The following is a 144,179-nucleotide window of genomic DNA, read 5'->3' on the forward strand; positions in this document are numbered from 1 at the left end:
ATATTCTGATTGTCAATATATTTAATGTATTAATTAGGAAGTTTTTAGTTGCCACCAGCAGAAACCAAGCCAAAAATAGCTGGGGTATAAAATGAATGATTCTATAATAAAAGAAAGAATGATTCTGCTCATATGACTGGGAAAAATACCAAAGTGGCACACAGACATGAAAGACTCACTCAGAATGATTTGGTCATGGGGCCCGGAGCCATGGACATGAAGCCTAGCTGTGTGGTGTCTCTCATCTGTGCTAGGATCTGACTTGATGTATTGCTATGGACTGAACATTTGTGTCCTCCCCGCTCGCAATTCATATGCTAAAGCTCTGTCCCCTAGGGTGACTGTATTTGGAGGTGTGATCATTAAGGAAGTAATTAAGGTTAAATGAGGTCACAAGAGTGGAACCTTGATCCATAGGATTAGTGTCCTTATAAGAAGAGACACCAGAGAGTTTCTTTCTTACAAGGAGATCAGGTAAGATCTCAGAGAGACAACAGTTGCCTATAAGCCAAAGAGGCCTCAGAATTAAATCTACCTTGCTGGCACCTTGATCTTGGACTTGCCAGCCACCAGAACTATGAGAAATAAATCCCTGTTGTTTAAGCAATCTAGCCTCTGGTATTTTTTTGTAGCAGCCCAAGCACACCAATATATATGTTTTGGCTCCTTTTCCTGTTCTGTAGATAACCTTCCTCGATTGTGGCCAGGAGAGATGGTCACTGGAGCTCCAGGCTACAATGGTCCCATTTAATAACTTAGATGGAAACAGTTCATTATCTTCAGATTGTTTATACACTCAGGATCATGCTAATATCACACGCCCATATCCCACACCAATCACTGATGGCGTAAGGGAAGAAATGGAGGGTAGAGTATGATTGGTCATGCCTGTTACTAGAAAAAAGAAGGTAAGAAAAGTTCCAGAGTGAACCAAGAAGAGGTAAAATCAGTAATGACAGCGCAGCACACCTAGGGAGAAACACCATTTTGTGCCATTACAGAGGGGACCCCAGAACCTGGTATAGTGACTGGTAATTCTAATGACTGCCTTTCAAGTCGATTGACTGAAAGAAGCCACAAGATGAACTCTTCATGTTGTGTTTCACTGTGCAACCTCTTCAAAGGGTAATATTTAATCACTTCTCAAATTTGTGTTTGAGCGAGTCTTGGTGGGATTATGTGTAAGAACAGGATTTTGACTTTCTAACATGCTGAGCTGGAAAGAATTATGGAGGTGACTCAGCGTGGACACAATGGGGGCAAACTTGTTGAGCTTGCTCAAGAAAAGTTCCCTCCTCTGCCCTAAGGCGCGGTGCATATCCCATGATACTAGTTATGCTAAGAATCTCCTTTCAGAATGGTCCTGCTCTCCTGGGGAGGGATGAGCAGGCCCTCTCTGATAGGAGAATGAGAGGAGAAAAACCTGAAAGCCTTTTATGTCCAAACAGAGTAAAACCCAAATGGAGCAATGCCCAAATTCCAAAATTGTCCTTGCTACACTGAAATAGGATTATAAACACCGAATGAAAGCATTTAATTGACAAATACTGTATGAGTAACTTCTTTGTGTACCATGCCATTTATGTTTAGAAAAAGATGTTAGCTAATATTTTTATAATTGTTATTGAATGGAGAAACTGATTACATGCAGCTCTCTGTTGATTTGCCTAAGCACCCATAACCCAAGGATGCTAGTAGCGTTGCTGGAAAGAACTTGGAACAGTCTTGGCAGTGACTTTTAGCAGTAGCTAGGTCTTCCAAATTCCCTCTCTCTTTTTTTTTTTTTTTTAAAAAAAAAAAAAAAAAAAACTTAAGAAAGAGGCTGTAGTTGGAATGCAGTATCTAGAATCAAATAATCGGTGGTGGGTTTTTGTATTCTAGCATATTAGTGGTGTGATTTTGGTAAATTCATCTGGTCTCTGAATCTCAGCTTTCCTATCTGTAAGCCAGGAGCAATAAGAAGTTCTGTGTCTACTGGCTAGGGTTATTTTGAACGGGGACTTGAAGTCAATACTTCTGATTAAGAAAATGAATGAGAACTTCAAAGCTTTTCTCCTCCCCCTTCACTTTTCCCTTCTTGTCCTCTTTTCTCTTTCATTATGGAGTCAAGGAAGACGAATTGTACAAAAAGTGTCTCTAGGACATCTTAGCCATTAGAATTGGCACATGGTTTGCACTATGTGATAACAGAACAGTGATATTTTCACGGTTTCCAGTGCACGTGACTTTCACCTGTATGGAGTAAAAGGCAACCTACGATATTTATTTTTCTAAGGTAAATATTATTAGTTCTTTTGAGACAACATGTTTTGAGTTTGAGACTCTGTATTGTGGGTTTTATAATTTGAGACTGTCATTTTCATTGTTTAATTGATAACATAAAGGGCATCATTATGAAAGAGTCAAATCCTATGATTACAAGTTATACTAAAGGTAAGAGAGCTTCAATTCTGATTGAGGGACAGTGGCCATGACTTGGATAGGCCCTGCAGTGACCGTCACTGTTCGCACTGTGGTGCCACAACAGTAGAGTGTTCATATAATGTATCAGGAACTGTCCAAGGCAAATCAGGACACAGTTAATCATTTTTATGATCTTCTTCAGACTTCACATCTATGGAATTGGATACAAACCTCTTTCTCTTGAGTTTTAAGAATCTGTAAATTTTAAAGTTTCAAGTTCCTCAAGAAAAATTACATTGTAAGACCAGTCTAATTAGGTATTAACTCTTCTTCCTCCAATATATGAGGTTTTACAAATTCTTCTGATGGTGTTCTTTTGATTCGTTAGAGCATCTTTTCATTTCATAGATTCAATATGTTCTCTTATCTCTTTAAGGACACTGATGATGGTTTTTAAACTTTATTTTTCCCTGCAAAGTCTACCTTCCTCTATGTTATTTTTGTTTATTTATTTTAACCTTTTTTTTCCATTTTAAAGATTATTTTTGATCCCCGGTAATTCTTGGCTGCTTGCTCACGATGATGCTAAAAAGTAAATTAGAGGCTCCAAGCAGGTGGGGAATGGAACTTAACTGACTCTGAGCATCACACAAGTGGTTATCTGGTGGATTGTTTGCTGTGGACCCCCTGATGTCATTTTCTTTAGGTCTTTCCTCTGGGTAGGTCATGTTCCCAAAGAATTATCTCCTAATCCCCTGTCTATTAGATAAGGGTCTGGCTGCCAATTTTCCCGGGGATTGATACTGGGAAGGAGGCAGAGGGGCTCAGTGTTACATCATATCGTAAATAATTTACAAACATCTAGTACAGTACCTGGGTCCTTAACCATACTGACCTCAACCCCAGTCCAGAAACTTTTCATTGTACAAGGTCAACAAGCATGGGGACCTTTGCCAGGTCAGTAAAAAGCAGTTACCCATTGATATGGAGAGGAAGTGGAGGATCTAGAATCTAAATGATTATCAAAAAGGTTTCACACAGTCCTTTTCCTTATAGCCTTCCAGACTCCCAGCCTTCAGTTCCAGAAGTAGGTGGTGCTACTTGTTCCTTAGATTTTTAAGGGTTGGGCAGTATAATTTGGATTTTGGAAAGGAGCAAAATTGAATGTATCTTCAATCTGCCATCTTAACCCAGAACACTGTATCATGTGATTTAATTCTTGCTTTTATTTCTTTGGTCATATTAAACAGTCAATATAATGTATAGTTGACAATTCCAATATTTAGCCTTTTGGATATGCTTTTGTTGATTGTTGTTTCTGTTTACTCTTATTGATGGCACCTTTTTAACTGTGTGAGTTTTTCAGACTTCATTGTGAGTTCATGTTACTTGGAATCTTGAAGCTGGTTTGATAGGCACTTCTTCCAGGGACCTAGGGGTATTCCCACCTTGGGTCCACTTTAAGCTCTCAATTTCTGATTCTTTTGGATACCTAACAAGTGTGAGGCCTGGCCCATTGTGCATGTGGCCCTTTGGAGATATAGTTTCCTAAAGGGGGCCCTAGTTCACTTCTATACCTAGGAATAGGCCTCAGGTTTCGCCTTCTGCTCCAAAAATGTGAAGTTTCTAGAAACAAAGCTGTCACTCTTGAGACTAGTATCTGGCATCAGGACTAAGCTCACCCTTGAGATTGATAGATTGATCTGCAGGGCTTGGTTATCTTGTTTAGATGCCTGCTCTTGCTTTATCTCTGGCCTCAGAGGATTACCCCTACGTTCATACATGCTTACTTCAGCACGTAAGAGTTTGTAAGAACTGAGGCTGGGTATGGTGACTCACGCGTGTAATCTCAACACTTTGGGAGGCCAAAGTGGGAGGATCCTTTGAGTCCAGGAGTTCCAGACCAGTGTGGGCAACATATGGAGATACTGTCTCTGCAAAAGACAAAAAATTAGCCCGGGGTAATAGCACATGCCTATAGTGCCAGCTACTTGGTAGGCTGAGGTGGGAGCATCGCTTGAACCTGGGAGGTTAAGACTGCAGGAAGCTCTGATCGTGGCACTGCACTCCAGCCTTGGTGGCAGAGTGATATCCTGTCTCAAAAAAATAAAATAAAAAAAAAGAATTGAGTACCTGTTTTCTTTCTGCTCTTCTACATTGTCAAGTGAATTAAACAGAGAAAGTTGACTTTGCCTGATGGCTCTGCCCACTGCTCCCAAGGCTTCCATGTTTGAAGTCTTCTACATAGTCAAATGAATTAAACAGAGAAAGTTGACTTTGCCTGATGACTCTGCCCACTGCTACCAAGGCTTCCAGGTTTGAGGTCAACTATGGGCAATTTGCCAAGAAAACCTCCCCATACCCATCCACAGCCACTGCACCCTGCTGCAGACTCCACATTTCTCTCCTGCTTAGAAACCTTCTGGAGCTCTCCCTTACTCTTCATTGCTCCCTATTCTCCATCCTGGCTGCTCTCTTAACAGGTCTTACCTTTGCTCTTTTGTTCTTGCATTGCCCTCTGCTTAGAACACTATCACTTGCCTCATACCCAAAGCCCTTGGTCCCAACCCCTCCTTATCATTCCCTCTTCAATCTTGTTCATGAGGGGTCCTGTACTTGGCATGTCTTTACTTAACCTTCCGCATATGGCTAGTCTTCACTTTACCTGCCCCATATAATAACCTCAGCTGTATTTCATGGCTTGATTGTAAAACCACCTTCTCCTTGCAGCAAACCTTGATCTTCCCTACCAAAAGCAGTCTCTCTCTCCCCTGACACATGCTTTAAATTCCACTAACCACTTTGTACCACTTCTCAGTGATTATTTTTGCATATATCTCTTCAACTTCCACCTGCTAGAGGTAAAAAAAAAAAATTGTACAAGGGAGATCGACAAGAGTGTATTTTCTCTAAAATACTTAGAGGAATTAGTTATGTTGAGATTCATAAATATTTAATTTATATAAAACATGTGTTTCCTGTTTAATGTTTTCTTTAGCGTTTTAAAGTGTTTTTGGTGTGTGGTTTTCAGGATATCTCACAAGAAACAGGCAACTCAATATCCATTTTATATTGTTTCAATTCCTTTGAAACTTTAAAAATATATGATATGTGTGTGCATATATATACACACACTATATGTAGATATACACATATATGTATATGTGTGTACATAATACACAGAAACAATAACATTTATTTTTAAAATGTATACATAGTAAAATGTGCAAATCTCAATGTAAAGCTTTCTGAATTTTATAATGTGGATATATCCATCTAACCACCACTTAGATGAAGATGAAATTTTTTTGTCACTTCAGAACATTCCTATGTGCTTTTTCCTATCAATAGTCTCTTCCCTCCCTTCCCAAGGTAATGACTTACATTGAATATAGCAGGATTTAAAAAAAAAAATCTAAAAAAAAAAATATCTAGTTTCAGCATCACTTTCTATGAATTGGTGAGTTTATTCTGTTTACTTTTATTGCAAATACTGATAGAATTTTGATGTATTGTACCATTCTATTTTGTGTTCTCTATTTAAAATGCGTTTGCTTTATTTTAAAAAATTTTCCCCCCTTAGGTTGTATTAATCAAATTTAGATTATTTGCTATTTGGGAGTTATATGTAGCATTTCATTCTTTTGATGAAAAAATTCTTCTATTCATACTTGACTTAATGAAACTTAAAATTCATCAGTGTGTCTATTTTTCCTTTGAAAACTATAGGACCTTAGAATAATTTAATTCCAATATTTTCCCTGCATTATTTGATACTATTTATATCGAGTTTTACTTTATTTAAAAAGGCACTTCCTAGGTTCTCAAAAAACTAAAAATAAAACTACCATAAGACCAAGCAGTCCCACTGGTGGACAATCCAAAAGAAAGAAAATCAGTATTTCCAAGAGATATTTGTACTCTCATGTTTATAGTAGCACAACTCACAATAGGCAAGATGCAGAATCAACCTAAGTGCCTGTCAATGGATGCAGAGATAAGAAAATGTGGAATAGGGGGCGGAGCAAGATGGCCGAATAGGAACAGCTCTAGTCTCCAACTCCCAGCGCGAGCGACACAGAAGACCGGTGATTTCTGCATTTTCAACTGAGGTACTGGGTTCATCTCACTAGGGAGTGCCGGACAATCGGTGCTGGTCAGCTGCTGCAGCCCGACCAGCAAGAGCTGAAGCAGGGCGAGGCATCGCCTCACCTGGGAAGCACAAGGGGAAAGGGAATCTCTTTTCCTAGCCAGGGGAACTGAGACACACAACACCTGGAAAATCGGGTAACTCCCACCCCAATACTGCGCTTTAAGCAAACAGGCACACCTGGAGATAATATCCCACACCTGGCCGGGAGGGTCCCACGCCCACGGAGCCTCCCTCATTGCTAGCACAGCAGTCTGCGATATCGCGGCAAGGCAGCAGGGAGGCTGGGGGAGGGGCGCCCGCCATTGCTGAGGCTTAAGTAGGTAAACAAAGCCGCTGGGAAGCTCGAACTGGGTGGAGCTCACAGCAGCTCAAGGAAACCTGCCTGTCTCTGTAGACTCCACCTCTGGGGACAGGGCACAGATAACAACAAAAGCAGCAGAAACCTCTGCAGACGCAAACGACTCTGTCTGACAGCTTTGAAGAGAGCAGTGGATCTCCCAACACGGAGGTTGAGATCTGAGAAGGGACAGACTGCCTGCTCAAGTGGGTCCCTGACCCCTGAGTAGCCTAACGGAGACATCCCCCACTAGGGGCAGTCTGACACCCCACACCTCACAGGGTGGAGTACACCCCTGAGAGGAAGCCTCCAAAGCAAGAATCAGACAGGTACACTCGCTGTTCAGCAATATTCTATCTTCTGCAGCCTCTGCTGCTGACACCCAGGCAAACAGGGTCTGGAGTGGACCTCAAGCAATCTCCAACAGACCTACAGCTGAGGGTCCTGACTGTTAGAAGGAAAACTATCAAACAGGAAGGACACCTACACCAAAACCCCATCAGTACGTCACCATCATCAAAGACCAGAGGCAGATAAAACCACAAAGATGGGGAAAAAGCAGGGCAGAAAAGCTGGAAATTCAAAAAATAAGAGCGCATCTCCCCCGGCAAAGGAGCGCAGCTCATCGCCAGCAACGGATCAAAGCTGGACGGAGAATGACTTTGACGAGATGAGAGAAGAAGGCTTCAGTCCATCAAATTTCTCAGAGCTAAAGGAGGAATTACGTACCCAGTGCAAAGAAACTAAAAATCTTGAAAAAAAAGTGGAAGAATTGATGGCTAGAGTAATTAATGCAGAGAAGGTCATAAACGAAATGAAAGAGATGAAAACCATGACACGAGAAATACGTGACAAATGCACAAGCTTCAGTAACCGACTCGATCAACTGGAAGAAAGAGTATCAGCGATTGAGGATCAAATGAATGAAATGAAGCGAGAAGAGAAACCAAAAGAAAAAAGAAAAAGAAATGAACAAAGCCTGCAAGAAGTATGAGATTATGTAAAAAGACCAAATCTACGTCTGATTGGGGTGCCTGAAAGTGAGGGGGAAAATGGAACCAAGTTGGAAAACACTCTTCAGGATATCATCCAGGAGAACTTCCCCAACCTAGTAGGGCAGGCCAACATTCAAATCCAGGAAATACAGAGAACGCCACAAAGATACTCCTCAAGAAGAGCAACTCCAAGACACATAATTGCCAGATTCACCAAAGTTGAAATGAAGGAAAAAATCTTAAGGGCAGCCAGAGAGAAAGGTCAGGTTACCCACAAAGGGAAGCCCATCAGACTAACAGCAGATCTCTCAGCAGAAACTCTACAAGCCAGAAGAGAGTGGGGGCCAATATTCAACATTCTTAAAGAAAAGAATTTCAAACTCAGAATTTCATATCCAGCCAAACTAAGTTTCATAAGTGAAGGAGAAATAAAATCCTTTACAGATAAGCAAATGCTTAGAGATTTTGTCACCACTAGGCCTGCCTTACAAGATACCCTGAAGGAAGCACTCAACATGGAAAGGAACAACCGGTACCAGCCATTACAAAAACATGCCAAAATGTAAAGACCATCGAAGCTAGGAAGAAACTGCATCAACTAACGAGCAAAACAACCAGTTAATATCATAATGGCAGGATCAAGTTCACACATAACAATCTTAACCTTAAATGTAAATGGACTAAATGCTCCAATTAAAAGACATAGACTGGCAAATGGATAAAGAGTCAAGACCCATCAGTCTGCTGTATTCAGGAGACCCATCTCACACGCAGAGACATACATAGGCTCAAAATAAAGGGATGGAGGAAGATTTACCAAGCAAATGGAGAACAAAAGAAAGCAGGGGTTGCAATACTAGTCTCTGATAAAATAGACTTTAGACCATCAAAGATCAAAAGAGACAAAGGCGGCCATTACATAATGGTAAAGGGATCAATTCAACAGGAAGAACTAACTATCCTAAATATATATGCACCCAATACAGGAGCACCCAGATTCATAAAGCAAGTCCTTAGAGACTTACAAAGAGACTTAGACTCCCATACAATAATAATGGGAGACTTCAACACTCCACTGTCAACATTAGACAGATCAACGAGACAGAAAGTTAACAAGGATATCCAGGAATTGAACTCATCTCTGCAGCAAGCAGACCTAATAGACATCTATAGAACTCTCCACCCCAAATCAACAGAATATACATTCTTCTCAGCACCACATCGCACTTATTCCAAAATTGACCACATAATTGGAAGTAAAGCACTCCTCAGCAAATGTACAAGAACAGAAATTATAACAAACTGTCTCTCAGACCACAGTGCAATCAAACTAGAACTCAGGACTAAGAAACTCAATCAAAACCACTCAACTACATGGAAACTGAACAACCTGCTCCTGAATGACTACTGGGTCCATAACGAAATGAAGGCAGAAATAAAGATGTTCTTTGAAACCAATGAGAACAAAGATACAACATACCAGAATCTCTGGGACACATTTAAAGCTGTGTGTAGAGGGAAATTTATAGCACTAAATGCCCACAAGAGAAAGCAGGAAAGATCTAAAATTGACACTCTAACATCACAATTAAAAGAACTAGAGAAGCAAGAGCAAACACATTCGAAAGCTAGCAGAAGGCAAGAAATAACTAAGATCAGAGCAGAACTGAAGGAGATAGAGACACAAAAAACCCTCCAAAAAATCAATGAATCCAGGAGTTGGTTTTTTGAAAAGATCAACAAAATTGACAGACCGCTAGCAAGACTAATAAAGAAGAAAAGAGAGAAGAATCAAATAGATGCAATAAAAAATAATAAAGGGGATATCACCACCGACCCCACAGAAATACAAACTACCATCAGAGAATACTATAAACACCTCTATGCAAATAAACTAGAAAATCTAGAAGAAATGGACAATTTCCTGGACGCTTACACTCTTCCAAGACTAAACCAGGAAGAAGTTGAATCCCTGAATAGACCAATAGCAGGCTCTGAAATTGAGGCAATAATTAATAGCCTACCAACCAAAAAAAGTCCAGGACCAGATGGATTCACAGCTGAATTCTACCAGAGGTACAAGGAGGAGCTGGTACCATTCCTTCTGAAACTATTCCAATCAATAGAAAAAGAGAGAATCCTCCCTAACTCATTTTATGAGGCCAACATCATCCTGATACCAAAGCCTGGCAGAGACACAACAAAAAAAGATAATTTTAGACCAATATCCCTGATGAACATCGATGCAAAAATCCTCAATAAAATACTGGCAAACCGGATTCAGCAGCACATCAAAAAGCTTATCCACCATGATCAAGTGGGCTTCATCCCTGGGATGCAAGGCTGGTTCAACATTCGCAAATCAATAAACATAATCCAGCATATAAACAGAACCAAAGACAAGACCCACATGATTATCTCAATAGATGCAGAAAAGGCTTTTGACAAAATTCAACAGCCCTTCATGCTAAAAACGCTCAATAAATTCGGTATTGATGGAACGTACCTCAAAATAATAAGAGCTATTTATGACAAACCCACAGCCAATATCATACTGAATGGGCAAAAACTGGAAAAATTCCCTTTGAAACCTGGCAAAAGACAGGGATGCCCTCTCTCACCACTCCTATTCAATATAGTGTTGGAAGTTCTGGCTAGGGCAATCAGGCAAGAGAAAGAAATCAAGGGTATTCAGTTAGGAAAAGAAGAAGTCAAATTGTCCCTGTTTGCAGATGACATGATTGTATATTTAGAAAACCCCATCGTCTCAGCCCAAAATCTCCTTAAGCTGATAAGCAACTTCAGCAAAGTCTCAGGATACAAAATTAATGTGCAAAAATCACAAGCATTCTTATACACCAGTAACAGACAAACAGAGAGCCAAATCAGGAATGAACTTCCATTCACAATTGCTTCAAAGAGAATAAAATACCTAGGAATCCAACTTACAAGGGACGTAAAGGACCTCTTCAAGGAGAACTACAAACCACTGCTCAGTGAAATAAAAGAGGACACAAACAAATGGAAGAACATACCATGCTCATGGATAGGAAGAATCAATATTGTGAAAATGGCCATACTGCCCAAAGTAATTTATAGATTCAATGCCATCCCCATCAAGCTACCAATGAGTTTCTTCACAGAATTGGAAAAAACTGCTTTAAAGTTCATATGGAACCAAAAAAGACCCCGCATCTCCAAGACAATCCTAAGTCAAAAGAACAAAGCTGGAAGCATCACACTACCTGACTTCAAACTATACTACAAGGCTACAGTAACCAAAACAGCATGGTACTGGTACCAAAACAGAGATATAGACCAATGGAACAGAACAGAGTCCTCAGAAATAATACCACACATCTACAGCCATCTGATCTTTGACAAACCTGAGAGAAACAAGAAATGGGGAAAGGATTCCCTATTTAATAAATGGTGCTGGGAAAATTGGCTAGCCATAAGTAGAAAGCTGAAACTGGATCCTTTCCTTACTCCTTATACGAAAATTAATTCAAGATGGATTAGAGACTTAAATGTTAGACCTAATACCATAAAAACCCTAGAGGAAAACCTAGGTAGTACCATTCAGGACATAGGCATGGGCAAAGACTTCTTATCTAAAACACCAAAAGCAATGGCAGCAAAAGCCAAAATTGACAAATGGGATCTAATTAAACTAAAAAGCTTCTGCACAGCAAAAGAAACTACCATCAGAGTGAACAGGCAACCTACAGAATGGGAGAAAATTTTTGCAATCTACTCATCTGACAAAGGGCTAATATCCAGAACCTACAAAGAACTCAAACAAATTTACAAGAAAAAAACAACCCCATCAAAAAGTGGGCAAAGGATATGAACAGACATTTCTCAAAAGAAGACATTCATACAGCCAACAGACGCATGAAAAAATGCTCAGCATCACTGGCCATCAGAGAAATGCAAATCAAAACCACAATGAGATACGATCTCACACCAGTTAGAATGGCAATCATTAAAAGGTCAGGAAACAACAGGTGCTGGAGAGGATGTGGAGAAATAGGAACACTTTTACACTGTTGGTGGGATTGTAAACTAGTTCAACCATTATGGAAAACAGTATGGCGATTTGTCAAGGATCTAGAACTAGATGTACCATATGACCCAGCCATCCCATTACTGGGGATATACCCAAAGGATTATAAATCATGCTGCTATAAAGACACATGCACACGTATGTTCATTGTGGCACTATTCACAATAGCAAAGACTTGGAATCAACCCAAATGTCCATCAGTGACAGACTGGATTAAGAAAATGTGGCACATATACACCATGGAATACTATGCAGCCATCAAAAAGGATGAGTTTGTGTCCTTTGTAGGGACACGGATGCAGCTGGAAACCATCATTCTTAGCAAACTATCACAAGAACAGAAAACCAAACACCGCATGTTCTCACTCATAGGTGGGAACTGAACAATGAGATCACTTGGACTCGGGAAGGGGGACATCACACACCGGGGCCTATTATGGGGAGGGGGAGGGGGGAGGGATTGCATAGGATTTATACCTAATGTAAATGACGAGTTGATGGGTGCAGCACAGCAACATGGCACAAGTATACATATGTAACAAACCTGCACGTTATGCACATGTACCCTAGAACTTAAAGTATAATAATAATAAAAAATAAAAATAAAAAAAAAAAGAAAATGTGGAATATATATACAATGGAATATTACTCAGCCATAAAAAGAATAAAATTCTGTCGTTTGCAGCAACATAGATGGAACTGGAGATTATTAAGTGAAATAAGTCAGGCACTGAAAGGCAAATATCACATGTTCTCAGTCATAAGTTGGGGCCAAAAAAGTAGATCTCATTGAGGTAGAGAGTAGAATGATGGTTAATAGAGTCTAAGAATGGAAGAGGGGTGAGGGAATCATGGGCAGTTGGTTGAGGAGTACAAAAATACAGTTAGATAGAAGGAATAAATTCTAATATTTGATAGTACAGTAGGAAAATTAGTTAATAGTAATTTATGGTATATTTTAAAATAGCAAGAAAAATTATAATGTTCCCAACACAAAGAAAATAATGAATATTTGAGGTGAAGTCACGTCCCAATTACCATGATTTGATTATTACACATTATATGTAGGTACCAAACTATCACATATATCCCAAAGATATGTATAACCATTTTATATCCATAAAAAAAGAAACTTGGCCAGGCGTGGTGGCTCACGCCTGTCATCCCAGCATTTTGCGAGGCCGAGGCGGGCGGATTACGAGGTCAGGAGATCGAGACCATCGTGGTTAACACGGTGAAACCCTGTCTCTATTAAAAATACAAAAAATTAGCCAGGTGTGGTGACGGGCGCCTATAGTCCCAGCTACTCAGGAGGCTGAGGCAGGAGAATGGCGTGAACCCTGGAGGCGGAGCTTGCAGTGAGCTGAGATCCGGCCACTGCACTCCAGCCTGGGTGACAGAGCAAGACTCCGTCTCAAAAAAAATAAAAATAAAAATAAAGGGAAACTCCTTGAACTAGTCAATATTATTACTAGTTAACCTAAATTCTTACTTTTTTCCTAACTTCTTTACCATTTCCTTGTTCATCATTGCTTCTCACATCCCACTCTAAATGTTTAGTTTCAGTTTTCTTCTTACTCATGTGCATCTTTTCATACTTCTCTCAGAAAACATCTATGGATATAAACTTTCCCATATATTTTGAATAAAAACGATTTTGTTTTACTTTATTCAAAGGAGAGTTTAGACTTCCAAATGGACAGTGGCTTGTTCTCAGGGCTGGACCAGTGAGAGGAGTATTTATTTTTAAAATCCTAATTTCACAGATGGAGCAGCTTTTCAAAACTAACAGCATTTCAAGGTGATTGTTTCCTGCTCTGGTTAAAATGCATTTAAAGCCATGCTTTTGTCTCTGTGGTGGCCTTAAACAAACAAACAAACATACTGGCTGTTAGCCTGAGGGCATACATGTTGTCCAGTAGCTCTGTGGGCCGCCATAAGTCTGCCTTACTGTTTTAGCTTTGAAGATAGCTTTTTTACATTGTGAGAAGTGTCTTGCCATGCCCTCATTAACTAGCCTCACCATTCCCTGTTGGTTTAGTCTCCTTTTTACTTCACCTGCCCAGCCCCTGAAGGCATTTTAGTTTATCATGAGCACCACTGGGTATGCCTTTCTACACTAGAAATACAGGCATTTGGTGATACGGGATTTGCTCATTCATTTCTGTATCTTTTTGCCACTTACTCTGTGTAAGTCACTATACAGATGTTAGGGATAAGGCAATGAATAAGGGAGACCCAAATCCCTAATTTTGTATAGTTTACATTCAAGTTGTATGGAACATACGATAAACAGATAAATACTTAAGATACATTGTGTTTCAGTCAGTGATGACTACTAAGGAAAACACTAAATCAGGAAGGTGGGATAGAAAGTGCTCGAAGGCGTGGTGGTTGCTATTGTAGTAAGTCATCAGGGGAGGGCCTTACTGACAGAGGAACATTGGAACAGAGACCTAAAGTGGGAAACGAACAAACCTTGCAAGAACTTGAGGGAGCACCCTCATGGCAGAGGCAACACTGAGTGCAAAGGCCCCAAGGCAAGAGCATGAATGCCAAAATATCTGAAATCAGCCCCAGAGTGAATGGCTGCACATGAGGTCAGAGAGGGGAGCCAATTCAGGCTGGAAGAAGCTACTACAAGGCAAAGTGGAAGAAGTATTGATGCTTCAACATAGGAAAATACACTCTCATGAATTATTTGATAATTCAAGGCAAAATTAAGTTTTGTTTGAATCGTCAATAAAACCAGAAAAATATAGTCTTAAAGGATAAAGATCACAGGTGTCTTTTTTTTTTTTTTTTTTGTGACGGAATCTCACTCTGTTGTCAGGCTGGAGTGCAGTGGCGTGATCTCAGCTCACTGCAACCTCCACCTCCTGGGTTCAAGCGGTTCTCCTGCCTCAGCCTCCCAAGTAGCTGGGACCACAGGTTCATACCACCATGCTCAGCTAATTTTTATATTTTTAGTAGAGATGGGGTTTCACCATGTTGGCCAGGATGGTCTTGATATCTTGACCTCATGATCTGCCTGCCTTGGCCTCCCAAAGTGCTGGGATTACAAGTGTGAGCCACCGTGCCTGGCCATATGTGTCTTTATTTAATCTGAACCACTCGATATTTAAAAAATTGAATAAAAAGGAACTTGAGAGAATTGGTCTTTCTGCATCTTATGAAGAGCAACTTGACTAAGTTTATTATAGAGCAGTTTGATTTCATGAGACTGTTGATATGTGGCCCTAAGTGTCTGTTATGTTTTCTTTCTTTCACTCAACAGGAGAGCCTATTTTCTTGGTGCCCTGGCAGCCAAGGTTTAATTAATTATTTTTACAATGTACATATAATAATATGATAATTGTTTTGTATATTATATTCTGTTATTGTCAGTTACAATATCAGAGCTCTTTCTATTATGTCCTTATAATAGTTGTTCTCTTTTCCATGTCAAACTCTTCTTGGGATTTGAATGTGAAGACCCAGGGAATCTCAGTGATAAGAATTTCTCCTCATTGTTATTATTGATGATGATATTGATAATGCTTTCTAATTATCTGTTATTTAACTGCTATGTAGTAGGTGCTTAACAGAGCATTAAATGCACATACACACAAACATGTATACATACTCCTTATTATCAGAATGAATGAGTAAGAGAATTGGTTTGAATTTACTCTATCATTAGTAAATCCCTGGACACACATAATGAAAATAAGAAGCAAAAATATGAACTAGTTTAAATAAACCATATGCAAGGTTGGTAAAATCAATAAAAAATGCTTGTTCATTTTTCGTATTTATCTGCTTGGAGAATTGAGGAATATTCACTCTTATTTGTGTATTTTTCAAGATCTTGTTTAGTGCCACTATTTTCTGAAGCTCATCTTAGAAAAGAGCCGGTCAGGACAATTCTGTTCCTTTAAAGTCTTCTCTACTACTGTTGCTGAGAAGAAATGTCAGTGCATCCAGTTGGTGCCCAGAAGAAAAAGAGCCTTTAGCAAAGTACAAGTATAATGGTGAAAGCATAAAGAGAACTATGAACTAATTTCAAAGAAACCATCTATTTCTGTCTGATTCAATTCAGTTAAAATTTATTGAACATCTGCTGTGGAGTAATTATAATTAAATATGGACTAATTCTCAAGTAGCTTAAAGCCTTGTTTATTAAACAAGAAATGATTCATGAAAAAGGAGCAATATAAAACAATATAAAGTCAGCTGATGACAATGAATGCAAGAGGTTCTAGGTGCCATCAGAAGGGAGAAGAAAGAGACCTTTATGGGTAGGAGTGCTTGGGGAAACTGAGGGAAGATGTGAACAGGACTCACTGGATGGATGGCATTTTGAAGGCAGAGGGGAAGGAAGGAGCAGTCCAACTGAGAGTAACGGTATAAAAAGGGCCACAGGTAGGAATGGGCATCATATATTCTGGCAACTTGAAGGAAACCAACTTGGTTGAAGTAAAGAGTTCATGTAATTGAAGAGGGTGAGGAGATGAAAGTAAGTTTGGCTAGGATACAATTTGAGGAGAGATTTGAATTGAATTGAGGAATTTTGATTTTTGTTAGAAAAAGAAAATATTTGAAAAGATTTCAGTGAAAATGGTAGAGTAAGAACTTCCAAAAATTCTCTCCTCCATACAAGCAATGAGAAACCTAGAAAAAATTGCTATATTCAGCTTTCAGAACTCTGGAAATCAACCAAAAGCTTACAGAAACCTAGAGAGCATTTATTCAAGACAGTTGGGTGAATCTCAGTAAGAACAGTGATCTTCATGGCATCTTAACTTCCCTTATTCCCATTCACCTCTTTTCAGCTCTATGGTAACATTGAAATATAGTATCCCACAATCAAGATTAAAACCAGCACCCTGGCAGTTACCAGAAGAGACAGAATGGGACTGGACTTCCTCCAAAGCCTCATTCCTGGGGAACTGTTATTATTTGACTTGTCTGGTGGGTCCCTGGACCTATTTTTATTTGTTGTAACTCATAGGTCATCCAGTGAAAAAAAATCTTTTTCCAAGGGCATTTATCAAAACTATTTAGAGGCAGTTGTTCAACTTTGAGACTGCCTGAGGTGGAGGTAACAGTTGGGGCAAACAATAGGCTAGAGAGTGAGATATTCATAGATGCTTTGAAATCCTCTGATATATTCTTGGAATCTATAAGGCCACATACAGATGTAGGCTGTGTGTATGCCAGGGGATCTACACATGATCAGTAAAGTCCCTAAATTCTGAGAAGTCCCTAAATTCTCACTTCTGGATGACCCTGAGGCTCTGTGTAGGCAGGAAGTGAAGGCTAAGGCAGAGTTATCAATTGTCTGGCTGTGTGAAGAAGTCACACGCCAACACAAAGAGTCTTTCAGCCAAGGCTGGAAGACTTATTGGTTACAGGTATATATATAAAAAAATTCTGTCCAGTAATTAGCTTACCAATAAGTTAGTTGATCAGATATGTCAGTGGCCACACATGACAAAAAATACAGACTTAACATAGTTCATGAAAAGTCACAAAACAGAAACAACAAAAAAATCAAACCACAGGGAGAGTGTTGAATCGGATATCCAGAACAACTACATTATATGATTTAACATATAAATTTTCAGAAAAAAATTTAGAGACAGGCAAATAAATAAGAAAGTATGGTCTGTACAAATGAAAAAAATAATCAACAAAAAGTGTCCTTGAGGAAGCCTAGATACTGGATTTATTTAATAAAGACTTTAAATTAGATACTTAAAATATGTTTAAAGAGCTAAAGGAAACTGTCTAAAAAACTAAAAAAGCATAAGAATAATGTTGTAATAAATAGAGAATAACAATAAAGAAATATAAATTATGTATAGAAAAACTAAATAGAAATTCTGGAGTTGAAAAGTCAAAATAACCGTATAAAATAATTCACAGGGTCTAAAAGCAAATTTGAGAGAAAATGGCTTCAAGATGACTGACCAGACTTGGTACTCACCTCTTCCACAGAGAGGAACGAAAATAGTAAGTAGATAATCACACTTTGAATAGATTATCTAAGAAAGGACACTGAAATTCAACAGAGAAGTGATGAGAAACCCTGAAAACAAAGGAGAGGGAAGTGAGGTAGCATGTTTGGCCAGGATTGGCTGCAAGTCTGTAGAAGCTTCCTAATGTGGGGAAAGGATGAATGATTGACCCCCAGAGGTCGACATTCCTGCCACAAACTTCTACAATCCTAGTCACAGGAGAGCTCCTGGGCCCTACAGGACCCGAAGACTAGCCTAGGGAACTGCCTGAAGACCACATGAAGGCGTTGGTCTAGAGAGAGAGCTCACACTGGGTTTCACAAATCCCTAGTCCTAAGAAGATGCAGCATGGTGCCATTTTGAGAGCCCAGCCCCACCTGACTGTCCTGCCCTTGGGCTCAACAGCTTCTATATCTCCACATTCCTGGATCCCCATTGCCCACAGCCACTGCTGTTGAGGGGAGTGAATGGGAGCTGTGGGCAGCAGCACACCCTGCCCTCCTCCCAGTGGAGAGGCAGCTGTGCATTTCCACATGCCCACAGGACAAATTCCACTGTCCGCAACTGCTGTTGCTCTTAGCTGCTGTGGGCTGAGGTGTAAGAGAAACTTGAGCCACTCAGTTACCTGCTTACAGGTGCTCCCACTAAAAGCAAGCTTGTCTTCCTCAGTGTCAGGCCTGCAGCGCAGCGGCTGCTGCCCCTACCTCAACATTCTGCCAGTGGCCTGGGGATCACCCCACTGCTCCTGCCATACAACTCTGGGGCGTCTGAGGGTAGGTTCACCTGACCTGCTCCACATTCCCAGTATCTGACTACATTGTCTGGGTGCCTGGGGATTGCCCAGCTGAGTCCACCAATGTTGGCACTTGAGCATTCCTCCCAGGGTCTGAGATCACCCTACTGATGCCACCACAGCTGGCATTCATGTGAATGCAACACATGTGAGTCCGGGGACTGGCCCACCCAGCCTGTTGCAGCCATCGCCAGCACCAGTGCAAACAGTTTTGGTCCCAGAGGATTGTCCTACTCCCACCATTGTTACTGCCATTGCTTATGCCACAGTTACTGCCCAGGGGATCGAGAGCTCAACTACCTCCCTGGCCCATTGCTGCCATTCCCAGCACCCAAGCAAGTCTCCTGGAGGCCCAAGAATCAGCCTACCTGGACCTGCTAACGCTGTTGCCAGTATACACTTCTGGAGGGCCCAAGGACAGGCACACTTAGTTCACAAGGAACACAATGATTCTCCAATATGAGATCCACATCAAAAAGAATTTTTAAAAATTACAGAAAAATAATTTAATTTGATACTAAAGAAGCTCAATGAGATAAGAGGATATCAAAAAGCAATACAAAGAAATTAGAAAAACAAATCAGGATATGAATGAAAAATTTTTCAAAGAAATAGGTATCACAAAAAGGAACCAAATGGAAAATCTGAAGAATTCATTGAATGAAATACAAAATACCTTCAAAAGCTTTAACAATAGAATATATCAGGCAGAAGAAAGACTCTCAAAACTTGAAGACAAGTCTTTTGAAATAACCCAGTCAGACAAAAATAAAAAGGAATAAAAAAGAATGAAAAAGCCTTATGACATATGGGGCACCATAAAGCAATCAAATATTCAAATTTTTGATGTCTTAGAAGGTAAAGAGAAAATGAAAGAGATAGAAAACCTATTTAACAGAATAGTAGATGAAGACTTCTCAAGTTCACCAAGAGATTTAGATATCTAGATTCAGGAGGCTCAAAGAAAACCACATAGATACAATTCAATGTCTTCTCCACAGCACATGACAGTCAAACTGTCAAAAGTCAAAGACAATGGAAAAACTGTAAAACCAGCAAGAGAAAGTCATCTAGTCACTTATAAAAACCTCCCACCAGACTAACAACAGATTTCTCAGCAGAAACCTTACAGACCAGAAGAGAATGGGATGATAGGTTCAAAGTGTGAAAGAAAAAGAGTGTCAGCTAAGGATACTATACCCAGCAAAGTTATACTTCTTAAATGAAGAAGAAATAAAGTCTTTTCAAGACAAGCAAAAGCTGAGGGAATTCATCACCAGTTGAACAATCCTACAAGAAATGCATAAGGGAGTCCTACACCCAGAAGTGAAAGAACAAAAACTACTATCATGAAAACACATCAAAATATGAGAACCACTGGTAGATCAAACACACAAACATGAAAGAGAAAAAGATAAAGGAGCAGAAAGAATACTTGAAGAAATATAATGGCCAAAACTTTCCAAATTTGATAAAAACCACTAATCTATAGATCCAAGAATATCAATGACATCATATAGGATAAACTAAAAAAGATCCACTTCTAGAAATAAAATAAACTGCTGATAGACAAAACAAACAGAAAATCTTGAAAGCAGCAAAGTAGAAGCTGCATTGCAAATGATGCCTAATAGATTAACAGCCAATTTCTCATCGGGATTCATGGAAGCCAGAGGCAGTGGGATGACATATTCAAAGTATTGAATGAAAACAACTGTCAATCAAGAATGTACGTCCAGCAAAACTAACTTTAAAGATGAAGGAAAAATTAAGGCTGTCAGATAAACAAAACCTGAAAGAATGTGCCACTAGTAAGTCTCTTGTGTAAGATATATAAAAGGAAGTCCTTCAGGCTAAAATTAAAGAATATTAGACAGTAACTTGGATCTGCATGAATAAATGGAAAGCATTGATGTATTGGAATATAAAAGACAGATAAATACATACTTTTATTTGTAACCTTTTTCTCCTATGTGATTTATGGAAAACTACATAGAGTAATAATTATAAATCTGCACTTTAAAAATATGTGCAATGTATAAAGATGCCATTTGTATGACAATAACACCACAAAAGATGATAGAGCTATAAAGAATCAAGTTTTTTGTATACTATTAAAACTAAGTTGATATTAATTTAAACTAGATTATTATAAATTCAGATGTTAATTGTAATCTCCAGTGGAACTACTAGGAAAGTAATTGAAAAAAAATGTGTCTCTTGTCACTTCTACTCAAAATTTGACTGGGGGTGTTAGCCAGGACAGTTGGGTAAGGAAATAAAAAATAAAAGACATTCAGATTGGAAAGAAAGAAGTAAAACTCTGTTTACATATGATGTGATTTTTTTTTTTTGTAGAGAATTCTAAGAAAGTCACAAAAATTTTAAAGGTATAAAAATGAGTTATAAGATTGCAGAATGAAGGATCAACATACAAAATTAATTGTATTTTTGTATATTCATAATGAATGTACAAAAGTCAGCTAATGAAAATGAATCATCCAATAAGCAAATAAAAGTTTTATTTAAAAAGCACAAAGGAATAAAGTATTTAGAAATAATTTTGACAAAAGAAGTGTGAGACTTGTATACTGAAAACTAAAAACATTACTGAAAGAAAGTTTTTGAAATCTTCAAATTAATGGAAAGGCGTCCTGTGTTCATAGATTGGAACACTTAATATGGTCATTGACACTAATCCAAAATGGACAAAGAGAATCTCTTTTAAAATTGCAGCATAATTTTTTTTTGAATTGACAAGTTGATTTTGACATCCATTTGGAAATTCAAGGGGCCTGAAGAGCCAAAACAAGCTTCAAAATGATTGGAGGACTCATACTACCAATTTTCAAAAGTTACTACAAAGCCTTGTATTTAAGACTGTATCATACTAGCATAATGATAGGCATGTAGATTAATAAAATTCAGCATCCAGAAATAAACCCATATATTTATGGACAATTGATTTTCTACAAGAATACCAAGACAATTTAGTTGGGGGAAAGAATAGTCTTTTCAGCATGATGCTGGGACAGTAGAGGTCCACATGTTAAAAAAATGAAGTTGGACCCCTAACTCATACCATGTATAAAAGTTAACTCAAAATAGATAAAAAGTTAAATGTAAGAGCTAAAACTATAAAACTTTTAGGATAATACATAACTGTAACTCATGACCTTTGATCATACAATTACCTTGGATCAAGCAATGGTTTCCTAGGTATGATACCTAAATTGAAGCAACCAATGAAGAATAATACATAAGATTTCATAAAAATTTAAAACGTATTTGCTTTAAACAGCATTATTAAGAGAGTGAAATGACAATCCACATAATGGGAGAAAATATTTGCAAATTATATACCTTGTAAAGATGTGGTATCAAGAATATTTAGAGAATTCTTACAACTAAATAATAGAAAGACAACCTAATAAAAAATGGGCAAAAGAATTGGGCATGGTGGCTTATGCCTGTAATCCCAGCACTTTGGGAGGTCAAGGTGGGAGGATTGCTTGAGGCCAGGAGTTCAAGACCAAGATAGAAAACGTAGTGAGACCCCACCTCTACAAAAAAATGTTTTAAAAATTTAGCCAGGCATAGTAGTGTGCACTGTAGTCCCAGTTACTTGGGAGGCTGAGGTGAGAGGATTGCTTGAGCCTGGGAGGCTGACAATGCAGAGAGCTGTGATCTCACCATCACACTTCCAGCCTGGGCAACAGAGCAAGACCCCATCTCTAAGAAAAGAAAAGGAAAAAAGGGGTCAAAAATTTTAATTAAATATTTCTTCTGCAAAAGGAAAATAGATCTTGAGGCTCCCAAATCACTAAGCTAAAGGGAAAAGTCAAGCTGGGAACTGCTTAGGACCAACCTGACTCCCATTCTATTCAGTCATCCCTCTGCTCACTGAGATAAATGCATATCTGATGGCCTTATTTGGAGAGGCTAATCAGAAACTCAAAAGAATGCAACCATTTGTCTTATCTACCTATGACTTGGAAGCCCCCTCCCCACTTTGAGTCTTCTCATCTTTGCTTCAAAGTGTCTCACCTTTCCAGACCAAATCAGTGTTCATCTTGCATATTTGATTGATGTCTCATGACTCCCTAGAATGTGTAAAACCAATCTGTGCTCTGAGCACCTTGGGCACATGTCAGGACCTCCTGAGGCTGTGTCATGGGTACACATCCTCAACCTTGGCAAAATAAACTTTCTAAATTAACTGAGACCTATCTCAGATTTTTGGAGTTCACGCTTCAAAGAAGATACACAAATGATCAATAATCATCGATAATGTTCAACATCATTAGGCAATAAGGAAGTACAAGTCAAAATCACAGTGAGACACTACTTTATACCCGGTAGGACGCCACAATACAAAAGATGGACAATGACAAGCATGGGCAAGCATGTGAAGAAGTTGGAACGCTCATACATTGCTGTTAAGAAAGTAAAATTGTGTAATTTGAAAAACAGTTTGACAGTTCCTCAAATAGTTAAAAATGGAGTTACCATGTTACCCAGCAAATCCACTCCTCATCAAATACTCATCAAAAATGAAAGTATCTGTTCACACGATAGCGGAATTATTCATAATAGCCGAAAAGTAAATACAACCCAAATCTCAAATGTCCATCAACTGACAAATGGGTAAACAAAATGTGATACACTATACTGTAAAATAATATTCAGTTATAAAAATGAAGAAAGTGCTTATTCATGGTATAGCACAGATGAACCCTGAAAATATTATGCTACATGATAGAAGCAAGGCAGAAAAGACCACATACTATAGGATTCCATTCATTTGAAATGTCCAAAAGGGGCAAATAATAGAGACAGAATGAAGATTAGTGGTTGTCCGGGCCTGGAGGAGAGGGTAATGGGAGTGACTATTAAATGGTATGGAGTTTTGGAGATCAAGTTTCAAGGTTTGGTGGGGACACACAAACCATAGTCACACCATTGCAAGTCAGGAGGACCTCAATTAGGAAAAGGTTATTGCATCTTGGCAAAAGAGCACTGCGTCAGGAGTCCACAGTATTTCAAGTTATTTTATGAGAATTTCTGTTCATAAGCATTTAGTACTTAACAGTGCTCAGCTATGGAATATGTCAAATACATTTTTATTGAAGTTGAAGCTAAAAGGCGCATGCTGTAATCTCTAGGTTTGGGTGTGTGGGTCACTTTGTATACTGCAACTCAGAGCATAAATTTCCTCTTCTATAAAATAGATTCTTTATGGTGAGAAGCAAATTACATCATGTATAAGAATATGATTTTTATAAAGCCTAATTTATGCAAGGTAGTGCCAGTAGTAAGCATAACAGTAACAAAAATAAAAGTAATAAAGGAGACTATGTATCCATAGCTCCAGTACAAGTGGATTGGCTTATAATTGAAACAAAGCCTATGGTTTTTACCAATCACAATTTTGCCGAGTTGACTTTAAATATATCATAATGTATATATGTTATGTTACATAATATATATTTTAAAAAATAGATTGGATATTATAAATATATTGGCTATTATCCAACGTATGTTACATATTGGCTATTATGTAATTTCCTATATATATGTTTATATATCATATACTTATATGTATTTATAAATGTGTGTCCATGCATACACACACACACATATGTATATATGACATAAAAGTAAGATAACAAGCATCTTGCTTCAATTTGGGTCAGGGTCTTATCTTACCCAATACTACTTAAAAAATGCTTACATTTTGAATGTGTTTCTGATTTTTACGTGAAAAATATAAAAAGCCCCTCTAAGAATAGAAAGCCAGTTCAGGAATGAAACTTCCTGTCTTGCTTAGAGGGCTGTGTTTTCCTATGCAAATGTAGCAAAGCCCAGAAATTAGCAATGACTGCTAAATTAACACACTTGAAGAGCTTGGCTGGTTCTAATAGGCAGTCAAATGGTCTTGTTACATTGTAATGGTGCCAAGCTAATTGAAGTGATTACTGTTGCTCATGAGCAGCCTTTTTGAAGTAGAAGTCTTTTAAATTATCCATAGACGTTAAATGTCAGACACTATTGTGTAATTATACTTTGTAAATGCTGAATGTCATAAGGCATCACAGGTAATTGAGGTTTACAGAGAAGAGCTTTTTCTAAACCTAATTGGGCATCAACTCTTTGTCACTTTTTCTAAATCTAATTGGGCATCAACTTTTTGTACCAGGGGACACTCCAGTGCCTCACAGGCTCCCTTTATTCCCCACCTTCTCCCTGCTAGACTTACTCCTGGGGCCCCACATGTCATGACGGTTCCAAATCATTGAGCTTAAAAACTTCTCTGTCTGTACCATCCTTTGGAATCTTCTGGGACTGTTACACTGGTTTGGGATATCACAAGCTGAAACTCTCTGGAAACCTGATGTGGCTAAGTGATGGCAGAATGGGGCCATCGGAATGGAATATCAAGTCCTTTAAAATCTTAGAGTGATCCCAGAGTATTCTGCACATTCTGGGATTTGCATCTTTGTGCTGTTGTTGTTGTGTGTGTGTGATTTTGAAAAGTATCTGTTCCTGATATTAAAGGTTGAGGTTTTCATGGCCCTAAAGTAGCCATCTGTGGTTTGTTTCATTGTTTTTATTTCTTAAGTCATATTAGAATATACATCTGGCTTCCAATTTGAAAAGAATTCTAGGCCAGGCACAGTGGCTTACGCCTGTAATCCCAGCACTTTTGGAGGCCAAGGCAGGCATATCACAAAGTCAGGAGTTTGAGATCAGCCTGGCCAATATGGTGAAATTCTGTCTCTACTAAAAATACAAAAACTAGTGGGGTGTGGTGGCGGATGCCTGTAGTCCCAGCTACTCGGGAGGCTGAGGCAAGAGAATCGCCTGAACCCGGGAGACAGAGGTTGCAGTGAGCCCAGATGGAGCCATTGCACTCTAGCCTGGGTGACAGAGCAAGACTCTGTCTCAAAAAAAAAAAAAAAAAAAAAATTAATAATAATTCTAAAAAGAATTTCTTTTTTGCTTTTATGACACTAATGCTAATCATAAACCATACTTCAGAACTTTCAGATGCCGTACCTATGTGAGCCATGCACTGAGAGGGACCAAACAGCCAGACTGAACTTTTAATACAGACATCAAGATGTGTTGGGCTGTGAATCCTCCAGCTTGGCTTGCTGGGAAGACAGACTCGATTTCTGACATTGTGGCTTGCAGGAAATATACAAAAAGGCATTCTTATGACATAATTCTTAATACATGTATTCAATCGGTCACCAAATTTTATTAAACTGTTGTTATCTCACTGTGATTTCATGACAGGGCCCTCATTGTGTGCTTTCAGCAGGTAGCAATTTAGGGAAGTCCTAGCTTATTTGTAAAGCTATCTTCATCTGTGGTTTTTTCTTAAAGCATTCATTATTCTCTATGATAAATTGAGTTCTGATTAAAATGTTTCTTCACACACAAGGAGACTATGGGAGAAATGTCAGTGCATGTAGAAAAAAATATGTGGATGTTTTCAACACTGTGAAAAAGGAGCTGGGTAGTGTTTCTAAGTATATTCCAGCAAGACTGCTGATTTCCAGAGATGGATGCAGAGGTGTTCACATAGATAGTCTTAATGGCCAGGCCCTATTAGAGCCTTCAAAGATGTGTTCTCATTCCTTGATTATGGTTTTTTTTTTAAATTGTGATATGGAAAAGGCAAATTAAATGAGTACTTTTTACATATTACAAGTAGTATACAGATAGTTGTCAGAACACTAAGCAGCAAGTGTAGTTTGTCTAGCGTCACTTTTGAAGGTGGCTTTTATGGTGTGCCTGTCAGAAAATAATAAGGTTTAAGGATATTATTAAAGTTGTTAAAAGTTTAAAGCAGTAATATGCAAGATGCCACATAAAATGTTGAATTAGACATGGTTTTTGCACTGTGAGCTCATGTATTTCCTCTCATTTTGCTTCCCTCCTGAACAAATTATACTCTTCTTGATAAAATTTTTACCCCTGTGGCTTAGAAATCTTGCCTTTCTTATCAATTCATGTCGCCATTGCCCCAGGTATAACAGAGTATCTTAAATTCATGGGGAGAGTATCATTCTTATTGATGTGATATCGATGGCTAAGATATATAGGACTAAATCTGAAGAATTATTCAGTTCCTGATACTTCTCTAGGAATCCTCAAAAATAGCAACAAAGTTGGGCTCTCTTTTCTGCAAATACTTTGAATGACAGCTCTGCCGAACTCTGGCCATCCAGCAAAGCAACACATCAGAAAGTGACGACCAATGGTTGGTCCTCAGGCTCCAAGGGCAGGTTTAGCCTTCTTAAGGTCAGGTTATTGCTGGCTTTATGGATTGTCCATCAATGCTGCTCATCACTTATTTCCAGCCCTTTGTCTTCAGGCAGAAAGTGGGCTGTGTTTCCTTGTGGTTGAGTTAGGGCCACGTGACTAATTTTGGCCAAGGAGTTATGAGTAGAAATATTATGTACCATTTTCATATTGGAGCATTTAGTTGCCAATGTGAGACCTCTTTAGAGCCTTGCTCTGCTTATGTGACTGGCAATATTCAGGATGATTATTGTTCTATCAGCAAGAGAGAAGAGACCTCGATCAGAGCCCCCAGCTGACTTTGAGGATATGTCAGATAAATAAGAGATAACATTTGTTATTATTGGGCTTCTTATGGCAACATAACTTAGCCTATCTGATCAATACACTATAGCTAGACGAGTCAGTCCCTTAGGGCCTATATCAGTGGTTACAGATGTCAGTGCACATGACACCCAAGATGAGTGACTGAGGCAGGCAGGACATAAGAAAAAAAAGGCTGACTTGCTTTGTTTGCATGTCAAACATACAAGCATATTCCTTGCCTTTACAAAGGCATATATTCTAATATTTTTTTAAATTAGCAGCCTTTTTGGTGTATCTTTTGATTTCTCTCCTTTGATAAAACAATAGTCCCAGCAGCTGTTTTCCTACTAGATGTAAAACAGCAGTCAAGCATGATGATGAATGACTATTGACACTCACTTTTAGTGTTGGGGACACCCTAGGAAGGGTGATGACTACGGCAAATTGGACTACACAAGTCCTGCCTAAAGGAGGCAGCTGGTTTTACTTAGCCCGGGGTCATTTCTGACCTACAAGAATGTGAACAGAGGATTCCCAGGTTTTATGATTTTCTAGGAGAAGTTTGTAGTTAAGATTTTATGTGAAATGTTCTAATATTGAAATAATGGTCAATTTTTAAAATCATTCTGAGGACAAATAAAATATGTCATAAAACTGGCAGTTTATAGACTTTGGCCAAGTGCCCTGCACCCTGTGATTCCCAAGTTAATATCCAAGTGCCCCATAGCCGGTGATATCCATGCTAATAATAATAACAATAAAACTTCAAGTAAAGAGATTACTTTTTTTTTTTTTTTTGGGATAGAGTCTTACTCTGTCACCAGGCTGGAGTGCAGTGGCACGATCTCAGCTCACTGCAACCTCCATTTCCTGGGTTCAAGCAATTCTCCTAATTCAGCCTCCCAAGTAGCTGGGACTACAGGCACACGCTGCCACGCCCAGCTAATTTTTGTATTTGTAGTAGAGACAGGGTTTCACCATGTTGGCCAGGATGGTCTCGATCTCTTGACCTCATGATCCACCTGCCTCGGCCTCCCAAAGTGCTGGGATTACAGGTGTGAGTCACTGTGTGGCCAAGAGGTTACATCTTACAAGTAGGACAAACATATGTCAGTTGGCAACATAATAATAACAGAATAATCACAAGCTACCAGCAAATATCTGTTGATTACCCACTACCTGTTCAACACCTTGATAGCTGCCATAGGAGTACTGAAAAAATACAGAGAATGGGCCCTGACTTTGTGAACTCATGATCTAGTTGGGCAAAATAATCAAAAGAAACAATAACAACATAAGAAACAAATGAAAAGAAACAATAACAATATAAGAAACAAATGAAAAGAAACAAAAATACTATATGAAATAAAATATAAAAATTAAAAGAAAGAATATAAATAAAAAAGAAACAAAAGCGTGTTGGTCAGGGTTCTCTAGAGAAATAGAGCCAATCAGATGGAGATATATATGGATATCTATCCAATAGGATAGATAGATATAGATTGAATAAGCTGTTTGTATGGAGGCTGAGAAGTCCCGTGATCTGCTGTTTGCAAGCTCAGCAAATGCAGGAACGTTGGTGGTGTAGTTTGGGGCCTCAGAGCCGGAGAGCCAATGGTGTAGATTCCAGTGCAGGTCTAAGGGCCTGAGAACTGGGAGCACCAATGGCAGGAGAAGATCAATGTCCCAGCTCAACATCAGAGAGTAAATTCAAACTTCTTTACCTTTTTGTTTTATTCAGGCCTTCTACGAATTACATGAGGCCCACATACACAAGGGAAGGCCATCTGGTCTACTCAGCCCACTGATTCAAATGCTGATCTCTTCCAGAAATACCCTCACAGGTGTATCCAGAAACAATGTTTGGCCAGCGATCTGGGTGTCCCATGGTCCGGTTGATAGGGTTCAGATTGTGTCCCTGCCTAAATCTCACATCAAATGATAATTCCCAAGGTTGGCGGTGGGGCCTGTTGGGAGGTAGGAGGCGATTGGATCATGGGGGTGGTTTCTAATCATTTAGCACCATTCCCCTAGTGCTGATCTCATGATAGAGTTCTCCTGAGATCGGGTTGTTTAAAAGTGTGTAGCACCTTCCCCTCAACCACCCCTTCCTCCTGCTCTGGCCATGTGAAGATGCCTGCTCCACTTTGTCTTCTGCCATGAATAAAAGCTCCCTGAGGCCTCCCCAGCCATGCCTCCTGTATAGCCTGTGGAACCATGAGGCAGTTGAACTGCTTTTCTTTATAATTTACCCAGTCTCGGGTATTTATTTATAGAAATGCAAAAATGAACTAATACACCAGTCAAGATGACACATAAAATTAACCATTACAGCAACTATGTTAGAATAAATAGCTGATGGTCAAGCTGTGCACTAAGGACAGAAGTGTAATTAGAGGGCAAAAGAGGAAGAAGAGTGAAAGCACAACAGTCACATAGGCTTGAGGAAGAGGTGGGAATTGAGCAGAAAGTTGAGGAATTGATGAAATAACTTGTTGGGTAGAGAAGAGAGGATATTTCATGTGAAGATGACAATGTGTGAGGGGAACAGAACATGGAGGGCTGCTTGACTAAAGTAGAGGGTGCCAGGGAGGTAGGAAGAGAGTGACGGGAGAGAGTTTAGTGCAAGGTACTGTATTAAGAAGGACTGGCTGGGTGCGGTGGCTCACCTCTATAATCCCAGCACTTTGGGAGGCCAAGGTGGGAGGATCACTTGAGGTCAGGAGTTCGAGACCAGCCTGGCCAACATGGTGAAACCCTGTCTCTACTAAAAATACAAAAATTAGCCAGGAATGGTGGCAGGCACTGTAATCCCAGCTACTCAGGAGGGTGAGGCAGGAGAATTGCTTGAACCTGGGAGGCAGAGGTTGCAGTGAGCTGAGAGTGCACCACGGCAGTCCAGCCAGACAGAGCCTTGCTCTGTCACACACACGCGCATGCGCACGCGCGTGCGCACACACACAAAAGCAAATAAAAAATAAAAGGAAGGACCTATAAAATCAGGTGGGGTACTGACTGTCAATGCCAGTTAGAAGCAGAGGCTCATTACTGCAACCTGGAGATTAAGAGGAGACTAGAGACCAGAGCAGAGGCCAGCTGTGTACCTAATTAGCACTAGCCATGTGGCCTGGGAAAAGTTCATTAACATTATTTTCACCAATTTTTATATATGTAAGATGAACTGCATCAGTGTTGGATTTACTTATAAGGCTTATTAAAAATGCAGATGTGGGGCAGGCGCTGTGGCTCACGCCTGTAATCCCAGAACTTTGGGAGGCTGAGGTGGGTGGATCACGAGGTCAGGAGATTGAGACCATCCTGGCTAACAGGTGAAACCCTGTCTCTACTAAAAATACAAAAAATTAGCCAGGCATGGCGGGGGCGCTTGTAGTCCCAGCTACTTGGGAGGCTGAGGCAGGAGAATGGCATGAACCCGGGAGGTGGAGCTTGCAGTGAGCCAAGATTGGGCCACTGCACTCTAGCCTGGGTGACAGAGCGAGAATCTGTCTCAAAAAAAAAAAAAAAAAAAAAAAAAAAAAAAATTGCACCTCCTGGGGCACTCAGCACCCCAACTTCCTGAGAATGGGGATTCTGAGTGAGCTCTACAGAGGATTTTTTTAAAATTTAATTTTAGATTCAGGGGGTACATGCACGAGTTTGTTACTTGGATATGTTGTGTGATGCTGAGGTTTAGGTTTCTACTAAACCCGTCATCCAAATAGTAAACGTACCCAGTAGTCAGTTTTTCAGTCTGCAGGGGATTCTGATGCATGCTTATGTTGGAAACACTGAGCTGAGAGATTATGGATTGGTGAGATAGGGAGTCCCAGAGCTCATCAAGCTGATGAGTAAGATAAATGAGGGCCGGGGGGGATTTGTCCCATATTAACAGGCAGGTTGGATTAGAGGAAGAAACAACCAATCTGATTGCTGACATGCCCCCTCCCCAATCCAAGCCAGTGTTAGAGAAAAAATTATTCATGACACTTGTTAAAGATGATAAGAATGGCTTTATTCCCAGGGGAGGAGAACCTGGCGATAGGTACAGGGACCACTGCAATGGAGTCTTGCAGTGGGGGAGAGAGATGGGACTGAACTCCAACTCTAACAAAGAAAAGTGGGGATTTATAATCAAGAGGCAGAGTGGGTGGCAGTGGATGGAAAATTACTAAGAGGAAAAACATCAAAGATAAAGTGTTTCTGGCTCAGGTGTCTTGCTAGGTTTATTACTGAAGGCAGCGTAATAGCATATCCAGGGTGGTCAGACACCAAAGCCCCGGGGGGATTTTCCCTAAACTGACTGATCAGAATTCTTGCTCAAACTGGATCCTGCAAGGATGGGGAGGGAAGCCCAGTGTCAGACCTCGTCAAGCAAAGGATTCAGAGGAAGCTGACTGAAGTTTTGGTCAAGGAGAGAATCCTTGTCACTGGAGTAACCTATTTGTTGTCTCCTTAACATGGCTCACCTGAAGATCTTAATTTGGGGACACCCCAAGAGGGCATTTTTACCTATTCATGAGGCATATCACATATTTATTGTCTGTACGAAGGAGGTGGTAATTTGGCTTTAAGGTCTTATTGTCATCTTTACTTATCTGACATGTTTTCTTGGTTTCTGGTCTTCAGTGTCTCGGTTGTGGTAAATATGGAGACAAAAAAAAATCAAGCCATAATTGGTAGATGATTAACCATATCCCAGATTTAGAACTAAATTCTGAGTTGATTCTCTCTCATTCTTCTTCCACTATACCCCGCCTTTCAGCATTCATCGTCTTAGAGGCAACTGTGTTTGTGTCCTTGACTGGGACATGTTCCAACATGTTGTCAGAGAGATATTTCAGTCTCACTTGCCTAAAGAAGTCCCATGCATGACTGCTAAAATATCAAGAATCAAAATTACATCTGATGGCTGCACAATCCCTAAAGGGCAGAAAGAAAGACTTTGCCTAAGGCAGAATGCACTAATCTGTTGTATTAGCAAGTTGCCAGAGGAGTCCAAATCAGTGTTTACTTTTGTCGAAGCAGGAATAAGGTAAAACACACACGAGAAGTTTCTAGTGTGGAGAAATTAGTGCTAAATTAAGATGCAAGCTACATAGCCTGAGGTTGGAAAACAATTTAGGGAAATGAAGAAATTGGTAAATATTATTTGTTACATTGATAAATAGGATTTGGCAGCCATTCCAAGTTTGCGTTTAATTTGTGGCCAAAACCGCCTTTTGATTTGACAAAGTAATTTTATGTATGCTGTTGTAGATTGAATGTTTGTGTCTCCCTAGAATTCATACGTTGAAACCTAATTCTCAATGTTATGGTATTAGGGGGTGGGGCCTTTGGGAGGCAATTAAGTCATGAGGGCAGGTGGAGCTGCCATGAACAGGATTAGTAACTTTGTAAGGTCCTGGGGAGATCAACAGTTCTCCCCTTCTACTATGTGAAGACACAGCTAGAAGGTGCTATCTATAAACTGGTAGTGGGCCCTCAAGAATCTGCTGGCACTTTGACCTTGGACTTTCCAGCCCCTAGAACTGAGAAATACATTTCTACTTTTATAAGCCACCCAGTTTATGGTATTTGTTAAAGTAACCCAAATGGACTAAGACATGAGCTAATGGACATAGTTTCCAAAGCGGGCAGCTGGTGGTGCACATTGGTGGAACATTGAGGAATATCATGGTGCAGTGATGTAGTGGTCCCTCAGGAAGCTAATTTCTATTTTTAGACATGTGGGCCTAAAAATATGATAGGAGTTCTGAAATATCCAGGAATTCAAAATTCTTATGATGAGCTATTTTTTTCATGATCTTTCCCTATGCCTGTATGTCAAATCATGCTAAGAGTGAGGAAAGAATGATGATAAATGTATCATTGCAAATTGAGTGAAGCCAACATTTTTAAACAACATTTTTTTTTTAAGACCTGCTTTGTGTGAGGCAAAGTGCTTGGTTTTCTGGGAGAAACAGAAAAAGGTTAAGTTGAGGTTGAGAAATATATCCAACTAACAAGAAAAAAAAAAGATGAGGTTTGAGCCCTCAAAAAACTTGCATTTTGGTCTTTCAAATCACTTTTTTAAATCTAGACATGCATGAGTTAATTTTTAGAATCCTGGGTTAAGGAACTCATGGGTAAAATAATGAGAGGGTGACAACGTGGGCTGGGCATGTAGTAAGGAGAGGCCTGGCCATTCTCAGGGGTGTTGTTCTCATTCCAGGTCCATGCCTGACACATCGTCCCTTATGAGAAATCCAGCCAGAGCTAATCTCTCTGAGTTTGTTTCTTCATCACAAAATATGTGGAATAGACAATATGGTCTTTCAGGTTCCTTCCTGTTCTAGAATATATGTAGCCTAAGGGCTTGGAGGGTCCTCACAGGAGCATTGAATGTGAGAGCTGCAAAGAGCCAGACCAATCTATCCCTTTTACAGAATATGTATCTTATTGTGTTAGGCCTTTTTATGTCCCCATAAAGCAGGGGTGTTCAATCTTTTGACTTCCTTGGGCCTCACTGGAAGAAGAAGAATTGTCTCGGGCCACACATCAAATATACTAATACTAATGATAACTGATGAGCCATAAAAATTTCACAAAAAAACTCATAATGTTTTAAGAAAGTTTACAAATTTGAGTTGGGACTCATTCAAAGCTGTCCTGGGCCACATGAGGCCCATGGGCTATGGGTTGGCCAAGCTTGCCATAAAGGAATACCTGAGGCTGGGTAATTTATAAAGAAAAGAGGTTTAATTGGCTCACAGTTCTGCAGGCTGTACAAGCATGGTGCCAACATCTGCTCCACTTCTGGAGAAGGCCTGAGGAAGCTTCCAATCATGGTGGAGGACAGTGAGGAACCAGCATCTCACATGGCGAGAGGAAGCAAGAGAGAGAAGGGGGAGATCCCAGACTCTCTTTTTTCTTGGAATCTGTAGATTATATTGAATCAGACTCTTTTAAACATCCAGCTCTTCTGAGGACTAACCCAGTGACTACTCACTTATCACCAAGGGGATGGTGCTAAGCCATTCATGAGGGATCTGCCCCCATGAGCCAATCACCTCCCACCAGGCTCTGCCTCCAACACTGGGAATCACATTTCCACATGAGATTAGGAGGAAACAAACATCAAACCATGTCACCTACATTTAAGTGAGATGTTGACACACTTGGAAAGATTTTAACCAATGGCAAAATTCTGACTTAAGAAGGTCTGAATATTTTTATAACAACAACAATAACAATAACAGTAACAACAGCAGCTAATATTTATTCAGATATTATTTGCTAGGCTCAGCCTACACTAATTGGCTCTATTGATCTCCAGAATGACCCTATAAAGTAGATGTTCACATTATCCTTTTTCAAAAAAGACAACTAAGGCATAGAGAGGTTAAAATGTGTCCATGTTTACTCAGTGAGTAACTGGCACATCCAGCATTCAAACCAGATAGCCTGACCTCAGAGCCCACATCCTGTTAGGTTCCACCCTCACATGCATCTCTACATTCTCCTATCCAATCATAGGCAAAATAATTTTCTCATTCCCATTAAAACATCTGTTGTTTTTATTTCTTCTTTCACTATTTCTTAGCTTTTCCCAGTTTCTCTTTATTCCTGCTAATATATAGCATGTGGAATGGGAACCTTGGAGGTTAATACCCCATAATCCCCTCTCTCTCTTTCTCAAATTCTCTCTCTGGAATCATAATAATGTCACAAGGATGTTACACAATAAGACGTGGTTTTGAATAGGAAAGCAGCTATGCAAATTATGCAATGTATCTCACAGTTCAACTAAAATAATACTTTCCATCACATTATAAACCAAAACAGAGAAAACCTAGCAGCCCTAAATCAAGGGAAGACTATCTAGTATAATGCTCTGGGTGAGTGACAATGAATTGAAATTAAAGGATTTGTAGAAAGAGATCAAGTAAAGGTCAAAAGACTCAATAAAGTATTTCTCAAGTAAAAAAAAAAATCCCAATTTATAATTCCCATTATTCATTATCCAATAATTTCTACTTTTAGTTAGACTTCCTCGGTATTTCTTATAATATTTTTTATTATTCAAATATTTGAAGAAGATTAGGATTCCAGCATCCATTAGTCACTTAGTGTAACCTAAAAATGATGCAAAACTCAGTCTTCCTTAAAGTAAAATTTCAGAATAGGCATGAACCCATATGTTGATTAGAGGATGGAGCTGTTATTGGGTCAAACTCCAATTACATTGAGAGTTCCATTTAGTTATAGTAGTCCCCGTTCTCTGCAGTTTTGTTTTTGTTGCTTTCAGTTACCTGAGGTCAACCTTGATCTGAAGGTATTAAATGGAAAATTTCAGAAATAAACAATTCGTAAGTTTTAAACACTACATCACAATACCTATGTCATTCACCTCACTTCATGTTATGATGTAGGCATTTTATCACTTCGCATCATCATAGGAAAAGCTGTGAGTACAGTACTATAAGATATTTAGAGAGAAAGAAAGAGAGAGAGAGACCACATTCACATAACTTTTATTACAGTACATTGTTATAATTATTCTATTTTATTACTAGTTGTTAACTTCTTACTGTGCCTAATTTATAAATTAAGCTTCATCATATCACATAAGCATATCACATGTATATGTAAGTAAAAACATAACATAGAATATATGGGGTTCAGTATTATTTGAGGTTTCAGACATCTCTTTGGGATCTTGGAACATATGCCCCATGGATAAAGGGAGACTACTGTATCAGGAAACTGGACAAGGATCATGGACCATGTATAATGGCCCCCAGAAGTAATATTGATAAATGTTTTTCAGAATGCATCCTAAATGTCTTGGTGTGCTTTAATTACTAAAAGACATAGGCAAAAATGTTGAGAAGTTCTCATAAACTTGACTTAATGGGCAAACTAATAGATATATCTAGTTTCATCTAGAACTGGGTGCCTTCGTTCAATGTTTTTGTGGATAAGCACTGCACTGATGAAAACTTACTTCAATAAATATATATTGAAAACCCACTGTGTGCTCAGCTAGGAGCTGTGGAAGGAATAAAAATAGCATATGACAAAAGTTTCCTGATTTCAGAGGGCTTATTGTCTTTCAACTCTTCATTCTCTGAAGAACAGAAAACAGTACAATTGAACTTAGGGCAAATGTATTATTTGTACAGGACCAGGACAGTATTTTAAGTTTTGCAAAGGACTTTTACATCTACTATCACCTTTGATTCTTTTAATAACCGCATGAGGTGGTTAATATTATTATTTTATGAAGGCAGAAATGGAGCATCTGAAATGCTGAGTGATAGTTAAGGCCACTCAGCCAGAAGCTCCCATCTTCTGCCTCCCAATTAACATTTCCTACCCTGGCATGCTCCCATTCTGGTCACAGATTCCTCTGGTTGAGGTGGGTGAAGCCAGTACTACATTGTCACCAATGTTTGGTTGGAGCTTATGTCTGGTACCACATACTCCGTGAATAGCATGGCTGTTGGTTGTGGTGTGGGTTTATGATCTCGGAGACCTCTCTTGAAGGATATATGAGAAATGCAGCCAAGTTTCATTCTTAAAAAACTGTGGCCTAATTATGTTGAAAGTCCCTGCTGAAATTATATTGAAAGTACCTTTTGTGCTGAATGTTATCCCTGCCAAATTAATACATTGAAGTCCTAAGTCCCAGTTCCCCCAGAATGTTAAGGGTCTTTAAAGGGTAATTAGGTTAAAATTAGGTCGCTGGGGGGATCATAATCCAATCTGACTGATGTCCTTATAAGAAGAGGAGGTTAGGACACAGACACATCAGAAGAAAAATGATGTGAAGACACAGGGAGAGGGTGACCATCTACAAGCCAAGGAAAGAGGCCGATATGGTTTGGCTGTGTCCCCACCCAAATCTCATCTTGAACTGTAGCTCCCGCAATCCCTAAGTGTTGTAGGAGGGACCTGGTGGGAGGTAATTGAATCACGAGGGCAGGTTTTTCTGTGCTGTTCTCATGATAGTGAATAAGTCTCATGAGAACTGATGGTTTGATAAAGGGCAGTTCCCCTGCACACACACTCTTGTCTGCCACCACGTAAGATGTGCCTTTGCTCCTTCTTCACCTTCTGCCATGATTGTGGGGCTTCCCCAGCCATGTGGAACTGTGAGTCCATGAAATCTCTTTCCTTTATAAATTACTCAGTTGCTTGTATGTCCTTATAGCAGGGTGAGGACAGGCTAATATAGAGGCCTCAGAAGAAACAACCCTGTCAACACCTTGACCTTGGACTTCCAGCCTCCAGAACTATGAGAAAATACATTTCTGTTGCTTTCACCATGTACTTTATGATGGCAGCCTTAAGGCACTAATACAGTATCAGAAGTATTTTAGATGGATTATTCTTAATATTTACCATGGGTATCACTGCGAGTTTTGTCATTAAATGGAACTGAGCTTAGGTAGCTTGAATAGGGGGCTTTACTAAAACACCTACTTACAGAGATGTGGGCAGAGACAAAGAAACCAGAGGCTGGCCACTGAGGAAGCTGTTCCTATGCCTGGGAGTGAAGGGGAAAGGGGACGAAATAGGTTTCCAGAGCCCACTGAGAACAGGAGCTGTGGCAAGGGGCCATCTGGTGGGAGCTGTAGTTAGGGAAAGAGAGGGCTGCTGTTCCAGAAGGGTTGCAGAAGCGGGGAGGGAGTGGTGAAGAAATGTTCTAGCATCTCTCAACTCTTGCCATCCAATCTCTTGGTGGAGATTTCCACTGGCCCAGTCCAACAGGAAGCCAGAAAGGAGGGGAGCATGTGTGATGGCATCTGCTTCCAAAGATACTGAGAAGGACTGAGTAGGGTGAAAAATAGATAGGAGTAGAAATAGAGAATAACCTCGCAAAAGAAAATCAGCATTATCTCTGTTCAACAGACTGGAGAAACATGGGGGCTAGAGTTAATAATTTATCCAAGGTCAGCAGCAAAGCTAGTACCAAACTGAAAATTACACTGCATCTCTCCTTTGGGGTGACTTGTGATTTTCCTGTATTTTAAAAAATGATTATGAGGGAAGGCTTTCCATGAAAAGAAACATTTTATTTTTAGGAGCTGAAAGAGAAATCAGCTCTTCCAAATATCTCAATTTCAGCTTGAGGAAACTGAGGCACAGAGAGGTAAAGCAGCTTCCCCGTGGCTTCCCAGCAGGTCCACGGGAAAACTGAGCTCGAATCTCGAGCGCCCACCCACTTGGTCAGTCCATTTTTCACTAAACTTCCAGTCCAACATTCCAGACGGGATGTTGAGGCATAGTAGAATGTTTCAAATACAATGGCATATTTTAAAACTTTGATTGAGAAAGTTCTCTAGGAATGTATTGAGAAAGCAAAGGAAGAAAAGCGAGAACCAAGATTTGTTATATTTTTAGACATGAATAAAGATAGAAAGGCTGTGTGATTCAGAAGCAGGCACACGGCCTGCTTTTCATTCAGCCGTGGTCAGTTTGCAGCTAATCCAGAAGGCATCTCCAGGATGACCCCGGAGGTAAACCACAGCCACCGAGGCCAAGTCCCCTGGCAACTGTGCAGCTCCACTCTGCACCCTTGGTTTATCCTTCCTGTTTCCTCACTTATCAAATATTTATTGTCAACAACGGGCAGTTCTGTTTGCACACAGTGTGATGGGGTAATGAGATAGTTAGGTTTCCTCCCGTTATTGATGGGGAGTGCTGATGGCATGAATAATTTCCTCTTTTTATAAATGGGAATTTAATTATTGATGCCTTGTTTAGGCAGTGACAAAGGTGTTGCCAACAAACACTGCAGTTGGAGGCCTTGGCAGGCATGAAGCTGCCAGGCTGCAGTCTAAGGTTGGTGGAGGTCTTGAAATAAACTTGTTTTTAATTGTTTAGAAGAGACAGCAAGTGTCTTTAGCATATATATATAGGCACAGTATATATACATGTACATACATAGATGTGTGGGGGTGTGTGTGTGTGTGTATAAAACCTCTAAAACTGAATCCTAACAAGATGCAAGCTAATCAAACCAGTGAGAAACTAGTTCTTTCATACTTGCATAGGACATTAATTGAATTATTAGCATTGCTGGTGGAATGTTTATTCATACAGCAAGGGTTGTTTTGGACTGACAACTTACTTTAGCTCTTAAGTAAAGACAAAAAGAATAAAAGGTCTCTAACTTAGTATTTTAATTTTTATGACTTCCTTCAGAGTCCCTGTAACCCACCCCCACCTTCCCAATGTCAAAAGAAAATAAAAGCAAAACATTACAACAACATATTTCTCAAGGAAGTTTTCAGTACTACTTTTTTTTTCTTGAAAACCCAATTAATGTCTGTATCTTATACTTTTCAGCTTCTTGGGGAAACTGAGTGAGGAGTCAGAGCTCGTGTCTCTCCCCATGGTGGCATGAAACGTAAGGTGGATTTCACAGGACTCAAGTTGAGTCAGGGAATCTTTAGGAGGGAGAAAAAGTCCTGGGCCTCTGAAGGTAAGAATGTCGTACAATAGGCGTCTCAGACAGAATGCATGCGTGAATCGCTTGGGGATTTTGTTAGAGTAAAAGTTGTGATTCTGCACATCTGGGGTGGGGCCTGAGAGTCTGCATTTCTGACAAACCCCCAGGTCAGGGTGGCACTGCTGGTCCGTGAACCATACTTTGAGTGGAAAGGATTATTGGTCCAGACAGCAAATCCCAGAGATACTGAATTTTTAAGGTAGATAAACAGTAGTGATGTTTTTATAATTTTGTTAATTCTTTACAATTTTTCTTTAATCAGGATGAGAAAAATTTTTGCCAACTTGGCTTTTTGCTGCATAAACTTCATTAAAAATTTTTGTTTCCCAAATTCTCTGATGACACTGGATCTAGATTTAAAGTGGCTGAGACAGTTGGCCTCGGGATAATTTTTTCCAATACTTTTAAGATTGGAAACAACCTTAAAAAGTGTAGTCAGGACTCTCAATTGTAGGCAAGGATGTTAAGTACTCAGCCTACTCCTGGTATTAGGTTAGCATACCCTTCCCAGCTTGAATCTTTGCCTCTTCATTTGAAGCCTCTTCCTTTCTCCTTTCAACTCTTCAGCCAACCTTTTAACTGTCAGAAGTGCAGGACAAAAACATTTTTTTTTCTCCAAGCGATGGTCCATTTTATCTTTATTAGCATTGTCCATTTTTCAGAATAGACCCTGTTCATTTTCCCCAAATTTGTTTCCTCTTCCTCTAGTGTTAAGTATATCCCTTTAAATAGCTAAGTGCTTTTTTTCTGTAAGGCATCTGGGTCAATTATTGAGGGTAAATGAGAAGAAACAAAGAAAAGTTAGGAGGGAAAAAAAAATCAATATTGGATCATCCTGGCGGTAACAAGATAGAAAATTGCTGGAGAGTGAACTGTGCATGGTGTATGTATATAGATGTAGGTAAATGACAAAGAAATTATACAGAGACATGAGCACCACCCACCCCACTGAATCATTCCTCACACCAGTGCACAGCGCAGGAAGGTGACAAGCCTCTTGGAATAAGTCAGCTGTTCCTCCTGGAGGCTCCCCCCAAAACAGAGCAGACCAAAACAAAATGTAAGGATGCTTTGGAGGAGCTCTAATAGGGATCTCATTCTCATTTCCCCTCTGATAGAGTGACGCAGGCCTGCACTGCCAAAGGACCAGCGGAGGTGACCTCCCTCCGCGGCCACTGACAGCCTGAGGCCTTCCTGAAGGATCACAGGGACCGAAAGGTGAATGATCTTCCCCATCAAGTGCTGAAAGATCAATAATCATTATTATTATTTTTTTTTTGAAAAAAAGGGGAAGAGAGGGGATAGGTATGTGAAAAGAGGGAGAAAGAGAGCTCAGACCAATTATTTTTCTACAAAATACTTTATGTGACAACAGCAGCAGCTCCCAAAGGGCAGTGTGTAACAACAGAGCCTAATTAGAATGATTTCAGTGTAATCATTAACTCGCATCTAACACCTACGAGAGTATTTCTGTTTAAACTAAAACATGACCTGCATGGTGGAGAGGCCTTGTAAACTGTCTCTGAAATAAAATATGTGACAGGAAAGGTCAGAGCAGCTCTCATTTGAATTTCAAGTAGGGAGCCGGCACCGCGGTGGCCAGTGCAGTGAGCCTGGCGACGCCACTTTCTAGGCCTTCCTGCCAGCAGTAGCAGTTGGAGAAATCCTCTAGGACTAATTACTAGGATTGCAAAACAAGGATTTTTCTTCTCCTGCCTCTGTCCACTTTCCCTTCCTCTCTCCCAACCAGGGTGGAAAAGCAAGGGTCTCTAATGATGTTTGGGGAAAGAGGTGATTTCCTGTGTTGTTGCTATGAGACTGAAGGTCACTGCTGAGTGGCCCCCTCTGCCTGATCCAGTCACCTGCTGGCTGGCCCCTGGGCCAGACCAAGCCTAGTCTGGCCTTCCTAGCACGTCCTCCTGCCAGCCAAGCAGGGGAGGCCTTGCTAATAAACTCTCTTCCCAGCAAGAGTGATGCTAAGGCATTGCCTTCCGCTGGGCTGCGTAAAAGCAGCTATCAAATCAGCAAGATGCAACTTGATTTGCAGGTCTCCAGTGAAATTTAAGAACGCGAACTGTAAAACGTTCAGGGAAAAGGAAGCATGAAAACATTTTTAAGGAAAGCATTTAAAAAGTCAGAGACAGACATAATAATAAAAAAAAGTTGGCAGGGAAGGTTTTATTTATTCATTTTGAAACATTGCAAAGAGCTCTGTTAGCAGCATTTATCTGCCTCTTTTTTTTTTTTTTTAAGGCAGCCCCAAAAGCAAGTGAGTTGAATTCATTTCCTTTTTCCTTCTGTGACTTTTTAAAGCATTATATACACTAAGATCTTTTTTGCACTTCTGGGAATTTATAAAGCTATAACATTTAGTACATAAGCCTGACTTGGCTAAACCTGCTTCATTTCTCTTCTCCCCCTCTCAGCCCTTCCCTTTCCCTTCCTCCTCAGCCTTTAATGCAGAGCCTTTCTTTGTCATGCATACTAATTTGTCCTTTCCCTCAGTCCCTTTGTAATGTTAAAAAAAATTTTTTTTTTCAAATCTTTTCACTCTTTTCCTTTAATTCAAACAACCAAAAAGAATGAGAAAATTAAAAATGTACTTGACAACAGTAGAATAAAACAGCCTTGACAAAACCACGGACACAAGAAATAGAGGCAGCTGTTCTTGTTACCTTTCGACACTGTTCCAGTCAGTGAGGTAACTGGAGTCGGTACAGTTAAAGAAAACGTATTCACTGGACACTTGTTAAAGATGGTGAGATGCATTTTCTTCAAGCCTGTGGCAGTGCAGGGGAGACTACTGCAATCGAGAGTGACTGAGCTCAACTCGGAGCACAGCAAAGATAGCTGGGGCTTTAGAAACAGAGTGAAGGGCTCAGTCTATGGAAAATTACTAAGAGGAGCTGCCACGGGTAGGGGGATTTTTGCCAAGCTGACTTAGAAGAATTGCTAAACACGGGCAGAGGTGGAGGCTTAGTCCGGAGGGCTCAGAGGAACCTAGCAAGTTTGGTAACAGAGGGAGTCTTTGTCAGTACTTACTTCTTGGTGTCTCCCACTAAGTTGTTCAGCCAGCGTGTTCTCCTGCTACCAACTTTGACACAATAGTGGACAAAATTATATGGAACTGGACTTACTTGCACTGTAGACTCCTGTTGAGATTCCTAAACAAATCTAATTCCTGTAAGAAGCAGATTTATGCTGCTGCTGATAACCACAAAGAAAAGTGATTCCAAGACATCTGTTTAACTCTAAGTTTTACAACCTCAACTGACTTCGATTTCTATCCCCATAGCACAAGAATGATCCTCTGCCTTTGCAGTTGGAAAATAAAGTTCAAATGCTGACTTTGCAAACATCTGTGATATTCTGTGTGATTAACCTATTAGCTTAGCAGACTTTGAGAGGGTCCAAGTTGGAAAATACTGTTTTAAAATTTTTCTCCCCGCTGAGTGTGGTGGCTCATGAGTGTAATCCCAGCACTTTGGGAGGCTGAGGTGGGCAGATCCCTTGAGGTCAGGAGTTCAAGACGAGCCTGGCCAACATGGTGAAACCCCGTCTCTACTAAAAATACAAAAATTAGCCAGGCATGGTGGCAAGCGCCTGTAATCCCAGCTACTTGGGAGGCTGATACAGGAGAATCACTTGAGCCCAGGAGGTAGAGGTTTCAATGAGCGGAGATTGTGCCACTGCACTCCAGGCTGGGCAACAGAGTGAGACTCTGTCTCAAAAAAAATATGTTTTTCTTACAATACCACCTTCATTCAAGCTATGATGAACCCCACTTTCCTACCCTAGGATCCCAAAACTTTTCAGTTGTTGACAACTGTTCAGTAATCAATTTACGTTGATAATTAAAGCTCATTTTTAGCCATTAAAATTTTTTAGTTCAGTCCATTCTAACACTTGAAGCTCACTTATAACTGGAAGCTTTCTTCTTCCTCCCCATCCTTTCTCCCCATCCCTACCAGCCTTGGCTCAGCACAGCCCTGTAGTGAGGAGGAAGGCATTTGTATTAGTCTGTTCTCACACTCTATAAAGAAATACCTGAGACTGGGTAATTTATAAAGCAAAGAGGTTTAATTGACTCACAGTTCCACTTGGCTGGGGAGGCCTCAGGAAACTTACAATCATGACAGTAGGGGAAGCAGGCACATCTTACATGGTGGCAGGTGAGAGAGAGAGCATGCGTAGTGGGAAGAGCCCCTTATAAAACCATCAGATCTTATGAAAACTCACTCACTATCACTAGAACAGCATGGGGAAAACTGCTCCCGTGATCCAGTCACTTCTCACCAGGTCCCTCCCTCGACATGAGGGGATTACAATTTGAGATGAGATTTAGGTGGGGAAACAGAGACAAACCATATCAGCATGGTTTCCTATATTCTCTACATTCTTTGTTTTTTATACCTCCCTATATTCTGGGCCCTCTAGAGTTGGGGCAGGGGGAGCAAAGTGCAGACAAAAAGAGGCAAAAGTCTCTAGCTAGCTGGTGCTATTTGCAGTTTTCCTTTGCCACCATGGGCAACTCTCAGGCCCTCCACGCCATCCGTCGGTCCTTCAGAGGTACCCCACAGGGACTCCTGTGGTATACAAAATCCTCATGCTGTTCTGCTGTTCTCTTAAATCCCTCCTCAAGTCTTGCCTGTGGTGGGCTACCCCACAGCCTCTTAGTGCTGAGGTCTTCTTGCCCTGGCAGGAAGCTCTTTTGAGTTCCACAAGGACAAATAAGACCAAGTCCCCTTCTCAGTCTGTACTGGGCCCAAGAGAGGCCACATATCCTGGCCATGCCATGTGCTAGGAGGACAAGCTGGAACTTGTCCTCTACTACTTCATTCAGAAGTGTATGAATTTCTGGGCTCGAGGCAGCAACAACACTGTGGTTTGGTAAGCCCACATACTCTAAGGAAGAAATATCTAGCCTTTCCTAACATTCTTGAAATGCATCCTATTCATGTGTGTGACTGCACCAGGGCAGACTGATGAGTTTCTTTGACTTGACAAGCCTCCAACCAAGGACTAGAAACTCAGTTCCCTCATCCTGTAGAAATCCCAGTTGGGTGGATGACTCTTGCACCTGTTCTCCTTCTAAATAAGCCTCAGACTCTGCTTATGCAGGCTGAATGGGATAGTGGGATCCCAGCACAGGTGTGGCCGCCTCTTAGCAAAACCTGCAGGAATAGTTCTAGCAACTCTTCTTGAGAACAAGGTGGTGTACCCACAGCCTATTGTCCTTAGCTTTACCAGCCTTCTGAGAAAATAAAACACAAAATAATCTTGCTACATAGGAAAACTCAGTAACTTCTCTGAGTCTCAGGTCTTTCCTTTGCAAAATGAGAATAAAGTTCTATGCTTGCTTTGGCAGCACATACACTAAAATTGGAATGAGAATAAATGAAGTTCTCTTGTTACGGTAGTTGCAAAGATGAGATGATGTATATGTAGGTACCTGTCATATTCAGTCTCTCTCTCAATGTTTCCTCCCATTCTTCTTCTTTGTTTACTTTTCCCCGCTGCTTCTCCTGGGTCCCTAGGTTGATGTGCTAGGGAAGGATCCCATGGAAGCATTGGAGTCTTACATTAGAATTTCTTAAAACAAAAAGACATTGCCTACTTCATTGAGTGAAGCCTCAGTGGAAAAATCTGGAACTTGAAGATTACCAGGGCCTCTGAGGTGTGAAAGCATCTTGCACAGGAGGCAAACCTTTGTTTAGTAGAAATCTCCTGCTGAGGAGATGCTCTACACCCCAGCTTCACACATGTGGTGCAAATGAATTCCCCAGCAAACAGAATGCCCTGGCACTGCCACTCCTATGCAAGCACAGGTGCCACTAAATGCCTGTTGCCTTAGCACTTTGTTCCTTAGTGAGTTCCCAAGTTATAGGTTGCAGGAGGTGGGGGAGGCACTTCAGGGAGCAGAGGTCACGAGTCCCCTTGGTGCTGTGCTTCCCTGCTGGCTTGTGGTGTTCATGATGGATGACAGTTTGGAATGTAATATCTGCTGTGATGGATCACAGAGGAGTATGAAAATTCATAAGGAAGCATTAGGTTGTATTTCACAGGACTCTTCTCTATGAATGTGTGTGTGTGTGTGTGTGTGTGTGTTTTCTTTCTGTAACCCAGTTAGTTCTCTTGGTGATTACATAGAGCTGCCATTTTGATAATTTATTGTTTTCTGCCTGCTCCATTTTTTCCATGCATGTGTCGAGGGAGATAGCTACTTGTCCTTTGATGCACGAATGGTTGGCCAAGAACCCCTCTTTTCGCCCTTGAATCTTGCCTCTCCTTCTTCTGGCTGCAGCCTCAGCTGCCTGAGGGAGTATGTGTTAGAGTGTTTGGCTGGAGGGCTCTGTCTCCACCCATTACTGCTGGTGCCACTCTTGGAAGTTTTCTGATTCCCAAGATACTGAATGCAACCTCTATGGAGTAATGCTATTCCCTGAACCTTCCAGAATGAGCAAAAGGGCAAGGTCAGGGCACAGATACTTTTGGAGAGTTTGTTTTTTCTGAGAGAACAAACTGTCCATGAATTATGAACTCTTAACAAAGATGTTTTTCTTGTAAAAGTTAAGCAGCATCACATACTTAAAAGCAGCATCCATATTGTTTCAAATACTGTAGTATACTAGCCTGAGCGTATTCTGGCAGCCACTGCTTGCTTTCTTCCTCTCTCTCTCTCTGTGGTTTTTTAATTTAAAGGGGCATCCTGCTGTGGTAGGGAAAAGCCACAGAATCAGAAGATGCAATTTAAGTCCAAGTTCTGCTCTGTTTCATCATTTATAACTATGGCTGAAAATTTATTCTACCCCAACAAAAAGTGAAGTGTGACAGGAAGGCTGCTGCCCCAATATAAACTCTCTGTGGTTAGAGCTAGCAGGACAAGGTCTCCCCAGACCATGGAGAAGCTGTAGAGAGTTAAGATCCCTAGAGCTCTGTGGCTGGTGTCTGCAGTGACTGATCCTAGTATTAGGTTGGTGCTAAAATAATGGCAAAATCCACAATTACTTTTGCACCAACCTAATATTTTATGCTTGTAGAGAACAGAATAATTTGATCTGGCAATGCTTGTTAGAGGTGACCAACTTTATGGTAACCATGAAGAAACATCTCACTTCTCATCTTAGATGAATTGTAGCTTAGCTGTGCCTCCAAATGCTCTCTCTTCATTTCAGTGGAATCTTATACCTGGCTAGCTACTGGGAACAACTGCCTCGAATTTCCTACTATCTCAGCAGCTGTGAAGTAAAAGATGTAGTTAATTGGTGGGTACCTGGCAGTACTTCCAGCAATGCTTAGCTTCACTGAAGAAGAGCTTGCTCAGAACATTTGGATAATAATTAGGCAATATTTGATCACTGTAATCCTGTAATACTGAAAGGAGCAAGGTACCTTTGCTTGGCAATCCTCTAATTGTGCCTGGCATTTCCCCTGCACTCTTTGTCTCACCTGCGCCATGTAGGACACGCCTTGCTACTCTTTTGTCTTCCACCATGATTGTAAGTTTCCTGAAGACTCACTAGCCATGCAGAACTGTGAGTCCGTTAAGCCTCTTTGCTTTATAAATTACCCAGCCTCGGGTAGTATCTTTATAGCAGCGTGAAAACGGACTAATGAGAGTTAACAAAGATAATGATAGGCACTGTTTACCAAGGGCCCACTCTTACAGATGAGTTACTGGTGTAATATCATTTAATTTTTGCAGAAATCCTGAGGCAAGTGTTTATTCTCATTTGATAGATGAGGAAACCGAGAGTCAGTAGCTAAGTAAGTTGCCAGGGTCCCTCAGCCCCTGTGGTAGGCAGAAAAAATGCCCCCTGCTCCCCCAGAGATGTCTGTGTCCTAAGCTCTAGAACCTGTGAATATGTTGGGTTACATGGAAAAGGCAGTTTGCAGATGGAATTAAGGAGGAATCAGCTGACCTCAAAAAGTGGGAGATGATCCTGGCTCATCTAGGTGAGCCCAGTGTAATCACAAGGGTCCTTAAAAAGTGGAAGCAGGAGGGAGGAAGAGAGTCAATGTCAAAGGAATGTGATGTGAGGAAACTCCACTGGCCGTTGCTGGCTTGGCTTTGTGGATGAAAAAAACAGGCCATGAGTTGAGGAATATGGGCAACCTCAAGAAGCTGGAAAAGCAAGGAAACAGTTTCTTCCCCAGAGCCTTAACAAGGAGCACGGCCCTGCTGACACCTTGATTTCAGCTCTGGGAGACCTGCATCAGCCTTCTGACTGTAGCATAATATATTTGGTTGTCTTAAGTCACTAAATATGGGCTGATTTGTTATAGCAGCCATTGGGGGTTCTAAGGGGCAGACGGAGTTAAAAACAGAATCCAAAGTTCATCCTCTCTTCACTATGCAAAATGACCTCTACATTGCTTGACATATAAAAATAGAATCAGAAAAACTCTACCTGACCTCCTTAGCTATTTTCTCTCCCCACCTTTTCCTCTTTTTCTCTTATGCTCCATTCACATGCTTCCTCCCTCTTTCCCTTTTCCTAAATTAACAGGTTCTTGCTGTAAAAGAAATTGATTCTTCACTTCGAAGTAGGTCATTATAACAAAGGTTTTAAATCATTTGGTCCTCCCATTTGTGAAATATAGACTTCACTTTAATCTTCTGTGCATTACTAGCAGTTAAAAAAAACGGCCCATAATTTGTGAAAAATGGGATTTCCCCCCACCATCAGTCATCTGGACAGATATGTAAGTTTTTCACTCCCTTTTCACCCTTCGACTCGCACCTGGAAGCCAGAAAGACCAGCGCTCATCCGCACAGGCAGAGTTTCCTCATTTTGCTCACACTTGTGGGACCACGTGTAGAAACTTAATGAAGAATAGGGTCTCTGTCATCAAATTGGTAGGACCCCCTGGTTCCTTCCTTCCCATTATTTCTTCCAGTTTCCAGTTCCTTAGAGCTCTTCATATTTAAGTAACTCTTCTTATTTCTCAAAACTACTAAGTTTATTTTGAAAAGCTCAGCTAAGCTTGTTCGGTTGATAAAGTGTTAGTCAGATTTTGTACTCTGTTTCCATTTTCAACCCTGGATGCATAAGAGAGGCTCACAGATTCTCTCGAATGGCTTCTCCAGATGACCTAAGCAAATAGGGTGGGCCTACTTTCATTCAGGAGTTACATTAAATTGGGTCATTATAGGCTGGGCACTGTGGCTCATGCCTGTAATCCCAGCACTTTGGGAGGATGAGGCAGGCAGTTCACAAGGTCAGGAGATCGAGACCATCCCAGCTAACATGGTGAAACCCTGTGTCTACTAAAAATACAAAAAAATTAGCCAGGTGTGGTGGTAGGCGCCTGTAGTCCCAGCTACTCAGGAGACTGAGGCAGGAGAATGGCGTGAACCTGGGAGGCAGAGCTTGCAGTGAGCTGAGATCGCGCCACTGTACTCCAGCCTGGGCGACAGAGCGAGACTCCGTCTCAAAAAAAAAAAAAAAAAAAAAAAAAAAATTGGACCATTATAAAGGGAGTAAGACTTTACTGTTGAACTCCAAGATGTCAGGGTGTAATTTTGCTTACAAAATTAGGGCCTTTTACACTAATCACATCTGTAACTCATCACATATGTAATACATACTGTAACATCTTTTTCTTTCTCTATCTTCCTTCCCAGAAAGGTGGAGACATAATCTTTAGGAATGCAGGAACCATGTCACATGTTTTCTGTGAATTCCTAGCTCCTGGCACAGGGTACTTGACATGTAACTTCATATAAACTTTGAGACCTGGTAGGCCTCGGTTCAAATCCTGATTGTGCTACTTGCCTACTGTGTGCCCCTTGTCTAGTTACTTGGTCTCTTTGATCTGTATTTGGTCATCTGTAAATTGGGGTGTGGAAATCTACAGTGCTATGGTGATTAAATGAGACAATAAATTTGAAGCATCTGGCAAAGCCTTAGCATTGCACACAGTGAGTACACAATTTAAAAACACAGTGGTTAAAAATGTGGAACCACATTGCCCAGGTTTGAATTCTAGTGTTCTCACTTGCCATGAAAGTCACTGAATCTCAGTAGACTTCAGTTTCCTCATATATAAAATGATTGTAATAATAGCACTTAGCCTCAGAAGTTTGTTGGATGGATTAAATGAGTTACCAGGCACAGTGGCTCATGACTGCAGTCCTGGCTACTCCAGTGGCTGAGATGGGAGGATCTCTTGAGCCTGGGAGCTTGAGGCTACAGTGAGCTATGATTGTGAAACTGCACATCAGCCTGGGTGACAGAGCAAGACCCCAACTCTTAAAAAAATGAATTAACATGCATAAGGGTGCCTACATCTGGGACTTACATATAGTAAGTATTCACTGATTGTTATTTATTAGCAATAATAAATAACACATTATAGAAGAATGTCACCTTCTTCTGACATTCATCCCATTTTATTTGATTTGCTCTCTTTTTTAGACCTTCTAATAATACTACATGGAAGGGTAAAGTAGTTGGTTCTAAGGATTATTCCAAAATCCTCTGCTCTAAAATGTTGTGACTTATGTGAGCAAAGATCCAAAGCCGATTCTCCATCCTCATATTTTCTTGGGGCCCAAAGGGAGGGAAACTGTAATTTTGAAAACCCGTGTCCCAGAGCTAATGGAGGTAAGACTTCCTGTGGCAGAAAAAGTAATTTTCCCCACTCCCTGAATTAGACCCAATGTTTGTAACAAATATAACTGCTGTAGGCTTTACACTTAAAACAACAACAACATCTTTGTTTAAAAATTATATATACATATGTTGAGTTTTCTAAATAACGGCACTGCAATATGGTGTGTTGGAAATTACAGCCAGCTCTTGATTTCTTTTCATTGCAAAGAAAAATTTTGCATAACCTAAAACTGCACTTGCGTTGGAGACTAGGATTGTTAGAAATTTCATTGTTGATTGTATCTACGTGATGTTTCTTCTGCAGTTCTGTTTTCTTTGTAATGCTCTGAGTAACCTCTTTCATTCAGGGGTCACATTTGGGTTGATAAAATAAAGCCCACCTTCGAGTCCACCCTTTCACATGGAGGCGAAAATGAGGGTAATATCTCCCTTTCCTGTAAACTTCCTTCTCCCATTAATATCACAGCATGTCTGAAGGTTTCAAACAAAGCTATATTTGAGTTATCCAATCACAAAAAGCACATGAAAAATGTGTGTGCAGGTGAAAAACACACCCTTTCACATGCTCTACTAACTTTGAGACGTCTAGATGAAATTTGAGCTGAGAACAAGCATGAAGAATTACAGAACAAGTGGTCATTGTTTTCAGCAAATCAGAAGCGCCAGGAATCAGTGTACCCTTGAGCAACACAATGTTCTACTCCTCAAGGGCCAGAGAGCCGGATTTTTCACCGTGGCTTTGCACTTGACTCAGAGTTCCGCATCTGAAAGCTCCCCGGGTGGGCGGAAGGTTTTCAGTGAACGTGGGTGGAGTACAAAGAAGGCATTTCTTGAATGGGAGCAAGCTATAAAATTAGGTTGATGAAGTTCAATCACTGAACTTGTGGTGGCTTCTCTACAGGCCCAGGCCATAGAAATATAGTGTTTGTACTTAGGCAGTCATATGATGTGGTGCCTGAGCTCATGGCCTTACAGCTCATAAAGCGTTAGAGCGAGAAGGAACTCACAGACCATGAGTCCAACCCTCATTTACACATAAGTAGACCCAAGGTCACTCCTGCTGTGTTTGTTGTTCACATTTATTGTTTAGAGCTGGCCTCTGGCAGGAGCTCAGGGGTCCTCTCTTCTCCTTCTGCTCTGCTCTACTTCTGAAGATGAGTCAGGACCTAGCTTTAGTCACTCCAACTCCAGGGAGGAAGAGATGGTGACCGCCAAGTTCTAGGACACTGAAGTGTTCACAGCACTAGAGGAGGGACTGCCTTTGCATTTCCCACTCTTAGAAGCTGTTTTCTCCATTCCAGAAGCCTGGGGAAACGAGAGGGCCTGTTCTCCCAAAAGTCTTCCAGAAATTGCTGTCCAACTGGGAGAGACTAGACACAGTTGCTTATACCAATTTCCTTCTGTGCAATAAAAGCCAGAGAATTCTCGTTTATTTGTTGCCCCAGAAGGGTGTATATGTGTGTGTGTGTGTGTATGTGTGTGTATGTGTGTTTGTGAGATGCTTGTGTATGTATGTGTTGAGGGGAATTGGCATTAAGCCCTGCCTCTCTCTAGCTAGGGCTATGTCTGAAATTTAAGTTTCGGTTTTGGAGGAAAGGAGGTGCAACACGCTTTTCTAGTGTTTTCTATAGTTTGGTGCTAGACCACTTAGAGCTATAGAGGCTAAGTCGAAAAGGCCCTTTGTATATTTGAATCTAGTTCTCTAGAGTTCCACATCAAGATCTGAGAGCCCAGCCTGTGACCCAGCTCCAAGCCAGACCAATCTCAGCCTCTGTCTCCATGCTAGCCCTAGTCCTGGCTGGTAATGAGATGCTAACTTGCTTTGTCTTTGTGCAGCTTTTTGCTTCTGTGACCTTGTGAAGAGGAGTGACTGATGGAGGAAGAGTGATAGTAAGATTGGATCAGGCAGTTAAGAGCCTTGTTCTGTGTTCAGATTCTCCACTGCTATCAGTTAGCATCCCATTTTGGTATTACCTACATCAAGCGTGCTGCTTGGTCCTTTTGAATGATAATGTTAGCAAAACCGTAGAACACTTGTGTGGCAGGCACCATTTTGAGAGGTCTACCTATAAGAATTCATTTAATCCTTACAACCAACCTTTGATGTAGGTATTATTATAATTTCCATCTTATAGCTGAGGACATTGAAGCACAGAGGGGTTGTATCATTTATTTTTCCAAATGGCACACCTAGTAGGTAGAGGAGTTGGGGTTTAAACCCAGGCAGTCTGACTCAGATAACACACTGGTAATCACTGTATAACACCACCTATATAGGGAAGTAAGCTGGATTGTAGCCAGCTAGCTTGGTAGAGGGTACCTCACAAATGCTTACTTTTTTTGTTTTTCTTGGAGACAGAGTCTCATTCTGTCACCCAGGCTGGAGTGCAGTGGCATGATCTCAGCTCACTGCAACCTCCACCTCCCCAGTTCAGGTGATTTTCCTCCCTCAGCCTCCCAAGTAGCTGGGACTACAAGCATGCGCTATCACGCCTGGCTAATTTTTGTATTTTTAGTAGAGATGGAGTTTCACCATGTTGGCCAGGCTGGTCTCAAACTCCTGACCTCAGGCAATCTGCCCACCTTGGCCTCCCCAAGTGCTGGGATTACAGGTGTGAGCCACTGTACCCAGCTTGCAAATGCTTACTTTTGATAGTGGCAATTATGTGTTTGTATTTGGTGGCTAAGAGAGCTTATGTGACAGTCCAGAAGAGGTATAGCAAATCTGTTGGGAATTGAGCAGCTCTCAGTTCATAGCAGGTAAGGGAGCTCACAGATGTACTTGAGCACATGGATATACTTGAGGTGGAACTAAGTGTACACTGATAAAAGAGATAGAAGAAGGAGAGAGGAGGGAGCATGGCAGGACTCAGTAGCTGCTTAGGTTTTACAGAGGTACACATACCTGCCTTTAGTTTAGTAGATGGAATACCTTGCCTTGAGAACAAAGGGATCCAACCCAATGACAGAACCCAGAAGGCTCAGGATGAAGGAGGACTTTGGAGATAATCCAGACTGTGGCATGGGGGCTGCCTGGAGCAGTTCACAGCTCACTTTTGTGTATTAGAAAATGCTTTATTAGTTACCAATTTAAAAATCCAGAGAATACACACAAACTACGTATTTCCAGATTGTCTTGAAAGATGGAAAGATCTGGCAATGGTGGGCATCCATTCTCACTAGCCAGCAATCTTCACTGGGTTGCAGCTCCTCTCTTTAGATGAGGGATTCAAGTGATAGTAGGATTGGATTGGACAGTTAAGAGCCTTGTTCTGTGTTCAAATTCTCCATCACCCTACCATTTCCTATCACCACTCACTCACATGACCTGCCTGTCCCTGCCAGCACTTGAGTAGGCAACCCTTACCTCACCTTATAAATGCATAAATAGAGGACTTGTGTGGTGAGTAGTGACAGCTAACCCAGCTTTTGCTTTGGAGTTGCTGTGTGAACATCTCCCCAGGTTTTCACCCTTGGGATACGTAATTCCTTATGCCATAAAGGAGCTACATGTGGCTATGACTTGGACCGTCTGGGCTTCGGGTGATGTGACTTACTGATGTTACACTGACCCCCTGCGATTGCAAATAGGCTGGTGAGATTGGTTTAATAGCAAAAGCAACAGGTGTGAGAGTTTTTGGATCCTCTTTATCTCTCATGAAGCCATTTTGTTGCTGCAGCTGAGGCTTTGAACCTTGAACCACCAGGATGGGCATTAATGCAGGAGAATCTCCAGAGGGAAATAAGACTGTCCTCAAGAACAGTGTGGTCACAGCCTCTGTCACTCTTGCCAATACTCTTCCCAAGATCATCCAACCATGATTGGATAATTCCCAGGAAATCCTTAGACTCTTCGGCTGAAATCTCTATTATTTCTAAAGCTCTTGCAAATGTGCATTCCATTTTGTCTTTCCCATGCTCTTGTCCGTTTCTAAACTCAAACCTTTTCATTTGTAGCTTAATGGCCTCTGTCACCACCATTGAAGAAAATCTGAATTTCTTTTCTTTCTGCTTAGGCTGGAGTCAAACTTCTGGACTCAAGCAATCCTCCTGCCTCAGCCTGCTAAATGGCTGGGACTACGCACACCACCGTGCCCAGCAAAATCTGAATTTCTTGATCCCCCACTCCTAATTTGATAAAGGGATAGGCAATTTTCTTTGGCCAAATTGCAAAATAAACGTATTTCCTGTGGAAGCTTTTTAGAGTCATATAGATCTGAATTTGCTTTCCACTCTGCCACTTTAAAAACCTTCAAACTAGTTACTGAGCCTTTCTGATTCTGACTGGTAAGATCGGAGAGATGGGAGTAATTTCCGTCTTGCAGACTAGCTCTAGGAATGGATGTTATTAGGAATATAAAGTATCTACCACAGTTCCAGGCGCATCAGCGGGGTTCACAGATTTTAGTTCACTGCCTCTATTATGGCCTTTTGGAGCTGATGGGGTGTAGCTTATTATGAAATGGACAGTTTATAGGTACTGTGAAGATTTATTTGGGAAACCAGGAGAATGGGTACCTGAGAGGAACAAAGCATTTAGGGCGAGTGTTGGTCCAGCATTTGCAGGCAGGTACCAGGGGTGGAGGAATTCCAAGTGGAGGGAAACAGAACAAGATGGAACTTCTGCTGGTAGTAAAGGAAAGCAAAGAATACTTTTTATTCCTTTACTCCTCCATAGGGTACTGACTTCCTTTTCAGAGTGGACACTCAATAAATGCTTGACTGACAGACCACAGAACGTTATAGAAGGTTTACAGGGCAGGGAATATAATATTAATATCCATGCGATGATTTTATGTTTTAATTTTGGTGGAGGAAGGCTGAAACCTGGGGCAAAAGCTAGTATTTTCATTTGCTTCACCTGAAGTTATATTGGCAGGGGCCCTCAGGGTAAAGAAGGAAAGGATTAGGTTTGGGAGTGGGAAAGGGTATGAAGAAGCTGTAATAAAATATATAAGTGCAAGAGCTTGAGGAATAAACACAGATGAATTTCAGTCAGAGAAGAGAAGGATCCGGCATAAAGACGTTTTGAGGGGGAAAAAAAAGTACACCCGTAGGGTAGGCTTTGCTGAATAAAAAAGATAATGTGAAAAAAGTAATGAAAAACTTTTAATATCATGTAGCTCCCTAAGAGGTGTGCAGATATTGTTGTTTTACGTTGATTGAGGCCCCACAATGTACAGGGCTGGTATCTGCGTGAAAATCTAATGTATGAAAATATGTTCAAGGGAAAAGATAAACCTAACATGTGTGAGGCAAAAGTGAATTTTGCTGTGGCAGGTGGACATGTGTAAGAAGTGAGTAAATGAATGATTATTTGAGTGGTAAGGTCTTAAGCTTAGTATTTACACCATCATAATCACGACTCCTCTAAAGCAAACAAGAGAGCAGAGCTCTCAGGAAAGAAATTTGCATTTCTTATGATAGGAGTTTAGATTAATTTGTAGCATGAACATACACGGAAAATATCCTCATCTCTTGTTTATCAGAAATGTCTCAAGAAGAGCCCCGATAACGATACCAATTCATTCTTAAGGAGTGAATTTATTTAGGGTTCCTTTGCCACCATCTGAACTCTGTTAATGATCTTATCTCTGACATAATTATTCAGGCTAAGCTCTGATAACTGCCTAAGGTCAGAAATCACAAGTGCATTTTCCCCCAGTATCAGATGACACCTAATGATGACAGCCATGAGTGAAAGAGGCTGCTGAACTGAAAAGAAACTCACTAACCTTGCCACTGTGGTCTGAATTTGGTGACTATTAGTTGCACCACCGTCAAAGCCGAGAGGTATTAGGGAACGAGAGACTGCTAAAAAACAAAAGGGCGGCCGGGCACGGGGGCTCACACCTGTAATCCCAGCACTTTGGGAGGCTGAGGCAGGTGGACCACAAGGTCAGGAGTTTGAGACCAGCCTGGCCAACATGGTGAAAACCCATCTCTACTAAAACTACAAAATTAGCCAGGTGTGGTGGCCCACTCCTATAATCCCAGCTACTCGGGAGGCTGAGGCAGGGGAATCACTGGAACTCAGGAGGAGGTTGCAGTGAGCAGACATTGCACCATTGCACTCCAACCTGGGCAAAAAGAGTGAAACTCCATCTCAAAAAAATCAAAAAACCAAAAAACCAAAAGGGCTACTTCTGGAGTCCTGAAACTTCTAGTAGGAAAGGATTTTCCATAAACCCTCCTAGTTCAGCCCACACTCCTGGTGCTAGCGCTGGCATTCCTTCTATAACATCATCTCTGGCTGAAGCCCGTTTCCTCAGTGGGTATTGGGCTGGTCTAATTATTACAAACTTATTTATTTATGCATTTAGTTTGGAATGATTTGAGATCTACTTATCAACTCTGTATCTAACTTCCAGAATATTCCAGACTACATCTACTTCATATATCTTTCATATATTTACAGGTAGTTGAAGATAACTTCAGATTATTTTTATTTGTAAAAGAAACCCTATTTTCTTCAACAATTTGCTCAATTCTTGTCACTCTCTGCACCCTTGTATAAATCAGGATTGACTGGGCTTTGCTGGGGTAACAACCCTATTACCAATGTTACTCAAAATTTTATTTCCTTCATACAATTTGGGTAGTTTTCCCGTGTTTTCGAGGGCTAAGATATGCAAGGTGAGGCAAAAGTCTCTATGGAGCAAAAGAATGAGGTCATGTGTTCAGTTGGTGTTAAATTATTTTCTTCTTCTATTTCCTCGGAAATGGAAGGCTTTGCTGAATATTGATTTTCACCTTCCTCTCTAATAACACTGTTAGTTTGCATTTGCATAGCGTGTTGCACTTTTCACATCTACTGGAGTTTTTGCCTTTGCTGTCTCCTCTGCCTGGAAGATCCTTTCCTTACATAGCTGCCTGGCTTCCTCCCTCATGATGACTTCAGGTTCATTCCTTAAATCTCATCTTCTCTGTCAAATCTTCTTCCAGCACTCTATCTGACATGACAAAACACACAAGCAACACTCTTCAAAATAACTTCTGCTAAACACTCCTATTCGTTGTGTGATACATTTATCACTAACATACTCAATGTGTTTATTTCTACACCATGTTTATTCTCTGTCTCTTTCCATTTAGATTAAGTTCCATGAGGGGCAGGTTTTGTTTCTTAGTCACTGTTGTATTCTCAGTTCCTGGAACCTTCCCTGACACATGTAAGTTCTACACAAAGGTTGAATGAATGTATGTGATTGTTTAACTGATGTTTTTGTGGTCAAGTAAGATGGCAATTGGTAGCAGAGGCCCTTTTCTGGTGGGTTCTTTTTTATTGTGGCCTTCTGAAGGGAGAGGTCCAATGGAGGGCTAGGCTCATTTCATTGGCATGCTTGGTCCTATATAAGAAGACTTAGCTCATCTCTTTATCTGTTGCTGTGGCTGGAATATTTATATAGGTTCAGATATGGGCACTGAGCCATCCCAACCACTCAGTCTCCTTGTGTCTCCCTCTCTGGATATCCACTATCTGTCACCCTCCTGGAGAATGAGAGTAGGGGAAGATGGGAATGTCATAGGAGACACCTCCTGAAGTACTCTCATACTCTCATACTCTCATACTTCAGGGGGTGTCTAGGCATGGGCATTTATAAATTATACTTTCTGAAGGATTCTTAGTTATCCAAGTTGAAAATAAGATAACACTACCTATATAGGCAAAGAGGTGTCTGTGCTTATCTCAGGGGTGCCCAACTGATTAAACACGGTGCACACAGGGCAGAGTTGGAAGCAAGAGTGGGCATGCTGAAGATTCTGGAGTCCTCAGAAAACCTGATGAGAAATTCAACATGTGGATACTTTGCCCCACTCAGAATAATAGAAGTTGACTTCGTGATGGCCATTATTGACCAAGATATTCAGGCTGACACTCTGAGCAACTACTCTTGTGTCACTGGGCTCATTTAATTGGGGGGTGGGGAGATGCGAGAAAAGAGTTAGGCAAAGAGCAAGAGGTAGTACCATGCATTAGTCTCCTGGGGCTGCAGTAACAAACTGCCACAAATGGGATGGCTTAAAATAGCAGAGATTTATTGTCTTACAGTTCTGGAGACTGAAAGTCTGAGATCAAGGTATCACATAGTTAGTTCCTCCTGAGGGCTGTGAAGAAGGATCTGCTCCAGGCCTCTCTGCGTTATCTGAGGCTGGGTAATTTATAAAGGAAAGAGTTTTGTTTGCCTCGTGGTTCTGCAGGCTGTATAAGCATGGCATCTGCTTAGCTTCTGGTGAAGTCTCAGAGAGCTTTTACTTATGGCAGAAGGCGTAGTGGGAGCAGGCACATCACATGGCAAGAGAGAAATGAGAGAGAGAGAGGAGGTGCCAGACTCTCTAACAAGCAGCTGTTGCATGAATTCATTGCTGTAGGCAGGGCCTCAAGTCATTCATGAGGGATCAGCTCCCATGACTCATATACCTCTCATCATGTCCCACCTCCAACATAGGGGACCACATTTCAAACAGATTCAGAGGGGATAAATATCCAAATGCTATCACTCTCCCTCTCTCCCAGCTTCTGGTTGCTTGCTGGAATCTTTGGTGTCTCTGGCTTCTGCTGTATCATCCAATCTCTTTACTTTGACATGATGTTCTCCCTATGTGCTCCTCTGTGTCCAAATCTTCCCTTTAATAAGCACACCAGATGTATTGTATCATGGGACCACCCTACTCCAGTATGACCTCATTTTAACTACTGACACCTGCAACTACCCAATTTCCAAGGAAGGCCACATTTTTGAGGTACTGGGGGTTAGGACTTCAACATATGGATTTTTGGGGACACACTTCTAGCCATAACATACAATTCAGGCAGTTGGTGACACTGGGGGTGTTTTAGGTGTAGGTGAAGAGATTCTCAGTTTCTTCAAGTTCTCAGGCAAAGCACACTTGATACGCCAATTTGTGCAATGCTGAATTATGTAGTTCACAACATGCTAAAATACAGTATGTAGAAATTTGTTATTATTTATCCCTTTGAAAACATTTGTGTAATAATTCATTCTCAAAATAGGCAATTGTCTTTCTTCTCACAGCGCTGCCTGGCTGATACATCTCAATCAAGCCCACATGTCCTTATTATAGGGAGTCCTGCAAACTTTCCATGTTGTAATTGGCTTATTTTGGAGAATAACTTTAAATTGATGAACATCTTTTTTTCCCCCTCTATTAGTATCAGATAGTATCAGAAGCAATGGTTGTTCATTGTTTTTCATTTATTTATTTATCGTTTATATACTCACTCAACAAACGTTTACTGAGTCCCTGCTTCAAAGAAAAGACAAATGAGACCCTGTTCCCTCGGACCACCAGGTGTGTGGAGCCAGACACGCATGTTAGCATTTCAGTAAAGTGCAAGGCACTAAGAAAAAAGTCTGGGCAGTTTTCAAGAGGAAGAACTCTTCCTGATTGTTCTGAAATCTCACTCTACTCTCAACTGGGGACTCAAAAGTTTTCATTGGAAGGTATGGATTCTGCTGTTGTCTGCGATCTTCTCCTCTCTAGAATTCCAGCAAACCACGGAGTGAAGGTTAGGACTCTTGGTTTTAGACACTAACTTAGAGCTTTCCACATAAGCCTTTGAGCTCTCCTAGGAAATCCTGATCCAATGGGCTAGAGACCTCCCTTTGTATGTGTGAAAAATTCCTCAGTAGAAGATACCATGACAGATAAGTGAAAATGATGATTCTAAACTGTCTACATTCAACAGATAGAGGTCAGTGTACCATGAAGCATCATGAGCCAGGTTCATTTAGTGTGAAGGATGGCACCGTTCAAGAGGAAAATATCATCTGGGCACGCTGGCTCACGCCTGTAATCCCAGCACTTTGGGAGGCCGAGGCAGGTGGATCACCTGAGGTCAGGAGTTCGAGACCAGCCTGGCCAACATGGGGAAACTCCCTCTCTACTAGAAATACAAAAAATTAGCCAGACGTGGTGGTGCGCGCCTGTAGTCCCAGCTACTTGGAAGTCTGAGGCAGGAGAATCGCTTGAACTCAGAAAACTGAGGTTGCAGTGAGCCATCACGCCACTACACTCTAGCCTGGGTGGCAGAGTGAAACTCTGTCTCAAAAAAAAAAAAAAAAAAGTAAAATATCTAGGCTTAATTCAATTCATCCTACTCCTTATTTGGGCAAAGGAAAGAAAGGGTGGGAACTGCTCATAGGACAGCTCCTGAGAGACAGTAGCAACATGAGGGAGAGGAAGGCAGTGCTCTTTGTAAGTCTTTTTTCACAAATGCCAGTGCTCCCAGATATGTTCATCTGAAGTCATTAGCATCAGCTGACAGTTTAATTAGCAGTTAATATTTTAGCAGAAATAAACTGAGAGAGAGGAACGAGGAGCACAGTGGGTTGTGAGGGTGGTGGTAGTGCCAGGAAAGGCGCCTTGAAGGAGAGGAGTGGAGAGGCTAAGGAGAAGGGGATCTTGCTAGGAGATGCTGTTGTTGTTTTTAATTCTGCTGCTCAAAATGTTTGTCATGTTATGGGGTTGCTAAAACTTGATCTTATGTCTCCTTTTAGGGAAGTAGAACAGAAGGACTTGATATAAATTTGAGGGTGATGAGAATGCAATCCTCCCAATTATTGCAGGAGCACCTGCTCGCTTTATTACCAGAAAGTCCAGCATCTTCCTCTCCTATAAGTTTGTTCAAGAGCTGCAGCAGCTGGCTCAGTTCAACAAGTAGGGGTGGTGGGTGGTCATTTGACCCCCCCAGCTCACTCCTGATGTAGAAGGAGCTGGATGGAGTCTATGTGGCAAGCCTACTATGACCATTGCTTCTTGCTGCCACATGATGTCACTGCTGGGGTTGAGTCCTGCACAATGTTGTTTGCCAGCCCATCATGCCCTGGAGACAGCTCCATCTCCAAGGCTATGTCTCATTCCTGTGTCTAGCAATGATCATGATGGAGGTCATTGGCGATTGGGTTATGGCATTACCCTTTTTATTGGGTAAAAGGAAAAAAAAGCTGAGGGGGTTAGGCAAGAATGTATGGTTTCATAGCTAGTACATTTGATAAAGAGAAGGCTGCAGGAGGAACAAGTACTAACAACAGCTGAAAATGGCCATAAATTAAATTATCTATGGGGTCAGGTGGGAATGTGTCTCTGAATTATTCACTGGGAGGAGCTTATATATATATATATATATATATATATATATATATATATATATATGCTCCTGTATTTTATATATGTATATCTATATCTTTATATATATTTTTGAGATGGAGTCTCTGTCGCCCAGGCTGGAGTACAATGGTGCAATCTTGGCTCACTGTAACCTCTACCTCCCAGGTTCAAGCAATTCTCCCACCTCAGTCTCCTGAATAGCTGGGATTACAGGCATCCACCATCATGCCCGGCTAGTTTTTGTGTTTTTGTAGAGATGGAGTTTCACTATGTTGTCCAGACTGGTCTTGAACTCCTGACCTCAGGTGATCCACCCGCCTTGGCCTCCCAAAGTGCCAGGATTACAGGTGTGAGCCACCGCGCCCAGCAATCTATATCTGTATCTATACATATGTATATGGATCCAAACTCCTGTTGTCCTGTGCAACTGCAATCCTATAAGGGTGAGGAAGATGTGATGGATACAGGAGAAAGGAAGGAGTTTATCTGGGTGGGATATGAGGCCAGCAGAACCAGGAAAGTTGGCCATCCTGTATAGTATCCTATTGTCCGCCCCCTTGATTTTGATGTATTAAATGGCCAGAAAAATATGACCTAAGCACTTTGAAAATTGTCTCAATCTCTACATTAGTACAGTAACCCAAGGAAAAATATGATACGCTTAGAAGGAGCAACTGGTGTCACTATAAAATATATGCCCTGGTCCTCATCCCCAAGAACCCACGGACCACACACATATTTTTTCTTCCCAGCATTGCTTGTTCTTAGAAAAGGATCTAATAAACAAATTCACAGCAAAGTGTAAACAGCTGAAGAAACTCAGTGTCTTCCCTAATTTAGGAACATCAACTTAACAGCAGCTGGCCCTGTAAGCAAAATAAATCATCTTATTAATTTTGGAATTTTAGATAATCATAGATCATTGTGCTGTGTTAAATTCTTCTCAAGGGAGCTTGACTGGAGAATTGGGCCTTTCTGTAATGATTCCCCTCAATTTCTCTCTACTGAGAACCCGCGATGAAATCTGCAGCCCAATTTTTCAGAACTGATCATGTGAAGAGTGGCTGCAAGTCTTTAAAGCAATGTTTCAAAATCTGCCACTCTGTACTTGTATTCATATTGTTTGAATCTTGGTTTCATTACATTTCCATTCTTTCCCAAATAGTATTCTCAGCATCGGAGGCTACAAATTAGATGAGTAGAAATGACTTGTTGGGCAAGTTCACTTTGGGTAGAGTCTTAAAACTTCATCGTTCAAATAGAAACATTAGTTTCCGGTATGAATCAGAAAATAAGTTGTTAAATATGTGTTACAGAGGTTATGATCTGCTTTACACAAGACCTGTACTTATCTTTAGTAGAAATCACACTACTCTGAGACTCTGCCTCTGCAAGTTTTACCCCTTACAACAGTTACTTATTTTAAATAAATCTTTTGCATATCAACTTTCCATCTTCTCTGGCTTCATTTTCTCCTAATTGCTTATATCTTTTTTTTTTCCCTATACATATATTTTAAATGCCTTGACTTTAGGCATTGACCCCAAAGGAATCTCCTGCTGTTGTTCTCTGGTCCTTCTATTACCATCCTCAAGGAGTTCACCAGAGGGCATAAGATGTTCTTTCATGATGCATTCCTGACAATCCTAGTTTCTAGTAGCTATAAAGTATCAATGAATAGACTGTGCTTCAGTCATCTCTCAGTGGAATTTAAAAAAATGTTACGACAATAAGATCGACAATAAGATCATGAGTGGGATGATGCTTTGTCACAAGGGAAGTGCTAACTATAGAGAGTGAGGGGAGCAAGGGCTCCAGTCTTCGGCCCCACCTATGTTCTGTGCATGTGCCCAAGGACAGGCATCATCCGTGCAGTGCTGAGTGTTGACCTGGCTACAGATTCATTGCTGCAATCAGCTGGGCTTTGTGCTCTGCCCAAGAGTCACTTCGGCCTGTCTGAAGGAGGCAGCTGTTATAAATTAAAAGTGCAGATCCAGGGGATAATTCTTGGCTTTCAACATGCTATGAAGGTTTCAGCAATTAATTTCTTCTGTTCTTTTCACAGCCAAGGATTCTCCTCCACATCATTCATCTCTTTAGGCAAAAGCCATTGGTGCCTTCTGAGTTATTTTCTCATTAGGTTTATGATAGGAATTACCTGATTGTAGATGGCTTGCTCTTGTAGTTCATTTTGCAGATGAATTCTGACTAGGTAAGGTCTCAGCAGTAACTTAATCTGTCTTAAGCTCCCAAGGCATAGAGTTCAGCATGGTATTTCCACTTGACCCGCAAGTACCAGCTTGGCATTTTCAAATCCAGAGGCACGACTTGCTGATGCTTTAACCTCATGAAGTGGCTGGCTTCCCTGTGTGTCCTTGGCAACACCCAAGTAACTTGACTAGAAGGCCGAACCTGGGCTTTTGTTTCCAACATCTTTCTGATACGTTAATAGGAAGGCAAAAACAAAACAAAACAAACAAACACACCACCTTTTCCCATTGGGAGATTTAACACTTGAATAAAATAGAGTCTGAAAGAGCCCTGGGTCTAGCAAGCCTCCGGGGAGAGGCAGTGAGGGCTAAGGGTGGACTCGGTCCCTCAGGGTTCTTGTCTAAATCTTAGGAGCTCACAGAGAACTCTGAGGACCAAGATGGAGTCTCTGCAGGATCCACATAGCATGGCTCTCCTGATTGTCTATTTGTTTTTGTTTTTTGTATGTAAGGAGGGTTGATAAATTCATGGCACGAATAGTGATTCAGCCCTCCTATTTTCCCAGATTAGCAGCGTTCCTTCATTAGTGTCTTTGCCAGGCCCACACAGCTGCCACATCAGTGGGTGAAGGAACAGGAATGCCACAGTCTTTTGGAAACAACTAGAGTGGGGTCAGTGTGGGATGGGGAAGAGGAGCTGCATTCAGATGATCAGTGTTGCTTGGTTCTCAGGAGGCCAGTGTGGAGGTCTTGTGTCCCCTGGGCATGGAAGCCAAAGTTTTCCAACTCCCAGAGAGGCATAATTATGAAGTGCTGGATTGGAGGGGACTCCAGGAAGTGGACCACACTGATCTTGAGTGTTCTTAGTCTTCTTTGTGGTTAGGAAGTTACATTATAATGGATCATCCACTCTTAACAGACTCCGTGGCACACAGTAGACACTTAATATTTGCTGGGGGAAGGAATGGATGGATGACAAGTGCTGAGCACCCCTTGTGGTGGTGCCCTCCTTTTGTGATTCTGCTCTCTCCAGTTTTCTCCCTTCTTTGGACTCCATAGCAAAACTGCCCTGCTTGCTGTTCTATTGATGCTGTAGTAACCAGCTCATTGGAACAGAATCTGAACAACTCATGCTCTCTGAGCTGTAATAGTAGATAATGAATAATTTAATGTGCTACCCTCAAATGGTTGTCCACATTTTAATAGGTGACAGGTAACTGGAGACAGAGTAAATAAGGCAGAACTTCATGTCGATCCCAGGGTGCCATTTTCATCAGGAGGGGGTCAAAAATGCAAGATGTCAAAAATGAAAAATCGCTAATGGAATTCTGTGATTTTCCTTAAACACTATCACCTAGAGAACGTCCACTTCTTGTTTGGCATAATTTTCTTCCTGAATAGACTCATAGATGACCTGGAAAAGGCTGTGGACTCATGAAGTGACTAAGTCACTCTGAGGGAGTGTCTTTGCATCTCAGTGCAGGACAAGAGTCGAGATCTTCCAAATCCCAGCCTGGACTCGGGCTATGTTTGGAACCAGAAAGAGCGGGGTCTGGAACTGAGGAACAGATAGGATCGCTGCATATATTCCAGAATGTTTTCAATCAAATAAAATGTATATGGGCCTGATGAGTGTTGGAAATAATTTACAGCTATGACAGCCTCCCTTTATGGAAGGCACATGTTGAACACAAAGTCGTAACCATCAGTTCCTCCGAGGGAGGGAATGAAGAGGCCAGTTCCCTTGTGGCAGGATTGGAGGGGCTGAGCTGTGGCTAAGACAACTTGCCCAAGGTTACTCAGCAAATAGCCAAATTGTGCCATCCAGTTCCTAGCCTAGCTTACCATTGTTCTAGATACCCATTATCCCAATTCAAAAGCAGAGGTGCCTCTGAATCAGTCTCCTCACTAGGGCTGTGGGGAATGTGGGTGTCAGCACTCTGGGGTTGCAGAGGCCAGGAAACAATACCAGGTATTTTGTAGCAGGTATGTGCTGAGTGTTCTTCTCTCACTCTCTGCATTTGGGGCATTCAGCATATAATCCTACAATTAGCTCATTAAAAAAAAAAAAAAACTACTTGCGGGTCACCTTTAAAACAAAGAAAGAAGCAATTTTGAATTTAGCAATTTTTCATTTTTGACATCTAGCACCACCTCAAGCTCTGCAGTTACAAATAAACTGATGGGGAACGGGTCCTTTTGTGCACATTTGAAGAGAGAAGGGTTATACATTATGAATAGAACAAGGATAAAGGAATTGGCTGTGTAGTGCAAGATATTTTGAGTACATTAATCAGCCCATCTCTTTTAAAGCAAGAATCATTTTTTAAAATAGGTATTAAACAGAATGCAAACAATTTGTGCGAGGCAAGCCTGCTTGATACACGATGGACGTATGAGGGTAGAGGGAGGATGAGGAAACACAGGGAGCAAGGGATTGAAGAGGGAGTTCCTTGGGGTAAAATAATGCTAAGGGAAGAAATGGCGTTTGGAAGAAGCATCAAGATGATATTGAATCCTACCTATATAGCTGCAGTGCTTTATGCATTGCTTCATTTACTCACTCCATGAGCAACAATTAGGGCCTGCCCTGGCCAGCCCTGACTCTGCAGAACTCACATTCCAGGGAAGAAGACAGACATTATTCAGATAGTTTCAACAGGACTTGCTATAATATATGGAAGCCACCTCAGTTAGGAATAGTTTCCTTTATAAGTAACAAAAAGCACTAAATAACAATAAATCAATAGAGTTTTGTATTTCTCACACAATAGGAAGTCTGGAAGTAGGCAGCTGCTAGTATGAGTTTAAGGCCTCAATGACATGAGGTGTGGTGTCTCTGTGATTTTCTTGGACTCTCCCCCAGTGTTTCAAGATGGCAGCCACAGCTTTAGAGTCACATCCACTTTCAGGGTGGAGGAGGGGAAATGCCAGGGATGACCAGCTTGGCTTGTTCATCAAGGAAGTAAGAGCCATTCTGTGACCTCCAAGGCAGACTTTCAGTGACATAAGCCCAAGCCATGTCAAATGCCACTCCCTCCTCCCCATCAGCTGCAAGGGGAACGACAAAATGAGAGTGTAGCGTGTCCAGACCCCCGCTTCTCCTCCTTTCTAAACCTTGCTTTCTACACCAGGAGGCTGACAGAGAAAAGACATCAATGGGTCCCCTTGCTTTTGGATTTGGGCAATGGGGAGCAGCGGACAGATGCAGAGAAAGAGGAGAACAAGCGTGGGGTTTTTGGTTGGTTGTTTACTTCCCTTGCTCTCTCCCTTGTGGCAGCAGCAGGCTGCATTTGGAAGCTTCTGTCATGTGGTCCTCTCCTTCTGAGGCAGCAGTGGCCAGCTCCCCTTTCCCTTATGGGCCTAGAGACACCCTGCTGTCTCTGGCCCCCTGGGTGCTGCAATATCCATTAGGCATTTTTTTCCCCCCCGAGACGCAGTCTTGCTCTGTCGCCCAGGCTGGAGTGCAGTGGCACGATCTCGGCTCACTGCAAGCTCTGCCTCCCGGGTTCACACCATTCTCCTGCCTCAGCCTCCCTAGTAGCTGGGACTACAGGCGTCTGCCACCATGCCCTGCTATTTTTTTTTTTTTTTTTTGTATTTTGTAGTAGAGACGGGGTTTCACCGTGTTAGACAGGATAGTCTCAATCTCCTGACCTCGTGATCCGCCTGCCTCGGCCTCCCAAAGTGCTGGGATTACAGGCGTGAGCCACCATGCTGGCTTTCTCTACTGCCACTTCTTTGTCAAGAGCTTTATGAAGCTCTTCTTGAATGACCCAATCTGAATGTACCATCTATTTCTGGTGGAGACTCTAACTGATAAAATAGTGGGGTTTGGGAACAGGATTCTCTTAGCCAACCAACATTGTCTGTTAGAAGTGCCAAATTCCCTGAGTGGGCAAGGCAGGTGGAGGGTGTCAGAGAAGGGTTCACAGAGGAGCTTATATTTGAGGTAGATCTCAAAGAAGATGTAGGATTTCACCAGGTAGAAAAGGGGTCAGAGGTGAAAGGGATGTAGAACCTTCTAAAAAGAGGAATTAACACATGCAAGACCTTGGAGATGTGAGAGAGTGTGGGAGAGTGGAGAGAGACCCATGAAGTGTGCATGAAGCATGCATCATGAGAGTTAGCCTTTGGAGTTTTATCGTAAGGGAGATGTAAGGTTTCCTTAAATGATTTAAGAAAGGTATGGCTTAAATTGTGTGTGTGCGTGCGTGTGTGTGTGTGTGTGTGTGTTTTGGAGACAGAGTCTCATTCTGTCACCCAGGCTGGAGTGCAGTGGCATGATCTTGGCTCACTGCAAACTCTCCCTCCCGGGTTCAAGCTATTCTTGTGCCTCAGCGTCCTAAGTAGCTGGGATTACAGGTACCTGCCACCATACCCAGCTAATTTTTGTATTTTTAGTAGAGATAGGGTTTCACTATGTTGGCCAGACTCGTCTCAAATTCTTGACCTCAAGTGATCCGCCCACCTTGGCCTTCCAAAGTGCTGGGATTACAGACGTGAGCCACCACACCCGGCCTTAAATTGTGTTTTACAAAGATGATTCTGGCAACACCATGGAGGATTATTGGAGTAGCTTGAGAAACCATCTGGGAGAAACTTTAGGAAGTTTTGACAATTTTTCTCCATCAGACAATAAAATCCTTGACTGAAAACATCTTTCCATGATGATCTCCAGCAAAATGACCTTTTCCCCCAAAACAGTCACCATATACCCTATTATATTCTGCATTACACAGTATTGTAGTATTGTTATACTATATTATTATAACACAATAGAGTACTATAACTCACTACATTATTGACTTTTCTACTTCTCCATTAAAACTCCATGGGGACAGGGACCATGTCTCCAATAATCTTTGTATTCTCAGCACATAGCATGGGGCCTGGCACACATTAAACATTCAATAACAGTTTATTGGATTGAATGTAGGGATTAGAATTGTCATCTACTGGTAAAGAAGACCCATTTTACATGCAAAGTGATTACCTGTGGCGACTATAGCACAGCTTGATTCTCACTATAGCAGTTATCTTTCTGATTGAAAGAAAGAAAAAAAGGAGGAAGGGAATGAAGAAGGGAGGGAAGAAAGGGAGGAAGGGAGAGAGGGAGGAGGGAAGGAAGACAGGAAGAGAGGGAGGGAGGGAGGGAGAGACGGAGGGAGGGAGGGAATATCTGGTTTCCCAAATGGTGTGGATGAGAGAGAAAGGCAGTGACAGGGAGCTGAATAGGTTCCCGTGTAGACCTTTCCTACACATGATTCCAAAAAGTCCCAAACTAAAAGAAACAGAAGTCAAATTTTATTTTGGTTCAGTGAAACTGAAGGGCCAAAATAGGCCAGGTAAAAACAATGGGTGCCTTAATTGCTTGCACACAGGCTGGGTTATTCCTGCATGGGCTAGGGATTGCTGCCTGGAAGAAGTCCTTTCTGAAACCACAGGAAAGGAAAGGTAACAGAACAGAAAGGAACGACAGGAAAGGCTGCACCTCGTCTTGAGCCATGCCGGCCAGTCGTCTGTAGGAGTTGCTGTTGGATAGCATCAAGTATCCATTTTCCTTCAGTGATCTGGTAGGGGATGAAAGGCCCTCCTCTAACTCATTACCTTGATAATGTTGAAAAGGAAAATCTGATCAAATGTGGCCCTAGGAAAAAGTTAAGTAGGGAGAAGAATGAAACAAATTTTGGAGAGTAACTTCAGAATAGTTTTCGGTAATTATGAAAAATGCATCCACAGATCATAAAACTTAGCATGCCAGTAAAAACTTAACTAACTTGAACATCTACCAGAAAAAGGATCAAAGAACAGTTAAAACTGTCTTTAAATCATGTCTTTAATACCCGTAAAGTTGTGAGGGTATTGGGAGTTCAAAAGGGAGTTTTTCAATAATTTTGAGTATCTCCTATAAGCCAGGCACTTGACATATTATCTCATCTAAGTCCTACAAAACACAGAGGCAGATATTATTATATTCATCTTATAGAGGAGGAAACTGTGGCTTACAAAGATTAAGTAACCTGCCCTAGGTCACACAGAAAGTGATGGAGCTGGGATTTGGTCTCACTTTTTGTCTGATTTCAGTGACTGTGAACTTGGCCTGATACTTAGATGCCTTCCATGCAACTTTCATGGTATTTGTATTTTCTGTATTTCCCTCCATTTACACATATTCTGTTACTCATGTGATTCCAGATGTTTCATTCTTTGAGGGGTCAGGTTTTATTCCCAATGAGAGCTTTGGTTGTGACTTTGCTTCTTGAGTTTTAAACCTTCCTTAAAGAAACAAAAATTGAGATAATTAAGACTTGTGAATTATTCTTTGAAATGACACATGATTTTTCTTTCTTTGAGGCTTGTGATGTAGTTTAGATGATTTATTGTGTATTCATCCTTGGAAGTATTTGTTTCAGGAATAAGAGTGACCCTTGTTACCTGGCCTGTGGTTTCATTCACCTCCTTTTCTCTTCATCAAAAGCACATGACTCATCTTGGGATGTGCTAGAATTGAAGGGTAAGTAAAAACTCCACTAGTTCCTGGTAAGAGCAGCTGGTTCTTTGATGTTTATCAGGAGTGGACTCGGAGCCCAGAGAAGTATACATGTACTCATCAGCAATCAGACAGGAGTTTCTTATTTCTCTTGGTTGCCGAAATGCAGGATTTCTTGCTGATGATAATAAATGTGGAGTGTACCATCTCAGGCAGCCAGCCTTTCTACAGCCTACATTGCTGGGCTCTTCATGGTATGATCCAAAGCTTCTTGGGAGAACAGGAGCCTCCGGCCCTAGTGAAGCAACGGACTTCTATGCTTTACCTTGGAAAACTCCTTCCCTTTGTACTGTGGTCTATAGACAGTTTCCAGCCTATTGTTGGAGGTAACATCTTACATAGCACCCCCTTTGCCTGTCTTTTGGCACAGACTCCTATGTCCCCAATGCACCTTTGCCATTGTCTTCAACCTGAAACCTGAGTGCTAAGGTGGAATTCAGGTTGTCACAAATCCTTAACCAAAGGCTTAGGGGAACTTCTTCTGAAGGCTGGGTGTAGAGTTGTTGCAGTATTACGTTTGTTGGATGATTTATTCCACAGTACTTGGTACTTTCTTTGGTTATGGGGATAATTGTATTACTTTAACATTGCTTGTGCAATGTAATGTGGTGGTAGCTAGAATATGGTAAGATATTGATAAATGTGTGCCAAATAAATGTCCCCCTTGTACAAGTCATTCTTTTTTTCCTTCCTTTGTCTCCTTATTTGCTAAATGTAGTAGAGGAGATCTTGTATGTCATCCCCACCACCAGGTTAGGCATGAAACATGTGGAAGACACATATAGCACAGCGGCTTTTACTATTTCCAAGCCCTCATGTAGCTGACTTCTAGTTATGGCATTAAACTTGTCAATAGTCCCATGTGGTAGGTTTTTATTATCCTCTTTTGTTGCTTCCCAAATTTGGAAAAAGCTTTGCCACGCGTAGCTTTGTGTCAGCAAGACTTTGGGGACAAGTGCCAGCTGGGCCAACAAAGGGCCAACGGGATTAGTTAGCATGTATGTGAAGTGCAGCCAGGAATTCAGTGGAATGGGGAACGGAGGTGAGTGGGATAAATGTAAGCCTGCCCTCCACTCCATCCCCAAGCTCCCAGTGACTGTCAAGAGATAGTGAGTTTCTCATATATAAATGGTGATTTGCTAAAATCTTTTTTTTTTCTTTTCGAACTTTTCTTTAAAACTTTTTTACTGAAAAATAAAGAACAGGGCAGCTCCCAAGGGGGACCTGTATTGGAGTGGAGGAGGGGCAGTTCTGGAAGGAGAGGGGCAACTAACCAGGCAGATAAACTGTCAGTGCCTTCCACCGCCCCATGTGCCTTTAGAAACGAAGAACTGGCTCCCTACCCTCTCACTGCTTGAAAGCCCATCCACCGGAATAAGGCCTATCCCATTGGCCAAGAGTAGTGACTCGGGAGCACCAACACCTTTGAGGACTACCTGTGCCTATTTGATTTCTTGTGTACAATAATCTAATGTGATTCTGCAGATGACTCTAAAATAAAAAAAAATTTTTTTTACTTTTAATTTTTTGGGTACATAGCAGGTATATATATTTATGGGGTACCTGAGATCTTTTGATACAGGCATACGATGCATAATAATCACATAATGAAGAATGGGTTATCCATCCCCTCAAGCATTTATCCATTGAGCTGCAAATAATCCGATTATATTCTTTATTTAAAAGTGTAAAGTTAAGTTATTATTGACTATCATGACTATAGTCACGCTGTTGTGCTATCAAATAGCAGATCTTGTTTATGCTTTCTATTTTTTTTTGTACCTATTAACCATCCCTACCTCTTTGCAAGGCCCCCACTACCCTTCCCAGCCTCTGATAACCATCTTGCTAAAATATTAAAACATAAGATGACTGCTAAAAGCTCAAGCAAATTCAGGCAGCTGACATTTGGGTTACAACTAACGTCAATCAGAGAATAAGGCATTACTGTAACTTCAAAGGCATTTTCTTTCAGGCGTGGACAAAGCAACTGAGCAAGCAGACATGCACAGGTGTGACTGTGACACACACTGCACTATTTTCTTTTACGGCTCATGAAAATCTTTTCCAATATTCTCTTGTCACGTCCAAAACAGCTGTTATCTTTGGCAAGCCCTAGTTTCTTTTTTGCTGTTTAGTTTCTTTTGGTTTGATGGAGAGGAAAAAAATTCAGAGAGGGATGGTGTGCAACTTCCAGAGCCAAAAGGAAACCAAACACCATGTGTAAGTAAATGATGGTTTGAAGAACTGGAAAACTGGAAGCTAAATAAATAGAAGAATGTGCCTATTACAAGCTCCAGTTTAACAAAAACTGTTGCCTTAGGGTAAAAAATCCAATCACCTTCCTAATTATCCTAAGTCTTTATGAGTGAAACATACTTTTCACATCAGGGGGCCTGTTACTTAACCTCCATCCCCCTTTATTCACCCCGCCTCCTGATCCTGGATTAAATTTCAAATTGATAAAATGCTTTTGCTAGTTACATTAGTGCAATAAACACAGAACTGTCTGCCATCAGGAGATAGTTATATTCTTTTAGAAAAACAAGCAGGAAATGATGAAAACCATTTGGAAACTGAAGGGAAAAAAGAAATAAATAAAAATAATAAAAAGGTATTACTGCAGGCGATCTGTGAACTGGGGCGGGGATGCGGGTAACAAAAGATTTCTGGCTTTGCTTCATACCTTCAGAGAGGTTTCCTTAATGACTGCTCTTTTGTGTCGCCAAAGCCATGCTCATTTATCAGTCTGTGGTTTAATCCAAACCTATCAGGATGAAAATTCAAGGAGGATGAAGGTTAAGTGACAGACATCCCGACTTGGAAACTACAGAGTTGATAAATGTCTGCAAAACTTGACTGTAAAGGCTGAGAGGGAAAACTCTCTCTCCAGAATGTACTAGAAACAAAGACGTGATTTGGGTGGGGGTTTGGGGAAGTAGGAGAATCTGACTGAAACACAAGGAGCACATTTTATTTTAACAATGCATTTAATTAGTTGTGAGTCAGAGAAAAATTCTGAAGTGTGTCTCTTATATATCAATGCCGATAAATTTGAGGTGGTACGTATATTGTAGCAAAAAAGCAAAGATATTAATCATGGGAAAACAGGTTTTAACAAAAGAGTTAGTAAGATGCCTTTAGCAGTGTTGTTTTGCCAGTCACTTTGTTCTCATTTGTACTTTTTCCTTTCTGACCTCAGGATGCTCGGTGGTCCTCACCATCTCCTCCCTTTCTCAAATGTACGCATTCTCTCCTCTTCAAAGTGCCCCTTGTCTAGTTAATCTGGTTGATCTTGCCACATAGTACAATGTCTGGCATGTAGTAGTGAGGCAAGAATAGGGTCTAGAGGCAGGGAACCTAAGGCTGATTCACACTGACTTCCTAGCACTAAATCAAAAGGGAAACCTCAACTTTCTATGCCCAAATAACCAGAGGTTACTCCTTTTGCAACCTCCCGGCTTTCCTGCCTGGTAAATGAAAAATTGAAAGTACCTCTGATTGGTCTCCTCCCACAACCAATCAGACTGATTGCAGGCCAACTCTTTGTTTGCCTAGGAATGTAACTTCTTCACTTCAGCCTCTGATTGGTCACTTTCCACAACCAATCAGATGTTTTCATACTGTGTAACTTTTAAACTTTGCTTTAGCCTATGATTGATCCCCTCCCACAACCAATCAGACTGATGGTGGGCCACTACTTCATTTACATAGGGTGTACACCAGGTAACCAATGGGAAACCTCTAGAGGGTATTTAAACCCCAGAAACTTCTCTGACTGGACCCTTGAGCTGCTGCTTGCAGGCTCCCGCAGTGTGGAGTGTACTTTCATTTTCGATAAATCTCTGCTTTTGTTGCTTAATTCTTTCTTTGCTTTGCTGTGCATTTTGTCCAATTCTTTGTTCAAAATGTCAAGAACCTGGACAACTTGCAGTCCACACCCTCTATCAGTAACAGTACGTGCTCAATAAATGTTTGTTTAATTGAGTCATTTTGTATTTGGAGCTGCCTTTGGTATGTTACACATCCAAGAGACCTCTTTTTACCATCCCTGGCTACTAAACCTGCTACGGCAGTTAAGAGCTTGACTCTGGAATCAGACTACTGTGATCTCAGGTAAGTTACTCAATCTTTCTGGCTCTATTTTCTCCATTTGTAAAGTGAGGTTATAACAGTGCCTACCTTAATAAGGTTGTTACGAAGATGAATTGAGTTCACAGGTATAAAAGTTCTTAGAAAGAAGAGAAGATGGCTGTTCTGAGAGAAATGGCATGTGCAGATGAACATTTTCAATACTGTAAAAGAATCAAACTCTGTAAATTCCTTAAAGAGTAAAAGTCACAAGTGCCTATGGAAATTGGAAAAATGAAGAACTTGGCATGAATGACAACGCTTTTCTGTACCCTCCATGTCCTCTTATGTCCTCTTTTCAGGAATAAAAGCAATCTCAGAAAATACACTAAAACCATACTGAAGAGTAATTAGTACTTAACATTTAAAGTTTACGTCCAAAAAGTACATCTGCTGGGTCTAGCACATCACCTATGCGTGGTGACTGCTCCCTCAGCAATACACATTCAGAGAAAGCGACTTTCTGCTTCTAAATGAAGGGTAATAATAAATCATGAGGAAGTTTTTACGACTAGTTCCTTTTTAGGGCCAGTAGTAGCATTTCGCTTTTATCTAATTCTTGGATTGACTTCTGGTTTGGCTCACATTATTCTAGTGGATTCTCTCATTTTTCCCTTCTCCTAATTAAAGAGTATCTTAACCAAGGCAAATACTAGACTTTGAATCAGTGTGGCATTTTGGCATCAAAAGAATGAAAACCAAGCTTTTCATTGCTAACATAATCCAGTTTTTACTGAGTGGGTAATTGTTTGGGGCCATTACTACTTCCTGTCCTACAATGGAAACTTGAAAGACAAATCTTTGGGAGAAAACCACATGTGGATAAAGTAGAGCAAGATGCTGTGATCATAGTTTGGTGGAAGTGGTCACTGGGGAGAAAGAATTGGAAGAGCGAACCTGGCATGAGTCTCTCTGCAGACTCTTGGAGCCAATGCTCCGCTATGGGTTGGGCTGTCTCCACGGCACGCTGTCACTTGAGAGTGGCACTGTGGAACCTCGTTTGTCTTGGGTGGAGGATTAAAGGATGTCCCCACCTACTCCTTTCTCATGGGATCCCTGGAGGTGGGGCACCTCTGCAGACCTCATTTGGACAGAGGAGGGAGTGCCCTGCTGAACATTAGTGAAAGGAAATAGTGTTCTGCAACGTGTCACTGTACCTTCAGTGTCCTCCCTAACAAGGGCCTGCCAATTTCCAGGCAAGGAAGTACGCCTTTTGAAATGTCCTCTTTCCCTTTGCTCTGTCATGAGAATCTATGTCTGTAAGTAGTTTGTCAGGAACAAAATTTCCTGCCATGATTATCCAATATTCTCTTTCATTTCCTTCACAAGCTTTCTATTACTGTCTTGTATTCACTTCAGGATCTTAGTATTTAGCTTATTTAGAGAGATAAACAAATATGATGATGATGATAACAGCCAATAAACAAATGGTAATAACAGCAGAGGCCTAACTACAAGAATTAATTAACAAGAAACAGGCAAGAGGCCCAGCTGTCTTGAGCAATTTTGAAGGCATAACTTAAAACATGGAAGATGTTCAAAGGACGACTTAAGTGCAGAAAAAAACAGCACGTGCTGTTCACATGTACACTACAGATGTGAGCTTTGTCAGCAGCTTCTCTCTCTTTTTACGGTAAATCTGGTGTTGATATTACAAGATCACATCAATTATGTCAAATTTAAAAATGCCATGTGACCTAAGAGAGCTAGAGGGAGAAATTCCACTGGTAAAGGCATTGAGGATAATTTTGTTAGCTTAATCTTAGCATCATGTGGTGTTTTGTTCTGCTGTCCAGTTGTGAGGTTAAACCTATTTGTGCTTTTGTATAACACATGGTGTTATATTGAGACTTTTCCTATTTGCAGAGAAACTCCCTTCACCTTCCAATTAAGAAATAACAAAGCATGTATATTGTATGGAAACCATTTATAAGTAGTATGATCATCTAGTTGTTCAAACCAGGTCACCTTTGAAAATGAAAGAAGATGTTAATAATTTTGCTGAGACCAATAGGCAGAAATGAAAACGGTCACAGGAAAGTCAGAATGTATAGTTCCTTGAATCATAAGGCCAGACTAGAGAGGATAGATTTGCATCAATCTTCAGAAGATAACAAAGCTTGTCAGATTTCAACTTCATGGCTTACTGTATTTTGGGGGAGATGACTTCATTTACAGTACAGTCAATTTTATTATATTTAGTTACTTCAGAATGAGTAGTTAATGATATATTTCTCTCCATTGCAAACTTTTCCTTGGTTCCTTACAAAAATAGTTTTAAAAATTATGTATTTTTAAAATTAACAAAACATTTAAAAAATCCCTTTTTTCCCCTTATCCTCTGGTGTCTATACACTTGATTTTATTTTCCTTCAACATTTGTTCCTGTTAATAGAGGGTACCAGAATATAAGAGTTATTTTCCTCCTAACTCTCCAGCATCCCTGACTGATAGTGGTGGCTGAGTGTTTCACTGCAGTAGGCATGGGCTTGCACTCAGAACTTCTAGAATAATATCCTATGCCTTCCAAAAATCACAGCAGCTGATTTCTGTGGAGGTGAAAACCTACAGTGCTCTTTTCTGTTCAACCATCCATCCAGTTGTTCACCAATAAATGGGGTCAGGGAATCTCCTTTTTAGGTCCCTGAGAGCAATGCATATGGTCACAAAGCTTTGCCTTCTCTTTCATCTCACTGAATGCTGAATCCAAGCCATCAGCACATGATGACCTTCCACAGTTCAGGGAAACATCACTTGGTTAGGCTGAGACCCAATCTGTGCAATCCACTTAATGAAGAAGTAGAAAACTTCCCTCGATGCTGAATAGGTTCAGTTCAACCTCTCTATCTTGAACTTTGGTCTCGTTCATTATTTTGAAGGGAGACAGCGTGGTCGACTGCACACAATTGCTGACCATCTTACAAATTGAGAGACATATGGCCTCTGAAGCATCGTGGAAGGACTACTCAGGATGACAGATAATTTTCTGTTGGCTGCTCTTGTCCCAGAGCAATTTGATTGTGCTGACTTTTTGGCGCACCTAGAAATACTTCTCATCTAAACTTCAGCCCTCACTAACCCCGTGCCCCATGCTGTACCTTGAGACTTCTAGGGCTTCATCTCCAAGGGCCACCTTTTCAAAGAAGCTGTCCTCTTGGCTAGAGAGAGAAAATTCTGTGACTTTCTTTTTAGACTTTCTGACAGCTAAAAACAGCAAGGGAACATTCAAACTTAGACATAAATAATTCAACACGGATTTTCCTGGAGTTTCATAACCAATATTAGTTTCTTTCTCTTTCTTGTCACTGCTCCCATGTCCTTTACTGGGAGGAATAACCTTCCCCTTGTACCTGCCATCGACTTGATCTGGTAGAATATTTGGGGCAGCAGCAAAGAGAAATTGATGATAACCTCACTGGCTACAACCTTGTGTGGCCTCCCAAAATGCTTATAGAATTCTCCTTCCATTTTGTGTTACATGTCACAGGGTTTGATTTTTTTCTATTTAAAAAAGTTAATGCTTTATTACAGTGTGTTACTAGGAACATTTCCCTTCCAAAGAAAAAGCATGATTGTAATAAAGAAGGTCTGACACAACTTTTTTGAAGGCTCTTCTGCACTACGGCTGGGCCTCAGCTATTAGATCTCTGCCAGTTCTTTCTTTGTGGCATTAGTAACGTGGGTAACCAAATATATTCCCTCTCACCTTTTGAGTTTCTTTTTATAGTTAACAGATTAATGAAATATAAATAATTATAAAAATGTGGGTATGGAAGCCAAGAGGAAGAATAAAAACTGCCTCCATTTCATCAATCTGCAATGAACTCTTTCCTTTTATAGATTACCTGTCAACTCAAACATCATTAAAAAATTCTGCATGACTCAGTAAGAAAGATTTTGAACTAATTCTTTAAAAGGAAGGTACACTTTTCTTGGAAGGGGAGACTATAATTCCATGTATTTTCTATTTCATAGACGTCAGAGTTTCCTAAGTTTTTCTTTTTTCCTTCATTCCCTTCTTCTTTTCCTTTCCTCCTTTTTAACTTCTTCTTCTTTTCCCTCCTTGATTTTCGTGATTACCGATGTCCTGTTCTGTGCCAGAAACTCTACTTAGGGCAACAAGAGGATGGGGGTGTGAATACAAGGATGAGAAGTCTACAGTGCTGCCATTAATGAGTTGTCAAGAGAATGAGTGAAAAACAACAATGCAGTTGTGTCAAATGCAACCCTAGAAGTCATGCAGAGCACCACAGGTGCTCAGAGCAAGGGTTGGGTGGGAAGAGGAAGGCAAACTTTGTCCCATGTTGGGGCTGTTTTTACTGAGAAGGTGACTTTTGAGATGGATTTTTTTTTTTTTTTAGATGGAGTCTGGCTGTATTGCCCAGGCTGGAGTGCAGTGGCATGATCTCGGCTCACTGCAAGCCCCACCTCCCAGGGTCATGCCATTCTCGTGCCTCAGCCTCCTGAGTAGCTGGGACTACAGGCGCCTGCCACCACTCCCGGCTAATTTTTTGTATTTTTTAGTAGAGATGGGGTTTCACCATGTTAGCCCGGATGGTCTCGATCTCCTGACCTTGTGATCCACCCGCCTCAGTCTCCCAAAGTGCTGGAATTACAGATGTGAGGCACTGCGCCTGGCCTCGAGATGGATTTTGATGGAAGAGTAGGAGCCAGCAAAACTTGAGAGACAGAGTTAAAGAGAGGAAGGCATCACGGTCAACTGATGCAGCAAGAGAAAATGTTGCCGAGTGAGAGGGACGTAACATTTAAGAAGAGGCAACTTGAAATGCTTAGGGTATTTCCAGTGAAAGGAGGAACAGGGGCAAAGGAATGTTTTTCGGATTGAGGGGTACACTAATAGTTATTTTAAGTCATTGCTGATGCTTGTAACAATCAGGAAAAGGTGCTATACTTAATAACATTTCAATCAAGGGGTAATTGGGACTTGAAACCAAGTGATTCACCCAAAGTCATGGAGATATTAAATGGCAGAGTCGGGACTCAATTTTTCATGTGCCTGACTCCCTAAGCAATCCTCACCTTCTACACCAGTACAACAGGAAGTAGGGACCCGGAAGAGCAAGAACAGACCTTTAAAAATCATTTATTTCACCAGGTGGCAAACTGACTCCAAATCACCATGACACAGAGTTCTAGGAACTCACTATTTCCAAAGAAACTCAGAGCTAATAAATCACCAACTTTGCAGCCTCATCTCCCTAGCTTGCATAAGATACCTCTAGCTTTATTTGGCATGTGCTAGACAAGGAAGACAGAATTTTCTGAGGCCATTTGAATGCTATGTTAGTGGATCCTGTGAGGGCTGAGTAGCTGATGCTAGGGTGAAAAATAACTTCCAAACATTAATTTGTTAACACAAAAAGCATTTCCTTTTCACTCATGCACATGTCCACCAGGGGCTGGAGGAGTGCCTTCCTCCATACAGTTGTCAATCAAGGACTCAGGTGGAGAGAGATCACACCATCATCTTAGGATACTGACTCTTCAACACAGCGTGTTGGGATTTGCTTCAGCAAGACAAGGACGTGCTGGGAGGTGAGTGTGGGCACGTAAATGCTTTGGCCTGGAAGTGATGCACATCACTTCTGCTCACATTTTATCATACAAAATCAGTCATACGCTCACACAACTTCAAAGGAATGAAGGATTGTAATCCTCAATGTACATGGAAGGAAAAGGTTGGCATGCATGAGGGATGTCTGCCACAGGGGTCTAGAAATATATGCTCCAATATATTTTCTCTAAGACTTTAAGGTATAATCAAAAATCAATGCTAGATGCCTCTGGAGCCATCACTGCTCCTATTTCTATTTATTTTTTGCACTATTTAATGCAGTAGTCACTAACCACATGTAGCTTTTAAAAATAAGAATAAAATAAAAACATTTAGTTCTTCAGTTGCACTGCATTTCAAGTCCTCCATAGCCACAAATGGCTAGATGCTACCATTATGGAAAGTACAGATGTAAAAGAGTTCTATCATTGCCAAAAGCTCTGTTGGACAGTGATGTCTAGACCAGGGGTCAGCAAACTTTTCTGTAAAAGGCCAAATGGCAAGTATTTTAGACTTTGCAGGACAAACAGTCTCTGTTACAGCTACTGAACTCTGTGGTTGTGGTGTGAAAGCATTCATGGGCAATATATAAGCAAATAAGCATAGTTGTCTTCTAATAAAACTCTATTTAAAACTGCAGGTAACAGGTGGGATTTGGCCCATGGGCTATTTGTTTCCCAAGCCCTGGTCTAGATCAATGGTCCGGAGGGATGACAGCCATTTTTACAAGCCATTCAATGAATATGGTAGGAAAACATTAGAACTTCAGTTTATATTTACATTAAGAAAAAATCCAGTAATCTCTACTTGTCTCCATGATCCCAATTGGCATTGGTTCCTTCTGTCTTGGTCCATTTGTTGACTGGTCACATGTGACATATGTCAGTTGAGAGTTCAACAACCCAGGGTTGTGTACTGTGGTGGTCATCGGCATGACCTTTTCCTAATGCATTGTGACATAATATAGCCTACATAGCCTAGTTTTGCAATTTTATGAATTAAATTACCTATAATAATAGGTTACTATTGAATAAACTAACCCTCCATGTGATTAAAACTTTTTCTGCCGAGACATGACTGCGTATTATGCTATCGTCTCTCGCCTCACTGTTCACTCTGCCTTGTGACCCATGGCTTGGGTCTTTACAAACCACAATTCTGCCTTGTCACTTGGTTATCTATGTAGAATTCTGTCAACCTGAAAGGTAGGAGAAGAGAGCAAGAGTTTGCTCCTTCCTACTTGTCTGCTGCTTTTGTTGTTGTCACCCCAGTTGGTTCCAAAAGCAGTTGGTTCCAGTTCTCACATTCTTTCCACACTCAGAAACTCCAGTGTGGCAGCACCAGTCAGGCTATGCTCCCTCCTTGGAGGTCTGAGCCCTACCCTGTGGGCTCCTCCTTTGAGCACCTAAGGAAACAGCACCAATATCTCTTCAGGGATCTGGGTCCCAGGACCCCCAGCTTCCCACAGGCTTTGGGATCTGTTAACCCCAACTTCTTCCCTTTGATTTCTGGCCCCGGGAGTGGAAGCTGCTTCCTAAGTTAATGTGCTCTCTGAGACCACAGTGTCCCCTTTCCCCTTTTAAGTCCTAAATGCCTCTTGAGCCAATTTCCTTTATTAAATTATCTGTCAAAATAACTAGAGTGGTTTGTTTGTTGCTTGGGCCCCACCTTATACAGACACTATAAAATACAGGTTAGTAATGTAAATACTAGGTAACAAGAAAAGGGTGGTGCTGACAATATGAAAACCACAGTGATCTAATCATATAAGTAATATGTTGAAAAAGGAAGCTTGGAAAATCACTACTGTTAAGAATGAATCTCACTTCTGGTTTATATTGTGCTTTGGGTATGAATTAATGGCAATAAGAAGATGAAGCAATTACCAAGACAATTAAAAACAAAGCAACCAAAACATAAGGAAAAACCTGTAGCATGTTCAAGGATATTTAAAATCATGAGATATTCAATGTTTTACTAAAATTTACTGAACTTCATCTTAAATGTTTAGAAGCAACTTTTGAGGTTTAAAGAATAGCTTTCTGAGTGCAGGCAGCATTTTTCAATTTGGTTTAATGCAATACCCTAAGAACTTAGAAAACTATGTGGCATGTAGTAGACAATCAATGTATGTATTAAATGAATAATAGTAATGAACAGTGAGAAACAGGAATTTTACATGCCAATGGGAAATACCTTATCCTTATAGTTATGGTAAAAATGGCTAACACTGTGTTTGGCAAACAATATGGCAATAAACCAAAATGTATTCCTTTGCCAGCAAATACTATTGGAAAGCTCAGAGAAAACATGGCTGATCATTTGAAGAAACAAGTATTAGAGCAAACATAGAACGTTTGCTATATAGCTGCCTCAAGGTACAGCTGGCTTGATCATGTCTCAGTTTATAGTATTTATTAGGCTTTGTTTCATTAAAGAACATAAAAAATCTACTGTGTGACCCATAAAAGAAGAAAGTATCAAATAAGATACTTTTTATAGATTAACTGACTTCTTTAAAACAATTTTCTGGAAAAGCTGGGTGAGTATAGCTGCTTTGACTGGAATTTTAAAAAGAAAGGATTCTGGAAGTAAAATCACAGAGTAAGAATCATGAGGGCAATTCATTTCCTGCAGCATTCATAAGCAGAAATATTGCAGGGAAGAAGTTGAAGCCAAATATAACCAAAGTGCTACATGATTCATTGATGTGGTTAATTTTTTTCTTTTTAAAATAAGACTTTGAAATATTGCATCTTTACAGTGTTTGTAATGAGATGAAGAGTGACCATGAAAATAATTTTAACCACATGTAAGTTTGTTCTTGATCATGTGGCAAATTATTTAAAAGAGAAGTAAACCCGAAAGATAGGTTATACTTTATTCTTTTACAAACACAGAAATGCTCCAAATTTGCTGACCTTTCGTAACAATTGGCTTTCTTTAGTACATTCCTTAGAAGATATTGAAAAAACATACACTTTTAATTAGTCCCTTCAACATAAAGGTGATATTTTAGTTGTGAATGAGAAAGTAATTGTTTTTCAAAAGATACTCACGTTATGGAAAGAGCATTTTGAAAAATGGCATTTGGGAAGGTTATAATTGCTTATGTGATTTTGTTGCTGAAAATGGTCTAAGATTCTATCAACATAATCAACATTTGAAAAAAATATTCTGACTCTTTGAATCATATTACTCATGCTCAAAACAATTTTTAAAACTAAGACTGTTACACTTGCTAATTAATTTGTAGAAACAAATGCCTGCATTTAGGGAATACAAAAATTTGCTAACTTAATATCCACACAAACTTTGCCTAATTGAAGGATGAGGACTGAAGGATATGTCAGATTTTAGCAAGTGTGGGGAGCTTTTCCATTTTTATCTACATACCTTTCTGAGGTAGGTTTTTTATGTCAGACAGCTAAATATTGACATGAGCTTGAGTTTAAATTCAGATATCTAAATTGTATCTCAAAGTGTTGAATCTGGATTTTCATAGATAATGAAGCAGTTTAATCACCTTGGTCTCACTAAAAAATTGTTTATGTTATATTTTAGTGAGATTAAATGGATTAAATGTAGTTTTGTATTATGAAAATAATATATTAAAATATTAATGAAATATTAAAACTGTAATTTATATTAGATGTCAATAAATTGAAGATACATGTAGTAACTTCTAGGGGAAACCCTGAAATATTAGAATAAGAATATATATTTAACAAACAAATTAGGGCAAAAATATAGAATAATATATAATATGTAGTCAACTGGACATAAGGCAAGAAGAAAAGAAAGAGGATCACAAAGCAAGAGGAACAGCAGAAAAATAGTAAGATGGGTAGATTTAAACCCAAATACATCGATAATTTTATTAAATGTGTGCAGATGAAATACTTCCATGTTGACTGGCTGGATTAAATGCAAAATACAAACCTGCTACTTTATAAGAGATAAACTCAAAATATAAGGAAACAAAAAGAATGGACGCAAAAATGAGAAAATTCTAAATTTGTATGCTGTGCATTTGTATGCAAAATATTGTCTCTCTGTTGCCATCTTTCAGTATTTCTGTGTGTGTCTCTGCTTCTATTCATCTCTCTCTCTTCCCCAATCTCTCTCTGTCTGTCTGTCATCTATCTACCAAAGAGAAATCCTCAAACATAGTAGGAAATTTTAACAGACTTCTTTCAGTAACTGAAAAAGTCAAAAGGCAAACGTCAATAAGGATATAGAAGATTTATACAATGTCTGACAAATGTGATGCAATACTCACATATAGAATCCTATACTAAATGACTGCATTTTATTCATGTGCACTTGGGTCACTTACAGGCTATAAATCAAGTCTCAACAAATTGCAAACAATTTAAAATGTTTAAATTCCACAGTAGAATTAAACTAGAAATTAATAAAAAAGATAACTAGAAAAATAACATATATTAAGCACTTCTAAATTATCATGGATCAAAAAGGAAATAACAATGTAAACCAGAAAATATTTTCAAATGAATGATAATAAAAATGCCATATCGGAACTTGTGGAATACAGGTAAAGCCATGTGTAGAGAGAATGTATGGTCTTAAAGCCTGTATTAGAATTAAAAAATGGCTAAATATAAATTATCTAAGAGTATTCTCTCAAGATCTCAGCAAAAGAATGACAAGTTAAATTTACAGAGGGGAGAAAATAAGGCAAATTTAGAAATAAATGAAATAGGAAATAAATAGAGTAGATCACAAAGCCAATTTTTTCTAGGAGACTAATAAAGTTTATAAGTTCTGACAAGTTTTCCAACCGTCAAAAGGCAAGACAATATCAGGAATTAAAAATGGTGCATCATCATACAACTTAATGCAGTACATTTGAAAATTGTGATGTAACAGACAAATCTGTTGAAAAACACAACCTATCAAAACTGACACTAGAGGAAATAGAAAGTTCTGCATAATCCTTTGTAAAACATTGAAAAAATATGGAAGACCCAAATAAATGGAAGAACATACTGTGTTCATGGATTGGGAGACTCATTATTATGAAGACACCAGTTTCTCAGAGTTGATCTATAGATTAAAGACTATATGTATCAAAACCCGGCATTTTTTTTCTTTTTAATGTGTACTTATATGTAATAAAATTCTTTTGGCAATACTGAGGACCAAGAAAAGCAAAGACAATCTTGAGTACGGTTGGATGATTTTACCTTATATAAAGATTTATAATAAACCTGTAGTAATCAAAACAGTATGATATTGGCATACAGATATATAATATTCTAATGGATTAGAGTCCAGGATCAGACTCATGAATAAATGTAGACTTTACTTATTCAAAGTTTACATTTCAGGTCTGTGGAGAAAGAACAGTTTTATATTTAATAAATGATGCTTTGTTGATTGTATATCCGTATGAAAAATAGAAGCCTAACTTCTGCCTCATACCAATACAAAAATCAATCCAGGTGGATAGTAAACATACATGATAAAATGATAGAGTTCCTAGAAGGTAATTTAGGAGAAAAACTTTATGACCTGGGAGTAGGCAAAGATTTTTAAACAAGGCATGAAAAACACTGACTCCAAAGGGAAAGATTGTTAAATTTGTCCATATCAATAGTAAGAATTTCATGGTATAAAAATTCCCTATTTAGAGACTGAAAAACACAAGTTTCAATTTGAGAGGAGATATTTGGAACATGGAGAACTGAAAAAGGGCTTGTGTAATAAATTCCTATGTCAATAAGGAAAAGAGAGCCCACTGGAAAAAGAAGTGGGAGAACTGTAGCTCTTCACAAAAGATGATGAAAGATAAAGATGTGGAAAGGTGCTGAATCTCATTAGCAATTAAGAAAATGCAATTTAAAATCACAATATTTAAAATACTGTGAATATTTTTAAATCACAACCATAAGGAAGGCTAAATGTAGAGTTTAATACTAACAAGAGTTAGTGAGGACATAGATAGAGCAATTAGAACTCTTAGAGTTGCTGGTGAGAGTGGAAGTTAGTCAACCACCCTGGAAATTGACAATATCTACTATATATGCCTACCCTCTGACCAAGCAATTTCATTCCTAGGAATATATCCAACACAAATGCATACATATATTCCTAACAAGACATGTAAAATAAATATTCATAGCAATGCTTTTTTTTTTTTTTGGTAGTAGAAACTGGAAAGGACCCAAATGTTCATCAATGGTGGGATGAATCTATTGTGATATGCTCATTTAATGAAATGCTATACAATAATGAAAATGAATGAAATATTGGTCCATGCAACATGGATTCATCACACAAACTTAAGGTTTTGCAAAAAAACTGGACTTAAAGAATAGGTACTGTAGCTCAAAAACAGCTGAATCTATGATATTAGATGTCAAAATATTTGTTATCTTGGAAAAAGAAGATACAGAGGTTTTAGTATGACAAGAGTAGGATTTCTGGGGGGCAGAAGGTATTATTCTATTTCTTGACCTGGGTGGTCACTATATGGCTGTGTCCAATTTCTGATAATTAATCAAACTATACACTCATGATTTGTGCATTATTCTCTATGTATTTTATTCTTTAAAATGTTAATATCAAAGGAGAGAAAAGAGAGAACACTAGTCTGTAGAGTGGGCATGTGAATTCTTTTTTGTTCTTGTTCTTCTCACTAAACAATCCTTGCTCAGTTTGTTCCAGTTGTCAGACATGGATTTGAGTTCTTGGGAAAATGCTATTTATTAGTGATGGTGGTTGGGGGTATCTTCTTGGGCTTGATGGATCCATGGCTCTTGGTGGGAGTTCTGGTGAGAGATTGGGGGCCAGGAGTGCCTGTAGAAAGGAGTAAAGCCTTACTTGGGGGCTGATCTTTGAGAAGCTACACTGGGTTCTGGTAGGTGCTGCAGTTTGAATATTTGTCCCCTTTTAAACATCATGTTGAAATTTAACTGCCATTGTGACAATATTGAGGTGAGGCCATTAAGAGGTGTTTAGGCCATGAGAGCGCCACCCTCATAGCTGGGATTGTTACTATTATAAAAGGACAAGTTTAGCCCTTTTTAATTCTCTCTTGCCTTCTTGCCTTCTGCCATGTGATGACACAGCAAGAAGGCCCTCAGCAGATGCTAGGTGCCTAGATGTTGTACTTCCCAGCCTCCAGAATTGTGAGCCAATACATTTCTGTTCATTATAAATTACCCAGTCTCAAGTATTCTGTTATAGCAGCACAAAACAGATGAAAACAGTAGGGTTGCCTAAAGATATGGCAGAGGGCTCTGGGAGGTAGTGGTTAGGTGCAGCAATCATTGCACTATTTATAATTCTCTTGTTCAGAAGTTTTTAGATCCGTTAAACATAGGATGTTATTTAAGAAGAGGAAAACAGCTTGCCTATAAAACTTGCTGAACACATCAAAGAAAAATGTAAAATTCTTGACAAGCTTAGCCTTATTTAAAAAAGAAAAGAGTATAAAGGACCAGAATCATCGTTAACTGATGCCAGCCTCGAGAGAGAGCCATCAAAAGCTCCAAGTCTGGAGGAAGCTTATGGAAACCTGGATATAATCAACTTTGTACTTCAGCATGAAATAAATTCTCTTGAAAAATAACTGGAAAAAAGAGAAATCCAAATGCTCAGAAAAAGATGAGTTGATGTTATTAAGCATGAAGAAGACAGAAAAGTCCATGAGTGCTTTTTCCAAATAGCACATTCACTAGCAAGCATTTTGCCTCTGGTTCCTCATCAGTAAATGAGCTGGTCTCCTGAAAGAAAGGTTTCTCTCTCCTTCATTCAGGCTTTCATCTTTGCTTCCGGGATGTGTTTACTTATCTCCCACTCCACCATGAGGTCTAGTAGGGACAGTGGATCCAAGGATACTGTTCACGGGGAGGGGATTGTTTGTAGTCCCCTCCTCCCAGAATACATGTGGATCCTGCTTTTCCCACACTCCAAGGTTGCTTTTCCCCAAAAATTTTCTTGGTGCAACTTCCCCAGCCAAAGCAACGAGACATGACCATCCGGAAGGAAGTTTTTCTCCATGTTTTTCCCCATTGCCTAGATTTCTTTCTACCAACATAATCTCAATTTAGAAATGAATTACCAGCAACATTAATCTAATCTTCAAATAAACCAATTACGTAACACCAGAACCCCAGCAAGAAACCCAAGACCTTTTTTCCCCCTTTTTTTCAAAGGGAATTTTGAATGGCTCTCTTTTGTTACTGGTTTAAGCAACTGCTGCTGCCCAAGTGATTTTTACTTTTGTCTAAACCAGAAACCCTAGAATTTTCAAGATAAATATGTTTTGTAAATATGGTTTACATGTGAATCTGATTAGTGTGTTTTTGTATACTCTCTATTGTATGAACATTTTCTTTTAATATATTCAGTTCTTTATAACGTAAATATTAGCTGAAGCATAAAATGAGCAATTCAATAGGTATTTTAAACTGTAAAGGCTATTTTTGTATGCCAAGAGCTACGTTTAACAAAGTTCTAATAGGAATATGAAAGAAAATTATTACTTTAAAAAATAACTCTATATATATCTTGGAGGTACATATATATACCTATATATGTAGAGAAAGAGAGACAGAGAGAAAGGGAGAGAGGCTAAGTATGAAGTGTGAAAGCTATAGAGGGTTAGGGACCTTGGTCTATATATCTCATGAAGGCTTCCTTAGAGACAAAAGAATTTTCTGGTCACATGAGTGATATGCTGGAACCAGCTCACACTAGATAACAAATGCTGATTGTTAAATATTCAAGAATTCAATAAGCTGGTAGTTATTACATAGCCATTGTTAAATAATAAATTTTATAAACTTACAATTAAATCATATTTAAAACAAAAGTGATAAAATTTCAAAACTTATTTCTTCCTTTTTTTCTTACTACATCTTGTAACTGTGCCCTGAAGTTATTAATATTATATCTATTACTATATCAATATTATATCTATGTGGTAGAAACACTATATAATAGTGTGCTGCTGTAAATCTTTTCAGCCCTGCTTCCAGTGATATCATGTTGATAGTCTGAAATTGAGCATCGTGAGAATATTTACATCATAGAAATTAGAATACATTATAAATTGGTGATGGGATTTATTGTTTTGCCAATTGTACAGATTGAAGAATGTCTTGAAGGAAATGTTAATAATGCAAATCAAACTTAATAATTTCTTGCTTATGTAGCCATTACATTGTACAAAACACAGAATATTGAGAAAATATAGTTTTCCAGTGTTCAAAACTACTGTCTGATTTAACAAGGAAATTGCTCAACAATGATCTGACATATGTCTTTGTTGTTTCACTTTTGTCTTACTCATTAAAATAGGCAAAAATATCAGCCAACATTTATGTTAGAGATACACCTGTTTATTAATTTGCGACCATAAAGTGGTTACAGCTATGAGTCAGGCAAAAAACCAAGAACGTATTCTGAGAGAATTCACTGGCCATATGAAATTTATAACAGTGTTGTATATTTTATAGTATTTGTTAATTGTGTGCTAATACCATTTATATGAAAAACCTTTGTGATAAAGTTATGTATGTATGTATATATGTATATATTTGCATGTATTTTCCACCCACAGAACTGGTTGTTAAAAGTTTACCAGCCCACCATTTGTTATACATGATTTCTGATTATTTATGCAACATAAGCAGAACTGCATTCTATTCTCTACTTTCTGACACTGTTTCCTACAAGCGTAACTGTTGTGTCTTGAAGTGCCTAGTTCTAAACATAGAATATATTTCCTGCATAGCATAGACTTTCTTGGAAATTCACAGGAAACATGAAAAGCTCTGAGAAGTCCTTCAGTAGAGAAGCCAGTTTAGCATCATATTAGCACAGTGTTTCCAGACCTTTAGTTTTAACCAATTAATCTTTTTCTCTTCCTCTGTGAATATTGATTTCACAGTTTAGGAAATGCTGCTTTAGAGATTGATTAACCAGGTTCATTTGAATGCTAGATCTTTTATGACAAGGTCCTTAGCTTCAAATGTAGTCCACTATTCACCTTGATTTTATGATTAATCAGTCCATGGTTAAAAGGCATCTTTTTGAGTAAGTGCTCAAAATCTTATTTTCTTACCTGAAAGCAAATGTATAATGATGGGTTACAAATAATTCAGTGACTAAATTCATTGGAATGGCTCAGATTGTCTTTGGGAATTCTGTTGATAACACCTGTACTTAACTTGTTTAGTGGTTTCAATTCTTTGGACCCTGAATCTTCCTAGTATAAACCAGTTATCTCCCAAGAGCTATTAGGCTTGTGATGAGGGATGGAAACATCTCTATGAAGGAACAATACTCACACTCATTGCTTAGTTTTCAGAAACATCACCTGTGTGACTTTCATTGTTGTGGAGGCATTTAACAATTTCTCAAAGGACGCATGGAGAAATAATATAAAAGTTATGTTCTCTGGTTGTTTTTGCAACATAACTGGAATTGCCTTTCAATTTCTACCTTCTGCAATAAATATTCAGCAAATACTGTAGTGTCTGGAGGATCTTGTTCTTAACACATATTGCTATTATGTTAATAACTAAGCTCTAATAGCATATGTAAAACCTTGAGATCGAAAAGGATCTTAACATTTGATCCCATCCTAACCCAAACAATATCCTCAACTCTGGATGCCTGGAATGATCCATGTGACAGAGAACTACCTAGGGACTGAGGAAACCATCTATTTTATACCATATCTAACTGTTAGAAAGTTTTTGCTTACATTGGCTCATAATCCATCTCTTTATAACTTCCACTCACTGGTCATAGGACTCCATCCAAGGCTGCATCGAAAGAAATTTTATTCCTCTTCTTGTTGACTCCTACATGGGAATTCTGTAGCATTTCAAAGGGCCACTATTCAATTCTCCTCACCTCTTTTTCCTTTCAGCCCAATGTCATCAATTGTCTTTGTATTTCCTCATATGACTTCTTGCCAAACTATAGATCTCATCTGCATGCGTTTCAGTTTGCGATCATCACCCCTTAGTCCTCATCACTGAATTGGTGAATTATAGAAGATCACTTGCTTCCTTATTTGAGACACTGAAATACTTCTGCTAACTTCATGTTAAAATTATATTAAGCCACTGGGCTTACAGCTGAGCTTTAGCTTTGTACAGTATTTAGCTTTGTGTAGTGGCTGTTGATTGAGACACATCTTCCCCATCCTATCCTTTTATGGTCTTACTAATTTCTGTCTGAAAATATTTGGTCCATCACTCATGTCCATTGCTCGGCTTTGAGAATTGTCAAGTTAGTATTTATTTTTTCAGTTTCATTTCATGTACAGATTGGATCAGACTGACATGAATGCCTTCCTGCAAGTCATTAATCAAAATGTTGGACCTGAAAAGCTGCAATGGCATTGATTTTTTATTTTATATTAAAGTTTAACAATATGATCACAAGGATTTTGCAGTCATTGGTTTTCATTCTATTTTTATAAGATTATATTAGAATTGTGTTAATGTAGTGGTTTATGAATTTTAGATTCTTAATAACTATTCAATGTAATACCTCAAAATTCTAATTACTCATTAGGTGTTATAGTTTAAATATTGGACCTCTAAAAACTAAATGAAAATGAGTAAGTCTAATATTAATTAACAAGGATTTCAAGAAGCATAATAGTTCAGAATTCAAATTTTTCAAATAAAGAAGAATACTGAGTGAAATTTACAGTATCCTTACCAGGCTCTTGATCTTTTTCGTGGTGAAAATCTGAGTTTGTAAACAGCCTTGATGGCTCTCATGATAAAAAAAATTACAATTCCTTGAGTTTATCCAGTGCTTTAGGTGGAGAGGACTTGGCAAAAGGCTTAATCACAATTATACTGAATAGTTGGGATAAAATGAATGGTAAGAAATACAGAATGCAATTGTTCAAAGTTTTCACTTTTCAAAACAATGAAAATTCCTAGCACGTAAAGTGCAAGAAGCAGGTTGACTGATTAAGACTCTTTAATATGTTTTGTCTTACCCTTTGAAGCATAGGAGCTGCTCAGATTTCAGGATGGAGACTTAGTTTTTTATATAGTAGCGATAAGTGAATCAGATGACATTGCTTCCCTACTTAAATCCTCCATTGACTGCTTATTTTAATAAGCAAGAAATATACGCTCCTTATTCTAACTTTCAAGAGTTAACATGATCTGCCCTTTCTTTCCTCTGCAGCTTCATTTTTGCCCCTCTAACTCGAACAAGATGAGTCCATCTTGCTTGAAGACTTGGCACCAGCTGTCAGCAAAGATCTCTCTGTAAACTCTTAAGGTCTAGAGCTTTGAATGATCCCTTTCTTCTTACAGTTCAGGTGTCAGCTCCAAAATCACCTTTTCAGAGAAATCCGTCCTGACCACTCTATCAAAATAATTCCCTCTTTCCTCTTCACTTGTTCTTTTTTATGGTAACAATTTTTTTTCGTGGCTCTTACCACTACTGGAAACTGTTTTAGTTATTTACATGATTGCTGTTTGGCTGCCAACCATATAAGCTCCATGGGGGCAAGAACTTTGTCTTATTTATTAGCCCTTATGCCTAGAAAAGTGCCTAGCACCTAGTAGGCACACAACAAATATTTCTTAAATGAGTGAATTATTTAATTCTTATATTGCAATGGAATCAATGCCCATTCCTTGCTATTATCCTGATTCCTCTTTATCAGAAGCCTACATAAGGAAACAATAAATAGAAGAAAAACCAATCTTCAGTAACATTCCTTTGCTGGTGAAAATCTTCTTCCTAAATTACTGCAGGACAAAGCTAGAGAAACTCAAAGACAAGAGAAGGCTCACACTGAGGGGCTGCCCTTGATTGCTTATATTGCACCATTTTATTTCTTGTTGCTTCTTGATTGATCCCACAGACAAAAAGGATGCTATGGGGTAAAGGCTCAGACTGCAGAAACAAGAAGAAAAAGAACTGGAATCAAAAATTATATTCTCACAGAGTCTTTGAATGTGGACATAATCAGTAATTTTATAGAAACAAATCATGTGCTGTGGTTTGATTAGTATGATTAGAAGGAAGCCAGGTACTATTCTTCAAGACAATGGAATAATGACCCCAAAGGCATTTTGAAAAGATCTGGGGTCTCCATGCCCATCTCAGGCCTAAAGAGCTGGGGACTTGAGGGTAGGATGGTTTAAAGGGAGGGACTCAGAGTGCTTATAGAAACTTAAGGCTCACTACTCAGGGCTGCATTGGGTCTCTGCTCCCCAGTTTTCAGCATAGTGCTCCCCAGATGCCCCAGCTATGGCTCAGGTGGGTCCAGGTGTGGCTTGAATCACCACTCCAGAAGGCACAAGCAGTGAGCCTTGGAGGCACCCATGTGGTGGTAACTCTAGGCATGCAGAGTGCAAAAGCTGTGGAGGCATAGCTTCCTCTACCTAGCTTTCAAAGGATATCTCAGACAGCCTTATGGCGCAGGCATGGGTGAAGCTGCTGCAGAGTCCCCACTAGGACAATGCCTAGTAGAGCCATGAAAGCTGGCTGCTCCTGTTACTCTGGAACTGTAGTGCCATTGCATGCAGTGAGTGTCAGCCTGAGAGAGCCACAGGCTTGTGATTTCAATGTGTTAGAGCTAAAATGTGGCCTGCACCTAGCAAAGCCATGGAGGTGGAGTTGGGACCTTGGGGACCAAACCTCTGCCCTATTGTGTCCAGAAGGTGAGATGGATTCAAAGAACATTATTCTCAGGATCCTAAGATTTAATGTTGTTTGCCCTGTTGGGTTTTGGGCTTGCTTAGGAAGTTACTCCTTTCTTGTTCCTCTTTTTAAAAAATTTCTCCCTCTGGAACAGGAATGTGTATGCTATGCTTGTCCCACTGTTGTAATTTGAGAGCACATAACTTTTTTATTTCACATGCTACCAACTGGAGGAAAATTTGATGCAGAAATGAGTAAAGACATTTGGGGCTATTGGAAAGAAATGACACTTGAGAAAGACATGACTTTTTGAGGCCAGGAGCAATATGCTGTGGTCTAAATGTGTCCCCAAAATTCTATGTGCTGGGAACTTAACTGTTGGGAAATGGGGCCTTTTGGGAAGTGTTGAGGTCATAAGGGCTTTGTTTTCATGCATCGATTCATGCTGCTGTAAATAGGGCTTGCAGGAGTGGGTTTTCTCTTGCCCTTTTATCTTCTGCTATGTGAGGATGCAGTGAGAGAGCCCTCACAAGATGCCAGCTTCTTGATCTTGGACTTTCCAGCCTCCAGAACTGAGAGAAATAAATTTCTTTATAAATTACCCAGTCTCAGCTATTCTGTTATAGCAGCACAAAATGGACTAAAACACTGACTCTCAGAAGATGAGTTTCTTGCTAATTTGAAGAGAAATTAGAGGCCATTAGACAGGAGTTTCTTCAATATTCCACATTGAAGCCTACAAATTAAACTCTACAATTTTCTTCCTTCCTTGATGAAAAATGTCTGCTACTTCTGTTTGAGAGTATTCCTTTCATCTGAGTTCTGGACCTCACGCCATTCAACTTTTAAAGAGATTTCAGTTCATTGATTACTACTCCTCTCTCATTTGTCACCACTTCATCTCAATTTGTTATTTTTTCTCCAACATTTCAACCTACTCGTGATATGTTTATCTTTCCTTTAAAGCACATTCCTTTAAATCTTTCTTCCCTGCCCCCATTTTTGTTCAGCTCTCTCTTTTTACATCCCATTTGTAGCTACACTTTCTAAAAATATTGTCTACACTTCGGTCTCTGTTTCATCCACTCACTTCTCAACCTACTGCAGTCCAGTTTCTGTCCCAGTGCTCTGACTAATGTCCCTAATAGCCTCCTTGCTAAGTCTAATGATGATTCTTAATCTTTACGTTTCTTTCTTTATTGGCAGCATTATCTGTATCTTTCTTTTGGAAATGAAAAAAAAAATTAGCCTCCGTAACATTGTAGTCTTTTAGTTTTTCTCTGAGATTTATGGCTATCCCAGGTTCTTGTTTCTTCTATCCCTAAAATGTTTGTATATCACAGGGAATCTGTTCTGGGTTATCATCTTTGCTTACTCTATGTACTCTCCTCAGGCGATTGCATTTACAGCCTTAGCTCTGCTTTCAACTACATATTGATTATTCCTAAATTCAAACCTATATCTTCTACTCAGACTTCTCCTGACAATCAAATTTACATATCTATCTACCTACCTGACATATCTGTTTGGCTGTTAAAATAAGAAATTGGTTGTTTTCTTTAGAAAACCAGGATCTTTTTATTTTCTCTATTTCAGTGTCAGTGAATGGGATAATTACCTATTGAGTCAGCTAAAACTCAAGTCAGGAAGTTATCTTTGACTTCTTCCTATTCCTGACCTCAGCATCCACTCAATCTCCATGTCCCGTTGAGTCAAGCTCCTCAATTTCCTGGACATCTAGCTACCCTCTGTATTTCCATTCCCACCACCCTAAGTCAAACCATTATCATTTCTGGAATGGATTATTAAAACAGTTGTCTTGCTGGTTTCCCATCACTAGTCTAATGCCTTCTATTTTCCATGTTGACATCATAGCAGTCTTTCTAAAATATTTTTCTTTACAAATATTTTCAATGGTTTCCCTTTGGCTTCAACATGTTTAAAAAGCCCTGTGTGATTCATTTTCTGGATACTCTTGTCTTTTCTCATGAAATTCCATCTCGTGCTTTATATTCGAACCAGAAAGAGTTTCTTTCAGCTTTGTAAAGTTACCAATGCTACCACTACCACCCCCAGCTTTACTAAGGCAGCAATATCTCTTGGTCTTATCTTAGAGTTTCCACTGGGAATAAGTATCTATTAGAGTAACAGGGTGCAAGCAAGAGCAACAGACTCTGGCTTATCATACTGAGAAAGAATTGTTTGGAAGGACACAGAGTAGCACAAAGAAACAAAAAGCTAAAAACTCACAGACTTGGGAGAGAGAGAAATGAGGGCTGCTTCAGGAATTGAAGTAGGACCCAACATGTGTCTCTTCAAGGTTCTGCCATTGGAAGAACTCTAGCTGTTTTTGATCTTGGATTGTACTACTCAGGATTAATATTCCCTTTTCTTGGAGAAAATGCCTCATAGTTGGTGTAGCTTGGATCACAGATCCACCCCTTGAGCAGAGGGCTGCCCTCAGCAGTTAATGGGAAGAGTTCCCCAACTGCCATGAAATAAGAGAGTTTTCAAGGATAAATTAGGGGCTATGGCTCAGAGAGAAAAAGATGCTGGGCAGGCAAAAATAGCAGATGACTAGCATGGAAGCGATTTCAGACCCCTCAAATTTGAATTAGTGAACTTTCCATTCACTCCTATAATTGTCACCTGTTTTTTCCTTTTTGTAGCACTCAATGCAATTCTTACTTTTTTGCCCCCATTGGATGGTTAGCTTTGTTAGCTCATGACTGGCACTTGGCAGGTAACCAAACTTGTATTTCCTGTAGGACAGGAAGAATATATAGATTTAAGTCCATTATGAAACATGCTCTGAAAGGCTTTTGAGGCCAGTGGCTTACGTGATGCAATTTACAAAAAAAGAAATGGGAAGTTTTCATAAGATCATCAATGCCAAATAAGTACAAATCCATATGAACATAATATTGCATAGAATCTAAACTTTTTAGAGGTAGAGGAAGTATTTTCTATTTTTTTTCTATTTTTATATCTCATATGATGCTTAATATAAAATTTACACAAAGAAGTCTCTGAATAGGCATTTATTACATTAAGGCTTTCTTGAAAATTTCTTTTGTATTTCAGTAGTAATATGTTAATCTTAAGAATATCCTAATGCTTTCTCTCTTTCTTTTTTCTTTGTATGCGCTGTTGCAGTTTTTAATAGCACTAATGACTTTGAAATGGGACATTGACTCAGAATTAGTGACAATCAAGTGTTAATGGTCCTTGCCTTTGCGGCCTATCAGCAACTCATCTCAGCTGATCATTAGTTCCCAGAAAATAAGCTGGATCAGGCTTTCCCAAGATGCAGCCACTTACAAAAGATTCCTGATTGTCATTGGAACTGCTCACTCATCTTTCCTTGCTTTTCCTATTTTTTTATGTCCACTCGGCTTATGCTTTTGATCAAAAGGACTGATATATGCCAAATACAGTGGGTAGGTGAGAGGAATTGTTTAAAAAGGGAAAAGAAATAGAATAAAATATTCATCCTGAATTCGCACACACCATAATGAAGTCACGGAGCATAACTGTCAGACACCACCATAGAGATTATCTAATTAAACCCCTTCTTTTCTCATTTTATAAATGAGGAAACTGAGGCTCTGGGAGGCTAAGTGCCCAAAGTTCGCAAAAGAGAAAACCGTACCCAAACAACACTCTTTGTTTCTCTAAACATTTCTGAATTCTTTCTGTCGCTGGGCAGCTCATCACAAACTCATCATGATGAATCAATTTGCCAAAAAACGTGATAGAGAAATCAATCAAAATTTCATTAGTGCAGAAATTACTGGGACACTTTCTACTTCTTAATATGTGATGCTCTGAAGATTATCATCTTCAAAAGACAGTAGAAAAAACAAAACTGACAAAATAATTGTAAATGACCAGTGGGATCAACCCATAGGCACGTATTTCTCCTGGTAAGTATTTTGTGAACCCAATTATGATCCATCTAACCAGGGTTTAGCAGGAAGTTAGTTATAGAGATGCTCAGTGCCTTCTTGTTGGATGGACTTAAGTAGTCTTTGGTGTGTGCTAATTTATAATGCACCATTTCTGGATCTTTTTGCCCTCAGCTTTATTCCATGCTCTTCCCTGCTCTGTTCTGCATTGTACTGAATGGACCACTTTTAGACGACTTTTTCTAGGGTTCCTTGTTAGCTGACAGGGTTTGCAGGAGCTGGCTCTTTTCAGTGTGTGAGAGCCAATTGACAAATACTCAGAGATCCTGTGAACTGGTTGTTCACACTGGTTAATATCACCATTAAAATTAAGTTATCTAAACTTACGTTAAATAAGCTGTTGTATATTAAAAAGCAGTGGTAATATCTATTCCAAATTTGTCATTTCCTAATTATTTTGCTACCCTTCTTTTGACTTTCTCTGCTCTAGAGGTTATGGTATATCCATATGTGTGGGAAACACTACGTAACAGTGTGCTGTCATTGTGCATCTCTCCTCAACTTCACATTCAGGGATCATCCAAGCAGTAGCTTGAAATTGGCCAAGTGAGAGTATTTATGCCATGGAAATCAGCAAATGCTACGAATCAGGGCTTGTTTTTTTTTTTTTTTTTCTTTTTGGAGAGTCACTAGTTAACATGCTTTTTTCCAGCTGTGTTTAGCCAGTGGGAAGCACTGAAGAGAGCTTGGAGGATTGGTGGAAGGAGGAAGTCATGGTTTTTCATCTTTTCTTCTGTGGCCTGGGGAATATCTCTTCCCTTGCCTCCTCCAGTTGTCCCTCCATTGAAGGGGTGGTGGCCAGGTGTGGTAGCTCGCTCCTATAATCCCAGCACTTTTAGGAGGCTGAGGCAGGTGGATCATGAGGTCAGGAGTTCGAGACCAGCCTGGCCAACATGGTGAAAGCCCATCCCTACTAAAAATAGAAAAATTAGCCAGGCATGGTGGTGTGTGCCTGTAATCCCAGCTACTTAGGAGGCTGAGGCAGGAAGATTGCTTGAATGCAGAAGGCAGAGGTTGCAGTAAGCCGAGATCACACCACTGTACTCCAGCCTGGGTGGCAGAGTGAGACTCTGTCTTAAATAAATAAATAAATAATAAAAATAAAAAAGAAGGGGTGGTATTGGCTTCCTGTTGTTGCTAATCTCTGGGTTGCTTCACTGTCCCACATTTGTCACTGAGCTTCTCAGTTCTTCTATCACCAGTGTAACCAATTCCCTGTACTAAATTCTTTCTGCTTTACATATTTGAATGTTTTTCCCCCCGTTTAGATATCTGATACATACAGCAAATTTATTTACGCAGATGTCTTTTGTTTTCAGTAGCACTTTTAATGTCAGAGCTTACAAAATTTAAAATAATATGATGTATTAGTGATATAAAGCCCTCTTTTTATTCAGAGGAACAATTAAAGTGCCAGAAAGCATAAGCAATTTGTTACAGTAGGTTGGTGAAAAGCAATAATGCTTTCCCAGCATATACTGGGATTTTTGACCCACACATTAATATTTTGAGATAGAAATAATATAGAATTTATTAGAATTACTGAATGCCTTCAGCAGTTTTTGATATCCGAGTTTTGACTTGATAGCTCATACTCTGCCTTTGTTTATGATGCCATGGTGGCCAAATCATGTCTACAATGAGAAATTTTAAAATATTGAATAGAGTTTTGAAAATTGAACTGGCAGTCAGCTGGCTGTCTTACTGTCTTATAAAAATAACACCTGCAGATGGCAGGTGCAGTGGCTCATGCTTATAATTCCAGTGTCTTGGCAGGCCGAGGTCGGAAGATCTCTGGAAGCCAGTTGTTTGAGACCAGCCTGGGCAATATAGTGAGACCTTGTCTCAAAAACCTTTAAAGATCAACCAGGAACAGCAGTGCATGCCTGAAGCTAGCTACCCAGGAGGCTGAGGTGGAAGGATCACTTGAGCCCAGGAGTTAGAGGGTACATGTGAGCCATGATCACACCACTGCACTCCAGTCTGTGTGACAGAGCAAGAGCCTGACTCAGGAAAAAAAAAAAAAAAAAAAAAAAAAAAAAAAAGCCTATTGGATATATAGTTGCTATGTCTCTGGATTCTGTCTCTCTGTTTATGAAGGTCCATTAACTTATTTCATAGTCAAAATCCACATGATTCTATGGGACACAGAGAAGAAAGATACCAACAAAGGGTCGTTTCTTCTTTTCCTATGGTTTTGTAGAATATAAAGTGGATTTTACTTAGTAAATGACTGAATGGTTTCATATTTTATCTCATAGAAAAACATTTAATTTTTAAATTCTGCTGAAGTGGCTTAGATTACAAATACTGCTTTTGTTACTTTATATCTTGTAAGTCTCCTTTAGTGCTCTGTTATTAAAATATGAAAGAGAAAGAGCACTGATTAAACGTGCCTACATGGATACATTTACATTAATGCATGATGATTAATTATAAGTTAATATGCTCATTCACAAAAATATTTTAAGGTGGCATAATGATAAGGGTGCATTGATAACCTTGCACAGCCCCTTATTAGCGTTATCAAAAGCCAGATATGAGGTGACGTTAACACATTTTGGAGTGGCATGCCAGCAAGCCAACTGGCTTTCCTTAAGTGTCATACTCACTTTGGACCACAAGATGCCGCTCAATAATCCGTTATGATTTAAGTCTTTTGTTATAAGCCAAATGACATTTCCATTTATTTTACATGTTCTCCAATTACATATTAAAACTCATAGTGGGTGGGTTGTGGGGAGGAGACCCTGACTCTGAAGGCACTTTTTAACTTGGATGTGGGAAATCTATGAATAATTTATTTAAGGTATACAGATTCAGGCTGAGAATTCAGACAACACAGAATTGGGGCATCCTTAGCTTCTGTGCGTGTGTGTACTTGTCTACTCTTGCCCTGCCATCAACCCAGCCCTTTTTGTATAGTCACCAGCACCATCTGCCCCTGAATGAAATAATTTCCTGCTGGTTCCTGCTAGCAACTCACAAAACAACCTATCTTTGTAACTATTCAAAATGTCAAAGGATTAACTTAAAACAAAAAACACATAATCAGCTTTCTGTTTTTCAGGCAGCAATTAAGTAGTCACAACATGGCAGTTCATAGATGAAAGCTCCAGAAATAACTGTTTCCAAAGGTAATCACTGGAAGAAGATAATTTCATTTCCCAAGTCCTTGTCTTAGGCTTAAAAAAAAATTCAGCATGAAGATTCTCTTTGATAAAGATGACTGTGGTCTTTAACTTTCCCGTCAAATTTGCCCTGCATTTAAATTTAGATGTTTTAATTTTTTTGAGATAAGATGGAAGCAAGTCTTCCCCACAAATGCTTTTTGATGACCAGTGTCTAAACAATAAAGACCTATGTCCATGAACCAAGGCGGTCGCATTATGTAAACACATTCCTTGGGAATTGGAGGGGCCGGGCTTAGACAAGAAGCAGCTACATAAGGAAATCTCTTCCACAAACGTCCTGTAGGAAAGTTACTTTGCCTTTTTCTGGTGTTAATTTGGCAGCAATAGAGCTGATCTGCCCCCTAGATAAAATAGACTGCTTAGGTGGTATGATTTCCAGGTTGTCAAGAAGTAGCCCTCAACGTAGTCTCTTCTTAATCGGCACTTCCATTTTAGTGTGTTGGTTTTCAGATGCTTTAGTCTAACCTGACTGAGCACAGGATTTTAAGAGGTGGAGACTGATGATCAGAACAAACATAAGAGAGACTCAGTATGATGGTGAGAGGAGAGAGGAGAGAGAATAAGCAGCAGAAATGGGAGGAGAATGACCAAGACGTGGAAAGGAGGAGATGCTCTAGGAAAAGCCCCACCTACCGCATTGTCTCAATCCATTCTTAGGGCGGGATCAACTTGGTGGTGTGAGCATTTAGTTAAGACAATAAAAAAATGAATGGACTCTCAAAAAACTGAAAATAGAATTACCATATGATCCAGCATTCCCACTGCTGGGCATATATCCAAAAGAAAGAAAATCTGGGTATCTAAGAGATACCTGCACTCCCATGCTTATCACAGCACTATTTACAATAGCCAAAATTTAGAAGCAACCTACGTGTCCATCAGTGGATAAATGGATAAAGATAATGTGGTACATATACATAATGGAATATTATTCAGCTGTAAACAAGAGCGAAATCCTGTCATTTGCAGCAACACAGATGGAGCTAGAGGTCCTTACGTTAAGGACAATAAACCAGGCACAGCAAAACAAATACTGCATGTTCTCACTCATAGGAGGGAGCTAAAAAGTGGATCTCATGACGATTGAGAATAGAATGATGGTTATCAGAGGCTGGGAAGAAGGGTGTGTGGAGAAGGGCATGAAGAGAAGTTGGTTGATGGGTAGGTATAAACATATTTAGAAGAAATAAGCTCTAGTATTCAAAAGTGTGGCAGGGAAATTATTGTTAACAATTTATTGTATATTTCAAAATAGAAAAGTTATAATATCCTCAACAGAAAGAATAATGTTTGAGGTGATGGATATTCCAATTACCCTGATTTGATCATTGCACATTGTATATAGGTATCAAAATATCATATGTATGCCCCAAATATATGTAACTATTAAATATCCATAAAAAATGAATGGAGAGGCTTGTCCTCTGAGCTAGCTTTCTCATTTTTCATCAGTCCTGGCTCTTTATATCACTGAGAGACACATCACATTTCTTTCTTCATTCTCATTCATTTGTTCGTTCTTGTGAATTCGACAGATGTTCATGAATAGTCCAACAACTATTTATCTTGTACTTACCCACCAGGTACTGGATTAGCTACTGTGGATATGAAGATGAAAGCATTCGATTGTCAGAGCTACAAGGAGAATATCACTGGAACTATTATGCAGAAAAACTCATTTTTTTTTCTTAAAAATATCCTAATATACAGTGGAAATGTTAAATTTTGCTGTATTTAATGTAGAAGTGAAAAAACATAGCTTCTTTAGACCAGTGATTCTCAAGCCTTCAAATGCATAGGCATCACCTGGGAATTTGGTTAGAACACAGATTGCGACTCAGAACGTCTAAGGCTAGACTTGAAATTGTGCATTTATAACGAGCTCTTGGGTGATGCTGATTCAGGAGACCACACTTTAAGTAACAGGCTTTAGCCCGTGGGATGGTTAGTTATCCAGAAAGAGAGAAGTTTCTCACAGGAAAATGATCCACTTCTAGGTCAGAGGGAGGAGAAAACGGGTGTTAAGACAAACCTCTATAACAGTAAGACGGGTAAGGCAGGGAGGATGCTTCTGATGAATCACTCTCTGCCACCTGACTCTGTTTGCGTTTTCAGGATCAGACATATCGTACCCTACACCAGGATACAGGTTTTCTCCTAAGAGGGACACTGATCATTTCCTGCATCACTATTTTGAAACATCAGAACCGAGATGGCTTTTATGTTCCTAAAAGAAGAAGAAGAAGAAGAAGGAGAAAAAAGGCATCACTTTTGAAGGGAAAAAATAGTTTTCCGATAACCCCCATTAACTACAGGGGTCATTGTGGCAAAATGAATGGGATTAGAAATCTGCTAAAAGCTGCAGTATATGGTACGCGGTGACTGACAAGCCTTTCGCTGAGTAGTTACAAATGGGACTAATGGTTTAAACTTGTTAGTCATTGTCAGAGCCTCTGATCCTTGAGTCAGCCATGGAAGCTATGGCAGAAATCGATAAGGCACCACTTTCCGCAGTGAACTGCTAGACCATATAGATTGCCTGGAGGGAAATACTGAGTTCCCTCCCAGGCTGCCAGATGAAAGTAGGCAGCTAAATCTCCAGGAAGATTGACCACACTGCTCGGGGCAATTAGGCCTTTCACCACTTTGAACGATGATTATAAACGGGGGAGAGGGTTGGGAGAGTGAAGGGGAGACAGCTCTGCATGACAAACTGAAAGCTGGAAGCCATTTTGGGGAGTCTTGTCAGTTTCATGGTCAGCCAGGGCAATTTTTTTTCCTTTCCCTTGTTCAGATTGTTATATAGTGAATGTTCTGGGGCTGCTGCTTTTCCTTCCTTTCTTTTTTCCCTTTATTTTTCTTTAGATGCTGGAGAAGGGAAGACAGGCAGCCACAGCAGCACTTGGTTGATGATAAACTGTAAACTGCAGCTGAACTCCATTAATCCGTTCAATCCCTAAAGCCTGGGGCCTGAGTGCGTGTCGGAGGAGGGCTTCCTGTTGGGTACATTTCAAAACAATCACATCCCATTGTTCGGTGCCTTTTTGGGTAGAGCCCTGCAAGGCTGCCAAAATCATCAGCGAAAGAAAGTGCATGTTCCCGCAACAATTACAGACAAGCTGCAGATTATCAGCAGGCTGCAAGGGGCAAGGTGCTGGGGCCCATTTGGCAGACGGCTCTGCTTGGAGAGGAGCCCCATATCTGATGCACACAAGGCTGCACCCAGCATTATTATTAAGAGCGTCCAAGTGCTCCGTGGCTGCCTAGGCTGCGGGAAGCCCAGATGTGCAAGAGAAAGGAACTACAGGAGATGTGCAAAGCTTTGCCTTGGTTCTCAGCAGAAAGGCAGGGGCAGCTTAGTCTCATGTTGAAGAGTTTCTGGCCTCTTTCTGCTTCATCAACTTTGTATTTCTGTTCAAATTTCAACTGGCCATGTATCTCCATTGTCTTGTTTCTGTTGTCGAGTTCCATTCCCTTTCTAACATTAGCTTCATGATTGATTTGTTTAATTTTCTTCTTTTCTTATCAGGCCCTGGCTCCTAGTCCACTGTTGACTTTAAGTTGTACTGTAAACCATGTTCCGCTAAGTGTTGTTTAACTGTCAAGTGGATGGGGAGGCAAGATGTTGTGGGAATAATCCCAAAGCACTGCTCTGTGGCTGGGCTGTCAGTCAGAGGTTCTTGGACCATTTCACCACCCTGGTGAATGCAGTCCTTGGTAGAGACTGTGGAAAAGTCTGTTTTTTTGAGGATTGCTTGGTGCCTGGTACCTGGCATTTTAAAGATGTGTAAACCAAGAATTGAAATGCTGAAGTTCATTAGGAAACAAGAGGGTACTTGGAGTGAGTGAGTGCTGCCTGTCCTTAAGGGTGCTCATCTCTTCCATGGCAGGGGATGGGGGGCAATTCAGGGGGATTGTTTGTTGTCATTTTCTGTTGCATGGAAAGAGGAGCTCGGGCTCAAAGGGGCAACTAATGGGCATTTTTTGCTCATCTTCAATTCACTAAGCATCCATGAAACATCACCTGCTGTCAAGAGACCTTAGCCCAGGTGGCTCCCAGTCAGATGGGAAGCTTCACATTACCTACTTACGATCCCATGAGGATGGATTGACCCCTTATGATATGGCCCATGGAATGTACAACATCAAGAATGAACCCTAATGTAAACTATGAACTTTGGAGGATAATGATATGTCAGTGTGGGTTCGTCAGTTGTAACAAACATACCCTACTGGTGGGGAATATTTTTAATAAAGGAGGCTGTACGTGTGTGGGGGCAGAGGGTACATGGGAACTGTCTGTACCTTCCCCTCGGTTTTGCTGTGAACCTAAAACTACTTAAAAAAAAAGTTCCTTAAAAAACAAAACAAAAAACTAAAGAGGGAATTATAACCACTATCCAAATATTAATCACAGTGATAAGTGAAATAAAATGAAGCAATTTATTTGATTTAGAGATTCTTTTATAAAGTAAGTGAATTTGACCTTCCTCAGCATTCTTTATGGCATGAAATGAGAATTGTTTCTGCAAATCAAGTACATTTAAAAGGGAATATTAACTCTTTTAGGCCGGCAAGGAATTACCTTAAAATACTTAATAATCAGAAAACTGTTAAATCATAGAATAATTTATAGAATTGGGGACAACTTTTTGAGTCCTAGAAAGATAGTTGCTTTAATAATATTCTTGTTAGTTTCTAGGTTCATCTTAAATTATAGTTTTACTGGGTATTCTAGAGTGCTGGGATGGAAGGTGGGCAATGTGAATTATCGTTCCGATTCTACCCCAGGGTGTCTTGGTGAGCAAGAACTTCCATCTCCTTGCTGCTTGTTTTTCACCTGTGAAGTGGAAGATTTCACTAGTCAATATTGAGCTCCTATCATAGGGAGAACGATAGCTCTCCCAGCGAGTCCACGCTCGAATCTCTGGAGTCTGTGAATGTGTTATGTTCCATGGCAAGAGGGATTTTGCAGATGTGATTAAGATAGGATGTTAAGATAGAAAAATTATCCTTTTATCCTGGATTATTTGTGTGAGCCCAAATGTAATCATAGGGTTCTTAAAAGATGAGAGGTGGGCGGAGTCAGAGGAGAAGATGTGACAGTGGAAGCAGGGTTGGAGTGAAGCAATGTGAGAAGAACACCAATCTGCCATTGGTGGCTTTGACGATGGAAGGAGGCCATCAGCCAAGGAATGTGGGCAGCCTCTGGAAGCTGGAAAAGGCAAGGAAATGACTTCTCCCTGCTGAGCCTTCAAAAGAAACACAGCCTTGCTTGATCTTAGCCCTGAGAGACCCAGTTTGAACTTCTGAACCCCAAAGCTGTAAGATAATGCATGATATGGTTTGGCTGTTTCCTCATCCAGATCTCACCTTGAATTGTAATAATCCCCACATGTCAAGGGTGGGACCAGGTGGAGATAATTGAATCATGGGGATTTCCTCCACACTGTTCTTGTGGTAGTGAATAAGTATCACGTGAACTGATGGTTTTATAAATGGGAGTTCCCGTGCACAAGCTCTCTTGCCTGCTGCCAGGTAAGACGTGAGTTTGCTTCTCCTTTGCTTTCTGCCATGATTGTGAGGCCTCCCCAGCCACGTGGAACTGTGAGTCCATTAAACTTCTTTTTCTTCATAAATGACCCAATCTAAGGTATGTCTTTATTAACTGCATGAGAACAGACTAATACAATATGTTGGTACTGTTTTTAAGCCACTAAAACTTTGGCAATTTGTTACAGCAGCAATGGGAAGTTTTAGCAATAACTTGTTGAAGCTATAAACATACAGTGTAGGAAGGGTCACTAGAAAATTCTAAAATCAGATCGTGATGTGCAAAAAAAGATGACTACTAACAATGATTTCAGTGTGAAATGTAGGGCTCACTGAAGATAAGGTTTGTAAAAGCAGAAACTGATAAGAAGGGAAAATAAGGCACCAGAATCCATGAAGGAAAAAAGGATGGAAAAAACACTGTGAAGGAAGAAGCATACTTTAGCATTTGCTTATGCTTGAGGTATGTGAAACAGCTGTATACGTTTTTTTTTTTTCTTCCTTGACTGGCAGAATGGAGAATGTTAAGATACTGGTTTAGAAGGAACAGAATCTTAGAATTAGCAGGGGCCATTGTGATTGATCTGCTTGTAACCAGTGCCAGAAATCATTCTACACCATCCCTGAAATTGTTCCTGATTCTGGTACTTAGTAATATTTAGGTACTTAGTAAATATTTGTTGCATAGATGAATATATTTTAATGACAAAGATACTAGCAATAAGTAAATTAGAAATTATGAAAAAACCTGCATAATCCAATTGATTCATTAGGTTGGGAGCAAGGCATACTTTGAATATAGTGATAGCTTTGTGCTTTTTCTCCTTCTGATTTAAAAGTCTGCAAACTGTACCTTGTTAATATCTTCAAAGGGACTTTATTCTTTCCAAAGGGACCATAGATGATACACAGAAGTACTTAGATGCTTTCCTTTAAGAAACCTGTGAATTCACTGAGAAACCAGAGATTATTGCCTATTATTGAAGAGTATCTAGCACTGCTTTTCTCTCAGGCAAATCTCTTTAAGCCACATGGGTAGCTGTAACCTCCCCGTAACACAGGATGTAACAGAGGTTACAATGAGGCCTCAAACAATTAATCAACATTATGGCATAACAGCTCAAATATGGAAATTCTGATGGTCCTACATGTTGATAAATGGCCAATTTATGCTAAGATTCATCAAGTGTGTTGGGGCATTTGGAACTATCACTGCACAATCATGACATGGTCATTATCGGGCTGCAAATCGTCCAAAGAAATGACATGCTCCAGGAAGCAAGATTTGCTGGTGGCGCCTGCCTCTTTTTAAACTCAGTGTGAGGCCAGCTTGCTGTAAACGAAGCAATACAGCATGTAGATTAGCTCATGTGCGGCAGCTGTATGGCGGAAAGCAATTATAACACAGAAGCAACTCCACACGCAGGAACTAGCACCTCCTGAAATATGATCACCTCCGCTTCACTACGGAGGGAGATGCCAAACTGAAATACACACACAGCCGTAATGGAAGAGGGAGACCTGAATATATTATGGGGAGGAGAGGGGCTGGGGTTGTTCTTGAGCAGCCTCAGCTGAAACCAAGCAGTTGGCAGAGGCCATTGTTGAAAGCTCTTTAGCTCCTGTGGACTCTGAAACAGAATTCTTCCAGGGATACCACAGTCCACTATTTTCTTTGTTTAATGCGAACGCAGAGGATATTAACGTCAGGGCATTATTGGATTTTCTTTTTGTTGATATACCAGATGTGACAAGTGCGTCTTTCTTCCTAGAGGACCCTTTCTCAGAAACGAATGGGCATGCCCAGTGGATTGAATGGTTGATGTACCCCAGACCCAGGTGGGACCAACACATAGTTCGGTCGACATATGTGCCTCCCACATAGTTTGAAGCCTTGCTTGGTATTTGCATATAAGGTGATATACAGCTGGGCTTGGGCTGCTAAGTTCTGCCCTGTGCTAAGTGAAGCAGGAGTGGCTAGTCTGCAAGTGAGAAGGAGTCGAATAGATATGCAGACACGTGGACGAGAGATATCACGGTCTGAAAGAAGATTCAGTGGGTTCAGATTCTGACTTTCCATTTACCAGTTACAGTCACTCGTGAGTCCCTCCTGTAATTTCTTCTCTTGGTTTCTATGAGATATTTATCCTTTTATAAATGCTCCCTTTCCTTTATTCTGTTTTCAGTGGCTTTCTGTTTGAGGCTTTGATGAAATTATTTCCCTTTTCCCCAGCTCCACCCCTGCCAGCTTTGGCTGAGCTCTTACCATGTCACAGAATTTGTTTTGGTGATTTAGGCATATCATTTTATTCAATACTTTCACCAACATTCAAAGGTAGATATGGTTATTTCATTTTTTCTTGAGGAAATAGACTCAGAAAGGTTAGATAATATCTCCAAAGTCACACGGTTGATAAGTGGGGGAAGTGGTGATTTCTATTGAAGTTACATTTGCATTGAAATTGATTTTACATTTTCTGTGAAATCATTAAACCACCTACTATATAGTAAATGATTTATGCTATAATTTGAGAGTAGAATCTATGTTGAATTACTGAATCAACTTGGGAATAGGACTAGAAACCAAATCATCTTTATTTAAAAAGCTAACACTGTCTATGTTTACTTGAGGGCTGAAAACTTGCACAGCTTCAAAGAAAATAGGCTATGTATAAGAATTTTTCTGGGGTAGAGAGAGGGGGTGAAAGTTTTAGAAGTGTACCTAGATTATTTATAACCTATTCCGGTTTATAGCTTGCTGCTGCGTCAATTCTGTGATGTTGAAAAAGGTGAAGAGTCCACTGGATATTCCATGAATTGCTCATCTTGGTCTCTTGTATTGAGAAGATAGAGATAATTGGATTAACTTTATTTTTCCTCAATCAAAGTATTCTGATATTGCTCTTTCCTGGTTTCATCTTTCTTTTGATTATAAGAAAATAAATGTATTCCCTAACTTGTAACATTTGGGATCTTCATTCTCTTTAATTTTCATTTGCTTTTTTGTGCTTTCCCTGCCTCTAGCTTTCCTTACAATGATGTTTAAGACTGCTCATCATCTGGGCACAATCGTTACCTCCTTTATGGCCATTACTACTCTCCACATCTTCATCTCCATTCTCCTGAATGTCTCTGAGACATACAGCTGAACTGAATGTCTCAGAGCTCCTCATATACGCTATTGTATCTGTTGGCTGTGACTGGCTATTGCTTCCTGCCTCACAACCCACAACACCTCCCAGTCTAAACAAATAAGTATTAGCCACACTTCAAGAACCGGTTAAAATATTACTCCTTCATGGCCAAGTGTGGTGGGTTACGCCAGTAATCCTGGCACTTTGAGAGGCTGATGAGAGCAGACCACTTGAGGTCAGGAGTTCGAGACCTGACCAACATGGTGAAACCCACCTCTCTGCTAAAAAATTAGTCGAGCATGGAGGCGTATGCCTGTAATCCCAGCTACTTGGGAGATTGAGGCAGGAGAATCGCTTGAACCTGCAATCGCGGAGGTTGCAGTGAGCCCAGATTGTGTCGCTGCACTGCAGCCTTGGTGACAGAGCAAGACTTCATCTTTTAAAAAAAAAAAAAAAAAAAAAATTCTTCATAATGAGACAGTCCTAGAATTCCTTAATTGACAGTCTATAAGTAACATTGTCTTCATCTGAATTCCCATAATGTTCTAGCTCCACCACTCTTAAGATTCCTAGTGATCAAAACCCAGGGATTATGGTAATTTTTGCACATGCTTTCTCTTTAGTGCACTGTGAGCAACTTGAGGGGAGGAAGAATTTTGACCTAATATGTTTATCCTCCCTGACATCCATAGAGTAACTTTTATGAAATAAGTATTCAATGAGTACCTGTTAAATCCTTTTATATATGGGTAATTTTAATGCAGATCTGAAGACACATTTGTCATACCTAGTACAGTTTTTTTTTGTTTTGTTTCTTTAGGCAGGGGAGGCACAATAATACATGCTTATCTGGTGAGTGAAGGAGAAGAGTCAGTAAAAATGTTTTTTATATGATTCATTGACGAAGAAGAAACACTAAATTGCCAGTTTTTTTGGTATGATCTGTGTCTTTTAATTATATAGAAACAGCCTTGGTCAAGTAGGCCCTAAAAGCTGGAGTTGTTACTGACCATATTGATGTGATATGTGGAGTGTGTTAGACAGGATGCTTAGCTCTAATTAATCTGAAACCCTGACTGACTGACTTAAATAAAAGGGCAAATTTTTAATATACTTTGCAAGAAGTCTGGAGGTGGCGTAGCTCCAGGATCAATTAAATTCCTGTTTCAATGACATCAAAGACCTAGGTTCTTTGCTTTTAGCTTGTTGCCTTTGCTCTCATGCTAGCTAAAATCTTCATGATTTTTAGTGGTTCTAGTAATCATATGCAGGCACAGTAATATTGAATGGAAAAAGAGGACAGGTATTCCTGTGTTTTTGACAGCAGCAACAAAACCTGTCACAGAAGCCCAACAGCAGTGTGCTCTTTATTTCTTACTAGCTAGGGTTGAGTCACATGTCTGTCCCTAAACCACTTCTGAGGAAGGCATTGGGATGATCATGTTGGATTAGGCTTTGAGGAATTATCTCGGATTTTGGAATAGGATCACCCTCATCTCTTGAAGGTGTATACCACAATGAAATCAGGATTCTGTTATTATGGGAAAAAATATGTAATTTTGGAAGGCAACATCAGTGTTGGGCATAAAAGAGAATACAAATATTCCTTTATCTGGATCGGTGATTATCAACTGTCAGCATGGGGAGGAAGGGACAATTTTGGCCTCCCTACCAACAGGGAGCATTTGCAACGTCTAGAGACATTTTGGTCACATTTGTGGGGGTGGGAGAGGCTGCTACTGGTTTTGGGTGAGTAGAGACCGGGAATGCATCCTGCGACGCACAGGACAGGACTGCCCCCACCACAACAAAGAGTTCTCTTGGCCCAGATGTCAATAGTGCTGAGGTTGAGAATTCCTGACATGGATATAATTGCCCTCCGGGGCTGACACATTGTCAAAAAATCTTACTATTTATTTATAACATTGACTTGAGACAGTGAGGACCAGTGTTCATATATATTTTACTTTGGAGGAATAATATACCAATGAATTATCATCCATTAAAACAGTAGCAAAAATATCTCATCAAATTACCTTGCCATCTACTTAGACCCTAGGGAAGTGAATGTGACCTATAACAAAGTAGGATTTGACAGTGAGACTAAAGTCAAAGAGAGAATAAATTCAGGAGACCCAACTATGGCAGGTACAATCACCATTTCCTTTATTTAATGCAGTAAAAAATGACCAAGGGCCAAGAAAATGGAGAGAAATACTATCTATGCTAGTATTTACATAGTAGGCATCACCCAAGGAAAAGTACAGCATATATTATAATAATTTTCCAGGTAAGAAAACTGGGTTTCAGTGACATTAAGAGAATGAAAACGCAGGGAGTTCAAGAGAAAAAAAAGCTTTTGTTTTCAAATTTTTTTTTTTTTTTTTTTTTTTTTTTGAGATGGGGTCTTGCTCTGTCACCCAGGCTGGAGTGCAGTGGCCGGATCTCGGCTCACTGCAAGCTTCGCCTCCCAGGTTTACACCATTTTCCTGCCTCAGCCTCCCGAGTAGCTGGGACTACAGGCGCCCGCCACCACGCCCAGCTAGTTTTTTTGTGTTTTTTAGTAGAGACAGGGTCAAATTTTCTAATAAGTGAATCATTTTCTCTTTTTAGAATTTTTTCCCATTCTGAATAAATGAGGAAGCCTTATCACTTAAGAGAAATTGTAAATATACCAGTTCAAATTTTGAGACTGGCAAGTTATATAAACAGCACTTGTCATGCCTCCTCTCCATTGTTTTACCGACTTGTATTGTCTTTGAAATTACAGCTGATTCTATAGATCAGTGTCTCAGACTTCTTGAAGATGCTTTTCTTTCAAAGCTGTAGTCATGCGTTAACTTATATCCTGTTTAGCTTCTAGCACAATGAGCTACACATTGTGAATAAAATGGACATTTTACAATTTTTTGGCTGTCCAGCTTCCAATCCCTCTTAGTACCGAGGGGAGAATACACCATTACATTGAGAAACAGAACTCTGCCCTCTTCTATCAAGAAAGCTGAAGCCTCATACTCCTGCTTTTCATTGCATTCTAGTTACCAGGGCAAGAGTCATGTGACTGACATATCACCAATGTGATGATCTCCTTTCAGATTTTGGAAGCCAATGTTTCTAGATAATGTAGTTACAAGATGAAAACTGTATGCGTTGAGTCCCTACTTGGAGAGGAGCTTCCTGGAAGAACTGCATGCCCTAAAGTAGATTGTGTGAAATATCAAGCCAGTAAGATTGAGGTATTATTTGTTACTGCAACCTAGCTAAGTCTATCCTGACTAATGCATTGATGAAAAATATTTGTCAATTAATGTGCTTAAAAAATAATTAGTGAAATGGAGTAGTGATGACTAAAGGACAAAAGTTTTGTAGTCCAAGAGTACTACTTGGAATTTCAGTTTATCACTTCCTATTTGTGTGGCTTCAGGCATTAGTTCAAAGAAACCTGAAGGTAAGTACTAGGTAATGTTTTTTAATTTTTGCTAGAAAGAAGGAGGCTATGGGTCCAGGAAAACTTGAATGAGATAAATCCCATTAAAGTCCTCTCTGCTCCAAGACAACATAATTACCAAGGAAACATCTTATTTTAGTTTTCCAAAATGGTTTCCCTGTTTTTCTCTGGAAATTATTCTGTTGTGTTTCTCACACAAACTAATCTCTTGCGAATTTGGAAGACACAAGCCTCGTTCATGCCTTGATGAGCTGAAATGCCATGCTTCAAGTCTGGCAGCAGGAAGTCACAGTTCTGTAGCTCATAGAATAACCTTGAGTCTTCTTGTCCCCATCCACCTATCTCCATTCTTTGATGCAGAACCCTCAAAGAGTCAAAGAGTTGGATCAGATTTAAAGCCTTACTGCCTGTTGCCCCCTTATTTTGCATCCTCAAAGCAACATGATGAAAATTCAGTGTTATGCAACCTGAAACTAGCATTTCACAGACATTATTCTTTTGTGCCAATGAGCTCACTCTAATGTCCAGTCTTCCCACAATTATCACATTTCCTCTCCCTGCTGAGCACTCTGAAGCATTTTTGCTAAGTAGTTACAAAACCACAGTGGAAATAGTCCTGGTTTCTGGTGGTCAGATTTGCAAATTTATTCCCAACCATTGTAAACCCTGTACCTGTGCTTCACATATACAAAAAGCCTACTGTTAGACCAGACAGGCAAGTGGGCAAGTGGGTTATTCTGAGGTGCCCTCTTTGCCATTAGTCTTACTGCAATGGGATTGTGGTGTGTTGAACTAGAACTCCCAACAGCTCCCGTTGCTGCCTGCTGCCTCAATGAATTTTATATTAGTAGGCAAATGAAACACTCAACCAAGTGAAAGGAATTCATAATGTTGAGGCATCTTAGGATAAGAATGTGCTGTGCATTTTGCAGAAAGGATAGTGGCTATCAATGTGCAATGACTAATCTAGATAAATCACCACTTTAAGACACATCTGGCCTCAAGTCGTTTAAATTAGTGGAGTTCAGCTGTAGAACACCAGCTGAACTGGAGCCTACAAATTCATATGCTTCCTACACATGCATAAATGCTAAATGATGAGCTTGGTAATGATTGGGAGCCCCTCATTTCTGAGAGACTGATAAGCCAGTTCAGTGTTTCTTTGCTGAGCGCTAATTAGTACAGTGTAATAAAGCTTCAGAAGTAGTCTTCCAAATAAGATAGTTTGAATTAATGTTTATGAAAGCTCTTTATTAATCTGAAAATGCTCTTCAAAGGTAATATGGGAAAAGCTTTTTTTCCCCTTATTTGGCATTTTAGTAAATATCACAAATCTTTCCATTTTATACCTATTCTCATTATAACCACAGCTAAAGCTTTAAAAAACATAACTTACTCAGTGTGTCTTCACCATGGATTTCTTCCACGTCTCCCTCAAGCAATGCTTTAGCCCTGGAATTGGTTGGTGAGAGTATCACCTTCAGGGGGTCCCTTTCAAAAAGTAGACCTACACGGTTTAGAGGTGGAAGGTACTTGGAGATGTCCTTTCCAAACCATCTTATCCTGCAAAATAGAAAACTGAAGCTCTGCTTAATATAAATTGAACTAGCACCACGTGATTGCCAAGAAGGCTCATGCAATATTGAGCTGTATTGAATTGGAACACGATTACACAAATGGTGATGGTTTCACTATATTCTGAACTGCCAAGGTTGCTCTTATAGCATTGTGTTTATCTCTGAGTGCAACTCATTAAGAGGGACATTAGAAGGAAGAGCTGATTCATGGGCATGGAAACATGCCCATGATAGTAAGAGATTTCAAAATTATGCCAAAAAAACAGTTGATGGATCTTTGTACAAAGGAGGACTTGGGAAGAACTTGACAGTTGTCTTTAGATTAAGGAAGGGAGGTCATGTGGAGACTTGGTCAACAGGTGTTAAAGGAGATTTGAGAAGCCTCTGAGCTTACATGCAATTTGTGTGAATGGGAACATTTATACCTTGGGGTGGAGTAGGTCCATAGGATTAATGAAATCCTCAAAGACTAAAGGCCAATGTGCTATACTTTTCCTGTGTGGCTAAAGAGGGCAGAACAATAACTAATAGCTCTAAGTTGCAAGGAGGCAACATCCGACTATATAAGCAATAACGTTTTAAAAATTGGAGTTGTTTTTATATGGACTGGTCTGGCCTCCAGGAGTGGTGTTTCTTATCGCTTGACATTTCTAAGTCCCAGACTTATCAAGAGTGGTATAGAGAAGATTGATGTGTCAGAGTAGGGTTTGATTAAACTGCTTCTATGGTTCATACCAATTTTGAGTTTCAGGGATTCTGTAACTCAGAGATCACATGACCCTTACAAGTAATGAACTTAATTTATGGGGTGGATCTAAGCTATCTGTGGTTATTTCTCTTCGTCTTGCTGTTACTGATTTATCCTGGCTTAAAGTAGGCATATTTAGATCAAAGATCCTCAACAGAAACCATTCAAATACTCAAGTGACTCCCTAGCCACATTTTAGTAAGGAATACTTTTCATTTCAATATTAATATGCATCTTACATGAAAACTCTAAATATATGGGGACACCAAGTTAGGAGACCTCATAGGTTGTTGTTCTTCATGAAGTATAATAAGAACTCTATTTAGCTGAGAGAATAAAAACACATTCAATTAATCGGGTCATTGTATAATTTATTGCAAGGTTAGAAATTATTAATAAAAACGATTATTACTATATAGTTACGTATGTAATGTATGTGTTACTTCATATTACATGTAAGTATTCCTGAATATTTACTAGGCCCTAGACACAGAACCTAGTACTTTACAGGTATTCTATCACGGTCTTTACTGTATTCAATTCAGACAGCATTATTGTTAAGCCTATGTTACAAATGAGGAAAGTAAAGCCTATAGAAGTCACACAGTGAATAACTCTTGGGGCTAGGATTTGAACTTACGTCTCTTGTTCCTGAGTCTGTGTCAAAATCGTTTATCTTTTCTGCCTTCCTTATTTACTGAGTGAAGAAGTTGGTTAGATCATAAAATTGTTACACAAGCACTGTGGTATGGAACAGTTTCAATGAGGTTGCCTGGTGGCTTGGTAATTGTTGATTTGGCTAGGCTGAACCACATTTTCCGGAATTCCCTTCCTTGTGTTCAGCCGCATCGGGTGGGCCATAAGAAGTATCCTGTGGGAGATTCAGAGGGTGGAAGGGAAGCAGCAGCCACGTTGCAGCTCCCATGCGGTGGCTGCCACCTCTCCGCTGGCTCACCTCATTGGTACGAGACAGTAGCTGGGCTTAGATCTACTCATGCCCCCTGCATCTTCCTTCAGCTCCTCCACCTCCTGTGCCAAGTGTGTATGTTGATGACAAATGCTGGCCTGACTACCAGCTACTGCAGGACACTCATACTATTAAGGTCAAGGTCAGAGACAATAAGAACTTTCATGGGCTTTATACCACCCTTGTGGGGTTCCAACCTTTCCCTGCTTTCAGGAAATTCTGAAATTTCAGAGTTCTGACCGCTTCTGCTTTCAGGCTTCTAAAGTTCTCCCAAGGACAATGGCCTTACAGAGGTGGCTTAACCAGCTCCTACAATTTGCACAAGTCAAACCCCTGCAACAGACTCATCCCCACTCACCCCAACCTACTTCTGTCAGCCAGCCAGGGTTTGATCTTATTCATACTTTTTCCTGCGTTTCTGATTAAATGACCAATGAATACAAGTACATTGGGGATGCCCTTGATTTGTGGATTTAAGCTGGCACAGTTCCTGTCTTCTGTTGTTTCGGTCCTATTTTTTTTGAGATGGAAGCTTGAGTGCAGTGGTGTGATCTTGCCATCTCAGTTTACTGCAACCTCTGCTTCCCAGGTTTAAGCAATTCTCCTGTCTCAGCCTCCCAAGTAGCTAGGATTACAGCCACCTGCCACTGCACCTGGCTAATTTTTGTATTTTTAGTAGAGATGGGGTTTCACCATGTTGGCTAGACTGATCTCGAACTCCTGACATCCAGCAATCTGCCCATCCCAGTCTCCCAAAGTGCTGGGATTATAGGCATACAGGCATGAGCCCCCGTGCCCGGCCCTGCGGTCCTCATTTCTGTTCTGTAGAAACATCCGGTGAAATCTGTAAAGCAGTAAATCTGCCCTTTCATATTTAATCCCCAAGAGAAGAAAAATATGGGATGTTAACAGAGTGGGAGGACAGTATGGCCAGAAATGAACACTTTCAAACCACAGGAGGCAGGCTAGAGACGGCAGAATTAGGCTGCAGGGTTTGAGTGGTTCTTCAACATACATGCTGTGTGATGCCAAGCAAATTACTTACCTTCTCTGGGCCTGTCTCCTCCTCTGCTAAAAGGGATAGTGTTAATATCTACCACAAAGGGTATGTGAGGATTAAACCCGGTAACATATGCGAAGTGCTTAGAACAATGTAACCTTTATATTCATGTTTATTTTTGTTATGTTATTATAGGAGAGAGGAGTGGTCTGTAATCTTTTGTTCTGTTCTGATTTCTTCTGGCTTCTCAGGGAGTGAAAACCTGAGCTGCCAGTGCTGTACAGACTTTCTTCAGGCCTTTTCTCTTCCCTCAATACCCTCTCCACTTCCATTTGACTCTATCTTGCCTCTTTTTTTTTTTTTTTTCTTCTCAGACATAGTCTTGCTCTGTCACCCAGGCTGGAGTCCAGTGGTGCAATCTCAGCTCACTGTAACCTCTGCCTCCTGGGTTCAAGCTGTTCTCCTTCCTCAGCCTCCCAAGTAGCTGGGATTACAGGTGTTTACCACCATGCCCGGCTAATTTTTTGTATTTTTGGTAGTAACAGCGTTTCACCATGTTGGCCAAGCTGGTCTTGAACCCCTGACCTCAGGTGATCTGCCCGCCTCAGCCTCCCAAAGTGCTGGGATTTCAGGTGTGAGCCACTGCACCCAGCCTATCTTGCCTCTCTTTAAATGTTCTTTTGGAGGTCAAGAGAGGGAAATAGGTGAATGGGGAAGACGACAGAGTTGCAGGAATAAGAGCCAAGGATGGAAACTAAAAGAGTCTCAATTAACTTCTCTCCTTACAGCGATCTAAAGAGAACAGGGGCTGTGACATACACGGGGAACATAATGGTCTTAGCTGAAAGGGACTTACGCCAGTGTCAGGCCTTCATGATCACCAGGATCTGGGCAGAGTTTGCAGATTCTCACTGTGTGTTATGTGCTCAGACACACTGAAAAGGGGTTCAAATGGGGGTGGGAATTCCTGTTTTTATCCTACAATTGAACTCTTTCAAGTTCCTTTAAAAAATAAGTGGTACCTCCTCCTGCTGCCCCCCTTACACGTTCTAGTGCATTTTTCTCTGGCCTTGTCTGGAACAGCTAACCTTTTCTGGCTGTACAAGATAGGAGAAACCTTTTGACTGTGGCTGCTTGTTTGGGATGACACAGGGCCCGAGCAGACATTTATTCTTTTTTTTTTTTTAAGAAGACAGCCTCTTCCCATCCCTCTGGAGTTACTTCATGCCAAAGTGGCTGCTGTCTGGCAACCAGGTGGTCTAGGATGGTCAAGTTTCAAATGTCACCATGCAAAAGGCAGTTCCAAGGACCGGAGTCAAGGATTGAAATGCCAAACCTTAAATGTCCCTCAAATACATATTTTCCTAACTAGTGACTTGCCGCAGAAATAAACAGCAATTATGCAAAAGTCACCCCCCCCCCCCCCGCCCCCGCATCTCCACTTCCCTCCTGGTGTTCCAAAGTCATTACATGGAGTACTTTGTGATAAAAAGATGTCTCCACGTGGCCCACTTAGTATTTCGAAGCACGGAAATGAAAGATGGCGGAGCACACATGCTGCAGAACCACGAACTGACAGAATCATCACTGGCCTAGTTTTTGAGTCACTGTGACAGACACAAGGGGATTGCTTTTAAAGTCGCTGATGACACATCAAGAAAAGGGAAGAGGATGTCTCTGCTTTAGAAAAGAGACTTAAAGAATCTTACTTTCTGACTGGAAATACGTTTTGAATTCAGACTTTTTTTAGATGGTGCATAGAAAATGAAAGGCAAATGACAGGGTACTTACCTGAAGACTCCGAGAGACACCTTATCCAACAGTCTGTGAGTGTACCAGCAGAGAGAACGGGGCACACATTTTGCGATTTAGGGTGCTGGGGATGGCATCAGTTCCTGCAGAAGAAATTTCACCACTGAGCAATGAGCCACAGAAAACATTACTGTGTAACTATTATAGGCTGCTGTAATTCAGGCTCCTGGCCATGAACAGCAAGGGAGTCACGCTAACTAATGCAGAGGGTTGGACTCCTTTTCTATTGATGAGCCCCAGGAGAATTTCCATAGTGTCTTTTTGTTCACACAACCCAGTTCTTTTCTTGCTTGTATGGTTACTTACCCATCTCTGGATCTGCAAGGATCAGTAAATGAGAGGATGAACTCTCAGAAAGAACAGGGCCAGCTTTTGATGATTCCGAGAGGGAAAAGTGAAGGTCTCACAGTTCTCTGTATTTAATATCTGGCCCTTGGAGAAAGCTGGTAGCTCAAGTTGTATAAAACTTGCACACAACTCCTAAATGAAAGGGGAAAAAAAAACCTCACCATAATTCATTCTTTCATTGAAACAAACAAATCCATATTATATGTCCCCATTGAGTCATTGTGTTGGTAAGGATCTCTAGGGTACTCCCCTTTTAGAATTGTTGCTAGTCTCGACCGGGTACGGTGGCTCACGTCTGTAATCCCAGCACTTTGGGAGGCCAAGGAGGGTGGATCACGAGGTCAGGAGATCAAGACCATCCTGGCTAACATGGTGAAACCCTGTCTCTACTAAAAATACAAAAAAAATTAGCCAGGCGTGATGGCGGGTGCCTGTCGTTCCAGCTACTCGGGAGGCTGAGGCAGGAGAATGGCATGAACCCGGGAGGCGGAGCTTGCAGTGAGCCGAGATCGCGCCACTGGACTCTAACCTGGGCCACAGAGCAAGTCTCCATCTAAAAAAAAAAAAAAAAAAAAAAGAGAAAAAGTTGCTATGTCCCAAAATCTTTTTCAAGGCTATCTACTATGTTAGTTGAAATCTGCAGACCTTGAAGAGTAAAAAGTAGCTGATTAAATGCAACACTTTGAATTTTGATGCAATATGGACCTGGCAACTTTAGAAAATAAAAATACGGGCTCCCCATAAAATCTGAATTTCAGATAAACAGTGAATAATTTTTTTAGTATAAAAATGTCTCAAGTATTGCATGGGCTATATTTCTATGAAAAATATCCATTGTTCAACTAAATACTTACACTAAAAATATTTGTTGTTCACCCAAAATTCAATTTTAACTGTTAGTCTAGTATTTTATCTGGCAAATACAGTGCCATACTAACTTTAAATTGTAAGAGTGTAATTGGCTCTTAGGTAAATATTTTAAGGGAGTGGATGGACGTGTGTGTGGGGAACATTCACTTCTGCCTGGGCAACCTTGCTTCAAAATACCAGGCCCTTCTCCTTAAGAGGGAGAAGACTCTCTGTTGTCCTGGAAACAGAGCAGTCTGCGGTCAACCCCCCAGGGCAGCCTGAGGCCTGGGGTGCTTCTGTCCTCCCAAGGAGATCTGCTGGTGAGGAGCCCTTTGCCACCAGGCTCTGTGGAGGTCTGCATACTGAAACAAGGCCTCCATCCTACCAGCATGCAGCAAGTTCTGTTGGGAGCACCGAGAACTCAGAATGTGTCACTCCCCTCTTTTCCCACTGAGACTAAAGAAAGAGAGCTGCCTTGGGACTTCCTGTTGGATATACTTATGGTCTGTGTTTTCTGTGTATGGCCAGTCAACCACTCCAACCTGAAAATTCATCTTGAACTGGATGTATGCAGACATTCAAGCGTAGTGGAAAGACGGCAGTACAGTAGTGAAGTGGGAACCTGGGCCACAAAAATGTTGTTTCGATAATGGTTTCTCTTGGCTTTGGGGACACTATTTTGTGGGCCCCTGAATAAATTCATTTGTTTAAGAATGTAATTTTGGAAAAAAATATATTTTTGGTGTGTTTTAAAGTGAGAAAAAGTGCTGGAAGCTGGAATATTTTTGACTGTCCAATATTTACTTTTTCATTGATTCATCTTAATAGTTTTCTGATCATCTGTGAACTAAGCATGGTCCTGGGCATTCAATGCTGAATATGACAAGGTTTCTGCCTGGAGTTGGCTTCTAAAAAGTGGTTGAAAGCCTGGCAGAAAAGACATATACGTGGTTGAAGATAATACAGTATGACAAGTGCTATGAGATAGGTGCATTTGGATTGTTTTGGAGTTACGGAGGAGGGGCTGCTAACAGACTGGGTAGCAAGGGGAGAATGAGGTTTCTTAGAGGAGCTGATGGCTGAGCTGAGCTCTGAAGGGGACATATTTGTATAGATGAAACATTGCAGGAAGTGTATCTCAGGGCAGCTTATTTAAAGGCTTCAGGGGAGGACTCATTGTGTCAGGGTGCTGGTGGTAGTCTAAAGGTATTGTAGTATGTGGTGAGGGGTACAGTATAGAAAAATGGCTCTGGCAAAATATGAAAGGGACCAGATCACCAAGGGCTGCTTGTAATAAGGAAGACTCTGGGGTGTTTTTTTGTTGTTTTTTTGTTTTGTTTTGAGATAGTCTCACTCTGTCACCCGGGCTAGAGTGCAGTGGCACGATCTTGGCTCGCTGCAACCTCCACTTCCTGGGTTTAAGCGATTCTCCAGCCTCAGCCTCCTGAGTAGCTGGGATTACAGCCGTGCACCATCATGCCCAGCTAATTTTTGTATTTTTAGTAGAGACGGGGTTTTACCATGTTGGTCAGGCTGGTCTCGAACTCCTGACCTCAGATGCCCCACCCGCCTCAGCCTCCCAAAGTGCTGGGATTACAGGAGTGAGCCACTGCTCCCGCCCCCACTGTGGGTTTTAACCTGAGACTAGTGAGAAGCGAGGAAAGGCTCCCAGTCATGGAAACACCATAACCAGATATGCATTTGCATCATCAGTCTGGCTGCAGACTGGAGATGAAAGGGAAGGGAGTCAAGACCTGAGTCTGGGAACCAGTTTTGGAGACAGTTTCTTTCATCTGAAATGGTAATCAGGGTGGTCAGAACAAGGTGTTAGAACTGGGGAGAGAGAAGCAGGGGGCCTTAGTTTTGAGGATTTAGAATCAATTAGCCTTTAAGTGGCAGTGAGTTTATTTTTATTTTTTTGAGACAGGGAGTTACTCTATCATCCAGGCTGGAGTGCAGTGGCACGATTTTATCTCAGTGCAGCCTCGGGCTTCTGGGCTCAAGTGATTCCCCCACCTCAGCCTCCTAAGTAGCTGGGAGGCTGAGGTGGGGGAATCACTTGAGCCCAGAAGGTACAAAGAACACCAATCTTTTTGTTCAGCACATATTATTTTCCTGGTGGGCATGTTTTATTTTCAGCCTTTTCAGGGTGGTTGTGGGAATAGCCTTCGTAATGCCTTCCCTGCCTGTCATTGAAGTGCAGGGCACTGCTTGGGGTTGTGGAGAGCTCTGGCACTCCCTGCTTCATTTGTCTGGCCTTTAGAATGTACGATATGCCATTGATTTCCCCAACGTCTCCCAGACTTACACTCACTTCTCCATCCTATGCCCTGCTAGGGAAGAGTCTGAGTCTGAGTTTCCCACCTCCCTTTCCAGCTGGCTTTCTTTTGGCATCTACCATTAGGAGGCACTGGTAAGGGATCAATGGATGGGGAGAAGAAAGAAGCTTGTGGTTTTGGGCTCACTCAGTGTGGTGATTGCTGGGATGTAATTTCCAATTCCAGGCAGAACAGCACTGTCTTAGTGCTCCCATCCTTCGCTGAGGAGATGCCTCTTCTGTAAATCTGAAATTGACTGCAGTTGGTGTCTCCAACTGTGTAGCGCCAATTCAGTTCATGGGTTTCATTCAACTAAGGACCATTATCAGCATCTGGGTTTTACCACTCTTATTATTGTTGTTATTTTCAAATTTAGCCCCCTCTCCTCTCTGCTCTTGCAGCCTTTCAGCATATTTTCTCAATTCCCTGAATTAAATTCCCTCTGTTTGAAAGTCCTAGAATGGTTTCAATTTTTTTGACTGAATATACCAAAATACAACATGTTGAGTTAAAAGCAACCATAGTGCAGCTTTTCTTTCTTTTGTTTATAGTAGATTTTGTTATCAACTGAAGGAAACTTTTATTATAACCCTTTTGTCACAGTCCATACCATGGAATAACTTTATAGGTGACATAAAAATATGATCAGCACCACCTTGGGGGTCAGAAAACGAAATGCCTTGGATGGAGGTCAAGGGCAAACCATTTTATAATAAAAATCTGAGAGGTTAGAGGAGAAACACTGGTACAGAAGAAATAGCGCTATGCTTAAAAACAAAATTCCTGAATTCAAGACTGCCTTTTTAATTTACATCATTACCATATAATGATGGCAAATCTTGTATTCTCTTTGAGAATCAATTTCTTCACTTGCAAAATCAATGACATCAACATCCTAAGGTCAAAATAAAAGTCAAGTGAGAATTGTGTGTGGCATATGCAAAATTTATATTGCTATGAAGACATTGTTGTCAGGACTATTAAAGAAGGCTAGGTTCCTGCCCTCAGGTTGATGCCAATTTAGTTGATGATTTTATAATCAGCTATACAGTTACAGGTATTTAAATGTTTGAGAGCTCAATGTATAAATAAGTGACTCTTAACCAATATTAAGGCAGCATGTACTTTTTGTTACCCATCTCACTTGGGTAAGTTGTCTGGAAACACCTTGTCATTTTGGGACCTCAGTTTCTTTATGTGTAACTGGGGACCAGAATGCTGACCTGCCTCCTGAATGTGTTGTACGTGTTAATTAACTGCATGTGACTGAATAGCATTCTCAAGGCGAGCATGTAAATGCCAAGTGTTCTCACTGATAATAAAGCAGATACTTTCTTGATGGAGTTGTCAGGAGGATTAATAATTTAATTGCGGCAGAGTGCTCTGATATTCTTAGATGAAAAGTGCCATATAACTTTGAAGAGGAATATTATTAAATAGCTTCTGCCTTGTTTCCTGAAAGAGCAACTCCAAATAAGGCAATGCTGATCTGCACATACCTATCTAAATGTTTCCACCTCCACTTAGGAGAGCAGAAATTTAGACAGCAGGAATTTAGAAATTTGGTTCAGAAGGAGGCCTATAACAGAGTAATAAGGAATTTCTGATTTTTCTTCTGTAGTTGGCTCATGACTTCATTTCGAGATAGTTTCTTCAATGTTGTCAACAAATAGCATAACTGGGAATTAGCCAGTGCAAACACTTTTCTCCTGATGAGGACAAAATCTAGTCTTTGTAATTTTGCAAATCAATCTGTGTGCCTGTAATTTCCTATATTTCAACCACACTGGCTTCCTTTCTTTTCCTTCTACTCTTCAAACTCTTTTTTCTTTGACTTTTGCATTGTTATTTCTGTCTTTTCAAAGTGCTGAGCATGGTAACTTCTGTTTTTGTTTTGTTTTTGAGACAGAGTTTTGCTCTTGTTGCCCAAGCTGCAGTGCAATGACATGATCTCAGCTCACTGCAACCTCCGCCTCCTGGGTTCAAATGATTCTCCTACCTCAGCCTCCTGAGTAGCTGGGATTACAGGCATGCACCACCATGCCTGGCTAATTTTTTGTATTTTTAGTAGAGACAGGGTTTCTCCATGGTGGTCAGGCTGGTCTCGAGCTCCTGACCTCAGGTGATCTACCCACTTTGGCCTCCCAAAGTGCTGGGATTACAGATGTGAGTTACAATGTCTGGCCCACTATTTTCCTTTCAAATATCACATTATCCTCTCTTCTTAAATAGTCTACTCTCCCAGGACTCCCCTCTTCCTTCAACCCCATTCCTTTCTGTCACAGCAGCCTTTTGGATTGTCATTAGCACTTGTGGGTAAATCCACTTATTTTGTTCTTGTTTAATTATATATTGTCTGTCTCTTACGTCTAAAACCTAAATGTGTGGTGATGTGGATTTTGTCTTTTTGGTACTCTGACTTTTGGTTGTGCCTAGTGCATAGTGGTTGTTCAGTGGAGTTTGTTGAATGTATAAATTATTTATGCTGCCTTTATCTTGATCAAAATTGTCCATCTGGTCATTAAATCAGGTTAACTTTGACGTATCTATAACAGTTTTGGGGTGAAAAACTGAAACTTCGTTTTGGCAAATTTCCATAAAATTGTGAACATCCAAAAGATATAAGAATAATACGAGATACAGTATCCTGTAATATGATTCTTAAAATTCCTGTGCTTGACCTAAAGGGTTATGTTGTTGAATTTCCTTTTCTCTGCACCTGATTCTGTGATTATATTCTCTGGGACTTTTGGTTCTTGAGAAATACAAAAATTAAGATATATTAATGTCCTAAAGCAGGTGTTAGTCTGCAAACTAAGCCAGCTGCCTGTTTTTGGGAATAAAGTTTTATTAGAACACAGCTTGTTCATTTATTTTTCCACAGCTGTTTGGAGTAACAGTAGAAGAACTGAGCTAGCAAAGGCAGAAATATTTACTATCTGGCCCTTCAGAAAAGTTTTTTCACCTCTGTCTTGGAGCCTTGTTTTCCAACTCTTTGAGAACTAGAAAAAGTCACAAGAAGTTTCAAGTAAGTAAATTTGATATGAGGAATTGTTAGGGACATGTTCTATTCAGGATCTGATGCCATGATTTTCTATTCCTTTAAGAACAAAAAGGTAAATAAACATAAATATAGGTATGTCTACACTCCAGGCTAGCGAGCAGCAAAACTCATTAAAGTATCCTGAATATAAAGTTGGAAAGTTTCACTCCAAAATGAGCTTTGAGTAACAAAAATACTATAATTGTTTGTGTCCTTATAACTTTTATTTATAGGAGGGAGTTTATTTTATCAGCATGCAGATTGGAGTTTGGTTTTAGATTACAGAATTTGAAGGAGTGGGGGAAGATTGGCTGACTTTTAACACCAAAACAATTTTTTAATTATAGCAAAAATAATTATTGTGTTTACTGTGTAAGCTATGAATTGGGCCAGGTGCCTACATGAACTATATCTTATTGCAGCAACCTCCAAAATGAGAATTATTATCTCAGTTTTACAGATAAATCCCCTTGTGCTCAGCAGACTTCAAATAACTTGCTCGGGGTCCCATAGGTGATAAGAGGTGGCCCAGAATTAGAATCCATTTCTGCTTGCTCTTCCCTAGAACAGCAGGAGTCAGAGAAACAGGGGGTTATACTTTGAATACAGTAAAGGCAGTGTTTCCCTGAAAAGACAATGTTAATTCTTACATCCTTCCCTTGTGAGTGACCCTAAACTAGGAGCTTCCAGCAATGTGCAGTGGCCAGTAGCCCACTAAACTGTTTTGACTTAGAGCAAGAAAAGCAAACCACTTTTCCCACATCGACTCCCACATTTTTCATATGGAGTAAGGTGGTGCTTTGAAAGAAGAGGGAAAGAACGAGAATGGAGAAGTGCTCACTCTAGTTCTTACCTGTTAGCTTGAAATGCCTATAGCAAAGTCGGCTACCTGCAAGTTTTTAAGGTGAAACACTTTCCTTTGCATTTCCTTTGCAAAGGCGTCTTTTGAGAACAGTCTCCTTTCAAACACTCCATGACTTTGGTCAAAGAGCTGAGAACCTGGTATGAAAGATTTCAGTGCTGTCAGAAGCTTCAGCCAATGAGAGGGTTCCTGTCATTCACACTGGTACTTGCTCAGTATTTCTTGTGTTCCTTGCTTTCACCCTGACAGCTTGTAAGTCTCAGGGGACTAGGGGATTTTTCTTTATCTTTTTATTTCCTCTTCAAAGTGTGTATATTTATGGGAGACTACTGAGTGGGAGGGGCAGGGAGAAGGTTGGGGAGAATAGAAAAAAGAACAAGGATTGAACAATTTTTGTGCCTTTTTTGTTACTCTTTATGAAATCTTAGATAAAAATATTGGCAATTTGTTCAGCCTTTCCCCCTTTTGCTAATATTTAAAAGCATTCAATTAAGATTTTCTAATGTGTCCAATGAGTTAAACGGTCCTGTGATATTAGAAAAATATTACACATATAAATAAAATACGTCAAAGCATTAAAAAGCTATTACACACACTGAACATAAAATGGCAGAATAATGATGGATCCCGCCATGCAGGAAACATATTCAAAAATATTATCTTCCTGGTAATGAAATGCCATCCGTTTCATTTTAAGCTAAATACGTTAGACATATCAGTGGAGTCTGTGCTGACACAGCAGTGAGTTGAAATTGAAAATCTGAAATTATATATATGATTGGACACAGTGTTAAAGTAATTTATAGGAAAAACCACGAATGTGCTGGGTCTGCACCTTCTGGTGAACTCATTTTATAGAATCAGATAGAGGAAAACTCTACCATTTCTAATGTGCAGTTAGAATGGCAGCCTGCCAGGGCCCCAATATATTCAGTATGAAAAGAGAGAAGGACAGACAGAAACCGGGAGGTGGGGGATAGCAGCTGGGGAAGGGGAGCAGTAAGGCAAGTGAGGGGGTGGGGTTCCAGGGGTGAGGGATGGAGACAGAAAGAAGAAGCAGGATCAGAAAGGCTTGCTTCAAATTACAACAATTCTGCATAAGCCATCAAGAAAATGGCATTCGTTTTCATTGCTGTGACCTAATGGGATACAGCCGCCGTAGGAACTGTATTAGCTATCAAGACAAGAGGGAGATAACCCCACAGCCTGTGCAGGGGCAGGTTCCCAGGAGATGGAGGCAGGGCGCCCTGTGATACCACTGGCTGCGGTGCCAGTCAAGCTCTGGTGGATACCATCTGACCACAAAAGTTCAAGTGTACCCACGGAGTCTGGCAGGAAAGGAGGCAATGGGTCTCACTCGCAGACCCACTGCTGTCACCTGTCTGTCTGGATGTCTGAGTATCTCTCTGCCCTACTTTTTTCTTTTTCAATGTTGTGCATGCTTGGCCGCAAAGAACGGTGGGAATTTGGGTAAGCCGGGGATGAGGAGAGAAACAAGGTTGTGCTTTTGTGTGGAGATGTGTGACGAATTGGTACCCTGATGTGCTTTTCGTCTTTCATTTATATCCGTAATCCTGCTTGAAATGTGAATTATTTATTCATACTGGGCTGGTCTTCTCCTAGAATGCCAGGGAGCCGCTGTCGTGAATTTTCATTTGGTGGCTGCACCAGCTGAGGCAGAGGTGGTCTCATTTCTCCAGGAGTGTTCTTTCTAACCTTCTCTGATGTTTTAAGCAGAAGAAAGTTGAACATGAAAGAAAGGAGGATATTTTTCATCCTATAGTGGACAACTGACTCTGAGGAGGAAAGTGTGGTGCGTAGAGAGACTGCTGATCCCTCAAATGTGGTTGAGATAAATTATCACCATGCCTTCTGGCTGTCTAATTCCTCCTTCTCACCCAACAGCCTGGGGATTTTAGAAGAGTAGAAATAACAACATCTAAAACGTGTATGGCATTTTTCCATCTGAACACTCACAGTGTTTCCTATGTATTTTAACAACAGTAGTTGCCGCCTATTGAAGATTGACTCCATGGCAGACACTGGCTTTGCATGCATGATCTGACAGCATCCTGACCTAGGTGCTGTTATGCTTCCCACTTTGTGGATGAGGAAACTGAGGTTTACAGAGGTCAAATGACCTTCTTCAAGGCTATAAAGACAATGAGTGCCCCAGATAGTAACTAAATTCCTCAAAGTCTGGGTGAGGCAAGAATATTCTGCCCCATTTAACAGCAATCTTTGTGAATGAATGGAGAGTTAAAGGACTTGCCCTGGTCTTTATCTCAAGTGTCAAAGCAGCCTTCTCTGAACCCTCCAACTAGCTCTACTGACTCTTGGCTTATCTCATGCCTTTCTTCATAGCACTTACCAGGGGTCGTTATTTCTATGTGTTCTTATTATTGTCTACACTAAACATTAAGTTCATGAATGTAGTAACTGTGTCTGTTTTGTTCACTGCTGTATCTAGGGCTTTCGACAGTGCCTGGCACTTAGTAGACATTCAATGATTATTGGTTGGTTGCATACATAAATGAATGGATGGATAGATGCATGTTCATTGATAATCTGTAACAGATCTGAGGCTGGAAACTTCCAGATCATCCCCTAGATCACCTGCCATTTTTCAGTTGTGCCCATTCTTATGGTGGTCCTCTCTAGAAAAGAAATTAATATTGATAAAAATCATAAAATTTTGAAATTACAGGAAGCCTCATGAGACATCTGGTCTACCATTCTATTAAATGCTGAATAACTCTTAGCCTTTAAGGTTCTACTTTGGCGTCCTGAGATTGGGTGTAAGACATACAGGATATCGTAAGACAATCTGTTCCATTGCTTTAGAGTAGCACTTGATAAAGGTATTTTGTATGGAGAATCAGGTCTACTCCTGGAATTATCACACTGGTCTTTGCTTCTCTGGAGCTCCACACATCAGGCCTTTTTACACTTATGTAGAGTCTTTCGAAGGAGTGAAGACAGCTATCATGTTTTATACTTGCTTGTCTTTTGCAGGCTATATATACCCAGTTCTTTCAGGCTTGCTTTATATGAAAAGGTTTCCATCATCCTGATCATCTTGGACAGTCAATGTTCCCTTTAAAATATTTAACACAGTGAAAATATTGAATACCATATTCCTAATGTGATTGAATATTTTTATGATTATTGCTTTCTATCCTCTGAACATCTTACTATGATGCAGTCCTATATTATGTGAATTTTCTTAGAGACCAGACCAGAATGTTGAACCAAATTTAATTTACTGTCAGCTAAAAACTTACTTAGTTCATTCTTTCACTCAACAAATATGTCTTAAGCCAATGCTACATACTAGCCACTGGGCAAACACTGATAATAAGATAAATGTGATGTGATTCCTGCTGCCTGCTGAAGACCTGCCAGTCTATTGGATAAGGCATATGAGTCAACAATTATTATATTCTTCAACCATAGGATGCATATTTTAAAGTATTAGATCACTTTTAGGGCTACTATGTATTTCATAACTGACATGCAGTGTTAATACAGCATTTGATGTTATATCCTATGTGTAAATCATTGGTGTTTTATAAACATAGTTTTATAACTGAGGGAACATGGCTATTTCAGTATTATAAACCTGTCTAATAGAAGCATGTGTTAGGTGAAGGCATGATACAAAGGAATGATGATCTCTGCTTGGGATGGACAGAAAAAAGCTTCACATAAGAGGAAACAAAGGTTTGTAGGCTTTGATGGGTGAGATATGGTTTGCCACCTCCATGGTAAGAAGCTTAGAGAGTAAGAGGGGAATGTGACTGCTAGGGTGGGCAGAGAAGCTGGTTGGTCATTTCCTGTGTAAGCAACAAGGGGAAAACTGGGCCTCATGCTTAGAGATCCTCATGACAAAGACACCCTCCCCTATGTAGAAATATCATGTTGAGTGTCATAAGGAAGCAAATGTATTTGCTATAAACATTTACAAATTCAAAAGAGAAGGGGCATCAATTTGGGATTATAAGAAAAGTGTATCCATGAAACTGTATCCACAGGCAGCATTTGTATTGCACCTTGAAATAAGGGTATGTTGACCGGGCGAAGTGGCTCATGCCTGTAATCCCAGCACTTTGGGAGGCCGAGGTGGGCAGATGATCTGAGGTCAGGAGTTTGAAACCAGCCTGGCCAACGTGGTAAAACCCTGTCTTTACTAAAAATACAAAAATTAGCCGGACATGGTAGTGGACACCTGTAATCCCAGCTACTCGGGAGGCTGAGGCAGGGGAATCGCTTGAACCCGGAAGGCGGAGGTTGCAGTGAGTGGAGATTGTACCATTGCACTCCAGCCTGGAGGACAGAGTGAGACTCCATCTCGGGGGAGGAAAAAAAAAAAAAAAAGAAATAAGGGTATGTCTTCAAAGAAGGTGGGAGGAGGGCATTTCAAGGAGAGGAAAGGACCCAAGTATCCACAATTCCTTCCAAGTCCAAGTGTGTGAGAATTCAGAATATTTCACTCTGGAATATGTGGTGATGATGAACTGGCTGACCCTCTCTTCAATTTTGGTATTTGCTGGCTATAAATAGAAACAAATGGAATTATTGATATTCCTTTTTAGTAAAAGCTGAAGAACAGTGGGTGGGGGATAGACAAGTAAATTATCATGCAAAGAATTTTGATTCTAGCTCCAGTAAGTTCTTGCCTTGCACCATTTTTGTGTTAAATGGGTTGTGTTTAGGGTCCTGCTTTTGGCATGCTTCTCTTTCCATTATTCCCAATTTAAATAGATCTTTCCTCCTGCTGTTGAGTGGGGTTTGCTCAACCTTGTTGTTCCATGGTTGTCTTCCTCCAGTGCAGGACTTCTTACTATGGTTAAATTTCATTGTATTGGCTTTGTCTGAACATTCCATCTTAACAAGATCTGTTTGGATCTTGAATCTTTGATACAGCATAATACTCATTCCTCTCAATGTTTTGATAGTGAAAATTTTATACGTATGTTTTACATTTTTATCTAAATCATTGACACCAAGTTTCAAAAAAGAACCAAGGAAAGGACTCTGCAGCATTCAACTTGAGATGTAGCTGAAGCTTGACACTGAGTTCGAGTGTTTCCATCCACCACAAAGTTCCCACTGTGAAGCTGTTCTGAGTGTTTTGCTGACATCAAGACATACTATATTCAGAACAAGTTTCTAACACTTTCAAACTTCTGCCAAGAGGGGAATGGGGTTAACCTGGCTTAGCAATCTGGCTGAAAATTGTTCTGCAAGATAAAACCTCTGCTCCCGGAAAAACTCTTCACTCTGATCTAGCTCCTCATGCTGCCTCCCACATCAGTTTCCTTCTGTGCAGTCTCAACAGCCTCACTTACCAATTCTCTGTGACTGAGCTTTGACGAAATGTGCCCACTGAACCCTGTCTGTCCGGAAAGCCATCCAACATTCCAGGAGACCACAGGGGAAGGTCGGCTGTGGAAAGGCAAAATCCAATTTCCATTTTAGCTCTGCTTTTCCTTACTCAAATCACTAGTTTCAGTTCTCTATATGTTATGGACCTAATTATACCCTCTCATTCATATTTTAAAGCCCTAACCCCCAATGTGACTGTGTTTGGCAATAGGACCTTAAAGGAGGTCATTAAAGTTAAATGAGGGGGCGGAGCAAGATGGCCGAATAGGAGCAGCTCCAGTCTCCAACTCCCAGCGCGAGCGACACAGAAGACCGGTGATTTCTGCATTTTCAACTGAGGTACTGGGTTCATCTCACTGGGGAGTGCCGGACGATCGGAGCTGGTCAGCTGCTGCAGCCCGACCAGCGAGAGCTGAAGCAGGGCGAGGCATTGCCTCACCTGGGAAGCGCAAGGGGGAAGGGAGTCCCTTTTCCTAGCCAGGGGAACTGAGACACACAACACCTGGAAAATCGGGTAACTCCCACCCCAATACTGCGCTTTAGGAAACAGGCACACCAGGAGATCATATCCCACACCTGGCCGGGAGGGTCCCACACCCACGGAGCCTCCCTCGTTGCTAGCGCAGCAGTCTGTGATCTACCGGCAAGGCAGCAGCGAGGCTGGGGGAGGGGCGCCCGCCATTGCTGAGGCTTAAGTAGGTAAACAAAGCTGCTGGGAAGCTCGAACTGGGTGGAGCTCACAGCAGCTCAAGGAAACCTGCCTGTCTCTGTAGACTCCACCTCTGGGGACAGGGCACAGTAAACTAAGACACACAGACACCTCTGCACAGACGCAAACGACTCTGTCTGACAGCTTTGAAGAGAGCAGTGGATCTCCCAACACGGAGGCTGAGATCTGAGAAGGGACAGACTCCCTGCTCAAGCGGGTCCCTGACCCCTGAGTAGCCTAACTGGGAGACATCCCCCACTAGGGGCAGTCTGACACCCCACACCTCACAGGGAGGAGTATACCCCTGAGAGGAAGCTTCCAAAGCAAGAATCAGACAGGTACACTCGCTGTTCAGAAATATTCTATCTTCTGCAGCCTCTGCTGCTGATACCCAGGCAAACAGGGTCTGGAGTGGACCTCAAGCAATCTCCAACAGACCTACAGCTGAGGGTCCTGACTGTTAGAAGGAAAACTATCAAACAGGAAGGACACCTACACCAAAACCCCATCAGTACATCACCATCATCAAAGACCAGAGGCAGATAAAACCACAAAGATGGGGAAAAAGCAGGGCAGAAAAGCTGGAAATTCAAAAAATAAGAGCGCATCTCCCCCTCCAAAGGAGCGCAGCTCGTCGCCAGCAACGGATCAAAGCTGGACGGAGAATGACTTTGACGAGATGAGAGAAGAAGGCTTCAGTCCATCAAATTTCTCAGAGCTAAAGGAGGAATTACGTACCCAGCGCAAAGAAACTAAAAATCTTGAAAAAAAAGTGGAAGAATTGATGGCTAGAGTAATTAATGCAGAGAAGGTCCTAAACGAAATGAAAGAGATGAAAACCATGACACGAGAAATACGTGACAAATGCACAAGCTTCAGTAACCGACTCGATCAACTGGAAGAAAGAGTATCAGCGATTGAGGATCAAATGAATGAAATGAAGCGAGAAGAGAAACCAAAAGAAAAAAGAAGAAAAAGAAACGAACAAAGCCTGCAAGAAGTATGGGATTATGTAAAAAGACCAAATCTACGTCTGATTGGGGTGCCTGAAAGTGAGGGGGAAAATGGAACCAAGTTGGAAAACACTCTTCAGGATATCATCCAGGAGAACTTCCCCAACCTAGTAGGGCAGGCCAACATTCAAATCCAGGAAATACAGAGAACGCCACAAAGATACTCCTCGAGAAGAGCAACTCCAAGACACATAATTGCCAGATTCACCAAAGTTGAAATGAAGGAAAAAATCTTAAGGGCAGCCAGAGAGAAAGGTCGGGTTACCCACAAAGGGAAGCCCATCAGACTAACAGCAGATCTCTCCGCAGAAACTCTACAAGCCAGAAGAGAGTGGGGGCCAATATTCAACATTCTTAAAGAAAAGAATTTTAATCCCAGAATTTCATATCCAGCCAAACTAAGTTTCATAAGTGAAGGAGAAATAAAATCCTTTACAGATAAGCAAATGCTTAGAGATTTTGTCACCACTAGGCCTGCCTTACAAGAGATCCTGAAGGAAGCACTAAACATGGAAAGGAACAACCGGTACCAGCCATTGCAAAAACATGCCAAAATGTAAAGACCATTGAGGCTAGGAAGAAACTGCATCAACTAATGAGCAAAATAACCAGTTAATATCATAATGGCAGGATCAAGTTCACACATAACAATATTAACCTTAAATGTAAATGGACTAAATGCTCCAATTAAAAGACACAGACTGGCAAACTGGATAAAGAGTCAAGACCCATCAGTCTGCTGTATTCAGGAGACCCATCTCACACGCAGAGACATACATAGGCTCAAAATAAAGGGATGGAGGAAGATTTACCAAGCAAATGGAGAACAAAAAAAAGCAGGGGTTGCAATACTAGTCTCTGATAAAACAGACTTTAAACCATCAAAGATCAAAAGAGACAAAGAAGGCCATTACATAATGGTAAAGGGATCAATTCAACAGGAAGAGCTAACTATCCTAAATATATATGCACCCAATACAGGAGCACCCAGATTCATAAAGCAAGTCCTTAGAGACTTACAAAGAGACTTAGACTCCCATACAATAATAATGGGAGACTTCAACACTCCACTGTCAACATTAGACAGATCAACGAGACAGAAAGTTAACAAGGATATCCAGGAATTGAACTCATCCCTGCAACAAGCAGACCTAATAGACATCTATAGAACTCTCCACCCCAAATCAACAGAATATACATTCTTCTCAGCACCACATCATACTTACTCCAAAATTGACCACGTAATTGGAAGTAAAGCACTCCTCAGCAAATGTACAAGAACAGAAATTATAACAAACTGTCTCTCAGACCACAGTGCAATCAAACTAGAACTCAGGACTAAGAAACTCACTCAAAACCGCTCAACTACATGGAAACTGAACAACCTGCTCCTGAATGACTACTGGGTACATAACGAAATGAAGGCAGAAATAAAGATGTTCTTTGAAACCAATGAGAACAAAGATACAACATACCAGAATCTCTGGGACACATTTAAAGCAGTGTGTAGAGGGAAATTTATAGCACTAAATGCCCACAAGAGAAAGCAGGAAAGATGTAAAATTGACACTCTAACATCGCAATTAAAAGAACTAGAGAAGCAAGAGCAAACACATTCGAAAGCTAGCAGAAGGCAAGAAATAACTAAGATCAGAGCAGAACTGAAGGAGATAGAGACACAAAAAACCCTCCAAAAAATCAATGAATCCAGGAGTTGGTTTTTTGAAAAGATCAACAAAATTGACAGCCCACTAGCCAGACTAATAAAGAAGAAAAGAGAGAAGAATCAAATCGACGCAATTAAAAATGATCAAGGGGATATCACCACCGACCCCACAGAAATACAAACTACCATCAGAGAATACTATAAACACCTCTACGCAAATAAACTGGAAAATCTAGAAGAAATGGATAATTTCCTGGACACTTACACTCTTCCAAGACTAAACCAGGAAGAAGTTGAATCCCTGAATAGACCAATAGCAGGCTCTGAAATTGAGGCAACAATTAATAGCCTACCAACCAAAAAAAGTCCAGGACCAGATGGATTCACAGCTGAATTCTACCAGAGGTACAAAGAGGAGTTGGTACCATTCCTTCTGAAACTATTCCAATCAATAGAAAAAGAGGGAATCCTCCCTAACTCATTTTATGAGGCCAACATCATCCTGATACCAAAGCCTGGCAGAGACACAACAAAAAAAGAGAATTTTAGACCAATATCCCTGATGAACATCGATGCAAAAATCCTCAATAAAATACTGGCAAACCGGATTCAGCAACACATCAAAAAGCTTATCCACCATGATCAAGTGGGCTTCATCCCTGGGATGCAAGGCTGGTTCAACATTCGCAAATCAATAAACATAATCCAGCATATAAACAGAACCAAAGACAAGAACCACATGATTATCTCAATAGATGCAGAAAAGGCTTTTGACAAAATTCAACAGCCCTTCATGCTAAAAACGCTCAATAAATTCGGTATTGATGGAACGTACCTCAAAATAATAAGAGCTATTTATGACAAACCCACAGCCAATATCATACTGAATGGGCAAAAACTGGAAAAATTCCCTTTGAAAACTGGCACAAGACAGGGATGCCCTCTCTCACCACTCCTATTCAACATAGTGTTGGAAGTTCTGGCTAGGGCAATCAGGCAAGAGAAAGAAATCAAGGGTATTCAGTTAGGAAAAGAAGAAGTCAAATTGTCCCTGTTTGCAGATGACATGATTGTATATTTAGAAAACCCCATTGTCTCAGCCCAAAATCTCCTTAAGCTGATAAGCAACTTCAGCAAAGTCTCAGGATACAAAATTAATGTGCAAAAATCACAAGCATTCTTATACACCAGTAACAGACAAACAGAGAGCCAAATCAGGAATGAACTTCCATTCACAATTGCTTCAAAGAGAATCAAATACCTAGGAATCCAACTTACAAGGGATGTAAAGGACCTCTTCAAGGAGAACTACAAACCACTGCTCAGTGAAATCAAAGAGGACACAAACAAATGGAAGAACATACCATGCTCATGGATAGGAAGAATCAATATTGTGAAAATGGCCATACTGCCCAAGGTAATTTATAGATTCAATGCCATCCCCATCAAGCTACCAATGAGTTTCTTCACAGAATTGGAAAAAACTGCTTTAAAGTTCATATGGAACCAAAAAAGAGCCCGCATCTCCAAGACAATCCTAAGTCAAAAGAACAAAGCTGGAGGCATCACGCTACCTGACTTCAAACTATACTACAAGGCTACAGTAACCAAAACAGCATGGTACTGGTACCAAAACAGAGATATAGACCAATGGAACAGAACAGAGTCCTCAGAAATAATACCACACATCTACAGCCATTTGATCTTTGACAAACCTGAGAGAAACAAGAAATGGGGAAAGGATTCCCTATTTAATAAATGGTGCTGGGAAAATTGGCTAGCCATAAGTAGAAAGCTGAAACTGGATCCTTTCCTTACTCCTTATACGAAAATTAATTCAAGATGGATTAGAGACTTAAATGTTAGACCTAGTACCATAAAAATCCTAGAGGAAAACCTAGGTAGTACCATTCAGGACATAGGCATGGGCAAAGATTTCATGTCTAAAACACCAAAAGCAACGGCAGCAAAAGCCAAAATTGACAAATGGGATCTCATTAAACTAAAGAGCTTCTGCACAGCAAAAGACACTACCATCAGAGTGAACAGGCAACCTACAGAATGGGAGAAAATTTTTGCAATCTACTCATCTGACAAAGGGCTAATATCCAGAACCTACAAAGAACTCAAACAAATTTACAAGAAAAAAACAAACAACCCCATCAAAAAGTGGGCAAAGGACATGAACAGACATTTCTCAAAAGAAGACATTCATACAGCCAACAGACACATGAAAAAATGCTCATCATCACTGGCCATCAGAGAAATGCAAATCAAAACCACAATGAGATACCATCTCACACCAGTTAGAATGGCAATCATTAAAAAGTCAGGAAACAACAGGTGCTGGAGAGGATGTGGAGAAATAGGAACACTTTTACACTGTTGGTGGGATTGTAAACTAGTTCAACCATTATGGAAAACAGTATGGCGATTCCTCAAGGATCTAGAACTAGATGTACCATATGACCCAGCCATCCCATTACTGGGTATATACCCAAAGGATTATAAATTATGCTGCTATAAAGACACATGCACACGTATGTTTATTGCAGCACTATTCACAATAGCAAAGACTTGGAATCAACCCAAATGTCCATCAGTGACAGATTGGATTAAGAAAATGTGGCACATATACACCATGGAATACTATGCAGCCATAAAAAAGGATGAGTTTGAGTCCTTTGTAGGGACTTGGATGCAGCTGGAAACCATCATTCTTAGCAAACTATCACAAGAACAGAAAACCAAACACCGCATGTTCTCACTCATAGGTGGGAACTGAACAATGAGATCACTCGGACTCAGGAAGTGGAACATCACACACCGGGGCCTATCATGGGGAGGGGGGAGGGGGGAGGGATTGCATTGGGAGTTATACCTGATGTAAATGACGAGTTGATGGGTGCAGCACAGCAACAGGGCACAAGTATACATATGTAACAAACCTGCACGTTATGCACATGTACCCTACAACTTAAAGTATAATAATAATAAATAAATAAATAAATAAATAAATAAAAAAAAAAGTAATGGCAAAAAAAAAAAAAAAAAAAAAAAAAAATAAAATTAATGCATTTTCTTATGGTGCTTGCACATATTCCTAAAAAAAAAAAAAAAAATAAAAAAAAAAAAATAAAGTTAAATGAGGTAATAGGGGTGGGGCCTTAATCCAATATCACTAGTGTTCTTACAAGAGGAGAGAGACATCAGGGATACTCATACACAGAGGAAAGACTGTGTGAGAACTCAAGAAGACAGCTATCTACAAGCCATGAAGAATAGCCTAAGGAGAAACAAAAACCTGCAAACACCTTGATTTGGACTTCAGCTGCTGGGACTGTGAGAAAATAAATTTCTGTTGTTTAAGCCACCCAGTCTGTGGCATTTTGTTACAGCAGCTGAAGCAGACTTAGGTATCGTGTTATCACTTAAGTGCTAAATACCATATTTCTTCACTCTATGAAATTAATCTTCCTTTAAAAATAGCTTTTTGGGGAGAAAAAGTCATCATCTGAAGAGCATACACTGTTTTTAAGACACATCCTAACTGAAAGTATATCAAAATCTGAAAAAGACCACTTTAGAATTGTTGATACATAGCGCCTCTGCATTTGTACACACTCGCATGAGTACTTCATGTTTGGGGATAGTTTGATTCTGAGAAATGGAGTGTTAAGATACCTCTCATTTTTTTCAACATCTGATATTTACTGTGGCATTAATTAGTGTGGTTATCTTCCTAATTAGCAGTCACTAACCAGGCAGGAAGAACATGAAAAGTTGCTGAGTGTCTTGATAGATTTGCATCTTGTACATCACCTCAGGATGACCACCTCTTTCTACCCTGACAGTGTCTATGAGAAAACACATAGGCACAGGAAATAGTATTCATTCTTGGTTTCCAGAAACACATTGTCTTCTGGAGTTAAAGAATCTTATTGAGCGCTGTAGCTATACTTACTGCAGAGGTTCCCTTGGATCTGTTATTACTCTGGAATAATGGACTTTCAGTTCTTTCTCTTTTAGACATAACTCACCAAGAGAGAGTTTTAGGTTTAGACAGTGCAGTTTTCCATTACTTCCATAATGAATTTTCACAAACCTAGCAGGTTAGAACAATACCTATTTTTTATCTCACAGCTCAGCAAGCTCAGAGCATGGCCTGCATTTTCTGCTTAGAGTTTCACATGGCAGAATTCAAGGTGACAGCAAGGCTTCCCTTTCTGAAAGCTCTGGGAAAGAGTTCATTTCCAAGCTCATCCAAGTGGTTGACCAAATGTAGTTCCTGGTAGTTGTAGGACTGAGGTTCCTGTTTCCTTGCTGGCTACATCCAGGGCTGGCAGAGTTTGCCTGCTTTCTATGTGGCCCCATTGATAGCAAGTAGGATCGAGTCCTTTTCATACTTGGAATCTCTCTGGCTCCTCTTCTCCATCTTCTTTTCGTGGCCTCTTGTAATGAGCTAGAGAACATTCTTGACTTTTAAGGGCTCACTTGATTAGATTGGGCCCACTGGGGTAACCCAGGATAATTTCCCTACTTTAAGATCTGTTACATGTGCAATGACTTTATTTATTTATTTATTTGCTGTGTAAAGTAACATATTCCCAGCTTCCAGGGATTCGGGCATGAACATTTTTTTGTGTGTGCCATTATTCTGCCTGCCACAATAGGTTTCTAACTTTTAATTTTTCCTAAATTGTTCTTTACCTGGAGTGTTAGAAAAGTTATAGGATGTATAACATAGTAAAGCCATATATCTAGATGGCATTTACTCAACAATTCTGCGTTGGGCCCCTATGATGTGTCAGACAACAGTAAACTAGTGAACACCAGTAAATTGTAGTGAACAAGTCAGTGTGCCTGTTATCTGTTATTCAAGCTTTCATTCCAATGGGAGGAGACATTTAAAAAAAACAAGCAAACGTGATTACAAGTATTGAGTATTAAGAAGGAAAAACAACAGTGTGAGAGAAAACAAGAGTAGACTTCAGGTCACAGAAAAGCTTCTTTGAGGAAGGGATGTTTAAGCTGAGGTGAAAAGTAGAAGCCAGCCCTGCTGGAGTGTGGACTAGAGCTTGCTAGGAGGAGGGAAGAGAAGGTACAGGTAACACATGCTTCACACATATCACCTCACTTAATCCTTCCAGCAATCATATGTGATAGGCACTATTATTATTCCTAGTTTTCAAAGCAGATAATAAAGATTTAGGTCCAAATAATTTATAGTTGACCCTTGAACAACATGAGGGTTGGGGACAACAGCCGGCTGTGCAGTCAAAAATTTGTATATGACTTTTGACTCCCTGAAAACTTAAATACTAATAGCTAACTGTTTACTGGAAGCCTTACCCATAATGTAAACCATTGATTAATACATATTTTATATATATATATATATTATATACTGCATTCTTACAATCAACTAAGTTAGGTAAAAGAAAGTATTAAGAAAGACATAAGGAAGAAAAATATACTATTAAGTGGAAGTGGATCATCATAAAGGCCTTCATCTACATGATTTTCCAATTGAGTAGGCTAAGGAGGACGAGGAGTTGGTCGTATTGTCTCAAGAGAGGCAGGGGCGGATGAAAATCCACATATACATAGACCTGTGAAGTTCAAACTTGTGTTGTTCAAGGGCCAACTGTATTTGGGAGTGATCCCAAAAGGGCTATGAAGGAGTGGGGGAATGAGAGAGAGAAGAAAACAAAACAAATTGGGAGTACATCGGTGAGCAGATGACTGCTGTGGGAAACCCCAGAGATGCTAATTGGTTTAGGTGAAATCCAAGCATTAAAATTGCATGTTTGCATGTATGATAAAAATAAACCCTTATTTGTTTAAGCTATGGTAATTCAGGTGATTTTGCTACTTAAAGCTGAACACATCTCAAGCTGAGATTATTAATGCATATATGGACACACAAATAAGCAATTATTGTTGAATAAATGTGATAGAGGGAGGTTGTGCCCACCTCTTGCGAAGGCTATCCTATCAGTTCCTTCTCTGCTGTGCAGACCTACTGTCTTTTCTCTACATTCTGTGTCTTGTGTAGGCTCCAATGGGATCATTTTTCAACGCACAGACCTGACTATCACAGCCCTGCTCTGGGGGACCTCATGTGATATTACCACTACCTCAGATAGTCCCCTTCTTTACTTGGTCACCTCCTACTCATCTTAAAGATTTGTCTCCAGTGGCACTTCTTTGGCACAGCCTTTTCTAAAATTCTTCTCACATTCTAGGGCAGACACCTAGGCTCCCTTTTTTGTGCCCCAGAACCTGAAGCATGAGTCTTTTTTAAAAGCTGGCCAGGTGGAGCACGGTGGCTCATGCCTGTAATCCCAGCACTTTGAGAGGCCAAGGCGAATAGATAACCTGAGGTCAGGAGTTCGAGACTAGCCTGACCAACAAGGTGAAACCCCGTCTCTACTAAAAATACAAAAATTAGCCAGGCATGGTGGCAGTTGCCTGTAGTCCCAACTACTCAGGAGGCTGAGACAGAAGAATTCCTTGAATCCAGGAGGCGGAGGTTGCAGTGAGCTGAGATGGTGCCACTGCACTCCAGGCTGGGTGATGGAGTAAGAACCATCTTAAAAAGAAGAAGAAAAAGGTGGCCAGGTGATTCTAATGTATAGCCACAGTTAGGGACTGATGCATTAAAGGGATGGAGGGAGATGATTAGCAAAGGGAAAGAAGAGTCCATGCAGTGTCAAATCCTATTACAGACTAAGAAAAGGAAAGAGACCAAAGAAGGTAAGTCAGAACCCAGTTAAAAACAACATCCTGATAGGAAGAGGAAAAGCAAAGGGCAAGAAGGGTTTTTTTTTTTTTCCTCTCTGAGTTGGTTATGATTGTGATGCTTCTCAAAGGATCTGGAAGGCACAGGCTATTAGAGCAAAAAAAGACATAATGTTTCTGACAGGAAAAGGAAAAATGAATGAGGCAAGTTTATTGTCTAGGTAAGACATGAACTATACAAAAGAAAACATTAAAACAGGTGTGTCTTGGTAAAAGTTTGTCTAATTGAGAACTGAGGATTGTATAATACAAACTAGTCATTTGGCATCTTTAAAACTTATGACTCATCTGGGAATGATTGTAAACATAAGTGGCACACATGATGGCCAAGATTCCACAGTGACACTGCCAGGCAGAATTAGGATGAACAAGGTATTTAGTCTTATGGGGGAAATGGTTGCTGCTCACTGAGTATGCACGTGCTGCTCATTTCCCAGTTCTTTTGCATTAGGTAGGGCCATGAGTGACTTTTGGCCCTTAGCTGGGAGTGCAGGAAACCTGTCCGTTTCTGGGCATAATGTGAGACTCTCCAGCTCCCTCTTTCCCTGCGCAGTGTTGACAAGGTGGAGATTGCCTTTGTCTATACACATAATCAGAGCTAGCCCCTTCCCCAACCCATGTGGACATAGCACGAGTGAGAAATAAACATTTGTTGTGCCAGGTCACTGAGGTTTAGGGGTTAACTTGTTAATGTAGATAGCTTACCCTGAAGTACCCTGTTCTCTTTCTGTGTCAGAGAAAAAAAGTCACGATGGAAGAGGACAATATGGCTTGATAAAATAGGATTGAACTTTTCAGCTTTTCTAAATAAGATCTTGGAGAGAATCAAGTAATTTTGGACCTGGAACACAGTGGTTAAGGGGAATTATGATAAAGTAGATTGAACACTTAGCTGGGTTTCTTTAACACCCACTTCCATCTCCCTACAAAGAGGAAGGGTGATATTAAAGTCTACCATGTGGCAATTCACATGCCTGTTACTAACTCAAGTGTTTGTAGGATCCTTGAACCTATCACTAAGTACATTCATTGAGTGCCTACTACGTGCAGATCAATGAAGTAGGTATTATAAAAAAAGATGTAAAAACATGACAAGGCGTGATATTATTCCTAATCTGGAGTGTTTTTCAGTTCAGAAAGGCAGAAACTGACACCTGCAAATGGAGTTAGGATGGAAGTAACAGGGAGGACTGATTGGAAGGTGCGAATTTTAAAGTCGGAGTTTGAATGTCTAAAGAGCTTGAAAGATAAGGGGGAAATGGCATATGTAAAAATGGAAAGTCTGGAATTAAGAATAACAACATTGGGGACTTTTAAAAAGCTTTACAAGTCAAGACTTTTGTCTATAAATTTTACATAAAGTCTTTAACATCACATTTTGCAACAACATTGGTTGTCAGCTTTTCAAGATAAAAAACCACTTTTTTTCTTTACCAAGTTAATAAAACTTAATATTAAGGGAAACACATTAATCTTTAATTCAATGTGACAATAGAATCCATATGCTGAAACAATGCCTTCCCGGAAGTTATAATGGAATTATAATGTACTCTCTATATTATTTCCTACTTTTTGGTTTACATTTTTTGATAGATACAAATAATATTATTAAAATCCAATAATTTGTAGTGTAATTGATGTCTTCTCTGTAGTATCGCAGAGCACTAAAACAGTTTTGATCCTCTCCCTAAAATGTAATTATACAATGAGAAAAGTTTAATTCAGTACTTCTAACTTTATTACCCTGCTGATGGTTGCAATGTGAAGTGCCTGTTAATTCCTTATAGTACTGATTTCACACGATTACTACTAGTAGGTGGTTTAGGACAAGAACTAGATTATTTAAAGTGTGCATTCTTAGTGGTAGTAATATATTAATATTTAACTTACTATTTCTTAAGAGCCTATTGTTCAAGATTCTGCTATTGCTTTTAAGGAACTGCGAATGTATTATTGGTCAAAGAAGTATTCTTTAAGGTTTATAGTTGGAGTACATATCTACTAATATTAGGCTAATTA

The sequence above is a fragment of the Macaca fascicularis genome, chromosome 15 (genome assembly GCF_037993035.2).
Source record: "Macaca fascicularis isolate 582-1 chromosome 15, T2T-MFA8v1.1".
In the NCBI taxonomy this organism is placed as follows: Eukaryota; Metazoa; Chordata; class Mammalia; order Primates; family Cercopithecidae; genus Macaca; species Macaca fascicularis.